General features: G+C 51.8%; 2 protein-coding genes and 1 pseudogene across 4 annotated transcripts in view; 2 read left to right on the forward strand and 1 right to left on the reverse strand.

Moving 5' to 3' along the window:
• The first annotated feature begins 13,763 nt into the window (after nt 1-13,763).
• Nucleotides 13,764-119,563, forward strand: ADARB1 (adenosine deaminase RNA specific B1). The gene is made up of 11 exons (XM_054713618.1): nt 13,764-13,860; nt 60,592-60,741; nt 88,823-88,897; nt 92,329-93,263; nt 96,549-96,663; nt 98,375-98,543; nt 99,204-99,352; nt 100,454-100,622; nt 112,783-112,964; nt 116,393-116,571; nt 117,331-119,563. Exons 3-11 carry the CDS (start codon nt 88,870-88,872, stop codon nt 117,508-117,510), a joined length of 2,106 nt encoding a protein of 701 aa, XP_054569593.1. The 5' UTR covers nt 13,764-13,860; nt 60,592-60,741; nt 88,823-88,869; the 3' UTR covers nt 117,511-119,563.
• On the forward strand, nt 23,093-25,415 carry LOC103289869 (uracil-DNA glycosylase-like; annotated as a pseudogene).
• Nucleotides 119,564-135,195: 15,632 nt separating the features above from the next.
• POFUT2 (protein O-fucosyltransferase 2) overlaps nt 135,196-141,783 on the reverse strand; it is a 10,064-nt gene continuing 3,476 nt past the window's right edge. Inside the window, exons 3-9 of one of the 3 annotated variants that reach the window (XM_008145750.3) lie at nt 141,044-141,188; nt 140,312-140,422; nt 139,475-139,541; nt 139,188-139,313; nt 137,785-137,965; nt 137,423-137,546; nt 135,196-136,485 (exon numbers count right to left, since the gene is read on the reverse strand). In XM_008145750.3, the coding sequence (XP_008143972.1) occupies nt 136,332-136,485; nt 137,423-137,546; nt 137,785-137,965; nt 139,188-139,313; nt 139,475-139,541; nt 140,312-140,422; nt 141,044-141,188 (908 nt within the window). In that variant the 3' untranslated portion in view covers nt 135,196-136,331. Of the gene's footprint in view, nt 136,486-137,422; nt 137,547-137,784; nt 138,002-139,187; nt 139,314-139,474; nt 139,542-140,311; nt 140,423-141,043; nt 141,189-141,783 lie in introns of all 3 variants that reach the window. The other 2 variants (XM_054713620.1, XM_054713619.1) reach the window with 2 other exon arrangements.

Genomic DNA, 141,783 nt, shown 5'->3' on the forward strand with positions numbered 1-141,783 from the left:
GCACCTGATTGGTTGAGGCCCACCCAGTGGGGAGGGCAATCTGCTTCCTCAGTCCACCTATGTAAATGTTCATCTCATCCAGAAACACCCTCGTACACAGACGCAGAGTGATGGTGAACCAAATATCGGAGCCCCCTGTGGCCCAGTCACATTGACGGGTGAAATTAACCATCACAGTTCCTGAGCTGACGGTTAGCATCATCGCCTGCCAGTTTGGGAGTGCCAGGGGGCAGGGGGTACTCCCCGCTCTGGACAGAAGCTGTGAGAAGCCAGCTAACCCAGAAGTTAGACTCTGAATCTTCAGAGCTCAGGGTGGCCCTCAGGGAGGGTCCCAACCACAGGCAGTGGCTGGAAACCACTCTCTTAAGTCGTGTGCCTGCTGCCTATCCACTATGCAGCGTCCTACCTTCCCAAGAGCAGTGAAACCAGGGGGCTGCAGGTGAGCAGAGCCTCCCAGCGGGCTCAGCGGCCTAGGGCTCCAGGAGAGGAATGGGTGAACATGAGGGTGGGGAGGAAGGGGGATGCCACAGGGGTCCCTGTCAGGGAGGCTGACAGGAAGGCAGCACAGGAAGGGAAGCCATGCTTGCCCCTTCCTCAGTCACACCTTGCCAGTGGCTCCTGGTGAGGGCGCAGTGCTCGGGAAGTGCCGTGAGCCTTCACGGACCCTCAGGTCAGCAGGAAAGTGCACCTGCCCCAGGGAGTCCTTCTCAACAATGTGGGGGTCCCGAGCCCCTGGGAGGTGTCAGGGAGGCACCGCACAGAAACTGGCCAGGGTGGCAGCACCCAGGCCTCTGGAAAAGGACGCTGCGGCAGAACTGAGAGTGTGGGGGGAATTCCGGGAGCAGAGGGTGGTGCGAGGGAACCCTGACTTCAGGTGCAGGCCGCAGAGGCCGGCGTAGTGGCCGCCACGCTGCACTGGGTGACTGGCATCCTGGGCTGTGGGCCCAGCAGCCACCACACCACAGTGGTGTCATCGGTGCCCGCCCTTCCTTAACCAGATGCCGTCAACCTGAGGGCCTGCTGCTCTTATTGAACCAGAGCCACCGTGATGGGAAGGGTATTTTTAGACTATTTTCTGCCGAGTGGCTTGAGCAGGATTAGCAGAGCCCACACTGCACACAGCTCCCACGCGCCGAGAGGCTGTTCAGGAAACCCCTCTCCCGTCCAGATTTAAGCCACCCACTTCCATCTCTTAAATAACCAGGATCTCAAATTAGTCACGAGAAGCAAACCAAACAGAAAGGCACCTCTTGGTAAAAAAAAGGAAGACAAAACCCAAAAGCTGACACGCGGGGCCGAGGCTGCTCCGTTTGTTGGCGTTTATCTCTCTTCCTGCACCTTTTGGTTTCTTCTATTCGTGGAAGGACAGAATGGAGCCGCAGCAGAATGAAAGGAAACGCAGGGCCAACGGGCGGTCTCGGCAGATCCTGAAATAAAAATGGTTTTCCCACAAAGCCTTTGCTTGTCAGAGATACAAAGTAGAGATATTTCCAGGCACTATTAATGCACGAAGCCCCAGTTTGTAGATTGCCACTTGCCTCTGCCCCTCCTCCACCCAAACCATCTGGGTGCGTGGCTCCTTCCTTTTAAATCCTTTTTTTTAGAATAATGACTTGGTTGTTCTCCATAGGAGGGGCGCGTGCACGTGTAGAGTCCACCAATTCCAAACGTTATCAAAGAGAAAGCAATAAGGAACCGAAGAATCCACTGCCAGCGGCATGGCCAGAGAAACTCCTGGGTCTGTCTGGTGGGGCAGGCCCACACCCACCACTGGAGGAAGAATGACCGGCTCATGAAGTAGGATGAAGGCAGAGGGAGAGGAAGGTAGGATTTTCTTTGGCTGTAACAGGAGAAAAAGGCATGGAGTGAATTTGAGGACTGCTAACTGTTACATAAATAAATCTGTGTCACAAGAAATAACTTCTGAACGATCCCTCAAAGATAGTCATCAGACACTGAAAAAAAAAAAAAAGGCTCTGGGTCGGGACCAGCCCTCCCTTCGGCACAACAGGCCCGGTCAGGTGCACGAACAGACAGACCTGGGAGAGAAGAGCAAGCCGGAAACTGGCCCAGGTACACAGGGAAGTTAGTGTTTGATCAGGGTGGCATTTCCGGGGTTCATGCTCAGGGAGGTCCACACCCAGGAGGGCCCATACTCAGGGGTCTCTGCTCAGGAGGGCCCCGCCAGGAGGACGCTGCTTGCAATTTTAATGCTCTGTGGTTACTGTCTTGAAATGTTAGTAATTTTATTGCTGAATTTGTGTTTTGAAAATGGAGCATGTTCTGGGCTTGGAGCCTGGGCTCGAAAGTGGCCACATCTCTCACCACCTGCCCACCTCCACTCAGTGACCCTGCCACCTCTGCTCTATCGGAGGCCTGGGCACAGGGTGGGAAGGGGTGGAGATGGGCACATGGACTGGAATACTAAGTGGGAGAGTGGGATCCCTGGTGCCTATGAGGGTCTGCATTTGCCTTGTAAGTATTCCCATGCCCCAGGGATCATGACATTAAATAGCAAGTAAAAAACACCTCAACCTGGACAGAGAAAGAGTAGACGAGAGGGAGGAAAGAAAGGAGGGAGGGAGGATGGGCGGGGGGGGGGGGGGGAGGGGAGAGGAAGAGAGTGAGAGAGAGAGAGAGAGTTCAAAAGAGAGGAAAGGGCTTTTGTCCTGCGTTTTGAACAAGGTGCCAACATATTCATTTTTCACTGGGCCTGCATATTATATAGCTGGCCTGCGTCTCATGAATTATACATATTGTGTAAGGATATCTAGGGTTTGCTCTTTAATGAACATTGAGAAGTCAGCCAGACCCCCAAAAGAAAAGTCCTGTATTACCTTCCTCTTGTGGTTTCCTGGGGTCCCTGCACCATCTGTTCCCCACCCCATTAGCTCAGCCATGTGGGCACAGCAAGAGTGCCATCTGCAACCCTGTGTCACAGTCCTGGCCAATGCGATGAGGCATGAAAAAGAAAAGGGAGTATACAGAGGAGGTAAATCGGTGTCTGTTCATAAACAACATGGTTGTAGATGTTGATATAGAAAATCCCCCAAAACCCACAAAAAAGCAATGGAATTAGTAACTGAACATAGAGAAGGCAAAGATACACCAACATACAAAACCAACCACACTTCTATATGCTAGCAAGACACAAGAGGAAAGTTAAATTTAAAAACACCATTTACAGGAGCTGCAAAAAACATAAGATATGTGGGAATGAGTTTAACAAAAAGATATGTAAGACCTCTACTCTGAAAACGCCAAAGAATGCTGCCAAGAGAAATGAAAGCAGTAAATGAACAGAGATACATGCCACGACCATGGCAGGGGGGCGGAGGGGAGACCTTTTAGCATCTTTCTCCCCAAATAACCTACTGATCAATGCCTCCCTCATCAAAACCCCAGCAGGCTTTTTTTGTAGAAATTGAGGAGCTGATTCTAAAAGTGTGATGGAGTCACAAAGGGCTCCGAGGAGCCCCAACAGTGCTGACAAAGAGCCTCTCGGACTGACAGCAGCTCTGGCTGCGAAGCTACAGGAATCAAGGCAGCCACAAAGACAACAGGTGAACGGGACAGATTGAAGTCCAGAAATAGACCCACCACAGGTCGGAGATGTCAAGAATGGCTTCCTCTTGGCTTGACTTAAAAAGGATTTTCTGGGACTGAGGGTAGCTGCTGTAATGTGATCGGGATTCTGGTCAAACAGTGTATATATCTGTCACAAGTTATCCAGCTAGGCCACTGAGGCACTTGCTTTTTACTGTAGGTTAAACTGTCTGCCAATGCAATCTACATATATAAAACCCTAATATGCAAATAGACCATATGGCAGAACAACCGAAAAACCAGTCGCTATGAAGTGCACTGACCAAAAGGGGGCCCACGTGGAACATGGCGGGTGTTGGCTGTGGTGGGATGGTGGAGCAGGTGAGCAGGGGTGCTAGACCAATGGCGGGGTGCCGGTCGCTGTTATGGGGGTGAGCCTCTGGTAGTTACTGAAAATTCTTTGCTCCCGTGCGCTGTGGTCCTGTCTGGCGCTTGCACCTGCTGCCAGCACTGGCCCCACTTGCACCCACTGCTGGCTCCCGGCACCGTCCCTGATCGCTCGGCGCTGTCAGCGGGTGCGAGCAGTGGCTGCTGGCCCCAATCGCCCCTCAGGGCTTCTCCACCTCCCCCTGCTCCTGAGGGGCAATTGGGGCAGCAAATGCCACTCGCACCCGCTGATGGCACTGCCCCAATCACTCCATGCTGTCAGCAGGTGCAAGTGGGGCTGGTGCCGTCAGCGCATGGGAGCGGTGGCAGTGGGAGTGGGGCTGCCAGCAGACAGGGGACTGGGGGGCTGTGGCAGGAGGGGCTGGGTGGGGGTGCGGAGGATGGGCTGAGACCCGCCCCTGTGCCCACCGCAGCCTCGCGGACCACAGTTCCTTTCAAGGTGCATGAATTCGTGCACTGGGCCCCTAGTCCTATATAATAAAAGGCTAATATGAAAATTGACTGAATGGCAGAACGACCGGTCACTATGACGTGCACTGACCACCAGAGGGCAGACACTCAATGCAGGAGTTTCCCCCTGGTGGTCAGTGTGCTCCCACAGGGGGAGCGCCTCTCAGCCAGAAGCCCGGCTCAAGGCTGGCAAACACAATGGCAGTGGCAGGAGCCTCTCCCGCCTCCGCGGCAGTGCTAAAGATGTCCAACTGCCAGATTGCAAGAGGGTGCAGTTCAGTCTGAGGAACCCCCCCCCCCCACCCAGTGCACGAGTTTCGTGCACCGGGCCTCTAGTGGGTTAATAATTAGCATGAGAGGGTCTGATGGGCTGGGGTAGGATGCCCACCAGACATTGCTGAGAAACAGAGATGGGGGCAGCTTCTCTGTAAACTTGCTGAGGGCTCTTTTTTGGGTGAAACATGGACTAACTGTTATTTTAACATGGTAGTAAGTTTCTATTACTTTCTAGAAAGATTTTTTTTTTTTAATAATTAAGCTCAGAAGCTTCTGTCAATCAGCCGGTTGTGATGGAGGCTGACATGCTAATGGGAGTGAGCCAAGCTGGGCACCTTCACTTACACTTAGCCTGATGGGGGCTGAGAGTTTCTTGAAACAGCCCGTTAAACTCCCCAGCTCCACTCACAACAAGAGTGCCCAGAGCCCGCCACCCACGTGCTTAGGGCAATGCAGTGAGAGGGCGGACTGTCCCAATTCCCCCTCCTCTTCTCCCTTCCTCCTGGGGGACAGGCCTGTGACCCGAGGCCTGGAATCCTTGCCGAGAAGCTTCCCTGGCACCCCGTTACAGGATGGTGGGCACGCCTGCTGCCCTCCTCCAAAGCCGCCTGTGGAATATGGATTAAATGCCGAGCATGAAACACCGAAATAAAATACACGTTGGGCTCGGGAAAGCCGTCGTGGTGCACTCAGCCAGCCCCTGCTCAGGGAACCGGGACGGGGGCCTCACCCCGCACCCACAGACTGAATGGGCTTATTTAAGGGGCAACCAAGATACGATAAGGCAGTCAAGGAAAAAAAGATGTTCTTCCATTTTGGGAAATAGTCAAAGCTTTTATATTCCACCAAAAATAGAAGTGGAATTCTAGAAAGCAAGACTAGCTGGGCTTATGCATGTCTGCCATTCAGACAAACCCGCATAGACTACGATGCTCTCATCTTTCTGGAATGTGTTCCTGCGTTTCCCTGAGGTCCTGGACCCTGGACAGAAGGAAGTCTGGGACCTGCTCTGGGCCTGCACCAGCGCGGCCACCCGGACCCCCTCCAGGCCCTCATGTTCTCCCCCCACCCACGCCCCCACGCTGTGTCCTGGCCTGGATCCACACGGGGCTGCAGTGACCTCACTCCCTCACTGATGAGTTCTCCCCGGCCTATACCCCCCAGGGGACGATGACAAACGTGAAATTCTTTCCCGAGATTTTTTTTGTCACTTGAACCTTCCCCCCGAGAAGAGACTTGCTTCTCTCATGTTCTCCAGTGCCTTCCACTGCTTGCCTTGAGCAGGGTGGGGCTCCTGGATGGATGCTGGGAGGATCACGGGACCCCCCCAGGAAGCACTGGGCACACAGGCCTGAGGCACAGAAGGTAGGTAGGGGGATGCCAGGCCCTAGGCAGTGGTTCGGAGGCCATCACTCTGGGGCGTTCTGCCACCCAAATAAGCCTCATCCCTGAGCAGGCACCTGTGCACGAGGCCTTATGGAGTCTCTCTGGGTCTCTGATGAAGAGAATGTGGAGCACAGGGCTTTGGCCAGCCAGCTCGAGACAGCAAACAGCCCATCTGCTCAGTGACTCAAACCCCCACGTTCCCGCACACTGTTTAGTTCTTCTGCCAAGGCTACATACAGTGTTACCAGTCTTGACACCTTATCAAGGGGGACTTGCCCCTGCCTGATTCTTGTCTTGCCAATCTTTCTTCTTCTTTTAAAATTTACATTTTAAAATATACTTACTATGCTACTTGACTTACCGAAAGGTTATATGTAAATACATGTAACTTACAAAGCATCATACGTGACCTCTGCCTGCTCAGGACTGAGGCTGGCTTCAGTAACTTTGGTCTGCAGGCTCTTCCCCCCACCCGGTCCCCGCTGTCTGCCTGCTGGAGGCGGTCGCCCCCTGAAACTGCTGATCACTCCCTTACTTGTAAATGTACTATGTGAGCAGATGTGTGGGTACATATATACATGTGTACACACAATAAATTGTATATGTAGACATAAGAATATATACATATGTTGTATGTGTATGTGTGCCTAAGCCTTCTTTCCTGTGCTCACTTTTCCTTGTTTCTAGGCTCTACCAAATGGCCTGTGTTTCAGCCAAAATCTTACTTTCAAGACTCACCCCTGTTGGGCGTTGCCACAGTTGAGTCATTGGCTGTCAGTCACCATTTCACAACGTGTACAGTGCGTGGATTTACCCTGACGCGTTTCCTCTTTCCCAGTAAATGGGTAGTGGGATATTGTGAACACGGCCATACACACGGCTGCGGCCTGCCTCCTGACCACACGCGGAAGTATTTTTCCCAGGTGCATGCTTAGGAGAGAGATCCTTGGCTAGTGAGGTACACAAATATTCAATTTTATGAGACAAGTGTTTCCCAAAGTGGTTGCAAATGACGCTCCCGCTGGCAACGTTGAAGGATTCTGGCGACCCACAACCTCTCCAACACTTGATGCTGTCGGTCTTTTAGATTTTACCAACCCGCTACCGGGTGTAAAATAGTGGTACTGAGATCCGAACCTGCAATTCCCGTTACTGATGAGGTTGAACATCTTTTCATGTGCTCATTGGCCACTCATGTTTCCTCTGCTGTTCAAGTCTTTGGTCCATCTTTCATGAAGTTGTTTGCCTTTTCTAACTGGGTACATACTAGCAGTTCTTCACATATCCTGGATACAAATCCTTTGACAGTTACATGGATTGCCAATATCTTCTCCCTGTTCGTTGTGTGAATTTTTACATTAATGCATCTTATCTAATAATAGAGTAACATGTAAATTATCATCACTCCGCTACGCCCACGATTGGGTGGCGGGAGGCTGGGGGGCGGGACTCCGGGTGGCCTATCCGGCCATTGAGAGGCACGGATCTGCTGCCACTGAGGGGGGCTACCCTGCTGTTGAGAGGCACAGGGGGTGGGGCTCCGGCCCCCTGTGCTTCTCAACGGCCAGATCCGCGGCCGCTGAGGGGGCCTGCCTTGGACACCCAGCTGCGCCTCTCAACGGCAGGGTAGCCAGGTGTCCGCGGCAGCCCCCCTCAGCGGCCGTTGAGAGGCGTAGGGGGCGGGAGTCCCGCCCCCTGTGCCTCTCAACAGCAGGGTAGCCCCCCTCAGCGGCCGCGGACCATCAAAAATGGGGGAGCTGGGTGCCTGTCTGCTGGTGCACCAGGCCTTTCAGAAGCTTCCGCTGAGCCGGCTCGGCGGAGGCTTCTGAAAGGCCTGGTGCACCAGCGGACAGGCACCCAGCTCCACCGCGAAAAGTGAAAGTGTGTAGGGGACCCTACACGTGCATGATTCAATCATGCACTGGGCCTCTAGTCTTATAATAAACAGATGTTCTTAAGTTTAATATGATCAAATTTATCAGTCTTACTTCACATGGTTAGCTGTAGGGAGCGGTTATAGGGTTAAGCCTCGGACTGACCTGCTGGCAAAGTCGTAAACAAGTCCCAGCTTGGAGGGCACAGCCCTCTAAACATAATTAGGCTTGATCTTGTGACTGCTCCCTAGATCTTTCCTGGGTAGCTAATGGGCTGTGGGAAGGGCAGCAAGTGCTGCCAAAACAAGTGAAACTTACAAGAACATTGTAAATTACCTTGTTTACCCCTGACTATAAATAAAGCATCAGCTTTGCAGTCTGCATCTGTTCTGTGGCCTCAGCCAGACACAGAAGATCCACCTAGACCCAGCTTATTCTCTCTGTCTGTCTTTTTCTTCATCCTTCACCAGCCCTCCCTCAGGCTCGCCGAACCCTTGGCTGTGCTGGCGCGGCACAGTTAGCACTTTTTGTCCATTAAGATATCTTCCTTCCCCAAGGTCATAAAGATATTCACCTATATTTTAAAAGTTTAAAAGTTTTGTCTTCCTTAGTTCATCTGGACTGAGTCCTGAGCAGGGTGTAAGGTACATACCTAATTCCATCCCCCGCCCCCCCATCCCACCCAAATGGAGAAACAAGTGCCCTGCCGTCAGTACTGCAGCGGTTCCCTTCCCTACTGGTCTGCAGCGCCTCGTCTGTCATATACAGAAAGGTGTGTGGTCTGTTTCCGCACTTCCTGCTGTTTCATTAGTCAGTGTGTCCATCCTTGAGCCAATAACAAATGGCTTGACTTACTACAACTGAAAGCTGGTCTCCATTTTGCTGGTGCAAGTCCCATGCCCTCGTTTTCTTTGGGAGTGTCTTGGCTCTTCGGGGCCATTCGCCTTCCTGTTATATATTTTAGATCCAGCCAACTTGAATAAAAATTCCTGTTGGAATGTTTGTCAGAATTCCATCGACTCTACAGGTAATTTTAGGGAGAGGTGACATCTGTGGCCCTGAGGTCTTCTTATCTATTCAAATAATGTGTCTCTACTTTCTTCTGCTCTCTCAATCTTTTTTTTTTTTTTTTTTTTTTTAGGATACTTTAGTTTTTCTTTTTCTTTTATTTCATTTACTAGAGGCCCGGTGCACGAATTTGTGCAGGGGGGGGGGGCGGGGGTCCCTCAGCCTGGCCTGCTCTCTCTTGTCATCCAGGACCCCTTGGGGGATGTAGCAGAGCACCAAGTGGCAGGTGGCCAGGGAGGAGCCCAAGCCGGGGTGGGGCGCTGCGCTGCTGGCGCTAATCCCGGCTGGCTACACCTGCCGCTGCTGCTTGGCAGTGCTGCCGCAGAGTCAGGAGAGGCTCCTGCCTTTGCAGCTGTGCTCACCAGCCGTGAGCCCGGCTTCTGGCTGTGCGGCACCCCCGCTCCCCCTGCCCCGTGGGAGCACACTAAACACCAGGGAGCAGCTCCTGCATTGAGCATCTGCCCCCTGGTAGTCAGTGCGTGCATAGCGACTGGTCGACTGGTCATTCTGGTCATTTGGCATAAAAGTTGCTTAGGCTTTTATATATATAGATTGTCTAAAGTTTACATATGTCTCCCTTTTCTCCAATTGACCCCTCCCCCCCAAGCCATTTCAATCATTTAAAAAAATATTTTCTCCTTAATGATCATACACTTCTTTTGTTAGATGTATTCTTCTTAACGCATATTTTTGTTGCTATTGTAAACAGGATCATTTTTCTAAATTACATGTTGTTTGTTGTTGATGTGTAGAAGTTGGTTTGTGTGTGTGTGTGTGTTGTGTGTGTGTGTGTGTGTTGATTTTATACTCAGTAATCTTGCTAGGTTTATATTAAATCTAACAAATTAGCTCTAGATCATCTTTAATTTTCTGCATATGTGATCCTATTACCTGTGACTTTTTCTTTTTTCCCCTCCCTATCTTGATACATTTTTTTCCCATTGCTGTGCTGTGCTCTGTTGTTTAGGCTCCATTGCAATTCTGAATATCCTTCTTCTGTTCCCGATTTCAAGGGAATGTTCCTCACATTTCACCACTGGTTTGGTGTTTGCTTTAGGTGGTTGTAGGCACCCTTGATCATTCCTAAGAGCTTGTTTCTCTCAACATGTGTGGTGCTGGGTTGCATTCAAAACTTTTTTTTTGCATGTGTTGATGATTAGTGTTTTTTGATCTCCTGATGCAGTGATTCACACTCATAGATTTTTAAGTGTTATAACAGAATTATATTCTTGGGTAAACCCGACTTGGTCATATATTCTTGTTATCATTTTATGTATTACTTGATTTTGGTTTGCTTCATGTTCTGTTTAGGATTTTTTAAATGATTTATATAGGTTTATGAGAGTGGTTGGTCTATATGTCTTTTCCCTTTGGTTATGTTAGCCTCACAATATGTGATGGGGAGTTTTCTCTTTCAGGCAATCCTGTCCCCAGCACTCCACAGAATTTATCAAAGTCACCATGACCTCTGTGTTGCCACATCCAATGGATTTTCTGTCTCCACTTTATTTGGACTTCTATCATTTTACTGACTTATCTTTTCTTCTTGAAACACCCCTTCCCACTGGGCCCCTTTCACCTTCCTGGGTTGTTGTTCTCTTCTGCTCGCTCCCCATGTGTTCCACTCTAATGGTTGGTGTTCTCCAGGCCTGGGTCCAAGTTCTCCTCTTTGTCTCTCCTATTTAGGTGATTGCTTCTATTTTCATGGCTCTCAAATGTGCGTCGCCAGCATCTTTCTCTTCCCTGGACACCAGTCATTCACATCCCGCTCTCTTCCTAACACAGCCATTGGATACTGATGGGCATCACAAACTCTCCTGGCTTCTCCCCCGTCGTCTCTCACTCTTCTCCCACCTCATTATGTCACGTCCAACACATGCAGCCAGAATACTGGGCGAGTCTTGATCCTTCCCTCTCTACACCCCTTCACCCAGTCTTGTGCCGCGCCAGCACAGCCAAGGGTTCGGCGAGCCTGAGGGAGGTGGTGAAGGATGGAGAAATGATAGACAAAGACAAAAATCTGGGTCTAGGTGGATCTTCTGTGCCTGGCTGAGGCCACAGAACAGATCCAGACTGAAAAGCTGAGGCTTTATTTATGATCAGGGACAAACAGGTAATCTACAATGTTGTTGTAAGTTTCACTTGTTTTGGCAGCACTTGCTGCCCCTCCCACAGCCCACTAGCTACCCAGGAAAGATCTAGGGAGCAGTTACAAGATCAAGCTTAATTATACTTAGAGGGCTGGGCCCTCCAAGCTGGGACTTGTTTGTGACTTTGCCAGCAGGTCAGTCTGAGGCTTAACCCTATAACCGCTTCCTACACAGTCTATCACTAAGTCTTATTCAGTCTGTTTCCAAAAACACCTAACTCTTTCCACTTCCATGTTACCACCTGATCTAAGCTATCAGCATCTCACCTCAGCAGGTGCATTAGCTTTAGAGCAGACACTGGTGAGGTGTAACAAGCCACCAGCATGTAGGGCCTGGTCACATCACACCCGTGCCACTGCTGCTGGGAGAAGATGAGATTCACACCTGCAGCTCCGACCGAAGGGCAGTCCCCGAGGTAAAATAACACTAAATGAGGCCCAGTCAAAGATGGCCACAGGGATGGGCTCCTGTGAGTCACGTGTCCCTTTGCAACTTGCTCTGGGCCAATGAGACCTTAGTAATCATGGTGCAGAGGTTGGAAAAGCCCTGTGCACAGAGCTTTGCCACCATGAGAAAAACCCGGCCAGCCTGCTGATGGTGGGTGACACATGGCCCATCGGAGGATGTCCCAGGCGTCTTCATTTTTACTTATTTGTCAACTAGTGGCCCTTGGATACAGTAGCTGGCAGTTGGCCCTCAGGCAGGGTCAAGGGCTTGCTTGTTCACTGGCTGACCGCAAAGACAGGTTTTTCCTTTCCCTCAGAGAGCAACCTGAAGCAGGTGACTGGCCTGTTGCAACACTTTCCCCTGTGGTTAATTTATGCTCCGGAGCACTGAGCTTCTCTGTCATGTCCAAGTGTCACACGACTCCTGAATAAGAGAAGCCAACACTGATGGCATGCTGACCACGTCCCGGGCTCTACACTGGCCTCTCTACCTGTGTGTGTCTCCTCTTCTCCATCTCACACACGAGGAAACAGGCAGGGTTCCTGAGAGATGCCTAAGCCCCCTCAGTTGAGAATTGGCTGCAGCTGGACTTGACTTTGGAGCCTAGCCTGTGCCCCCACTGCCCCCACCCGGCACCAGGCTAGCCAGGCCCTACCCACTCTCTCCAACCCTTGTAAAAACGAATAAAGGAAACCTCATTAAAATCAGGGTGGGGAAGCTCTGAAGGGGGAGCTCTCATGTACCATACTCACTGACATCTGCAGACTCCAGCAGGAAGAAGCTACCTTGTACTTCCCGGCCACGTATCTCAGTGGTTGAGTGTTGACCTATGAACCAGGAGGTCATGGTTCGATTCCCAGTCAGGGCACATGCCTGGGTTACAGGCTTGATCCCTAGTGTGGGGCATGGAGGAGGCAGATGATCAATGATGCTCTCTCATCATTGATGTTTCTATCCCTCTTTCCCTGAAATTAATAAAAATATATTTTAAAAATATAATTAAAAAAATAAAAATTAAAAAAAGCACACTTTACCACAGAGGCAGGAGGAAGGTTTTCTCCTGGCCCAGCAACAGCCCAGCCAATGAAAGATCGCCACACTCAGCCAATGAGAAGCCACCAGCACCATGACCTCTGGCTCTCCTTGAATGGACTTTCGCTCATAACTGCTCCTCCCAACTTCCTCCTTTTTCTCTATAAAGTAACACTATCCTCCTTTGTTCTCTGGACTTGCCTATTGTTCCCGGTAATTTGCAGTCTCAAACTGCAACACCTCTGGTATTCCCCAATAAACTCATTTTCCCTGGTCAGGTAAGTGGCAATTTTATTTTTAAGGTTGACATCCTTGAGTTGTCCTAGTAAATCACCAAAAAAAAAAAAAAACACCAAGACAAAACAAAAATGAACTGCTCATGCCTTATTACCCACTCCTCTGCTCTCAGGACCCGTGTTCAAGAACTATAGTCTTTCCTTATTAACCTTTATTTTCTGTCTGAATAGAATTGCCGTCTTGAGTTATTCTGGTCTTCAGAAGTGCATTTCCACATGTGCTTGTCGCACGTACACATTTCTAGGTCTAACCATATACCAGATACAGGAGTAAGTCTATTGCATGTACCGTAAAAAGACTTCCAAACGCCTTTACTGTCAAAACCAGCCAATCCAAGGACCACCTTAACTTTGGTAATTTGGACGTGCCTCTGCTGTCACTGAAAGTGCTACACTGAAACAGGGGAGCCCCCTTGTAATTCGGGGACCCCGTTTTCGGTTTCGTAAAGCACACCCAGGGCTTTCGGGAAGGGGGACCGGCCGGAATGCGTTAGAACTTCTGATCCCAGCGGGCCCTACGGAGATCTCCGTCCCGAGCCCCCTGCCCACGCCCCGGCCACCCTCCTCCCCGTGGGGCACCCCTCTCGCCGCCCCAGCCTCGGCTTGCGCTCGGGGGTCGCCCTCGGACCTAGAGCAGAGCTCGGCTCGGCGCCCGCGCACGTCCTACGTCACGGCGTCGCCCCCGGCGTGCGCGCGGCCGGGGCCAGGGGGGCGGAGCCGGCGCCGAGGGCGGGGGCGGAGGCGAGGCTGTGGCAGCGGCCCTGTCAGGCCCGCACGGGGGCGCGCTCGGGGCCGCGCCAGGCCACGGCCCGCGCGCCGCAGCCCAGGGCGGCCGAGCGGTGCGAGCCCGGGCGAGGCGCGCCGATCAGAGAGCGGCTGGCGGCTGAGGTGAGGCGGGGGCGGCGAGGGTCTGACCCCGCCGGCGGACACCCGCCGCGGGAGCCGCGTTTCTGTAAGCGCCGCCGGGCAGGTGGGGAGGCCGGGCCGGGTGTGGGGCTCTGGCGAGACCCCGTGCCACCGGCGGGGGGTCGGAGGGGCTGCGGGCCGGGCTGCCCGGGGAGGGAGGCTGCGCCCGGACGGCCCGATCTCCTCCCGGGGCGCCGGTCTGCGCGGATGCCCTGCGCCGCCAAAGAGGAGGCTGCGCCCGGGGTGGAGGGGATACTGCGCCTCGGGACGAGGGTGCGCCCCCGGAATGAAGGGGAGACTGCGCCCTGGGATGCGGCGGTGCCCGAGGGGTGGGGGCCTACATCCCTGGATGAGGCTGCGCCCGGGGTGAAGCTGCTCCCGGGGAGGGGAGCCTGCAGCGGGGGCAGCCCCGTCCCCACCCTGGGAGCGCCGCGTCCGCGCCGATTCTCTGTCCCGAGGAGGGAAGCCTTCGCCCGGGGATGCGGCTGCGTCCCCGGGAGAAGGCTGCGCCCCAGGATGAGGATGCGCCCCCAGGACGAGACTGCGCAGAGGTTGGCCCGCGTCCGCCGTGTCCCCGCGGGGATGCTCGGCTTCGCGGGGAGGAGAGAGGGCCCCCGGAGAGGGGACGCCGAGTCCGGGGTCAGGCTGCGCGCTCAGAGGGCACCGTGTCCGCGGGATGCCCTGCGCCGCGGGCGCCCCGGTGGGGAAGTTCCCGCCGGTGCCGGACGCCGGGAGCGCTCCGGAACAATCTGGGGCGTCTGGGGGCCCGAGGTGACTTCTGACGTGTGCACATCTGCAGTAGGAAAATCACCGGGCGGTGGAGGGGTACCAGGGAAGGGGTCCGAGTGGAGTCCCCATGTACGTGTTGGTTAACCTAAAATGTATTCCAGCCTTGCCTTAGCCGTGGGAGACGTCTCCCGCACCACTTCGTTTTGGTTCGCAGGTCATATTTTTAGCCAACCCGTGTTGGTTTTACGTATGATAAAGGCATTTTATTACCTCCTTAGCCAAACCAATGATGGTTAGCCTTCCATTCTCAAAGTACCTACAACGAAAAGTGGCTTGATGTCAAACTTGCTTCTTGACTCTTAGTGCTCTCATGAAGGTGATCAACCGATCATTAGGTTTTGGGAATAGAAATAGTTAAGAATTTTCGTTCCCTCTTAAATTCACCCGTGTGTATTATGCCTTTGAAAGATGCCACCCGGAGCTGCATTTCCCAAAGCGCTGGGCTGTCTTCAGAACAGTTCCCAGGCGATGCCTTTGGGGCGGAGACTACTTTCCCCTCTGCTTGCTGAGCGTTTCCCGGAGAGGACAGGGAGAAGAAAAGGTTGGTGATGCTGCTCTGCCCTGGGTAAGAGAATTAGCTGCCCCTCTGTGCAGGGCTTTCAGAGGGCACGATCCTTTCTCACGGGCACCCACGACGGTGGGTGGCATGATAATGGGTGACGAGAGCTCTGAGCTGGGTGCCCCATTCTGCCCCGAGGTGGAGGCCAAGGACTCAGCACGGGCTTGGGAAGGAATGCCTTGTCTTTGAGTAATGCCTGTTAGATACTGGAGGGTTCCCCAGACAATGCCTTCAGCGGCATCCTCAACAAATTTGGAGATATAGTTGGAAGAGAGAAGGCCTTGCTGCAGGGGGCAGTGGGGAAAAGAAAACTGGTCCAGCTCTGAGAAATGCATGACGCGTGTCCTGAGGTGCGATGTGCCCAGGAAGTCAGTACTGGGAGTGAAGAGAGAATTAGCTAATGACATCATCGGCAAAAAACTTCTGGGCGCACAGGCTAATTCGTTCCTTTGTGAATTTACATGTTGCAATAGCAGTTCAACTGCTTTTCGATTTTTGGAATAAGAAAATTCTTTAGGCTTACATTTGTCTGTGAGTGAGTAAAACAAACGTAATTCATTTGATAAATACTTATCCATAATATTTACGACATACTGTGCTGTGTGCTAAGCCCTCCCTCTTTTCAGCAGGGGACACACTGAAGGACAAGCTAGGCAGAGATTTTAAAAAGTTCAAAAGCTGGCAGTTTGTTTTATTAATCACTTTTGTAGCATTACAGTTTTAAAATAAAATTTATAATTTTAGTATAAATTTTTAAATGCCTAGCATTTTTTGTGTGTGCAGATTTAAAAAATATAAGCATGCGCACAGTGCATTCTAAAGGTACAAAAAGACAAGGAAACCTCCTCTCACCCCATACCCAGGAGCTCAGTTTCCTCCACCTGCTGTGATTGTGTATTCTTCCCGCAATAGTCAAAATAGTGTATACACAGTCGTATATATGTTTTAATATCGTTTTTAGTGTTTGCTCTAACAGACAGTGCTGCAGTGAACGTTTTATGCATAGCTGCAAGCAAAACCTGCTAATCACTTTTTATTAATCATCAAAATTCCTTAGCTATAAGAGCTGGCTTATATTCCCTTGAATGTTGTGACAAGCCTTGTCAGTACTTAGAACCAAAGCATATTATTTAAATAGGTAGAAGATCGCTAGAACGTACACTTTGCAGTTTAATAGGTGAACTTACCAACTTACTAAAAACTTGAAGAAAACTTACCAGTCTTAGCATGAAACTGAAAAGCGCTTAGAGAGGTCCAATTTTATTGGAAAACTTGATTTTTTTTTTCTGGTGTTAACTTTCTAAAATGCAAATTTCCAAATCTATAATTTGTGATAGAAATGGTGATTAAAAAAACAAAACTCCTTTTAAAAATATGTTCATAATATGTGAGGTAGGAAAGGCCAGTAGTGAGAATTTCATTTACAAATTGTACGTTGGAGTCATCATGATTTCCTTGTTCCTTGAGTGACTTTTCTTGGCCACGTCCCTTTCATGTGGAGTGCGGAGAGGGGACATGCAGGAACCAGCAGGTCTTCACGTGACCTTGCTGCAGAGCTCACGATTGGGCCCAGACCAGGAGTATCATCACCTCTTTGTGTGGTCCGGTGAGTGCGCTGGCTGATCTTCTCCCCCTGTCCCTGTGCAAGGTGTTCTAGGAGCGGACAAAGAAAAGGCACTTTGGTTTCAGGGTTCCCATCCCTGTGATGGAATGAAGATGGAGGGGGTGGAAGGAGCTCAGAGGCGCCTGGTATTTTTATTGGCTGTGCGGTGAAGCTCTGCTGGCCTCTACGCTGGTTTTGTCTCACTTGCAGGGTGACCCCACAGGTATGTACCAGGTATTGTTCTGGACACGGGAGGCGTGGGAGCTCGCACAGCAAGAATAGTTCCTGCCCTCATGGGGTTCACATTATAAGGAGGGAACATTAAGCCCCACCTAACGTCCTAAGTGCCAGGCTGGGCAGTGTGTGTGGGATCTCAGAGGGGGCCCAAAGGATGGAGGGAGCTGGGTGCTGGCTGCCCTGGCAGCCTCATTCAGGCAGCAGGAACTCTGGAGTCAAAGCTCTGTGCCCAAGCGATTGTACTGCGCTGGTGATAGCAGGGAGGTCGCTGGCGGGAAGTGCGCCTGGGGCACGGAGGGCACGGAGGGCTGAGGTGAGGAATTTAGATGTTCACCTACCTCAGTGTGATGGGAAGCCTTGAGGGGGCTGCCTTCCTCCCTGCTTCTCTTCTTCCTTCCTTCCCTCCCTTCCTTCCTAGTTGACTTCGAGAGTTTTGAATGAGGGAGTGACATGATCCGATTTATCTTTATAAAGAATCGCTCTGGCTGTTACGTAGCTAACATTTGTGAGGAGCTTAAGCCCTTTGCATATACTAATTAATGTAATTCTCATAAAGTCCAAAAAGTAGGCATTATTGTTTGTCTTCCGTGGGTAAAACTAGGCAGAGAGAGGCCACAGATAAGTGGCAAAGGCAGGATCTCCCTGAGCATCTGTCCCTAGGGCCCTTCCCACCTGCCTGCCACAGGCGGGAGAGGAACAACAGGGTACCCGTGACCCCGACCACGCAGGCTCAGACCAGGGCAGAGGTGGCCAGATCCAGTGCCGCCATCGGTAAGTTGCAGCATTGCTGTTCGTGCTATTGGCAGGAAAGTGTTGCCAATGAGACTGACCCGTGCTTTCTTATCGCTTCGCTTTTCCTTCGACTCACTGCAAGTACAGTCTTTTCAAGTCAGACTAGTCTTGTGCTTCCATAAAAGAGGAAGATGTGAGTGAAGTGAAAATAAAGTAATTCTAAATGTCTTCATGTTTAGAATCCAGTTCTTCCAAGTCAGCCTTGGCTGTGGTGCCGCGCGCGCGGCCCACGGTGCTGTCCACTGTGCTGTCACGGAGCGTTTCTGAGACGGCGGCACTGCTGTCCCCGGGGTGTCGTCCCAGCTGCCAGGCCCAGTCAGCAAGTCTGCATGCTTCCTTGGACTCACTGCCAGGTGTGAAGGAAAGGTTTCCGGTCCTGAAGGGACTTGCTGACTGACTCGCTGACAGTTACGCCGTCCTGTCATACCTCCAAGAGGAGCAGCGGAGTTGACTGCGCCACCGGCTGCCCTGACTGGCGGCTGAAAGCCTTGGGACACACCTCCAATTCCAGGCACTCCATTTCCCCGGTGGTTAGGATGTGGGGCACGCCCTTACACTGAGGAATGTGGCCTGTTTAGCAGGCGGGCCCATCAGGATGGCCCATAGACTGTGAGAAGGAGCATTCCAGAACGACCCCAGGGTTGTTGTCGGCACAGCTGGCTGGCCAGTCGTGAGGTGGGGAAGTCTCTGTGGCGATGAGGAGCGAGGAGGAGCAGGAGTTTCGCACTTGGGAGGCAGCTCCTCAGCTGTCCCCGCAGACTAGAGCTGGGGCGTGCAGGCGGCTCCTCATCCCACCCCGTGCCAGATGTGTGGTTTTGAGCCGGCTGTGTAATCTTTCTGGGCTCTGGTTTTCTTGCCCGTGAATTAGGAGGAAGACCAGCAGCCTGTGTCCTAGGGTTGCTGGGTGGGTAAACTGAGCTCATGTAAAGTGCCCAAAATGTACCTCAGCAACAGGACTAAAGAGGGTTTACTTTGCTTGTTACTTCTATGATTAGTCACCCGAGGGCAGGTGTTGGGATAATTTAAGGTTGACTTCAAGAATATGTAAATGTGGCCGTGATTTGCTTATCTCAGGTATTTGAAACCACAGACTGGGCAGTGGGTGTAGAGACTGAAGAGCAGGACGAGGACTGAGCCTAGGGGCTTTGGCCAGGAGTCCACAAGACGAGAGGATCTAGCAATACCCACTGAAAGGGGTCTGTAGAAGAAGGAGGAAACCTGGAGGGTTTAGTGGCCTGGAACCGGGCTGAGGGCTGGGTAGTTCCTGCCCTTTCAGTGAAGGATTGCTTGGGTTTGATGAGAGGCAGATGGCCTTGTGGTGGGGAGAGGGGATGGGAGTGAGGAAGCAACAACATTCAGTAGAGAGGACTCTACAAGTTTGGTTGAGAAGGGACAGAGTATTGGGACAGTAGCTGAGGGGGTGGGTGGGGGGACTCGGGAGTTATTTTATTTTTTAAATGAGAGTGTTTATAGAATGTTTATGGGCTAATAGAAACACTCCCATAGTAAAGGACATATATACACTGAGTGGCCAGATTATTATGATCTCTGAATGCATAATAATCTGGCCACTCAGTATATATCTATATATATATATTAGAAGCCCGGTGCATGAATTCGTGCATGGGTGGGGTCTGGCCAGCCTGGCCAGGGGGAGGGGACATGGGCGGTTGGCTGGCCTGCCTGCTGGTCGAACTCCTGGTCGAGGGGACAATTTGCATATTAGCCTTTTATTATATAGGATATACACTGAATGGCCAGATTATTATGCATTCAGAAATCATAATAATCTGGCCACTCAATGTATAATACTAGAGGCCCAGTGTTGAGCATCTGCCCCCTGGTGGTCAGTGCGCATCATAGTGACCAGTCGTTCTGTGGTTTGGTTGATTTGCATATTAGCCTTTTATTATATAGGATGCTGGGAAAGAGGGTAATTGCAGAGCAAAGTCCTTGAGAAGGTGAGAGGGCATGGCTAGAGGAGCAGGGACACCCAGCCCCAGGAGCCAGGCAGAACTTTGCTAACACCTGGGCAGCTTGATTCACTTAGGATCTAAAATGAAAATACTGTGTGCTCAGTCAGGAAGCTGGGCATTGTGCTCTAGGATTTGGGATCTAGTTTATGGTGTTCAACATGCCTTGGGGCACTCTTACAGAAAGATACATGTGGAAATGGCATTTTTTTTTTATTAAAAAAATTCATGTGTCCCTAACAGTATTAACTTAATTAGACGTTGTCACCTTTACTCACCAAATTTGGTACTGCTTAGAGGACTAGCAAGACTCGTGCTTAATTTGTCTTAAGGATCTGGCAGGAAATGCCAGTGTTACATCCTGGACAACTCCCCCACCCCCAGGGTGGGGGAGGGTGGGGACAGGAGCCGCTGCTTTGGGCCAGGGATGAGTGAGCACCTAGGGGGCAGCAGCATTCACTTCAAGCTGTCTGTTGAAATTATAAAATACCTTCCTTGCATGTCGGTTTGCATTGTTTGTGGTCATTTGATTTTTTAGGTTGGGAGTTTGGAAATACTACAGTTTCTCTGTGGTTCCACAGATGTGATGCAATGTGGAGGCCCTTCCTTGACCTTGCCTTCAGTCCATCGTCGGTGGTGGGAGGGTGGTGGGAGAGTGGGTTTGCATCGCTCTGGGCACACTTTCTCTTCCCTCTGCCCCGCAGTGGACAGGTTTCACGAGTGCCTTCTCTCTGTGTCCCTGTGGAGAGACACAGGGAAGGAGGAGCTCTCTGCCTCGTTGAGCCAACATTCCAGTGGGGGAGACTAAGCAAGGACAAAGGCAGATAATATAACCTCAAAATTAATGTCCGTGGGATGAGTGAAGAAACGGGCTGAGATGGATGGCGTCAGAGGGCCGCCCCGGCATTCCGGAAAGGCCTCCCGGAGAGGGTGCTGTGCTGAGGCTGGAAGGAGCTCTTCGAGGGACTGAAGGCGCTCTCGTGTCAGGAGAGGAGACAGGACATTTCAGGCAGAAGGGACAGCTTGCAGGACCCCTGCTGGTTGGAATAGCTGAGGTGAGGCCAGTAGCCTTTGTCCAGTCGTCGTTAATGGGGAGTGCAGTGGAAGGTGACTTTGAGAGACACGTGTGGCCGGCTGTGCAGGCTCTCATGCACCACAGGAAGTTTGAAGCAAAAGGATGAGGAGGGTGAGGGGAGCAGGTGGAGAAGCTGGAGAGCAGAGAGCAAAGTGCAGTTTCTTGTGATCGAGTCAGCAGGGCTGGTGATGGGTCAGGTCTGGAGAGGAGGGGACTGGAGGGAGTGAGAGGGGCTGCCCTTAGGACTCCGAGCTGTGCTGGCTGAGGACCAGCGGGTCCGAGGGCGATGCTTCAGTTATGGACGTTATCATTCTATACTGGGTTCTGTTTGGATCTGCAAATCAGTTCTTCCCAGTGTGTGATGTGCAGAATATTTATCTATACCGATATGTGGTCTATAGGATACATACATATCTGTAAACACACAGACAGTTTAAACCTCTATTTGGTACAACAGGCACTAATTGGGAGTCCTCACAAATCTTACATGGAGGTTTCATTACCCCTGCTTTTCAGATCAGCAACTTCCTGGGAGAGCTGGACAATAGCTCCATTTATTACGCTCTTACTCTGTGTCAGGCGTGGTGGAACCAGTGTATTCTAGTTCGCTCCTCATGCTCACCTTAGATGGTCACTTTACGTGGGATCACCATCATCTGCTCTTACTGATTAGGAGTCTTGCCGGGCTCACTTGAGTTGCCTGCTCACAGGTCTCCTCTCCTCCTGTCTGTTCTTGACCAGCAGCCAAAACAGAGACATAATGGAGGACAGATCAGTCACCCTTTTGCTCAGAAGCTTGTAACTGCCCCCATATCAGAGTCCTTCCAGGGCCCTCCTCTCCTGCCATCCCTTCAGCTGTCTCCAGGGCTGCACGCCTCTGTACCCTCACCTCTTCATCCACTGTGTGCCCTGCTGTCCCTACTATCTCCCTCCCACCTTCCCATCAGCCTGCCAGGAAGATGGGTCTTGCTCTCTGTCCTTAGGGAACAGAACAATGCCTGGCAGATAGCAGACACTCAGCAATGTTTGTTGAATGAATGAATACCTGTTTCTTACTTTTTATGTTGGTAGTAAATGGTGGAATCCAAATTGGGGCTCTTGGCCTCTGAAAACTTGTGCTTTTCTGCCTCAGCACCCCCTCCCATTGTGCTGGTGCATCAGGCATATACGGAGTGGCCAGATTATTATGCGTTCAGAGATCATAATAATCTGGCCACTCATTGTATATCCTATGTAATAAAAGGCTAATATGCAAATTGTTCCCTCGACCAGGAGTTCGACCAGCAGGCAGACCGGCCAACTGCCCATGTTCCCTCCCCCTAGCCAGGCTGGCCGGACCCTACCCATGCACGAATTCATGCACAAGGCCTCTAATATATATATGTTATTATTTTTTATTTTTTTGAGTTGCCAGATTATTATGTGTTCAGAGATCATAATAATCTGGCCACTCAGTGTATTTATGTCCATATGTCTGTTACCTCCAAAGTTCCATGCTTTCCTTTGTAGAATAGAAACATTCACTGAACACTCAGAATTGTTCTAAAACTATACAGTGCAATAGATTAAATGAATCTCTTGTAAACAGTAAATTAACCTGAAAAAATGGCTCTGTCCCACCACCATCATTTTAACCCCTTTCACGTGATGGGTAATTGAAACATATTCTTTTAAGTAGTAACAGCGTCCACAATACTCAGAAGTAACAATTATAACTACATCTTGATAAAAATGAGAATACTTTAAATAATTCTGGGAAGTTTCAGAAAAGCAACCAAATTAAATGAAAAATATGTGATTCAACTGTGGAGGCTTAAAGGATTTAAACATTGGAGAGAATGCGGCTTTATAAGCTGTGTGGTAGAGGAGCAATCAGAAGCATTTCCCTGGGTTTAGGAACCCGGGGATTTAATCTCAGCCCTGCCCTGACCTCGCTTCCCGGCTCTGCCGCAGGTTCCCTGAGTGTTAACTTGATGGTTTCCAAGCTTCCTTCCATTTCTAGAAGACTGCTATTTATAGGAGCAAAACAGTACATTCTACGTGTTTTAATGGCCATGCAGTTGGTTGGTCAAGAAATAGCACCTGTGTGCAGTCCTGCGCTAAATACAGTGATGCCATGTCACTTCATGGCTGCTTAAGATCCACGAGAGGCCAGCACTTGGCACCAAGCATCCTGCCCCCTCCCTATGGACCCGGTCGCTCTGCTGGAAGAGGTGAGGTGCAGGACCGAGGAAGGTGGGCCAGCGGGCAGGATCTGGGTGGGGGGTGGAGTGATGGGTCTGACTCTGTGAGAAATGGCGAGACTCCAGAGTCCAGGTGATCCTTCTGTGTTTTCCTCAGGCTTAGGAACTAGACTGTTAGTTGTCGTGAATTAAATGAAGCAAGGATTGTGTTCAGTTTGTCAATCTAGAGCATATCATAACTAACGATAATTCAGTGGTAGGTGACATTGAATTAGCCCCTCTCCCAACATTGTAGAGTTAGAAACAGGTGTTTGGAGAATAAGTTTGAAAGTTGCATTGTATTCTGTGCCTTCACTTCCGGGCAGTGCACGTACATCCGGTTCCTTCTGGGTTTTCTTGGTTAGTCACAGTGCGCCCAAGTTCTCTCCCTCTCCGAGTGTCAGCGCACTTAGGGGGAGTTGATTTCTGTAAGGACAGGAACTTACCAAGGATGTCAGGAAGTGTCTCATCATGTCTGTGGGGCCGAGAGCCAGTCACAATAGCCCTTTTCCTGTGAATCACATGCCCGGAGCTGGTGCTGCACGTGAGTCCCCTGCCTACTGTCTCCTCGCGGCACCCAGGTCTCCGTCATCTCTGTTTCCTCCCTTTTCAGGAATGGTTCTGCCAGGTACCTGCTTTCTCAGGTTTCTCTTTCGAGGCGAGGTCTCGTGTGTGCCTTACGTGGGCCCTGGCTGAGAGAGGACAGGGATTCCATGTCTGGCCTCTGCCTTAGGAAGGGGGACCCAGCCAAGGGGATGTCCCCAAGCAGAGGAGGGGGTTCAAGGGCTACCGATGGGAAGATGATGGAAAACAGACTTCATTCAGACGCTTCACCTGGTTCAGGCCTGAGCACAAACAGCCGACGTTAAATCTAAATACAGGAAGTAGTTTTGAGAGATGGGCTCGGGCCACAGCTTAAATTGCAATGAAGTGACTGTTTATATCCACTCTAGCTAGATAGGAATGAAATTAATCACATAAAATGCATATTTATTTGTCTTGACCACTTGAATTTGATTCCTTTTTGGAATAGGAATCTGCCCCAAGTAACAGTCAGACTTATTATTCTTGAGTCAGTCATTGGCATTAGATTTCACAGCATGCCTATTATAATACAGTGTTCTTTGCGGGCTACTTTAGAGGATTATCTTTCCTTTCTTACTATATTAAAACTTTATTTCATTAAAAAGTTACCTAAGGTAGGCCTGGTGGGGCAGGGCACCTGGTGGCAGGGCTTCCCTTCCAGCCAACCACTTCTCTCAGCCCGTATTAGTACCAAACGTGAAATGTGGGGCATCGGCCTGCTAGTGCGGGTCTGGGCTAAGGTCTGGGTTCCCGGAGTCTGGTTTTGCACCAACCTTCCAGGTGGGGCTGAAACCCACGAATGGCATCCTCTGCAATGGGCCTTTGGGTTGTGGGTGGAACCTGCGGGCACCTGGGAGAGGTCAGCCGTGGCTTTTGACCGGTCTCTGCGGGGACCACTTGCAGGTCAGCCCTGTCAAGAAGGCCTGGTTGGAGCAGGAGGAGCCGGGTACTCCACCGTCATTGCCACTGAGCCCCGAGCAGTTGGTCCACGTCCAGAAGAACAAGACCGCGGCCCTGCGTAGACTCGGCTCGCAACCTGCCAGTGAGTTTCGGTGAGAGTTGGAAGAAGCACCTTGGTGGAGAATTCAGAAAACGATATTTTATAAAGCAAATGGGATTTGTTGCATAAGAAAGAAGGCATTACACTGTTTATCCACCCCTACACCAAGCCTCCACATGGATCCAAATGTGCAACACAAGAGAAGGTTGTCATTCTGGGACAGGATCCGTATCATGGACCAAATCAAGCTCATGGGCTCTGCTTTAGTGTTCAAAGACCTGTTCCACATCCGCCCAGTTTGGAAAGCATTTTTAAAGAGCTGTCTACAGACATCGATGGTTTTGTTCATCCTGGTCAGGGAGATGTATCTGGGTGGGCCAAGCAAGGTGTTCTACTCAACATTGTCCTCACTGTCCGGGCACATCAGGCCAATTCTCAAAGGAGAAAGATTGGGAGCAGTTTATTGATACAGTTGCATCCTGGCTAAATCAGAACTCAAGTGACCTTGTCTTCTTGCTCTGGGGCTCTTATGCTCAGAGGAAGGGCAGTGCCATTGATAGGAATCGCCACCAGGTGCTGCAGACCACCCATCCCTCCCCATTGTCGGTGTACAGAGGGTTCTTTGGATGCATATATTTCTCTAAAACCAACGAGCTTATGAAAAAGTCTGGCAAGAAGCCCATCAACTAGAAGGATCTGTGACCTTGAACTGGGGTGAGAGGGGAGGTCCTCCGGGCGGTTCCTAGCGGCTGCTATTGAAGTATTTGTCAGTGACGAAGTTGAACTGAAAACGTAATTTCCTTAGTGATTCTTAAGCACTGTGCATACCAGGGAGGAAGTCTTGGTGAAGTGGCCATGCGCCAGGCTGCCCAGGAGTGGCAGCTTTGTCCAGCAGAGACTGTACCCTGTGACCACATGTCTGTCTTTGCCACTTGGCTCTGGCCTAGAATATGCGTCAAAGTTTTTGGAAGGAAGAGGAGGTCAAATTCTCTAGACTCTCCTCCCCTCTGTTTCCTTTATGGTTAAAGATGGGGAGATAAGCACCTCTTTGGTATATAAGTCAGCTGCTACTCTGCTTGTTTTTACCTGTAGGTTAAACTTTAGTTTCTAAGGTGTTGGGTGTTTTTATATAGAAAGGCCCCCTTTGCACATCCTGGTGTTTCAGTCTGGGCCAGGTCCACTGCCCTTTGACCCTTTACAGAGCTCTCAAGCCCTTCCTTGAAGGAAATGGGACCTTTTTTTTGCCATTTCCCAGAAATTAAGGTTCAATTTCCTGAGAGTAGCAGAGGTGAAAATTCCTAAGGAACAATCCTTGCTGTGACTCTTCAGACTGGCAGATGCCAAGAGAACTGGGCTGGGTCTTGTTATACTGTTCTCTGGGTGTTTCTAGCAATAAGCAGTGGAAGTTGAACAGAAAGGAGGGGAAAGGGGGATTTATGTTTTATTTTTTTTTAGGAGAGGAAATGCTATTCTCTCAGGTGTGTCCTGGACTGGATTTTCAAGGCAGCATAGTGTCAAATGCTGTTTTTTCTTGACTGAAATTACTTCGGGATACCTTTTCCTGCAACACTGGAGAATTTCACTCTTTTTAAAAAAATTCATAAGTTGATGTTTTATACTTTATTAATCCTTTGTTTAAGAGACCATGTTTATTAGGTCTGTACCTCCATCCTAGGTCCTGTTAGAGATGCTGTATTGCTCTTAGTTGGTCTCAAAGTTAAACCTGCTAGAGTTTGGTAATAAAAGGTTGTTGGAGTTTAAAAAAAAAAGCTATCTAAATGTTTAAAAAGTCTCATGTAATAATTAACAGTTCCCGGAAAGTAGTGGCATGTGCAGTAAACAATGAATTATTTGCTGTAGGTAGAAGCGGGTTTGGGGGTTGAGTCTGAACATCTTAATCCAGGAGGAAGTGGAATTTGTAGGATGGAATCTGAGGACTTCAGAGCTGCGATAGCCCAGGTCGTCACTGAACCCTAGGGACAAAGTCACTTCCCTCATGTCTCCGCTGGTACGATGAGAACTTCTGTGTGAGGACTGTGAGCCGTGTCCTCTTCACTGTGAGAGCCAAACGTGGAGCAGGGTTAGGCCTGCGCCTCTGACTCCTACTCTGGGGTTTTCTCTCTTCGTATATTTTGGTGTCACGAGTAGGTGGCTTCCGCCCACGTGCACATGAGTGAGTGGCATATTTGATGATTTCACAGCGGAGCTTTCTAATCTTTAATTTTATGCCTCTAATGAAGCTATGAGGGTATTGATAGTATTTCCATAGAAGAGGCAGGCACTGTGTAAACCTACCGGATATTTCAGAGCACAAAGCATCGTGTCCCATGCCCCTCGTCCTGCCCAGCTACCCTTAAATTCTCACTTTTTCTGGGCAGGCAGGGCACAGGCAGGAAGGAGGTGCTTGATGAATGGAAGTGTTCTCATTGCTAGCCCTTGCTGTAGGAAAGGGAGGCTTTCCTTTAAGTTCACCAAGACTTCGAGCCATGATGTAACCTGGGAAAGGTGCACAGAGTTCCTGGGACAGAGCAACGCTGTGGGGGGCACCAGGAAAGGGCAGTGCTGGGTGACACACCACACTGCCCTGTGTGCAGTCACATAGAAGAACCCAGCTGCATGATTTCCCAGTCTTACTGAGTGTCGGAAAGAAACACTACAGATTGTGCATACGATCAGTTATGGTCTGGGTGTCCATCTTCTGAGTGCTTGGGAAGATGTAGGCAGAAACAAGGTGGGAATGGTACTGTAAGGAGGTTTTGTTTCTTGTGTTTTAAACTGCTACCATGGGACCCCCCCCCCCCCCCCCGTAAGTGGATGATTCAGACATTTTCATGAATTTCTAAGTTGTGTAACCATTACCACAGTCTAGCCTTTAAACCTTCCCATCACCCCCAAATGCTCATGTGCTTGTTTGTGCTTAGCGCGCATTCCCACTGCAGCCATAGGCAACCACCAGTCTGCTCTGTCTCTATATGTTTGCCTTTTCTAGGCATTTCATATAAGTGGAACTAGGCCACGTGCAGTCTTTTGTGCAAGGCTCCTTTCACTTCGTGTGTTTTGGGCATGCCCTTGTTGTAGCACGGGTCAGTCCTGGTATCCTATATAATAAAAGGCTAATATGCAAATTGTCCCCTCGACCAGGAGTTCTACTGGGAGTTCGACCAGGGAGTGGGGCGGGCGGGCCAACTGCCTGTGACCCCTCCCCCCAAGTCCCCCCACCTTAATCAGGGGTCGGGGCCGGCCAGCCAACCTCCTGGCCAGCCCAGCCTGAACAGGGTCAATCGGGGCCAGTCGGACCCCACCCATGCATGAATTAGTGCACTGGGCCTCTAGTAAGTAAATAATTGGATAAATCAGTAAGTAAGTGGGGGAGAAGGGATAGCTCTTCCTGACAGAAGAATGTCAGTTAATCGGTAGAAAGATTGAGGAAACAGAAAATCACCATCAGCTGACACCACAGTCAAGTCACTTCAGGCGAGAGACCTAGGGACCAATGCTAAGATACCAGGTGCAAGTTTGAGGAGAAACAGGATATTTGCCTAGTCTCGAAGTATCTCTTCCCAAGTTATTTATTTATTAAAAGGGGAAAAATAGTAACTGTAGAGTGGATAAAGCCAGCAGACACTACCTCCCCCAGGTGACTCAGGTTAACAACACCTGTGATAAGACAGGTCCTTTGCTCCCTGCTAGCACATGGCACGTCCTCTTCCTGGTATTCTTGTCATAGATTCACTACCACCATGTCATCTCAGGAAAAAGCTGCCAGACTCTAGGAGAGGACGTCCTGAGAAACATCTGGCCAGTGGTCTCCAAGCACCCAGACAGGCAGGGACGGAGGAGGAACCCAAGGACACATGGCCTCGAAATGCAGCGTGCATTCTGGGTGGGGTCCTGGAACACAAGGGACAGTCCAGGGAAACTGGTGCATTCGACTGTGGTCTGCACTTGAGCTGACACTGTTGTACCAGGGGCTCCTTTTCTCATTTTGGGAACCGGTCGGTGATTCTGAGAGACGTGGGCACTAGGAGAAGCTTGGTGAAGGGCAATGGGAACTCGGTTCTATGTTCCACTTTTTATGAGTCTAACTTTTAAAAACAAAATGTTGATAAAGGAAAGCACACAACAGCATGGCGTGGTACCTGTGGAACCCGGCCAGGACGGGGCCACGGCCTCGGTCTCCTCGTCAGGCTGAGGGAGGATCCCCAGTTGTCCTCAGGGAGAGTCCTTCCCTGTGTTTGTGCTGGAATCCTGGCTACCTGGAGCCCCAGTGTGGAGCCTTTGGGAGAGTGCTTCCCGCCCGCACCTGTGTGGGGAGGGGCGCCTTCACCGAGGCCAAGAATGTGTGGTTCCCCTGGGGAGGGGCACAGTGAGCAAGAAGCTCCAGAGTGGGGGTCTCTGGCATGGCTGCCGGGAGTGTCCTAGGTTGTCCTTGGTCCTTTAATGTTATTTTTTTTCAAAGAGAAATTTTTAATTTTTTTATTTATTTAAAATAATCAGTCTTTTCCTTTACGACTTTGTGTTTGCATACCGTCTAAGAACATTTCCCTACCTCAAGGGTCATTCTTTAATTTCTTCCAGCAGTTTCATATTCTGTTTTCCACATTTAGGTCCATGTGGAATCTGTTTTCATACAGCTTGAGGTCAGGATCATATATTTTTTCCATTGGCTATCCAGTTGCCCTAATCATTGCCCAGTGGTCAGAAATGCCACTTTTATCATACACTAAATTCTTTCTTCAGTTACATTCTAATTGCTTATCATTGCTCTGTAGGAAAGCTGTTGACTTTGTATGTCAGTTATGTCTCATGTTTTCAGGTAGAAGATCAAATTGTGCAAACAATGCCTCTTCCTTTCTAATCCTTGTGCTTTTCCCCTGACTCTAGAGTGTCTGATACCCTGGCTGAATGCAGTGTTTAAACAGTAGCCGTGATGAGCAGTGCTTTCCTTGTTCTAACTTTAACACAAATGCCTCTGAAGTTTCCTCACCAAGTGTGATAGTTACCATAGTTGATTAAACACACCCTTTGTCTAGTTAAGCAACTTACCTCCCCAGTTTGCTGAGAATTTTAAAATAAACTTTATTATGAATAGCAGTCGAATTTTACTGTTGCTTTTTCTACATGCAATCTGTAGAGGTGATCCTGTGTTTTTCCCCCCTGCAATCTGTTAATATAGTACATTTCCTTGGATTTCCTGATGGTAAACATTTTTTCATTCTCAGGAAAAACTTTGCTATACTTTTAACACACTGAACATTAAGTGTGTTATTTATTTTAATACCTTCTTTTGAAAAACGAGTCCCTCCTCTTCCCCCTCAGTCCCACCCTTTTCTTTCCTGAGACGTAGTTTGCATACTGCGAGGTGTCCGCAGTGGTATGGCTGGTGCATGAGTAACACTGGCTTTCTCGGGGGTGGAGGTGTAAAAGCCCTGATTTGCAGCATTTGTCAATTTTCATGGCAGAAATATTCTCACCCTTGCCTATTTTCAGCTGCCAATGAGCTGACATGACAGCTGCTTCACAAAACTCCCGAAAGTGTAACAGTCCTTGCTCCTGAGCTGGTACCAGCTGCCACCGGACTCTGGTGTGCAGCCTGGTGACTTCCATGTCTGTGCACGTGTGTCACCATCTCCCATGTCCACCCGGAGGCTTCATCGTGCCGTCCCGGCTCAGCCCCATGTTGAGAAGTGATTTCCACTTCTCTTCTAACCATTTGGTAGAGTTTACTGCTGCTTCTCAGTCGCCCCAGGGTTACCACCAGCTTCTGGCTCGAACACCTAGTTTATTTATTTTCAACTCATTCTTGTTTTGTACTCGGTGCAGTGACAGCTGTTCATTTTCCCCTAAGAACTGCCTCCGCTGCTTCACTTATGGATAGTCAATATAGGGCTCGGAGTGATTTTTAGTGACCAATTGGGCGTCTGACCCATGGGTGCATGACCCACAGTAAGTGCAGAAAAATGAGGCAGGTTCTGTGATAGTAAATCCTTAAATCTGAGGGGTTGCTAGCATCTTATATTCATGAAGCTTTTTGTCTTCCTAATGTAAATTAAACCGTTTCTCATTCATTGTTTATGCAGTCATTTGACAAATATTTTTTGAGCACCTACTGTGTGTCGGGCACTTTGTAGCTCTATGTAGAGCAGTGGATAAAATAGCCCTTTTCCTCATGGAGCACAGGTTCTGGTGTATCTTTATTATTATTATTATTTTTTAAATATGTATATATATTATTGATTTCAGAGAGGAAGGAAGAGGGAGAGGGAGATAGAAACATCAATGAAGAGAGAGACTCATTGATTGGCTGCCTTCTGCATGCCCCCCACTGGGGATTGAGCCCACAACCCGGGCATGTGCCCTGACTGGGAATCAAACCCACACCTCCTAGTTCATAGGTCTACACTCAACCACTGAGCCATGCTGGCCGGGCAGGTTCTGGTATATCTTTAAGTTGTGTGCTTTCCCAGTTTGACTGTCCTTGCCAATTTTCTCCTCAGACATCCACTTGTCTTTGCCCCTGGGATTCTCTTAAATCAAGCTGAAATCAATCCAGTTTCTCCCACTGCTTCATTCTGAAATTTTCTGCTTCCATACTAACTAATGTTTAGCTTAACTAATTATATAATTACTAGAGGCCTGGTGCACAAATGGGTCCCTCGGCCTCGCCTGTGCCCTCCCGCAATCCGGGACCCCTCGGGGGATGTTGGAGAGCTGGTTTCAGCCCAATCCCTGCAGGCCAGGCTGAGGGACCCCACCAGTGCTTGAATCTGTGCACCAGGCCTCTAGTATGCATATAAGATTTTTGGTTAATCTCTTCCCGCCCTTCTCCCTCCCCCCTTCCCTCTGAGATTCATCAGTCTGTTCCATCTTTCCATGCCCGTGTGTTGAGCGTCTGCCCCCTGGTGGTCAGTGCGCGTCATAGCTACTGGTCAAACAGCCGACTGGTCGCTTAGGCTTTTATATATATAGACTAGAGGCCCGATACATGAAATTCATGCAAGGGGCTCGGCCCTCAGAGCCCCGGCTGCCTCGCCCCTTGCAGCCCTGGCTTCGTCCGAAAGGTCGTCCAGACGGTCATTCTGCTCTTCAGTCTAATTAGCATATTAGCTTTTTATTACTAGTATATAGGATTTCTGCTTTGACTAAATTTTCACAATGAAATGACAAAGGAATTGAATCTGGTGATTTTTACCTTAGGAAAGGTTAATGTTTTCAAAGGGGTGTGACAGTGGAGCGATTGGAAACGTGTAGTGAGGTGACACTCTTTCTGGCGTGTGGACTGTCACCTAAGGAGGGGCTGCGGTGAGCCTGTGGTCTTCCGTGGCAGCTCCGGATGTCGGCAGCTTGTTCTCCTCAGCGTGGTCTCTGGCTCTGGAGGGCATGAGGATCCGTGGGGCTGTGCCTTCCGGCAGCTCGGTGGCTCCGAGGGATGGGAGCCTGGTCCCCGAGCCCTGAACAGCATAGTTCCGTGTTTGCTCTGTGCTTTGGAAGCAGGTGGAGGACATCGGGACTCAGGTCCCCATTCTCCTGTGGGCCCCAGTCCAGGGAGCGTGGCGGGTCTCCCTGGGGGAGAAAGAGCTGAAGGACACCACCCAGTTTAGTGTCATGGTGGGGAGGCTGGGAAATGTGGATGCAGGCCAGTGGGCCTCAGAAATCCATCTGCTCGTCTTTCTGCCTGACGGATTTGGTTTCTGCTTTTTAAATCCTTTGCAAAATCAGTGTCTTTAATTTACAAGTCAGTATTTCATTTTAATAAGAGAAAATAGTTCTAATTTATTCAGGTAATTTAAAAGACCATAGAGGTCAACTTTCCTCATTCCTTGAGGAGGACATGGAAGAATGGAGTGTGAAAGGCAGTCTGGGTGGGCCTTGGCTCCTGGCCCCCAAACAAACCATTTGCCAAGAAGAGCCTTCTGGGGAAGGACGGGTCACTCTGCTGCCGGGCTGTCGGTCCAGAAGGTGTGCCCTGGCCCCTAGCCGAGGTCCAGAGCCAACAACACACTCCCTTTCCTCCCTCTGACCCTGCACGACTCCTTTTTACCAGCTGGGTCTGTTGAGAAGGGAACCTTCTAAGGCAAGCAGGTCAGACTTGCGGCCTGTGGGCTGCGAGTTTGACATGCTTCTTCTAAGGCCTTTTGTTTATCAGACAACGTCTTTTCTCTCCTGGATGAATGCCTGAGCTGGTCATCCTTGCTCTCTCACCACAATGCAACTGGCTGATAGAGGGGAAAAATGTTAATGGCAATAAACATTATCTTTTTTTAAAACTTAACCTTTGAAAGTAGTAATTAAGGGGATCGGGTATTAATCTGAGGGTTGAATTCTTGTACATTACCTTTACATCTTGGAATCAGAATTCAGGAGCCCTCATCAGAGTCATTTTCCATTGTTGTGCTCCTGTTGGCTTTTAGAAAACAGACCCATCTTATTTATCTGCGTTAAATGTGTAAGTCAGACTGATGCTAATAGTATCACAGAAGAGGAAAAGGCAAAGCATCTTTCTGTGACTATGAAGGTAATGAGCAAATTAGGGATTGTTACCAAAACACAGAGCGGATGAGGTGGAGGAAACCAGTGACGCTCGTAGTAGCGTAAATCTAACCCTTTTTCTGAATCATTACTTAAAACTTGTTTTAATAAGTAGAGCCTCCCAATCCTGTAAATAGGCATAATTCATCATCACACGTGTGTATATTTTACTTTTTTTTCTTGAAGGTAGGTCCTAGGTCCTCAGGATGTCAAAGCCATGTCAAAGCCACGTCAAAGCTAGCACCACGTCTAGTTTTCAAAAGCCAGGGAAATCTTGGTCCTTTTCTCAGGGGCCAACAGGGCGATTACTAGGCTGTTGGAACCCTTTTGAATAGTCTCGGATCTCTCTCTCTCTCTCTCTCTCTCTCTCTCTCTCTCTCTCTCTCACACACACACACACACACACACTATTTACACAATAGACACAGTGAAAACCAGGAAATCAAGGCTTTGAGATAAGCACATCTCGGGAGGAAGGAAGCAGCACAGCACTGCCCCGCTGCAGGGCCACACTCGCCTTCACGCGATTCAGGGGCTGAAGTGCCACCTGGGGGCTGTGCTCCCCTGGCTCTCTGGCATGTTCCAGGCAGCTGTCCCTCCCCACTCTAGGCCCGGGCACCAGCGGTGGCTGTTCCAGGTCGGCTTAGCACTCCTGTTGACAGATTTCTAGAGGTGCCCACCGACATCCCTGGTGATGGGAAGAGAGAAGCGGGCATCCTGGTGCTGCGCCCTCGGAGCCGTGTGCTGTGGTTCTCTGATTCAGTGGCATTTTCCTGCCACTTCTTGCACTCTTCTGCGGTTTGGGAGTGAGCTCCTGTGCCCTGTGTGATGGTTCTGGGTGTTCACAACCTGAGGCTGAAGTCTGCCTTGCACACACACAGCTGTGTCCTAGAGAACCCACCCATCTCTTGGCCTGGCCTCAGCGTCCTGCACCTGGGGCAGGTGTCTATAGGGTATGGATGGCCCTGCTTTGACCCCAGGAATCTGGGCAGGGTGACGAGGCCCTGGCAGGGGAGCTCTGGTGAGGAGGCTGCTGGCAAGGCCTCCTGATTTTTACATGACTGTCCAGACTTCATGAGTCTGCCCTCCTGGCTCTAGCTCCGGGCACACCCCTAATCTGCCGTGTTAAGCACCTTTGGGTTGGGTTTCGTGTCCCTGCACAGCCGCAGTGCAGTGGCCGCTCAGGAAATGTTTGATAACGTGGAATGAGAGGACTCCTCCATGCACCTCATTTTCACTGGTGACTTGCTAGTCGCCTTCTCAACTCGTGACTCCTGTTGGTTTGTTTGGCTCTACATGGTTGTAACCTTCTCATTCACTGAATTTCAGGAGCTGGTTCTAGATTTTGATGTAATATTTAATGTTCTCTCTCAGAAGATGGGTTTCTGGTGATTATATGTTTAAGAAGTGAGGCTCTTTTGAGAAATAAAATGTGCGAGATTATTTGTGCAGAAGCCCTCCGGAGATGCTCACAGGCCCCTCGGCGTGGGTCTGAAGGCCCTGTGCACAGCTCCTGTCAGGCTGCGTGTCCTGCCTGGACTGAGCGCAGAGCCTGGCGAGTGCTGGGAACTAGTTTGTCCTCTGAAGTTGCCTTTATATTCAGAACTCCTTACCACTTTGGAAAGTTTTTGGTGAACCCCCAGGATGCTTTGGAATGTTGGATTTGGTGGGAAAGGTGTTTCTGACGTTCTGGCACCACCACTCACTGCTGCGTGGGTACTGGTTCGGTTCCCTGTGGGTCACACCCTCTGCACGGAAACACAGCACCCAAGTGCTCCTCGCATGTGAGGCTCTGTGACGGGGTGGGGAGAGGGTGCAAGTGCAGGAGACAGGGCCTTGCTCTTGTGGAAGTGTCTGGTGGTGCAGACATGTAAGTATCAGGTAGGCACCCACACAGTGTAAAACGAGAACCCAGGACCGAGCCCAGGCCTCCCTTTGGGGGCTGGGGACAGTCTGCAAGAAGGCGATCGGCATTCATGCTGGGCTCTCCCAGCTTGCATGCCTGTCCTCCCTATCTCGACCTCCTCGTCTTTTCTGGTCGGGTTTGGCCTCACTGTTTCTCTGAGATGGCTCTTCCGACTCACTAGTGACCTGTCTTTGCCAAGGGCAGTGGCCACTGTCCTGTCCCTGTCTTTCTCGGGCCCTCAGCAGGTCTAACAGAACTGCCTGAGCCATCCTGCTTTTCCTCCTCCTCCCCGCCCCACCTGTTCTTAGCTCACAGGCCACACTCCAGTCCCGCTCTGGATGCCCAGGCCTTTCTCACCGGCTTGTCCTCCAGCCCCGGCTCCAGACAGGGTACAGTGCCTGCCAGCTTATAGCCGCATTCATGACCCCTGTCCCGTCACTCTGGCCCGGCCCTGCTTCCTGAATGGCCGCAGCCGTTCTCATGCTCTGTCTCATCCGCACTCCAGTGTCTGGCGAGACCTGCCAGCTTCTTCTCCCACGTCGCTCCCGGCTTTTCTCTCTAGAGCCCTCTGTAAGCCACAGGGCTCCGTATTGGCTTTCCTGGGTCCAGACTTGCTCCCGGGCAGTCCTGCCATCATGTGGTCACTGAGTCATCCTTCTAGGGCATGTCGGCTCAGGTAACCCTGCTTGACCCCTTCAGTGACTTCCCAGCACAGGGCGGGAAGTGAGTTTCCTCAGGAGAAAGTTCACAGCTCCTCCCTGGCCTGTTCCCTCCATTGTCCCTGTTTGCTGCTCTGTGTGAACCCGCCCCCACCCCAGGGCCCCGTGTCTGCTGGTCCTCCCTGGGGGACAGTCACCCCCAGGTGTTCATCAATCAGCCGTGAGTTCAGATGCCACCTCTGCGGAGAGGCCGTCTCTCCCTGCCTCCCTGTGTTATTCTCATCCATGCCCCTGGTCAATGAGCACTTCGATGGCCCCATGTTGCCATCCCTCTTGCCTGGCACCTGAGCTTTCGGAAGCCAGGGCCAGTCCTGGTCACCGGGGCGGCTCCAGGTCTGCAGGAGGCCTGTCTGCAGTACCTGTGTCAGGCATTCTCTTTGTCTGTGCTTGAGTCAGGTTGACTTGTAGCAGAAAACCTGACTGGTGTGGCTGGCGTTCAACTCCTAGGTTCCTTGTACCAAGAAGTTGGCAGTGTGGGACTAGGACAGTGGTTTCTGGACTCTTCCGTCTCCACTCTGCTATTCATCCCCGTGCTCGGCCCCTGGGGTCTGGTGGCAGCTACTCTGACCCCAGCCTGATGTTGCAGAGAAAGGAGAGGAAGCACGAAGGGGCGGGGTCTCTGCTGGGAAAGCGCTTCTGTCTCACTGGCTGGACGAGCACAACCTCTGGTCACCGGGCGTCCGGGCAGAGTCTGCGCTCCTCAACATCAGGCTGTGTGAGGAGGGCGAAGTGGTGGTGGCCTGGCCGCGTCGGCTCCCCCAAGGCCACATCAGCAGCAGTCCTGTACGGCACTGCTGGAGGTTTTAACAGTGTTGGGGTCTTTAATTAGCAGCCATTTCTTACCATCTCAGATCCCACATATCACAGGGAGGCGAGGGGAGAGCAGGTGCAGCCCGTTTTACATAAGAATAGAGAATGGGGCTGTCTGTGGCCTTGTGGGCCTGCTAGTCTTTTATCCCAAGTAAGACAGACTTACCCACTTAGTGGTGAACACAGCTGGGGACAAGTGCAGGGTGCCCTCAGCAGGACAAGGCCCTCTGCACAGAGATCTGAGTGCATGGACGCTGTGTGTGGATCGGACCAGACAAGGACGAGGAGAGCAGGAGGCTGGCTGGGCAGGTCCTGCTCTCCCTCCAGCAGTGGCCTGTGCTCCCTCTGCAGGGAAAAGGAACTGAGCTGGATTCTCCATAGGGCACAGAGGAGCAAGACTTCAGGAGGTGAATGATGAGGGCAGGGGGAGGTACAGGAGGTAAAGGGGGAGGCTCAGGAGGTGAAGGGTGAGGGTAGGAGGAGGCTCAGGAGGTGAAGGGTGAGGGTAGGAGGAGGCTCAGGAGGTGACGGGTGAGGGCAGGAGGAGGCTCAGGAGGTGAAGGGTGAGAGCAGGGGAGACTTTGGATGCTGGGGCTGCGCAGTTGGCCTGGGCTGTGGCCTGAGCAGCGGGATGGAAGATGATGTGCGGGGAACCAGCTTGGCGGCAGGAGGGACAAGCTGCAGGTCTGATTTGGACGTGCAGACTGTGACAATGCAGGCATTAGGATGGGATCACTTGCTTACTTTTCCATCTCTAGGGTCCATGGCAGTCTGGGCCCAGGTCTACCAGGTAGCACGTTGCACCTCCCTCTCGGGCTGATGTTTCACGTGCACCCCAAATGGAATATCTGGAATCAACCACTTTATTTTACTAAATTTCATACCCTTTCTCCTGGTAGTACACCCCCCATTTGCTAGAAACCTGGCAGTCATCCTGGACTTGTCGCCGTCACACCCAGTCCCCAGCAGAGGTTGTGCCTGCATCCGCATTAACCCTCCACCTGGGGTGTCTGTTTCTCCATGTCTCCCCTGCTGCCCAGCGGCCCACAGCGCACACCATCTTTCTGTTGGCCTCCACAGAAGCCTCACAGTGGGTCCTGAATCTTCATGCTTTCAGCGCTCTCCATATAGCACCAGAGGTCATTATTTTATCCCTATGCTTGCTCACCTGTGTCTGCAATAAAACTGTTACTTACTCCTAAGCCACAAGCACCCTGCTTGATCTGGCTGTCACCTGTCTCCAAACTCCCTCTGACCACTCTTCCCTTTGTGCTTCGGGCCACAGCCTCCTTCCTCTGACCACTCTCCCTCTGTGTGCTCCAGGCCACAGCCTCCTCCCTCTGACCCTCTCCCTCTGTGTGCTCCAGGCCACAGCCTCCTCCCTCTGACCACTCTCCCTCTCTGTGCTCCAGGCCACAGCCTCCTCCCTCTGACCACTCTGTGTGCTCCGGGCCACAGCCTCCTCCCTCTGACTACTCTCCCCTGTGTGCTCCAAGCCACAGCCTCCTCCCTCTGACTACTCTCCCCTGTGTGCTCCAAGCCACAGCCTCCTCCCTCTGACTACTCTCCCCTGTGTGCTCCGGACCACAGCCTCCTCCCTCTGACTACTCTCCCCTGTGTGCTCCGGGCCACAGCCTCCTCCCTCTGACTACTCTCCCCTGTGCTCCGGGCCACAGCCTCCTCCCTCTGACTACTCTGTGTGCTCCAAGCCACAGCCTTCTCCCTCTGACCACTCTCCCTCTGTGTGCTCCGGGCCACAGCCTCCTCCCTCTGACTACTCTGTGTGCTCCAAGCCACAGCCTTCTCCCTCTGACCACTCTCCCTGTGTGCTCCAAGCCACAGCCTCCTCCCTCTGACTACTCTGTGTGCTCCAGGCCACAGCCTTCTCCCTCTGACCACTCTGTGTACTCCAGGCCACAGCCTCCTCCCTCTGACTACTCTCCCCTGTGTGCTCCGGGCCACAGCCTCCTCCCTCTGATTACTCTCCCCTGTGTGCTCCGGGCCACAGCCTCCTCCCTCTGACTACTCTCCCCTGTGTGCTCCGGGCCACAGCCTCCTCCCTCTGACTACTCTCCCCTGTGCTCCGGGCCACAGCCTCCTCCCTCTGACTACTCTCCCCTGTGTGCTCCGGGCCACAGCCTCTTCCCTCTGACTACTCTCCCTGTGTGCTCCGGGCCACAGCCTCCTCCCTCTGACTACTCTCCCCTGTGTGCTCCGGGCCACAGCCTCCTCCCTCTGACCACTCTGTATGCTCCAGGCCACAGCCTTCTCCCTCTGACCACTCTGTGTACTCCAGGCCACAGCCTCCTCCCTCTGACTACTCTCCCCTGTGTGCTCCGGGCCACAGCCTCCTCCCTCTGACCACTCCCCCTCTGTGTACTTCAGGCCACAGCCTCCTCCCTCTGACCACTCTCCCTCTGTGTGCTCCGGGCCACAGCCTCCTCCCTCTGACCACTCTCCCTGTGTGCTCCAAGCCACAGCCTCCTCCCTCTGACCACTCTGTATGCTCCAGGCCACAGCCTTCTCCCTCTGACCACTCTGTGTACTCCAAGCCACAGCCTCCTCCCTCTGACTACTCTCCCCTGTGTGCTCCGGGCCACAGCCTCCTCCCTCTGACCACTCCCCCTCTGTGTACTTCAGGCCACAGCCTCCTCCCTCTGACCACTCTCCCTCTGTGTGCTCCGGGCCACAGCCTCCTCCCTCTGACCACTCTCCCTGTGTGCTCCAAGCCACAGCCTTCTCCCTCTGACTACTCTGTGTGCTCCAGGCCACAGCCTCCTCCCTCTGACTACTCTGTGTGCTCCAAGCCACAGCCTTCTCCCTCTGACCACTCTCCCTGTGTGCTCCAAGCCACAGCCTTCTCCCTCTGACTACTCTGTGTGCTCCAGGCCACAGCCTCCTCCCTCTGACTACTCTGTGTGCTCCAGGCCACAGCCTCCTCCCTCTGACCACTCTGTGTGCTCCAGGCCACAGCCTCCTCCCTCTGACTACTCTGTGTGCTCCAGGCCACAGCCTCCTCCCTCTGACCACTCTGTGTGCTCCAGGCCACAGCCTCCTCCCTCTGACCACTCTGTGTGCTCCGGGCCACAGCCTCCTCCCTCTGACTACTCTCCCCTGTGTGCTCCGGGCCACAGCCTCCTCCCTCTGACCACTCTGTATGCTCCAGGCCACAGCCTTCTCCCTCTGACCACTCTGTGTACTCCAGGCCACAGCCTCCTCCCTCTAACTACTCTCCCCTGTGTGCTCCAGGCCACAGCCTCCTCCCTCTGACCCTCTCCCTCTGTGTGCTCCAGGCCACAGCCTCCTCCCTCTGACCACTCTCCCTCTCTGTGCTCCAGGCCACAGCCTCCTCCCTCTGACCACTCTCCCTCTATGTGCTTCAGGCCACAGACTCCTCCCTCTGACCACTCTGTGTGCTCCAGGCCACAGCCTCCTCCCTCTGACCACTCTCCCTCTGTGTGCTCCAGGCCACAGCCTCCTCCCTCTGACTACTCTGTGTGCTCCAAGCCACAGCCTTCTCCCTCTGACCACTCTCCCTGTGTGCTCCAAGCCACAGCCTCCTCCCTCTGACTACTCTGTGTGCTCCAGGCCACAGCCTTCTCCCTCTGACCACTCTGTGTACTCCAGGCCACAGCCTCCTCCCTCTGACTACTCTCCCCTGTGTGCTCCGGGCCACAGCCTCCTCCCTCTGACTACTCTCCCCTGTGTGCTCCGGGCCACAGCCTCCTCCCTCTGACTACTCTCCCCTGTGTGCTCCGGGCCACAGCCTCCTCCCTCTGACTACTCTCCCCTGTGCTCCGGGCCACAGCCTCCTCCCTCTGACTACTCTCCCCTGTGTGCTCCGGGCCACAGCCTCTTCCCTCTGACTACTCTCCCTGTGTGCTCCGGGCCACAGCCTCCTCCCTCTGACTACTCTCCCCTGTGTGCTCCGGGCCACAGCCTCCTCCCTCTGACCACTCTGTATGCTCCAGGCCACAGCCTTCTCCCTCTGACCACTCTGTGTACTCCAGGCCACAGCCTCCTCCCTCTGACTACTCTCCCCTGTGTGCTCCGGGCCACAGCCTCCTCCCTCTGACCACTCCCCCTCTGTGTACTTCAGGCCACAGCCTCCTCCCTCTGACCACTCTCCCTCTGTGTGCTCCGGGCCACAGCCTCCTCCCTCTGACCACTCTCCCTGTGTGCTCCAAGCCACAGCCTTCTCCCTCTGACTACTCTGTGTGCTCCAGGCCACAGCCTCCTCCCTCTGACTACTCTGTGTGCTCCAAGCCACAGCCTTCTCCCTCTGACCACTCTCCCTGTGTGCTCCAAGCCACAGCCTTCTCCCTCTGACTACTCTGTGTGCTCCAGGCCACAGCCTCCTCCCTCTGACTACTCTGTGTGCTCCAGGCCACAGCCTCCTCCCTCTGACCACTCTGTGTGCTCCAGGCCACAGCCTCCTCCCTCTGACTACTCTGTGTGCTCCAGGCCACAGCCTCCTCCCTCTGACCACTCTGTGTGCTCCAGGCCACAGCCTCCTCCCTCTGACCACTCTGTGTGCTCCGGGCCACAGCCTCCTCCCTCTGACTACTCTTCCCTGTGTGCTCCGGGCCACAGCCTCCTCCCTCTGACCACTCTGTATGCTCCAGGCCACAGCCTTCTCCCTCTGACCACTCTGTGTACTCCAGGCCACAGCCTTCTCCCTCTGACTACTCTCCCCTGTGTGCTCCAGGCCACAGCCTTCTCCCTCTGACTACTCTCCCCTGTGTGCTCCAGGCCACAGCCTTCTCCCTCTGACCACTCTGTGTGCTCCAGGCCACAGCCTCCTCCCTCTGACCACTCTCCCTCTGTGTGCTCCAGGCCACAGCCTCCTCCCTCTGACCCTCTCCCTCTGTGTGCTCCAGGCCACAGCCTCCTCCCTCTGACCCTCTCCCTCTGTGTGCTCCAGGCCACAGCCTCCTCCCTCTGACCACTCTCCCTCTCTGTGCTCCAGGCCACAGCCTCCTCCCTCTGACCACTCTCCCTCTGTGCTCCAAGCGACAGCCTTCTCCCTCTGACTACTCTGTGTGCTCCAAGCCACAGCCTTCTCCCTCTGACCACTCTCCCTGTGTGCTCCAAGCCACAGCCTCCTCCCTCTGACTACTCTGTGTGCTCCAGGCCACAGCCTCCTCCCTCTGACCACTCTGTGTGCTCCAGGCCACAGCCTCCTCCCTCTGACCACTCTGTGTGCTCCAGGCCACAGCCTCCTCCCTCTGACCACTCTGTGTGCTCCAGGCCACAGCCTCCTCCCTCTGACCACTCTGTGTGCTCCAGGCCACAGCCTCCTCCCTCTGACCACTCTGTGTGCTCCAGGCCACAGCCTCCTCCCTCTGACCCTCTCCCTCTGTGTGCTCCAGGCCACAGCCTCCTCCCTCTGACCACTCTCCCTCTGTGTACTTCAGGCCACAGCCTCCTCCCTCTGACCACTCTGTGTGCTCCAGGCCACAGCCTCCTCCCTCTGACCACTCTGTGTGCTCCAGGCCACAGCCTCCTCCCTCTGACCACTCTGTGTGCTTGGCTACAGCTCCTGGCCTCCTGGCACATGGCCCACTTGTTCCCACCTCATGCTTTCCCTGTGCTGCTCCTCCGCCATCAGATGACTGCCACTGTCTGAGATGGTCCTGACCCACCTGCCTGTGGAGGTGTCCTCTAGTTTTCAGTGGAGAGGCAGCCGAGGGACGTAGTTCTTTGTCTGGTCTCTGGAACCAGATTGTTGGGTTTGAGTCCTCCTAGCCCTGCCTCTTACCAGATGTGTGATTTAACCTCAGTCTCCCCATTTGCAAACTGGGGATATAAAACCTACCCGATCACCACAGGGACTGAGAGTGTGAAGTGTTGTGACAGTGAAGCCAGTGAAAGCTCCCCGTGGCCAGAGCTGGAGCAGTTTCAGCCACAGAATACAGTCACGTTGGGTTACAGCCCCAAGTCTAAAATAAATATCCGTGAGTCCATACTAACATGAATAAATGATTAAGTAAATGGGGAGAAGCATAGCTCTCCCATGCAGACAGTTCCAGATGGTTTCTGTGGCCCCTGCATCCCCAGGGAGGGGAGCTCACCACACTCCTTAGGGATGGGCTGTGCATGGTGACCTCCTTCCACAGAGGACAGTGTGGGGGCGAAGAGTAATGAAGGGAGAAGCCTGACAGACACACCTCCTCCAGGAGACCACGGTCAGTGCCAACGGTGACAGCTCATGTTGATAATATGTACTCTTGATATGTAATAAGAATGGCACTTTACCTCTGTGGTCCCCCTCCCAACACCCATGTCCCCAATCTGCCATGAGAAATCATCGTGCTAATCCCAACTGAGGGGCGTCCTACCAACCAGCCCTTCCAAAACTGTCAAGGTCATCAAGGTCATCAGGGAAAGTCTGAGAAACTATCACAGCCCATGTAAGGGATCATGACGACAACATGTCATGTGGTGTCTGGGATGGGTTCCTGGACAAAAACAGGACATTAAGTAACATCTGAGGAAATCTGATTACACTATGGCTAACGAGCCATAGTGTAATCAGTTAACAATAATGTGCTCATTAATTGTAACAAATGTGCCATGTCAACGTAAGATGTTAATAACTGGGCAAACCGAGTGTGGTTATCTCTATACTGTCATTCCAGTTGTTGTGGTTTTTTTTTAATCTAAAATTGTTCTCAAAACTAAAGTCTGTTTTAAAAATAGTGCTTTTACCAAGGTAATAACTCCTTAGAAGTTCCTTTTGTGTCCACCTCCTCTGCCCTGAATACCATCCTGGCTTCCGTGTTAGCTGGTCCCGTGGTTTTCTTTGTGGATTCATCACTGTTTTTTATTGCCCTAAAGAGTATGTATCCTCTCTTCTTACTCAGCAAGAAAGGGCCACGTGGCTGGCAGGCCCTCCTGGGCGAGGCCAGGGTCTTAGTGACTCTGGATCTCCAGGGACCTCACTGGCAAGGGTCCCTCCTGGGCAGCATCTTCACTAGGTCACACATGTTTATACATTTTTCAAAGTGAGGCCTTTTAATTCTAGTCATGACTTCCGTGTCGCCTTCCATGCCCCCACATCTCCCCCGTCTCCTGCATCGGGAGGCCTAGGACCCTCCTCCTTAGAAGATGGCCTTGGGCACCTCAGCAATCCATCAGCTGAGAGGAAGATGAGTTGGGGATGCATTTAGTTTGGGTTCAGTGGGATACAGTATGTGGATGCAGTCTCTTCTGTGAAGAGTCAGATGTCATCCGGATGGTGTAAACTTGGACTCTGGAGTCATTCTGTGCAGCCTGGGGCACAGAGCAGCCGGGCCAGAGGAGAAGGGCCGTGGCCCACTGCCCCCATTTACCTTGGGACCCCTGGGTAGAGTCAAACTCCAGGAAGGGGAGGCAAGATGGGGCAGTGAAAGCACAGCCCGGGCAGGGCCGGGACCAGTCTGACTGCCACTTGGGGACACGAGGGAATGTGCAGAATGGACCAGGAATGGGGGTGTTTCCAAGGAGGAGCTTCTCCAGGAGCTTTGAGACGAAACTCCTGCCCCTTGCCTACAGTTAACGCTAACAAAATTGAGGTGGTCTGTTTGGGCCACGTCAGACAGACAGTGTTTCAGGGGATACTGCAAAGGGCTCAAAGCAGAGGAAGTGTCAGAAGTGGTACGTGGGTGTTTTGGGGAGCAGGGACTGCCTGCGGAGGAGGGGCAGGCTTACAGATGCCCCCTGCTGTCCTGGCGAGGGAGGCCTGGCTCAGAGTGTTGCTTCACACACACTCCTGTGGGTCTTTTGGGGGTGACTGCTGGCTACAAGGAGTCTTGGTTTTTGTGATATGAATATACAGTTGGCATTTTTCCCTTGGGGGAAATACTCCCAAATGAAGTGCACCCGTTCTAAGTATGGAGTCAGGTAACAGGGTTGAGCTGAAGAGACTTACCTAACAGGGTTAGTGTGAGGATGAGTGAGGTGGGTGAGGCTGGATTGACTTCCTCAGGGACTTTTCTGTTATCAGTGACCCTTTGCATTTCTAATATTTGACTGGGTCATCTGTGATTTCTTTAGAGGAGGGTTCGGTTTCATGTTGGCTTTTTAAGTATAGAAGATGGACGGCCTGTTTCCTCCATTATCATCACCTGCTCCTGATTGATGGCCCATCTGCTGTCTCCAGCCTTAGCGGTTCTCAGATCACAATCAATTGAAATATTTTAAATGAGACAGCCCATAGGAGTTAGCCCTAAGGAAATGCTGACTTTTTTTTTGGACATTGTGCAAATAAAAACATTGTGTTGTTTCTATGCTCTCTATCAAACTTCATTCATCCCAATATGCCTAAGGGGGTATGTTTCAAGAGCCAGTCTCCTTTATGAAAACACTAGCATTCCCGTTGCAGGAAAAATCCTGCAATAGGGTTTCCTGCTGCACTCTACCCCACCCCGCCTGCTCTCCTTCCTTCTCCCCCAGCCCCGCCTCCGCTCCTCCCTTCTCCTCCTCCCCCGCCCCCCCCCCCCAGCTTGCTTGCTTCTCTGCAGCTTTTGGCTTCTTTCTATGCTGTCTCGATATGCAAATTAGCCGCCATCTTGGTTGGGGTAATTTGCATACTCTCCCTGATTGGCTGGTGGGCATGGCTTGGCTTGTGGGTGTGGCTTGGGTGTAGCGAAGGTGCGGTCAATTTGCATATTTGTCTATTATTAGGTAGGATGGGGGCCCAATGCATGAAATATGTGCAAGAATAGGCCTTCCTTCCCCCGGCTGCCGGCACCGGCTTCCCTCTGGCACCTGGGACCCGGGCTTCCCTCTCAGCTCCAGCTTCGTCCAGAAGGTCATCCGGTCTAATTAGCATATTACACTTTTATCATTATAGAAGACTAGTAGCCCATTTGCAGGAAGAATCCTGCAAGCGGCCGCTGTGGCTGCGTGCGCTGCCGCTGCCACCGCCTTTACAGCCATCATACCTACACCCGCGCGCTGCTGCCGCCCGCCCCCATCCGCCCCGCCCCGCCCCGCCCCGGCTTTCCCACTGGCAGCCACCTTGCTTTCCACTTTTCCTCCCTCTTCCTTCTAAGTTGTCTTCAGTCTTCACTCCTCCCTCCCTCAGCGTATGCAAATTAACCACCATCTTTGTTGGATAATTTTCATACTTGCCCTGATTGGCTGGTGGGCTTGGCTTTGGCTGGTGGGTGTGGCTTGTGCATAGTGAAGGTGCGGTCAATTTGCATATTACTATTTTATTAGGTAGGATAGGGGCTTGTGGGAAGACACGGGACTGAAAATGGGGTGCCAAGCAGCTCACACTGTCCAGGTCTTCTGAACCTGTTGGCTGAGCTCTCTTTTCATCGTACGCCCCTGTCTAGGGATGGGGGCAAAAGTCACTTCTTTGCTTTCTTGGTCTGTTTTGCTAGTGATACTGTTGTCTTTGGTTTGTGAAATAACTGTGGAGGATATCAACAACCTGGTGTAGAAATTCCTTTGTGAGAAAGGACTGCCTCGATGTCATTTCATATTTTAGGAGTCTTTGCTTCTCAACTTGTTGACGAAGCTGTTTGTAGAGTCTGAAGCATTATCAATAAGATTTGAAACTTTCAAAGCTGTTTGTGTGTTTGTTTGTTTTTCCTTTTCCACGGCGGTATTAATTCCTTTCTGTGTGGAAAATGAATGGGGCAGCCCGGCCAGTGTGGCTCAGTGGTTGAGCGTCAACCTATGAACCAGGAGGTCATGGTTCTATTCCCTGTCAGGACACATGCCTGGGTTGCAGGCTTGATCCCCAGTGTGGTGTGTGCAGGAGGCAGTGGATCAATGATTCTCTCCCATCATGAATGTTTCTATCTCTCTCTCTCTTCCTCTCTAAAACCAATAAAAATATATTTTTTTAAAAAAAGAAAAGAAAATGTTTATGGCAGAATAAATTTCTGGGTGTTTTTTGTCCTCCCGCCCACCACCTGGACTCCCACAGCAGGAGCAGGTGCTGGACTTGTGGACCTCAAGGAAGGGCAGGGAACAGAAGTTGCACAAAACAGAGGTGTACAGTTGAATTAAAAATGATAAAGGGAATCCTAATGTTCTCGCCAGCCAGGTTGGGAAAAAAACAAGTGAAAACGAAGGCATACAATTTTGACTAGAAGAGGTAGAATGATCTCTTGCTTGCAGTCCACCTGGAAACCTCAGAGCAGCAGTGCTGTCCGGGAGCCCTGTCTGCAGTGGGGGGCTGCCCGGGGAGGGGGCTACCCTGTGGGAGACCACAGCCCCAGAGAGTCAGTGGTAAAAACAACTCAGATCTTGGTAGGAACACAAAATTGATATTAAACATCATTCATAACTTTCATATACACAACAGATAATCAGAGATATTATGGAGGAGACAGCTCCATTTACAATAACAACAATGAAGATAACAACAGTTCTTATTACAACTTAGGGATAATTGTAGTAAGAACTGTTCAAAACTTAAGCAAAGAAATTTTTCTGAAAATTCTCGAGAAAGACACCGGGGTAGCCTTGAGCAGAAGGAAGGGTGTGCTTATTCTTGGCTAGGATGTGGTAGCATCGTTAAGATGTCTCTCTAAGTTAACTTACAAATTTAATGTGATCTCTTATAAATACTAACAACAAGCCCGGCTGGTGTGGCTCAGTGGTTGAGTGTCAGCCTCTGAACCAGGAGGTCATGGCGATTCCCGGTCAGAGCATATGCCCAGGTTGCGGGCTTGATCCCCAGTGTGGCACGTGCAGGAGGCAGCTGATCAATGATTCTCTTTCATCATGTTTCTATTTCTCTCTCCCTCTCCCTTCCCTCTGAAATCAATAAAAATATGAACACAAGAACCTTTTTTTTTTTCTCTTGGGCTGGACATGTTGATTATAAAATTGATAGAGTGAGAACAAACATGGGTGAATCCCTAGAAAACTCCGAAGAGGAAGGGCTGAGAAGCGGAGACAGCCTGCAGACAGTGACACGTGTGGTAAATAAAGTCTTTACAGCTACATGGCACAGAGCCCCATGGAATAAACAGGGAGTTCAGAATGGGCCCAAATCAGGTGGAATTCCAGTACATGATTCAGATGCCATCTCACATTGCTGGGTTAAGGTCAGCTTTTTAATCGGGATTTGGGACAACAGGACTATTCTGTAACAGACGTTAGATTTCTGCCTTCCACCACATACAGTCGTGCTTCACGGGGGTCAGAGAGCCAAGTGTAAAAGATGGAACTAGCCAAGTGTTAGAAATATTTTATGGGGGTCAGTGGTACCCCCCCCCCCAAGATCCTTTAGGAAAATAGGCAAAGGACATGAACAGACAGACACACGTGTGCACACACACCCACACAGCCCTTCCCTGAGACACCATTTCTCACATCAGATTGGCAGAAACTCCAGAACTCTTTTGAGAGCTGTAACTGTTCCCCGTGCTGAGTTGGAAAGGATGAGTTAAATGCAGGTGGTGGGCCTTTCCAGCTCTCCAGGGCATGGAAGCTGATGCTTGCTCATTTCCGGGCTCACTCGCAATGCGCCTTGAAATAGGCTGCAGTGACACCTCTGCCCCCGCCCCACCTCCTAGGTCCTGGGTGCTCATCCCGTGGAGTCCGTGGCACCTGGAAACCTGTGTGCACAGAGCAGGTCCTCTGATTCCACGGCTCCAGGCGCTTCTGCTCCCTCCACACCCATGCCTCACCCACACCTGGGCTGTCGGATTGAGGGGTTTCTCCTCTACTGCCTGTTCTCTTCGGGTGGCTCGGTGGTGATTATGGATCTCCCACTTGGTGTCTGAGAGAGGCGGAGGGTCAGGGGAAGGCCAGTGCTCTGTTGGTGCTGGCCATGGGGTCACGGTCACCAGGCCATCCACGGGCTGGGTCAGCGGCCGGCCTGTCCTCGGCAGAAGTTGAGCCATGCACACAGCACGGAGAGCGTTGGCCTCCTCGCCTGAGTCTGTCTCTGGAATTTGAACCGAAGAAGTCAGACGGGGATGAGGAAACACGCAGACGAGGAGATGGAGACAGCAGAGCGGCCCGCAGGGCCAACTTCATGCTCAGGACTGTGCCAGAACCTTCCGTTCCTGAGCCACAGGCCTGGCCTCCAGCCGCCACCTCACAGCAGACACCCTCTGCTGACAGTACACTGTGTTCTCTGCTCCTGGGTTCTATTAAAGGCTGACTTGTTGATTTGATTTAAAAATGAATTTTATGGCTCTTAATGTGGACTTAAGAGCATGCGATCTTTCCTCTGCTTGGATGGCTTCTGCACAGAGATGACAATGGCACAGGGGACGATGAAACAGAGTAAGTGTTGGTGCTGCTGCCAGGTTTCCTGGGCCCGGGGCAGCACGGGGGCCAGGCCCAGGTCCCCTTCCTGGCTGGGAACTGCCCACTCGCTGGATGATGGCTGGACAGGAGGCCCCGTGTCGGTCCTGCTGGTGCCAGTGGGCTCCCAAGGCCTCAGTTCTCACTTAGGTGGGGGAGGAGGGCAGCTTTGCCTCAGGCAGGTCACAGCAGTGCTGCCCGATGAGAAGACACCGGGTGTGGTCAGTGCCCGGCCCCCGGCGGGGCCTGGTGCTGCAGTGCTTAAGGTTTGCTCACTTTGACTACCAGATCCCCTTCTCCCCATTGAGCTCCATGCACTCAGCCCTCTTTCCTCATTGCCCCAGCCTCTCCTCTGCTGACCAGGCCCATCAGGAGTATTTCTGTGTAAGAGAAAGCCCGTCATTGAGAAGTGTTAGGGGCCTGACTGGCAAGCACCCACCTTTCTCGTCCCTCCACTGTGGCTCTTACACCATTTAATAGTGGACAGGGCGTAGCATCTTGAGCCTTGAGCCCTGGTCACTGCATGGCCGCCATGGTGGCTGTGGGAGGGACAGCACAGAGCCACTAGCAGGTTGTTGGTGCATGGATGGAAGGTGGGAGCACAGGTCCTGGGCAGGGTGGTGCGTGGCTCCTTGGCTCCCCTCCTACCTTTCCTGCATGTGGCATCACTTTTCACACCTCTCTCTTTCTGTTATGAGATTGTGTGTCAGTGTAGAAAATTCAGACCATAGACACAAGGAAAGGAAAACAGAAGTTATCTCGGCAGTCAGATAACCTCTGTAGCCGTCTTGGGATGGTAACCTCACACATGCACACATGCAGCTGGGCACACAGGCTGGCATTTGAGGGTTCACGGTGCACTTTCTACCTGTGATCCCATTCACTCTTCAGCCACAGGGACTGGGCATTGCTGGTCTGCGCTGGCTTATAGCTGAGTGAACTGGGGCAGGAAGACTGGGCAGCTGCCTGAGCTGGCACAGCTCTCGCTGGAACTGGCCAGTCACATGGGCTCTGGAGTTCACATGTGAGTCACGGTCTGCGCAGCTCCTACTGTGCACGTGTGTATGCATGCAGGTGTGGGCATGGGCATGTGTGCACACGTGTGAAGGCAGCACTCCTGCTTCCTACTGGACGGGGCTCCCTCCTGGCATGTACACACTGGTGGGTGAACACGGTATTTTTAACCTGAAACAACCTTTTGGTTGTTTCCAGGTTTGCTGTGAAGACCAGTGTTTCGGGATAACTTTTAATATGTTTTTGGGATAAGTGACAGAAAAGCCAACTCAAACTAGCTTAAGCAAAAATAGTTTGTTTACTCCTGACGTTTTCTTTGGAATTCCACAGTAGGCCGTGCCATGTATGAAGTAGTCTGTCACTATGTAATTTCCAGATGTGCTGTGAGCAGTTTCTCTATTTTCCTGTCTTTATAGGTATTTAGTGGAAAGCTGAGGGTAGCTGTGCACAGTTATAGCTAGTCTCTTGGAAGTCAAATGTGAGCATATATTTCTACTCAGCAGCCTTTTTCTGAAAAGTTCAGGCCGCTCTTATTTTTAACTTTCTGCTCTATTAGCTAGTGCAGGGAGAAGCTCAAATTAGTCAGTTTGCTTTGTATTTATTTTTACTTGACCTTTTCTCATCCAAATTTTGAGAAGAAAATGTGAGATTCTTTTCTCTGCTTAATTTTCCTCCTTGACAAGAAGCCATTTCCAGTAACAGACTCTGGAAGAGGTGGGATTAACCTCAGGGTGCGTGGCTGGCATTTTCCATTCATGAAACAAATTTAAAATGTCCATCTGTTTATTCTATGAAATAACTATTAATTCCTTTTTCAGCAGTTTTGGAAAACAGTACATATCTTCCCCAAGTAATGGTGTGTTTCCCAGACAGCTCGGCCGGTTTCCAAAACAGAGGGACGTGGGGCAGGGCGCGTGTGTGGAGCGTTTTGTTGGAGAGCCAGATGACGCAAGAGTGGGGAGGGATTGTTTACTATTTGTATGTTTTTTCTTCAGTAACTGGACTAAATACTTGTCACTGATAGGAATCTAATTTCATTTCTAGGAGATTAAACTGCTCACCCATGGCTGTGAGGAATAATTCGGGTATATGTGAGCCCCAATCATCCCTTTGGAGAGTCTAATAGTCCAGGGGGTGCTAGCATTTATTGCACCTGTAATGTTTCTAGTTGCAGTTGCTATCAGGATTCATTTACTCTGAATAGGTCATTCATTTTTGCCATTATGTTAAAAGGCAATAAATATGCACATTAAATCAAATCTCATGGGCAGTGGTATGACAGTAGATTCCTATCCTGCCTCATTCACAACAGCAAGCCAGGCACCCCCCAGGTTTTGTTCTTGCGGAAGCTCCTGTGCTGAGAACTCTGTCCCCAATGAGCGTCTTGAGACACGGCGTCCCCTGGAGGTGACGATGCTCATGCCTCGTCAGGTCCCTCCTGCTCTTACTCGTTCCTCTTCCAGCTCAGCAGCAGTGACTTCTGAACACGAGTGTATTAACCATTCTTGAGAAGCATCACACACAAGGAAGTGTGCGGGACATCACCGTGCAGCTCAGTGACTCAGCACAGGGCCAACTTCTGTGGGACCTCCACCCAGGCTGGAAATGGCTCCGCTGTCCGGAACCCCTCACAGGGGCAGGGGGGTGGAGCCCACACGTTTGCCATCCGAGTACCTGCCTATGGTGCGGCTGGGATGGTCTGCCGGCCCACTCCATTGTTTCAACTGTATATATACACTGAGTGGCCAGATTATTATGATCTCTGAGATCATAATAATCTGGCCACTCAATATATATATATATATATATATATATATATATATATATATATATATATATATATATATATTAGAGGCCTGGTGCATGAATTCGTGCATGGGTGGGGTCCGGCCAGCCTGGCCAGGGGAAGAGGACATGGGCGGTTGGCGGGCCTGCCTGCTGGTCGAGGGGACAATTTGCATATTAGCCTTTTATTAATATAGGATATACACTGAGTGGCCAGATTATTATGCATTCAGAGATCATCATAATCTGGCCACTCAGTGTATATATGCATTCTAAGAATGCGTTTTTGTATCTGTTTTCTTTTGTTCAACATTCTATCTGTGAGGCTCCCTGTGGGGTTGGAGTTTATGTTACTGCTCTGTAATATTCCACTGTTTGACCACATCATGTATGTATTCAACCTACTGATGGATATTTAGGTATTTGGGAGTAATTGTAAGTAACTGCCATGACCATTCAGACACACATTTTTGTATAAAAAAGTGCAGGCCTTTGCAGGGCGGCCACGAGAGCGTGTATCTCCATGCCAGTGGACAGTGCTAGACCACGGTGGGCAGGTGCTCCGGGCACCCTCAACACGGGCACCGGTTGTCTTCCTACCCCTTGGACTTCCTCTTTGGAAGCGCTTCCTAAAGTGCCCCGCTAAAACCTCGGTCACCGGGGAAGGAAATGGGTGTGGGGACAATGCTCTCTGCCACAGCTTATGCCATGCCTACATCTTTTTGTTCTTTTAAACCCTTTCCCCCCTTAGAAGTTAAAGGAATTGGCTCATCTCTGAATTCCACCTCGGGTGTCTTTTCTGGAGTTACCTGGTTTATTTTGTTTTTAAAAAGGCATAAAGACTTCATAGCCTTAGTTATGGCAAGTTCTCTACGTGTGGCAAGTTCCCTGGAGACACGTGGAGGCTTTTGGCAGCCTCTTCCTGCTCCGCCCCTGGGGACTCCCACAGGCTCCTCTCCTCCGGCTCCCGGCATCTGGGCGAGGGCCTGGGCCTTGTGCTGGGAATCCAGCTCTCCTCTCCCTGTTTGTCCCAGTGAAGAGCTGCTCATAAGATGAGAGATTCTGTTCTAATCCAGCCAGGGGGAAATACGGAGGCGGGTCGTGGAAGGCCCGTATTCTTCTGGCGGGTTTGGCTGGTGTGAGGTGGGAAAGATGAGCCGCAGCCCCTCTCTCCCCTCCAGGTCAGGGACACAGGCTGTGTTGAAGTAGATGACATCCAATTTACTGCTTGAATGGGGACATTTTTTAGAGTGAAAGGGCCTGTGATTAGTAATTACTGCTGGACCACATGGTGAACTGGCTGTCCTGGCCAGACCGGGTCATGACCCCAGTGTTACGATCCCAGTCTGAGAGTGTCCCCGGGGAGTGAAGGATGAACTATGAGTTGTAAGGAGCCAAGAGTGTCCCTTGAGCCAATAATCCAGAGGGGCCTCTGGGGGCATGTGTGTGTCCCCTGCGGGCCGTGGGAAGATGAGTGGACCTGGAAGCAGAATGTCTAAGGATTTCACACCTCACCTTTTGACGGTGTGCTGGCCTTGCTTGAATGGCTTCCCTGGGGCTATTTGGGAGTGGAAAATGTGGTGATAAAACTTAAAAATATTTTGTAGAATGTTAATTATTCATCTTGCCCTCAGCTCTTCCCTTGTCTCCTCTTTTATTTTTTTATCCTCACCTGAGGATATGTTTATTGATTTGAGAAAGAGAGGAAGCGGGGGGGGGGGGGGGGGGGGGGGGGCGGGGAGGAGGGGGGGGAGGGAAGAGAGAGATAGAGAGAGAGAGAGAGAAACATCAATGTGAGAGAAACATGGATTAGTTGCCACCTGTGTGGACACTGACTGGGTTCCGAATCCTAGGTGTGTGCCCTGACAGGGAATCAAACCCGAAACCTTTTGGTGTACAGGACAGCATTCCAACCAGCTCAGCCCTGCCATGCGCCTTGTCTCCCTTTAGTGGGTGCTGAGAGGGGCAAATGCCTGCAGAACTTGGTCTCTTAAGACTGTTCTCCTCGTTCTGTCAGGGAAGCGCCCAAGACAGATTTGTCTCAGACCGCGCTGACTCAGAGGGCTCTGCCTGCAGGAGCAGCTGAGTGCCTATAGTTCTTTAATATCAGTCACTGTGTAATTGAACTCCTTGCCACTGACACAGTTACAGCCCAGTTAGCCCATCCTTCACATGTGCAAAGAACAGCTTAGCCACTTCATACATTTTCCAAAGATTTCAAATTGCAAGTCACAATCGGCTTTTACTTTTGTAAGCAATCCACTGTTATGATTAGTCAGTCATATACACACATCACATTTAGGAAGATTGATAATTAGTTAGTTGGTTAGTTAGTTAAAAGCACTTTAAACACCGGCTGAAGTACCAGAATTCTTTTATAAATCGAAGAGAACCATGATCGAGCGCAGTGGTGACATACAGTGCTCTCTCAATGACTATTGGGATCGGGAGACGGCCTCCAGGCAGCCAGAGGGTACGTGTTAGGCACGTTTTTATTAGACAGGGGCTCGGCCTGAGAGCACTTGGAGGTTTTCTTGGGTCCCACCCTCTCAAGGCTGACAGCCTGGAGATCAGACACACAGATAAAACAAGAACAATCATGGGAAGGAAACGTCATTTATCAGGTATCATCTGGGGACAAACAGTATTTTGAACTTAGTTCTATTCCTTCATCCCAAAAATGCAAAAACACTTTTTTTTAAAAAAATGATCTAATCTGTTGGTGGTCAGGAGACAGAGTGAGTGATGGTCGGGGTGTCCCTTGTCACCTATTAAAGCTCTGTGGCCCTGGCTGGTGTGGCTCAGTGGATAGAGTGTTGGCCCACAGACTGAAGGGTCGCAGGTTCGATTCCGGCCAAGGGCACGTACCTCAGTTGCAGGCTTGATCCTGGGCCCCACTCAGGGTGCATGCAGAAGGCAACCAATCGATGTGTCTCTCTCACATCGATGTTTCTCCCTCTGTGTCTCTCCTCCTCCATTCTACTCTCTCTAAAAATCAACATGAAAAAAAAAATATTCTCGGGTGAGGATTAACATAATAAAATTCTGATTTTATATGACTAATGTAATCTAATAACCACCTTACTAGTTATCATGAGTGCACCTTAGTCTGTCCTGTGGACACCCTTCAGTTAAAAAGTCCCCACTGGATAAGGGCACCCCTTAATTCCACTATTTAAAGTAGCTGCCGGAGGTAATATCAGTCATGGTGTACAGCATCCTCTGGCCCATCAGGGAGTGTTCGCTAAGGTAAAGACTCCCTCTCCCTTCTCCTCTCCCCAGACAGTTTCCAGTCCACCTCTTCTCCCCCTTGGTCTTCATTCTTCTTGTCGTCGTCACCATAACTTCAAGTCACACTTCTGTTTGCTAGTTCGTGTGGGGACTTGAGAAATACTGCCTCTCCAGTATTGGTCTTTGTGAGTTATATTTTGAGATTTATATTGACAAGGTTGGAAACATTTGTAGTCTGTTTCCCATCTATCATTAGGCTTTCTGCGCTTTTTTTTTTTATAGTTTAGTTTTAAAATGTTAACACATGGAACGTAATATTTATAGTGTCATGATAATATAAATATACTTCACTGCAGAACCAAGTATGTGACTGGAGAAGGCAGAACGTGTAATTCTGTATCACAGAACCCTTACCCAGGAAAAAAGGGTGACTGGAACCTCTCAGTTTCTGTTCAGGTTTCTCTGCAGCTTCCTGTCCCACCGCGCCTCCCGTCCCACCGTGTCTGTTTCATGGATTCTGTTTTTGTTTTGCTGGAGCACCTCCTTAACCACTTCTTCATGGAGTGTGTGGCTCACAGACTTCTTGGTCTCCTCACGCAGTGGTCAGGCATGCAGGCATTTTATCCCCATGCTTAATTGGTAATTTGGCTGGGTCTAGAATTTTAGGACCCTATAATTTTCCCTGAGAACTCAGAAAGCATTCTCTATGATTTTCCGGAGTCTACGAGAAGTCAGCTGCCAGCTCGATCCTGTTCTTTTGCAGGTAAATCTCTCTGCGTTGTCCTCTCTCTCCTGTGGCTGATGGCTTCATTAGGAATGACCCATTGCCTGATCTGCTTCTTGTCCAGGTCCCAGTGACCATGCTGAGATCCCCCCCCCCCCCCATGGAAAAACCTCCGACCGTCTGGGAGAGTTTGTTTTCAAGTTTCAGCCTAGAAGTCCTGTCATGGCCCCTATTCTTGGGGAAACCCCTGCCCCCTACCCCCGCATCCAGCACTGCCGTTTCCACTACTCTTCAGGTCACCCTGATGTCATCTGCTTTATGCCTCAGCCACGCAGGCCAACGCCTTTGTCTGCTGCTCAGTCCCCTTTATAATTTTGCAGCTCTGTTATCATTCATTCACAGCCAAAAATTACCTTTTCTGCCACTTTGATGGGTTCTTGGGAAGAAAAGAAAGAAGATATATACTTTATCACCATTTTCCATTAAAGCCTTTTTAGAGCGCTCTTAGCCACAGGATTCTGTACCTTGAACATCTCTAACCATGTGATTCTTTCTTGCCAGTGGAAAAACCGCTCAACATTATCAAACAATTGGGAAGACATTAAATGAGCCAGTTCCAGTAAATTTGTCAGCAGCATGTACAAAATTCTTTATGGGACTTCATTTTATATTATGTCAGAGCACTCCACACGCTTAAAAAGAGCTGGGTAATTTTGCTACACTTACCTTGATAGTGTGTTGCAAGTTAGTTAAATGACACATACTCTGAGTAGGCTCTTTGCCAATAAATGGAATGGTCCTATCTCACAGAAATGGGGGAGGGGATCTGCGCATCTGTTTTGTAGTAAGGTTGAAGATAATTTACGATGCTGTTAAGTTTAGTTTTTTAAAAAATCATGGTTCAAATGAGGGTGAAATTTTCATCACTGCACACACAAACAATCCATATTAAACTAATGTGAAACGATGAAACAAAACTAACAGTATAATTATACAAACAAGAATGGTGGCTGTTGAAATGCATGATAAGAAAAAGCAATCATTGATAAGGATCTGTCTTTGGGAAGCTATGGGCACGTGGCCTCTCCATCCATGCAAGTGTGCTGTGGAGTGGCTCTGCGGCCGAGATGGAAGCCACACTCCTTGGGATTGAATTAGACCTCTGTTAACCCTAGGAACACCCCAAGTGTAGGTGATGAGTTCTGAACTTTAGGGCCCCTCAATAACTCACTTTATAGGTTTCCATTGACTAGCCAGGGTTGTATTGGAAAAAGAAAGGCTGTGCAATCTTATTGGTTAAGCACCAGAGAAATGGACTGGGCTTGGGGTTAGTTCACAGCCTGGGGAGGGCTGGCTTTGGACTTCTCCGCTAAACCAGCGTGCTCTGAGCATCTGATGAAAGCTACGGACCTTTCCCTAGGAAAATGCCCCTAGGCATATAAACACCATGTTGTGTATAATTTTACTGTTTGCATGGACTGTGACCCCTCGGTGAATACCTGCTCTGGGTACAGCTGGGAAGCCGCTGTTTCTCTCCCTTGGCACTCACCCGTCGGTCTTCCCATCTGTGGGAAACGGGCTCAGAAAGCCTGCAGAGGCCAGGTGTCCCCTCTTCCCTTTCCTCTGGCTCTGCTCATGGTGCCCTCCGGGTGGGCACACTAGATCTCCTGAGGACACCGTGGCCAGCTGTCCTGGCTCGGGTGCCCCTGCTAAGCCCAGTTGCCTTTCCTCCCCGCAGAGGAAGGGAGGTGTGGCGACTTCCTGTGCTTGGTCTTTATTTTCATGGTTGGCAAACACATTACATTTGATCAGCTTCTTTTACACTCCCCCCCCCCCCCACCCCCACCCCCGCTCTTTTTAGTTATTTCCTAAAGGCTGAATGTATTTTTTAAGAAGAGTGTCAGGTACATTGTACAAATGGAGATTTAGGAAATAAACAACTTGAAGTATTGAGGAGTCTAAGTTAAAGGACTCTTGAACGGAAACGCCACTGTTGATTGATTTCCAAATGTGCAGCCAACTGCGCATCCTCGGTGTATACATATTGAACTTGGTGGTGATGTCTGTTCCTAGGAGAAGTTGACCAGTGGTTTTTAATTCCTGTAGCGTCGGCGACAGGTTACTCCAGAGGCGATCCTGGGCTCATAACAAGGGTCAGGAGGTGCTCCCTCTCTTTGCTCTCTGAGCAGTGGGAGGTCTCTGTTCCCACACGCCACTTGCTCTTCTCTTTATTCTTTTGGTTCCGATTCTCTCTCCAAGATAGCGCACTCCTCCTGTGACTTTTAGGGTTTCTCCTAGTGAGGGTCACTGCTGGCAGTTTCTCGGCTGTGACTTGTTTGAAAACATCTTTACTTGCTGTCACTGTGAAGAGATTTTTGTTGGGTCTAGAACTTCGGGGGGGGGGGGACACCGCTGGGCTCTCACTGCCCCCTGCCGATTCTCCCAGCTGCTCCTTCATTTTGCCAGGGAAGGTTTGTCATTGTCCAAGCTGAAGGAACGGGAGTCAGAGCAATGGAAAACTGCCCTCTTCTGCCATTTCTTCTCTCGATTTTATCACGTTGGTTGTCAAATTCTAGCCGGCCCTTCACGGAGCCTGGATCCTCAGAGTCGCCTAGGCTTGGTTCATTCCTCCACCTGGACTGTCAGTCACCGAGTCCCGCCCCCACACCTCCGAGATACCTGATTTTCCCAGTCTCTGCCCTCCCTCTGGCCCCAGAGGTCTTCGCAGCCTCTGATCTCAGCCCTCTGGCCATTGCCCACAGAACCCTCCGAGCTGCCTTTCTGAACACAGACTGGGGTTTCTTTCTTACGTAACATTTGTCTTGTCCGTGGTGCCTTCTCCCAAGAGGCCTTCCGCCCTCCTCCTCACCAGGCATCTCCGCCCAGGGCCGTCTCTCTACCTTCCTGTACCCCAGCCTCAGTGACTGGCCCATTCGCATCTGCTCGCTGGCTTCCCTCCTTTGGTGGTGGGTACCCGTCCTTAGGACTAATTAAGCACTTGGAAGCCACGATGAGAAGTTGGGGAGAAAGCTCCTTTGTCTAAGCATCCTTCAATCAATTGGTTATGTACTCTTGTTCACTTGTCTTGAGCATATCAAGCCTCTGTATCTTGGAGTAATTGGTGTCTCTAACCATCAGAATCTGCTCCGTTGAAATCTTTGTTTAACTCATGTGATCGATTTATGCAGCTACAAGGTAGAAAATGAGAGTACTTATTTTTTTGGCAGAGTGAAGCCTTAATTTCCAATCTAATTAAATTATAATGATAAATATCACTTTAGAAGGAAACACAATTGCTTCATTTAATCAGTGTGATTATTACCAGCACAGCCAATCCATCCAGCGCTGAGTGACACGTTTATTTTAGTACAGCTAGTTCTGTACTTGCTATTAGTGCGAGGCGTGCTACATCTTACACAGCCCCTATTTTACCAGCATGGCTGTGGCATTTGGATTTCCTTGTGTTAGGAGGTAGTCAGATGGGAACCGGTTGTGGAAGCCCCTCGGCTTGGTAAGTGGGGGGTCACGTTTTCAAGGGGGATGTCTGGAGCTCGGGAGCACTCAGCAGGAGAAGACTCCGAAAGGCGTGGGGCTGGGTCGCCCGCCCCAGCGTGTCAGGAGCTGGAGTCACAGAACTGCGCAGCGATGGGCCTTTCTGTTCGTCCCATCCGATACCTCCGGTTCCCCCTTTCAGATTTTCACGTCGCCGCACTTCCTGCCCATTTCACCTGCGGATCAGGCATGGAGAAGGAGCAGGATCTAGCTCTCGGCCTTGTTACTGACTTGCTTCCTATCCCCAGACCACAGCTTCATGCTGCTTCCTCCCCACTTCTCTCTCCTTCTCTTTTGCAAGGAAGACAAAGCCTGCCCTGTCCTGACTTTTCTCACACTCTCGCCACCCTCTGCACCTGCAGTGTTAGCTCTTGTCCACCACGGATGGCTGGTGGCCCTTGTCGGTTTTCATGTGGTTAATTGCATAGCAACTCCTTGGTCCCATCACTGTTGGGATGGTCCTAGGGGGGTCCTGGCCCACGGTGCAGGTGAGTCCAAGCAGTCGTAGCCGGGAGGTGGGGAAGGTCTCGGGAAGCAGTCATTTCTCACCCACAAGGACCAGTAGTTGTGGCAGGAGCCCCGGTGGCCTGGGGGGACATCCTGGTGGCTGGACTGTCCGCACAGTAGGGGCTCTTGCCCACTCAGACCCACCTCATCTGCACTCCAGCCTCAGTCTCCAGGGCCCACCAAGGTACCCACTGGTTCCTGCCTTCCATGTTAGCGCACAGGTCTGCCCCAGGACTTCCCTTCATTTGGATGTCAGTTTGGTTTTAAAAAAGAAAACGTAATTTTACTTACATAGGGTTTGGAAGTGTATTAGCATGTGGAAACGTTCTCTTTCGTAACTTGCAGGTTGCAACCATTCTTACCCAGAGGGGGAATGACATGCAGACCTCCATTCACAGCCTTGTGGTGCCTGTGCGTGGAGGGCCTGTGGCTCCTCGGCCTGGGCAGCAGGGGGCGGGAGCCGCCTGGGCCTGCGCAGTTCTGTCTGCACTCACACACACTCACCTTGCAGGAGGGAAGCTCACACAGGCAGTGCCCGTGGCCACATTCCTTGGCCTGTGGCTTGGTGCCCGTTGGCTCTAGTGTGTTGGGAACAGAAATGGATTGTGTGTGTTCCCCTTGTGTCTGCCTGCCCTGGCAGGCGGGATGAAGGCATGATCGATAATTGTGTATCAGCTTTAAAAAACAATAAGAACACATTAAAAAAAATTGAAACTTGTATTCAGGAAGAAGATTTTTAATTGAGTATTTATTATCAGAGCTCACATCTGAAAGGGTGAAGAAGTATCTAAGATTGAGTTACGTTCATGTAAACAATTGAACCTTTTTATTAAACAGAGTGAAGTCTCTCCAGTTGGGCGTGGAGACCTTGACAAGCAGCTGAAGAATCCTGGCCAAGCGCATGTTCCGATGACCTCAGTCCGACACGCACTGACGGAGGCCCGGCCCCAGGATCAGAGCCGACACAGGAACTGAACTCACTCCAAGGTAGGTCAGAACCTGCAGACATTGCCAACATTCGCCTGTAAAAATGACTTCTGTTTGATGTAAAGCGATCACGCCTTCTCACGCGGGCTTTCTTGAGTCACTCCCAGCAGAGGTGGTTGTTGCCGGGGATCCCTCTGCGAACCCCACTGGTGCCCGCGGCCCCTGCAGGCTGGAGCCCTGCTGCCCTCAGAGACTCTGGGGCCTGGAGCCACCCCTGGCCTCAGGGCACCGTGTAAGGGTTGGTATTGCCTTCAGCCTTTTACCATAAATCATTTTCTTTGAGGTGATTAGAATAAAACTTCCTTAGCTCTTATTTCTGGTGACTATTATGAGATTCACCATCTGCTTTTGAGAGAAGTCAACACACATATTTGGGGAGTGAAGATGCACCCGTGTCTGACCACTGGGTTGAGTTGGTGGCTGGAAAGGCCCCGCTGGTCATTTCTGAGTCGGGAAAGGTCAGGAATGTAGGGTAACTGGTTTCTAGGGAGACGTGTACCGGAGTTTCTGCTTGATCCTCAGCTGACGCCTTTCTTTGGCACCCAGGCAGTAAGAGCTGAGGGGCAGGGGGAAGGGCGGCGTCGGGGTGACTTTGTCCGTGGCTTGTGCCCCTGAGTGGAGTTTATCTTCAGCCACAGATCTTCTTTTATTTGGTCGTGATACGAAATCGGCTTCTCTGTAGCTTGATTTACTGAAAGCTAGAATCCCTGGGCTGGTGGGGTCTGAAGGGGACCTGTGCCTAGCGCTGCAGAGCGAAGTGTAGTTGTGACCACCTACGTGTAACAGGCTGCAGGTGCGAACCACGGCGTGCGTGATGCTGCTTATGTGGAAGAGCAAGTGTTTTTATTTGGTGTAAACAGGCATTGGAGAAATGAAGTATTTATAATCTTTTGCACAAATAACTTGTCCTTAAAGCCATAGAAAAAAATAATCAGGCCAGAGGAGCTCTCCGAAGCACATGCTGAGAAAGCAAAGGAGAGGGCTGCAGCTAAGCCGTCACAGCGTTCTGAGTCAGGTCTCCTGCCTGCGCACTAACCCGTGACTGCACAATACAAGGCTTGTATTTCTTCTTGTTTTCCACAAAATGAGCTAATTTTGGCAACAAATAGTCTGATATATATGCTTTTCCTTTTTCAGGGTGGCTTAAAATAAACTAAATAAACACGAATTTTTTGGCTAAACGCCGTATTTGCTAGTTGAAGCCCTCATCACCATAGACCCTCGTGCCATCGATCTCTCCGGACCCTCTGGCATGTCTGGCAGGGGCGCTGTAGGCGTGCGGCCTCCTGTTCAGTGTCGGGCACAGATGCCGCTCTTGCCTTGCTTATTCCTTGGAAAGACTGAAGTTGTTTCTGTGTCTTCACACGTGAGAGTGTCCCCGAGGTTGGGGCACCTTGGGGTGGACTCGGGCATTCCTGTGGTGTTGACCCAACTGTGCACATTCGGAGAGGGGCCCAAGGGAGCCTGGACTCCTGTTTAACTTCGAAGCCCTCTCCGTGCGTCTCATTGCCACCACAGCATTCTTTTTCTAACACTTACTCATTAGCTCCCCCTTTTATTCTGAAATTCGTAGAAGATACTGCTTTATACACTTATAACCATAATTTTAAAAAGCGCTATACTGCCCAAGTGGAAAAGGGAAATTAAGAATTCATACTAAAATAATGTTGGGGTCACTGTGTAAAAGCTCAGGCACCACTGCCCTCAAAGGAGCCGCTGTGACGGACACCTGTGAAGGCAGGTGGCACCAGGTGCTGGGCGACGACCGGAGCCATGCCGCGGAGCTGGTGGTGGCTCGTGGATTAGCTCCGAAAGAAACAGGTGCAGCCCCCCTTCTTCTCACGGTGGTTACATTTCTGGAACGTGAGTGGGTGTGGAAAGTATCGTGTTGTATGTAAAAGTAGGGTCTGGGCGTGGGGATGGGGAACCCCTTTCACGTACACGTTGTCCTTCGGTGCGGGACAGTGTTTTGCTTCTGGACGTCCTGCTTGTCCCACGTAGTGCCCTCTGCCCACAAGGTGCCTGGAGACCCCACCCTATAATGTGCAGACCCTTCCACATGGCTACCATGAGCACCACTGCCACCCACCACAGCCACCTGCTGGTGGCCATGGGCTGGGGAGCTAGTCTACAAGGACCAACAGGGAGCATAGAAATCCCATCGCCTATCCAGTGTTGGGTGCATGTGCTGTTCTTAGGAGTCTGTGGGTAATGTTCCTCCAGCTGTTTGGTGTCTGGTCGTTACTAAACATACAAAAATGGATGCCGATACCTTCAGACTGATGCGTAAAAAACGAAGAGGTTGGCTTGTAGATGCAGGAAAGTCTGGCATCCTCCCACCCTTGCTTTTTTTTTCAGTTTCTCTGAAGGCATCCGCTGCAGAAGGCGCTTGTGGAAGCACAGCAGCGCCCTCTCGTGGACCTTCCTGTGCTCCTGATGTGCGATAGTTCAGGCCACCCGTCAGCCCAGCCTAGCTGTGCCCAGCAGCCGTGTACCACCACCGGCCATGGGCGGGCTTGCCTGGTTTTACAGCCACGGGTGATGAGGAGAGATCCATGGGCCCCATTCTAGAAGGAAAAGGCACCAAGTTGCTGGAGGGAGGGGGGGGCGGTCCCTTGTTTCACTGGCACTTCCCAGGCAGGCACTGGGCATGGGACGACATGGACTGTGGCCTCAACATGAGCGTCTGGTGGGCTCAGGGTTGTGGTGTCTGCTGGTGCTGTGACAGCAGTGGGGAGACAGGTAGCCTGTTCTGGAGGCAGAGGCGGCGAGCTTCATGGGGTGAGCTGGAACTGAGTCTTGAAAGAAGAGCCTGTTATCCGGGCAGTCACTTGGGGAGGTGGGCACACGACAGGAGGGGCTGTGGAGCAGGGGCGGGGCAGGAGCCGGCTGCAGTAGCCTGGTGAGCCTATGGGAGGGGCATGGAGGGGAGGGGCCTTGGGTGGATGCATGTGGGGGTGGGGGAAAGACCAGACCTGTGTTTTGCTTCAGTTTTTATCAAAGTGATGCTGTCAAAGTGAGACAAATCACATAATTTGGAAGGGCCTTTGGTAAAAAGCACGGTCCAGAGAGCTCACCTCCCTTAGAGGCAGCACTGAGTTATTTTAAAGGGCCGCGGCGCTGTGTTTCTGGATCGGTCATTGTTAGGACCAGCTGCAGGAATCAGAGACCCAGCACAAGGGAGAGAAGAGGCTTCCCCCCACAGCAGTGTCTGCTTGGTGGGCAGGGCTGGAATGGTTCCAGCTGTCAGCGCCCCAGACGCTTTCTGTCCTGGTGTTCGACCTGCCCTGTGAACTCACACACAGTTGGGCATGTGCTGGAGAAAGTATGACAGAGCCGCCTACATGCTGTTCTTGAGAAGGTCCCAGGAGCTGTCACGTGACACTTCTGTTTTCATCCCAGTGGACTTACCTTTAGTCATGTGACCATGACTGGCTGCAAGGTGACTGGAAATGTGGGTGCTCTGCCTCGAGAAAGAAGGAAGGATGTTGGTTCACAGATGGCAGTCCCTGCCGTATGCCCTGTTTCTAAAATATATGCCTGCTCTTTTTTTATTTATAAGTTCTAGACATCAGCTGATGACTTTTAGTTCAGATAGAGGAGGATTTAGCTCAATTACACTTCTCCTGCCTTCACATCTCTTCCTGTGTCGGTTAGGAGTGCTTTTGGCTGAAAGTAACAGAAAACATGACCTACCATGGCTTAAACAGCAGGGGATTTATTTCTTCATTTGTTTCATTAAGAGTAACATAAAGGTAGGTTTTTACTAGTGTTGAATTAGAGCACAACCATGTCAGGAATCTGGACCAGTGTCTCTGCAGTTCTCGTTACCATTCCCTCATGGTTGCAATGTTGTTGCCACAGCTCCAGTCATCACATCCACATTCAAGGCAGGAACAACTGGGAAGGAACGGGCAGGACAGCCCACGTTTGTCCTTTTTATTGGGGCATTCAAGAAGCCTCCAGTATATTTTTACTTGTATCTTGTTGGCCAGAATTGTGTTGGGCATCCAGCTATAGCCACAAAGGAGACGGAGAAAATGTGTATTTAACTCTCATAGCATCCCTGATGAAGGGGGCAGGGGCAACAGGCTTGGGGAGGAGCACTGGGTCAGCTAGCGGGGATCGGCAGCCTCGTTCCTCATTGGTTAGCTCAGAACTGTGTGTGCTCACCCATCCTTTTCCCTGGACTGCAGACCCCTCCTGGCTCCCCACCGTGTTGGACATATGGAAGCACTTACCCTGCCATGCCCAGTCACCTCTTCTCACTCTTTCCACTGTTCAGCTGCGGTCAGGTTTGTTTTTCTGTTTCCTTTCACATTATCGAAGTAGAAAACTTCATTTTGTTCTGTACCCACAGTTCAATCAGATTCAGATCCCAAAGTGGTATTTGTGTTCTGTATTATCATGATCAGTAGATGTTGTTCGTCACAGAACCAAGCGAAATGCACGTGGTTGTATTTTCTTCTCCATGTCCCACACCAGGACTTTTTCTCGGGCAAAGGGAAGCATTAGCATGACTCCTCTTTTGCACCCTTTGACTGCAGAAAGTCGCCCGCATTTGATTTCCTCTGTCGTTGGGCCGTGCCTTGTGGTTCGGTCTTTTCGTTGCCTGCATTCCCGCACTGCCTGGGTGGCAGAGCAGAGGGCGAGAATGGCTGTAGGCCTGGCCCTCCCCAGAAACACCGTGTCCTGGGCTAGTTGCCCAGTCTCCTCGTTATGTGCAGCGGCGGTGACCGTGGTGACAGTGAGCCTTAATCGAGGTAACCTGTGTCGGCGAATATTGGCCCTAAGCCTCTGTTTTCTCATTGAGAGAGGAACCACATGCTTCCTTTGCTTTCTCCCGGTCTCTCCCAGTGTTTTCATTCTGCTTTTTGGAGTATATTCATTCATTTTTCTTGAAATCTCTGTGATGTCTATTTTATTTCAAGTAGAGGTTCTGACTTTTTATACAGTTTTTTTCTGGGATTTTCGTTTTTTAAGCTGGCTTCATTGAGGTGTAAAAACTCGCCCTTTTCAAGTGTACACTCGATATATTCTGACAGATGTGTGCAGTCAGCCATGCCTCCATCCCAGAGATGCCCTCTTGCCCACGTAGATGTCCTGATCCACGTGTAGAGTGGCCTGCCTGACGGTGATGTCCTGTGACATTGTGTGTGTGCAGGACAGAACACCACGACTGCGCGATGAGGGACAGGCCAGTGCCCACAGCAGCCAAGCTGGGAGCCAGGGCCTGTCTTTGGCTCACTTGAGTGACAACTTCAGACAGTAGATGGTGCTATAGGACCATGCTAAGACGGTGAGGAGGCAGCTACTAAGGAAAAAAACTCCATTTTCAGGCCATTAGTACCTTTTCTATGCCTTCCCTCTCTGAGGCCCGATGCCAGTTTCCTTCAGAAAACTTTTTGTTCACCAGCTTTTAACCATTTTATTTACTTATTTAAATATATTTTTATTTCAGAGAGGAAGGGAGTAGGATAGAGAGATAGAAACATCAATGATGTGAGAGAATCATTGATCGGCTGCCTCCTACACACCCCACACTAGGGATTGAGCCCATACCCAGGGCACGTGCCCTGAACAGGAAGCAAACCCTGACCTCCTGGTTCATGGGTCGACGCTCAACCACTGAGCCACACTGGCAGAGCTATGCTATTTCCTTAACCTATACATTTCTCATTTTTAAAAAAACCTGGAATTATTTACACTAGATTAACTCGGCCAGAAGTTTTTTGCTCTAGAATGAGCAAAACTGCTTTGTCATCTTTGAAGGACCAGCTGGTTTTACTGTATATTTCAAAAGGTTTGTGTTCTACTCTACTTTGTTTTTAATAGTCAATTATAGTAAGCATTGTTTTTAAAGGATGATTCAAAATTAATCCTTAAAAATGCCCATTTAAACTGTGACCATCAATTTAACTTAGTTTCAAGTTTATGTTCAGACTTTCAGCAATTTCTTTCAAACTTTCCCTCGATCTATAAGTAGGAAGCAGAGCTCCTTCTGTGTAGCCCCAGGCCTTGCAGGTCTGCATTGTTCTCTGCTGCCAGCATTCATCTGCATGCCATCTGCGTGCCATCTGAGCTATCCGTGGGCCCCTGAGCCTTCCGTGGGCCACATGGTCCATCAGTGGGCCACCATAGCTGTCTATCTGTGGGCTACCTGAGCCAGCCATGGGGCACCTTAGCCATCTGTGGGCCCCTGAGCCTTCCGTGGCCACCATAGCCGTCCATCCGTGGGCCCCTGAGCCTTCCGTGGCCACCATAGCCGTCCATCCGTGGGCCCCTGAGCCTTCTGTGGCCACCATAGCCGTCCATCCGTGGGCCACCATAGCCGTCCATCCGTGGGCCCCTGAGCCATTGGTGGCCACCATGATTATCTGTGGGCCACTTAAGCCATCCATGGCCACCTGAGTCATCTGTGGCCAACATAGCTGTCTGTGGGCCACCTGAGCCTCCCGTGGGCCACCTTAGCCATCTGTGCGCCACAGTCTGTGACTGCTTCCTTCCTTGGGGTCGCTTTTGGCCATTGGAGCTAATTGTAGGGCCTCGCCGACCCCCACCTTTCCCCCTAAACCTAACACCTGCTATACTTATTTGAGAAATGTAGATTTTGATTTAAATCCAAAACTTCTTGGTAAAGTCACCTTAAAAGAAAATGGAAGAAGCTTAATTGAATCCATGATCTTGAGTGGAGGAATGTTGCAAACAGACTGAAAACTAGATCTATTGAAACCATTTTAATATAGAAAACAGAAATGTGTTAAAGAAATGCGTATGTGTTGACTTTAAAAGTTGTGAGGAATCTTAACATAGTAAACACAGTAAACTTGAGTGGTTGTGAATCTGCTTTAATTGGGCTGCTGGCAGGAGAAGGAAGAGCATGGAATGTCTTGGAGTCCCCACAGTGTTCTGCCACTTCCCCAGCGTCTGACCTGGGACAAGCCATCTAGCCTTTCCAGCTGCGGGGCTCACCTTCATAAAGTGGGGGTGCTGACAATACGACAGCTAAAGCCCAGGGGCCGCTGTGCCCTCGCTGGATTCTCCCAGCAAGCCTAACGGGGGGAGGGAGGGCGGGGGCGGGGGCGGGGAGCGTGACTGTCACCGTGTTGTACAGATGAGGAATCCGAGGAGCCGTGAGGGTGAGAACTTCTCAAGGTCTCCTGGGCAGCAGGAGGCAGAGCAGATGTTCCACCAGGAGGGCCTGCTCAGGGGTCCGTGCTGGTTACTCGGTGCTGTCCTCACGGCCACACTGTCCAGCCGTGCGGGCTGTACACTGCACACCTCCACTCACGAGGGCTTGCATGTTGTAAGACAGATGGTGGCCGTGTCCAGCCTGTCCATTGTCAGTCATCTCAGAGTCTCCTGTACTGAGACTTGGTGAAGTCTAAGTAAGCTAATACAGATGATGTGATTGGCAGGCCACTTAATAAACATATTACACACCGTGCCCCGTGGCGGCTCCCTCACAAGCTCCCTGCCCATCCTTCCCTCTCCTATCCTCCCAGCAGCGGGCACTGCCCAGTGTACTTACCAGCTCAGTCCTGGTCTCTCCCGGCTCTGTCTGTGCTCATGACTCAGGAATCTCACCCCTCTCATCTCTGTGTAGGCTGAGTCCCACACCTGACTCTCCAGCCTAGAGCTTCCTTGTGCTGTCCAGACACAGATCTGGGTCCACCCAGCATCTTTTCTTGGGAATCCACAGACATCTCCAACCTCAGACAGCAAACCCAACTCCTGACTGCCCAGCCCACTGGCAGTCTCTTTCTCAGCAGCTCCAGGCTCTCAGCCCCTAAGCAGGGCCATCCTTTCTCTCCTGCCCCACACCTAAGCCATTGGGGAAGTCGTCAGAATCTATGCAGAGTCTGCTTATTTCTCACGTGTCCCCTGCCTTCCATGCTGAGCTACCTGCTCTGTCTGTACTGGACTCCTAACCAGTCTCCCTGGGTGAGCCCTGTCCCTACAGCTGCTCTTCCCCAGGGACCAGGGCCAGAAACAGCTTAAAACTCCTGGGCTGAGTGGCCACCACGTCTTGGCCCAGGCCCAGGAGAGCCTACGAGCTGACCCTCCAGGACCTCCCAGCCTTCGCCTTTGCCATTCGGGGCTCCTGGCTCTTCCTGGGCTGCTGGGCGTTGCTCAGGGTCTTGCCCTTCTGTGTTCTAAGAACATTCTTCCCCAGTGTCTCTCCGCCCTCACTGCCTTCGTCTCGGTTTCATGATGGCTTTCCTCAAAACTCAAAGCCACCACTGTCTCCTGCCCCCCCCCCCCGCCCCCCCTCCCACTTCCTCTTCGCTGGTGGCACCATCTCCTCCGACGTATGTCCCAGGCCATTTCGTTGCTTAGACACACTGTTGATCGTCCTTCTCTCCTCGTTAGAACGGGAGCTCCTGAAAACAGACGTGACTGCCTTTTGCTCACCGCACTGGGATGAATGACTGTTGGCTACGTGTCTTATTAGCAGCTATTTCTGGAGTGCTTTAACATTCAATTAAGTAATGTTACAGATTCCTGTGTGTCGATTATATATAAATAATTGATGAATAACTGACTCATTTAGAGAGTTTAGCATTCTAATGGAATACACTCCTTTTTTTCCTCTTGTAGAGTAGAAAAATGGTTTTTAAGAGTTTCATTCTAAATTAATATTCTAGGAACATTACATTTTGGAGTCTTTACTCTGAGGACATAGATAAAAATAAAATTAATTAGATACCAGGAATGTCAGATGCTAAATGGCGTGTGGCTATTTATGACATTCTCCTAGAATTCAGTAGTTATTAACTTGCAAAGACATGACAGCCGAAGTCTGAAATTGATGTGTTTTAAAGTGGGGGGAAAAAAGAGCTTTAAAGCATTTTTTTCAATTACAAACTGTCAATTTACTGGTTACAGATACCATACCCGGTGCATTAAATCACTGTCATTCGGCTGTAGTTTCTTGACTCTCGTGAAAGCAAGTGTCTGTTTATACGTTTCTCTGAAATAGTCCTGGAGGTAGAAGCAGGACTTGGAAAGGACGAGAAGAAGAAAATGATGGGCGCAGAGTTAGGGCATCACTTAACCTGGTGACTTTCTGTGGAACGGCTGAGGTCAGCGCCTGCCGTCAGAGCGGATCTCCAGCGGCTGCTCCAGGCCACGCACAGGCCGCCACAGCCAGGGCGCCTTGCGCCTCCTCCTGCTGCTGGATCCGAATCACTCTTATCTGTAGGAAAGCAAAAAGTATGGCATTTGTTATGTTTTGAAGATTTCCTGTGCATTGGGTTGTGTCATTTGATGAGGGGAAAAGGAAATGATCACTTAATGGGATGAAAGCAAAGTATATGTAACTGGCATTGTTAACGAACTCATTAGCTGAAGGTAGAGCAAATACCAAGTAGGATGGCACAGCGTGACCGTCAGGAACCTAGCTCGTCTCTGTGTGTCTGATTAATTACACGCCCTTTTAGGTAGCAGGAACCTAAGTAGGCTTGGTGTTGTCAGACCCAGCAAGTCTAGAAATGCTCTCCGGTCCCATTCGTACCCTGGGAACTGTAGCTCTTACAGCGGTGCTGAGTGACCCCAGGGAGAGCCAGTGCCACCGGAATAAGACATTCCTTACAGTTCCCTGGAGGCGGGGGCATGCCACGCCACATGGGGAGCACCGGGTTGGTCAGGAGGCAGACAGCAGTGAGGGAGAGCCTGGGCCTGAGACTTTACTGGGGCTTCCACAAGGAAGGCAGGACAGGGCTTAGGAGTGGCCAGTTTGAAGATTCCTGGTGGCGGTGGGCGATGAAGGTGGTCTCTGGGTGCCTGCCCTGGCCAGGTTGTTTCAGGGCAGGGAAGCCTTAGCTGAGTGAGTTGGAGAAGGAGAAGCACGCACTGCTGGCTGAGCCCTCTGCTGTCCCTCAGACCGGCTGGCCCTGGGAGGGCCATCTCTCTAGGGTCGGCAAGGCTCCCAAATGGCAGAGCATCAAGAAAAAGAAAATAGAGTTAATATAATCTGCCTGTGATGAGTGGATGTGAAGTAGACAATTGCAGACTCTAAGACACGGTTGGAACAGCTGCCCCGACTGACAACGTGGCACACGCCACCCGAGACAGACCCCCAGATGGCAGGCTGACCCCGGCAGAGGGCCTCCTATCAGACTTACCACTTTGTCTTTTACAACATTAGCTCTAACCCCCAAGTTACTTTTGAGTGACAGCATCTCTCCGGGATTGTGGGTTTAGTGTGTTTCACTTCAAGCTGTATCTTATTGGAGAAGCTCCGTGTCCATCACGTTTGGGTGGGTTGAGCCAGGAGCCCTCAGTGCTCTGGGGCGGCTAACTCCCCACAGCGCAGCTGAGAGCCTTTGAGTCGGTCCGTCTTCACCGCTCCCCGACTTACCCGATTTGCGCATCCTTTGCACGTTTTTCTTTTTATGAACATACTGGTTATAAATGGTGATATGTCTTGATGTTAAATGTTTTGTCCCTCAGAGGTCAGGGTTATGGTGGAGATGGGGAAATTATAATCTCCTCTTTCAAGAAAGCGGATAGGAAGGCTGTGAAGTCACCACAGCAACTTGGTGGTGCCCTCACCCAGATATGTGCCTGCGGAGCAGGGGCGCAGAGAGCGTAGTAGCCCCTGGGGTGGCCCCGCCTCTTTGCCACCCCTTCCCATATGGGGGTAAACTAGAGACTGAGCTCCACTTCCTGGAGAAACTAGACCCAAATGAAACCCTAACGCAGAGAGACCATGAGGTTTATTTTTTCTAAACGGTGTCTCCAGCAGCTGGGGAGATGGTCCTTATTTTCTCTGACTTCTCTAAGCATTTTTTCCCCAGAATAATTCCATTGTAAAGAATCCGAGTCCAGGCAGCTTTTCACCATCTACTCTTTTATTAATTCTGTGTTTGTTTTGCTCTGGCCTCCCCAGGACTCTGGCAATATTAAGCTCTTTCTCCTGGATAAGGGAGCGCTAGAAGTTCTGGCTCCATTTCTCAAATTGTTTCTTCCGTGGTTCAGTCCCCGTTAGGAGACCCCTGGGGCCAGTCTCAGCGGCTGCGTGCTCCAGCCTGTGTCTCCTCAGAGGCGGGAGACCTGACTTCGAGGCTCTTCTCAGCAGGCCAGCTTACCGCTGCGGAATTTAGCTGCTGGCTCAGCCTCTGCCTCCAGCCTGGTTAGGCACAGTGCGTGGCCGCGTTCATGGTCAAGTGCACACTTGCTTTGATGCATGGCACGGGAATAAGTATAAAGAACCCCGTGGGAATCCCTAAACACAGTTTTTAAAGGCAATAAGTGACTGTATTCTAAAATAGGTTTTCTTGTTTCTTATTTGAAATAATTGAAGAACGTTTATGTTTTCCTTTTTGAGTCTCCTTTTTGACCCTCCCTTCCTTCTTTCCTTCCTTCCTCTTCCTTCCTTCCTTCCTTCCTTCCTTCCTTCCTTCCTTCCTCCTCACCCGAGGATATTTTTCCATTAATTTTTTTTTTTTAAAGAGAGAGTGGAAGGGAGGGGGAGAGACAGAGAGAAAGAAACATCGGTGTGAGAGAGACACGTCGATTGGTTGCCTCCCACACATGCCCCGACCGGGGCTGGGGATCATGCCTGCAACCAAGGTATGTGCACTTGACCGGAATCAAACCCAGGACCCTTCAGTTTGCAGCTGATGCTCCATTCACTGAGCCAAACTGGCCAGGCCTCCTTTGTGGTTTTTTTATTCTAATTCCTGTGGTTGCCTTTGGGTTCCTCTGTTGGGGATGCACTGTGCATCCGAACTTGATCCGAGGGGCAGCAGCAGGACCGCCAGCCCAGTGATGCTGTAAGGATTGTGTCCAAGGTGACCTGAGCACCAAGGTGTAAAGGGTGCTATGTCAGACTGCAGAGAGAAGGGGTTACTTGGTTACTTGAGGTTGTTCAAGTGCTGCCTCTACCAAAATGCATACCTCAGGCCACGCCTTCGGGGTCACAGTAAAAGCACAGCAGCAGTAGAAGTGGGGACTCCAGCCCACGGCCACAGAGCTGAGGGAGCTCTGCTCACCTGTGGCATTAGTCCCACAGTCGCCAGGGTGTGGACAGGGATACACCTGCTCCCCTCGGCACTTCTTTAGGCCTCCGGTTCTTTGTCCTGCCCCTAGGACTCTCTCGGAGCGTTAGGAGCCTGGTTCAGGGCTCTGCTCTGTCCCTCGCCTTCTTCCTCCTCCCTGAGCGTGGGCTGAGGGCTCTGTCCCACCAGGGCTGGCTGCCTGGGGGCTTCGTGAGGTGGTCTGCAGGGCTCACAGCACAGGTCTGTGGCGTGTGACCAGGTCACAAGCTTAGATGCTATAAGAAAGAAGGTGGTTTTCGCTTCTTGGAGAAAACCATCCAGACGAGGGAGGGGGGCAGCCTTTGCTAGAAGCTTCTCTCCCCTCTGCACACCAAGGCCATGCCAGCCTTGTTGAATTTGTAATCAATAGAGACATACAGCCACAAAGTCTAAAATACCTATTATCTGGCTCCTGATCCAAAGGATTAATGGTAAAATATGTAAGTAAAATTTAAGTAAATTACAAAGTAAAACATTATACTAATTTTTCCACATTTTTACAGGATACTTTTCAAAATTACAAATTAAGAGTAAGTTTTAAAATATAAATGATAGTATCAACTGTTGAAATCAAAATTATTTTAAGAGAGCTGAATTTTAATTTAACATTGAAAGTTTAGTTAAATAAGATTCATAATTTTATTTAAAAAAATTAAACGTAGTAATTTTGGTGTCCGGCTCCCATCTGGTTGCCTGCACACACACGTGCACAAATTGGAGAGTAATAGGAATTGCTGAGAAATGGTGCCGTGTGCGGTGGGAAAGTTAGCTGCTATATGTGCCTTTGTGCAAGTAAGTTGGGGAGCAGATGCTGGGCGTTGCTGGGAGAAGAGCTTCGTTATGGAGGATGCACTTGCTGTGAGTTGAGACAAGTACCCCAGTGCTCCTTCCACTCTCATGCTACCCGCAATCCGGCTCCTCCCCAAAAACCCACAGTCTCTGCATTTTGGGATGTCATTGCCTTTTCTCCAAGGATTCGAGCCTGGATGTGGGGGAGCCTGGAGCCCGGAGCAAGTCTGTCTGGACCCGAGGATATGAGGGCTGTGGGCTGTGCTGTGCCTAAGGCTGGAGCCCGGTGTTACAGGACCATGTGCTGTGAGGTGTGTGCATGCCTGTATGTGTGCATGCATGTGTGAGTGTGTGTGCGCATGTGCACATGTGTGTACATGGCATGTGGGCCCTGCTGCCGGGCTGGCCTGACACTGTGCTGGTCCCACTAGCTGTGCTGTCGTCCCCCAGGCTCGGTAGCCCAGGCAAGGGGGTCAGAGTCTGCTCCCCCCTGCTTGGCATACGGTGGGAGGCTGTGCCCTGTGCTGTAGTGAAGGAGCCCACAGTGGACTGGCACCTGGGAACCAAGTGGGGAGAAGGCAATCCAGAGGCATGGTGGGCAGGTGAGCACGGGTCCGAGTGATTCCTCACGGCGCCCTCGCTCTCAGGGGCGCCTCTGGACACTGGCTGCCTCTGCGCTGGGGTGTGGCGGCCTGAAGGCGGCAGGTTGTTTTGTGAACTGTCCTCTCAGTGACACGTCTACGTCATTATTTGAGGCCCCCTGTCTCCTGTAAAGATGACAGGCTTTTTACTTAGACGGGACTTTGGAGAGTCCTGTCCCCTGGAAAGCGTCCCCGGCACGTCTTTCCTCCCTGCCACGGTGCTGTGTCCATGATGGCCCTGAAGGGTTAACAGCCTCCTGCCACTCTGGGTGGTGCGCTGCAAGTCCCTGTGTTGTGGGCGCCACCGCCCTGATTCCTGGGTTGATGAATGAGCCTGGGCTGCAGGAGTGGCCCCACGTGCCGGCAGGGGGCTGGCGTTGTCGCAGCCGCGCTGCTGGAGCGATTCACAGTGGCGAGGGGCACAGAATGAGGCCGGGCTGGCGGCTGGCGTCCGCTCTGCCCGATGGCCTCGCTCGTCACTGGGACTTTGACCATGGGGACCCTCTTCAGCATCACGGGACGTCGGTACAAAAGGAGGCGCAGGAAACGCTCGGAGAGGAAAGGTGATGCGTTCACTTTCATTCTGAAATGTCAAGTGTTGGGCTTTAAATGCAATGTAGGAACGTGTTCTGGGTTGCAGCTTTGTGAGTTAATGTTGCTGCCAGTTACTTTATATTTTTCCTTTTCAAGTGCCTCCTGTTGGCATTTTATAGAATTTTAGACAGGGCTGGCTTAAAAGGTAGATTTAAAAACATGTCTATACACTTGTTTAGAAATCATTAGCTATTTGTGAAACCATAGAAGTTTGTAGCTTTGCTTTATAATGCTTTACCCTTGGCTGCCACCTTTCTTAACGACTTTCCTAACATTTAAAGTACTTTTCCTGCTGAAGAAATAAGACCGTGGCAACCATTGTTAAAATATTTTCCTTTTAAAAACCTAGACAGCAAATTCCTTACATTCATCATTCCAGGTGCTTCCGGTCCTTAATTCAACTTGATGTTTTAAGACATAAAAATCTATATTTTTTCTTAACACCAGATTCAAAAGTTGTCCATGACTATAAAAATTAGAAACTACTGGCTTTGAGGGGGTGGGTTGTTGCTTTAAAAGGTGTTGAGAGTTTGCTGTCTTTATCGAAACACATTGACGAATAGAGAATGTCAGGTGCAGGGATACTGGAGCGAGGGGAGCAGCGGTTGTGCAGGGAGGGAGCCTCTTTTCCTGAGTGTCACCTGTTACCCACCAACCGATAGGACTAGACCGTCTTTTGCCACAGCAGCATTCTTGGGCCATTCTGGGGCAGGAGATAGTCCTCTCTCAGGAAATAAAATGAGCCACAATTTTTAGTGTGGCTTCCTAAGAAGTCAGTCTCAGAGTCAGCGATCTTGGGAAAATAGCATCTTGCTAAATATGACGAAGAGGACTGTGCCTGGTGGGACCTGTGTTTGGGGGTGATGGGAGCACCATGACCCATAGACCTTGATGGGCGCTGTGCCCGCTGTGTGCCCAGGACAAAAGGCACTGTCCAGAGGGGGCCTGGTGTCTCCTGGGTGACTTTCACACATGTCTCTGTCTCAGGTTACAGCATTGATGTGTTTTGTTTCCTCAGTTAAGCATTAAAAAGCAAGATGCCATTAAGTCAAGCAACAGAAAGAGTAAGACAAAGGCCAAAGCAAAACTGCAAGAAATTTTGGTCAAATGCCCTAAATTTAGAAGGGCCACCATTTTTAAAAAAAAACATATTTTTCTTGTTTTTAGAGAGCAAGGGAGAGGGAAAGAAACATCAATGATGAGAGAGAATCATTGATCGGTTGCCTCCTGCATGCCTCCTCCAGGGGATTGAGCCCACAACCCAAGCATGTGCCCTGACTAGGGATCAAACTGTGATCTCTTGGATCATAGGTTGATGCTCAACCACTGAGAAACACTGGCTGGGCTAGAATGGCCACCGTTTTTTTACTTGACTTCTCATCACTGAACGTTTATGTTGGAGAAAATATTGAGAAGTACAAGAAAAATTCTGTCATCATTCTTTGGAACTTACTATAATTCACATGGTTTGTATTGGCCCCACTATGTACAGACTTAAAATGTCTTCTTGCTCTGGCCGCTGGCTCAGTTGGTTGGAGCATTATCCCCTACACCAAAAGGTTGCAGGTTTGATCCCTGGTCAGGGCACTCTAGGAGGCAGCTGATTGATGTTTCTCTCTCTCTCCCTCCCTCTCTTTCCTCCCTTCCCCCCATTCCTTTCTCTCAAAAATCAGTTTGTTTTTTTAAAAAATGTCTTCATGAATCTAGAACAGCAGTTTCAACTGGTGTGCTGCAAGAATTTTTAACCTTTTGCACTGGGATGTCGAGTGTGACTCGACACGGTTAGCATTAGAATAAAGGAATCGAGAAAAAAGCAAGTGAGTGCAAAGGGTTAAAACATGAAATTTAGGGGCACTGATCTCTTTTCCCTTAGACTGTCAAATTAAAAAATGACAACAGCCAACACAATAATAGCTGTCTGGTATGAGTGAATCAAAACTATACCTAATTTTTTTTGTCACAGCAAAAATATATTTTTTTGGTGTGCTGTGGAATTTAGTAATAAATGTGTACTATGAGATGGAAAAGGTTGAAAATCACTGTTCTAGAATCTTATTCTTCAGTAGGTAAACCTTTCTCAAATATAATGCATTTTTATTACAACATCTTGAGAAATCGATGGTGTTGTAATATGTAACAATTAAGCCCATGTATTAAATGTCAAGTTCACTGGACATTCTATGTAAGTTCAGTGTGACTCTCATTAAACAGTAAAATGTTATATGTTGGTACCTGTTCTTATCTATAATATGGACTTAATAAAAATGCCTTTGAAAATTATGAATTTTATTAAAACTGACTGTCCTATTTATACCAAATCTTGGGCAAAGGTTTACAGGATGTGAAACGTCTTCTTTTAATTGTATAATTTTAAGGTGCTCCAAATCATGTGTATGGAGCTTTTCTAAGACTGGTATAATGTGAACCTTTTCAAATTTTATTGTTTGCTGAGGACAGTGTAGCAGCAGGTTGCTGTCTGCTTCGGCAGACGTATATTTTCAGTGATTTTCATCACCCCTGAGTTATCCATACAGTCCTGTCTTCCATTGGCAGGCAGTTGGCTCCTGACTGTGCGTGAGACACAGATGGATTAGCTGAGTCATCAAAAATTACAGTCGGAAGAGAATAATGTGCAACTTGGCCAGGCCCTCCTTAGCTGATAGTGCTGCCTTGGCAGATCCTGCCAGCGGGGACCTGAGGCAGGCCTGGAGCCCAGGTCACTGCCGGGGACAGCTAGGCCCCACACACCCGCCTTCCCTGGTCTCAACCTGTCCAGGTGGTTGCTGCTCACCTTTCCAGCCAGGTCGTGGTTGCGGAGTAAAGAGACGTTGGGAGGGGAGAGGGAGGTAAAACGTGAAGGCTCTCCCCCACCAGGTTTTATGAATGAGATCCTGTATTTTCACCTTCTCACTGAGTACTTTGCCCCAAGTGTGATAGCGCCCTATCTGTGCCCAGTCATTCTGCACACCATGGGAAGCCCACCGCCGTGGGGGCAGCAACTCTGAGCTGTGCTGCAGTCTGAGGCTGGAATCCCCCAGTTTCCAGGATGGGGGCGTGAACGTGGTGGGGACCTTTTGTAGAAATGGAGACCAAGCCCATAGAGGAGCGCCACCTCTGAGCACTGCTAGGGGCCAGGCACTGAAGATCCGTGCTGTCTGTCTGCACAGAGCAGTGGGCTGTGGGTGACACACCTGAGGGAGCAAGCGCTGTCATGCCAGCCTTCTCACCTGGTTCCAGCCCGGGTTTCACCTTGCTGAGAGAATGCCTCTTTGTGAGGTTCAGAGCATGGTTACATGCTGGAGGTGTTGGACGGGATGTTATTCATGTCTCCACCCAGCCATCCACCCATCATCCACCCACCTATCTGCCCATCTGCCCACCTACCCATCCACTCATCACCCATCCCTCCATTCACCTATGTACCCAGCCATGTATCCATCCATCCATCCATCCATCCATCCACCTGCCCATCCATCCATCCATCCATCCATCCATCCATCCATCCATCCATTTATTCATCCACCCATCCAGCATCCGCCCATTCATCCATCCAAGTACCCATTAGAGCTTTCTGGGTGCTGACCCCAGGGTTTGGGGCATGCACAGGACAGGTTTGGGTGGCAGGGATGTGGCAAAGGGACCGCCCAGCTTCCAGACTTGAGGTTTGCTGTGGAACGGGCCCCCTGAGGACCACTCAGTGATAAGCAGGTGGACCGTGTGATGTGTTGCTCCCGTCCTGTGTGCATCAGGAGGAAGGGGTCTTCCCCAGTCTCTGGCGGGAGTGGAAGATGCATGTCTGACAGGGGAGGGTACGAATCAGGAAAGTTGCTGAACCCCCTCTCACCCCCTCAACAGAGTATGGATAGAAGGCCCTGGTTTGGGGTGCATTTCATTGCATTTGTGAGGACCCTGCTCCCGGGAGGCGCGGGCAGGCAGAGCCCCTGCAGGTTGACAGTTGAAATTATAAAAAGGTGTAGAATTAAGTGTGTGGAATTATATTTGAAATACTATGAAATTGGTTCAAATCTTAACAGTGCCTATTCTTAAAGTAACTATCAGTGTTTGTTTTGAAAGTGCAGTTCACATTTCTCCCTTGACTCCAGAAAATAAAGTATAATTTTAAAAGAGTGGGACTTTAATGAGGCCATGTTACATAGAGCAAGGTTGGATAGTACATCAGATGCATTGTTACTGTGTGTTCATTTGGAAGGACAGAGTGTGGTTATAAAAATAATGGGAAGTTTTTTCTTCTGTGGTCAACTCTGAGCCGCTGATGTTACCTTGGTGTTCTGGTATCAGGCTCCAACAGTCTGTGTCCGGTTCTAAAGGCTGGATTGCCCAGGCCTGCTGTGCTGGGGCGGGAGATGCAACCAGAGGGGAGAGAGCGTGTGCACACGTGTGGGTTTGTGTGCACACACACACACACACACACGGGAAGGAGGCAGGGGACGGGACCAGAGCGGCAGTGACTGAATAAGAAGCAAGCCATCCCGGTGCTCCGACACAGCAGGCTCTTGCGGTGACTCAGGGACCCAGGTCCTTGATTCTCTCTTGAGCGGAAGTTTCTGGTGACCTTGCAGTTGCCCCACCCCCATCCAGCTATGGGAAGGTGAGAGAATACCGAGAAGCTCGCAGGAGGCTGCATGGCCAGGCCTGGAGGCAGTGCCGGCACCAGACGAACACAGCCCTCCCAGGGAGACAAACCTCCCTTCATCGCCCCTAAAGTCCAGACCCGGGGCCTGAAAGTCGCGGAACGGCAGCCTGCAGTGGGCATGGGCACAGAACAACCACATACACTGCCCTCCAGCAGGGTGGGTGGAAGTGCCCTGCAGTCAGGCCCACAGTGATGATGGTCCACCAGGCTGGGCTCTGTCCTATTTCCACCCGAGTCTTCTCCTGGGGTCTTTGTCCCATCCTGCAGAGCCCTGCCCGAGGTGGGTGAGGCTCAGACCACAGCAGAGAATGGGACCATGTGAAAGTCAGTCGGCGGGCCTTACCAATTACTCTAGCTTAGGCCAGACTCACTTCCGTGTATCTGGTAGTTGTAAAAGGTACGTGTTTAGAAGTGTGTGTAGTGGTGATAATCAAATGAAATAAATGCCTCGAGTCTGCAGGATTGTGTCAGAGAACTGCGAGTCCTTTGGTCCTTTGTACCAATGCCACTTCAGGCTCGTGGTGGGTTGAGGGGCCTGCGCAAGGTTGCTGGGCTGCAGCTTCACGGGCAGGACTAGATCCAGGCCCCGCTCTTTCCCCACTGTGCCTCCAGGTGCCCCGAGCTGCCTCACCTTCCCCACATCTCACGCCTGATGGTTTGTCCTTTACCCCGCAGGTATTCATCCTGCCTCTATTTTGGCAGTTGCGCTGCCGCTGTGAGGTCTGACACCCTGATCTCGTCTGCAGGGCGTCCACAGTTTGCTGTGATATCAAGGCCAACCGGCACCTCTTCTGCTCAGTGGTGAACGCAGACGGCAGGGACCGCCACTGGGCAGGTGTCAGTCCAGACGCAGGTCCACACCTTCCCAGACCAAGTTCAGAGTTCTCTGCAGAGCACGCATCTTTGTGTACAGGAGGATGGCTGAGAACAGAAAGCCACGTTTCTCATTATTGTAAGAATTAGGAAATACAGATGCAAATAAACTGTATGAACAAGCAGAGGTGATGATCCTTGTAGCTAAACCTTTGAATATGAGCAAAGCCTTGGCAATTTTCTCCAGTCCTTAGAACTGGACTTAGAATTCAGTGACTGTTGAAGATTCTGTGTTTGACATTATGGCCAGGAACCCAGGGATGCCTGACTTCTGCCTGTGGGGTCCCTAAGGGAGAGAGGCCATAGGAGAAGTGCCTGAGACTCCCCGCCCCCCATCACTGGTGGCTGAGCCCTGGTGCCCGGCCACTTCTTGCAGCCCCGGCTCCCCAGCCCAGCCCTCCTGACTCCTGGCATGGTTTTCTATTCTGGGTGTAGCCCGGGGGGAGTTCCAGGAGGCCAAGGGCACTCCCTGTGAGAGTCAGGGCCTCAGCCCTCGGGAGGCCACTGGATTTTGTTCACCATGAAGAGTGAACCCCTCCCTGTACTGAAATCACCTGTGACGTTGCTCTGTCAGTTTGACAACTGACACATTTCTTTGCTTACTAGCGAGTGAGGTAAAACTTTAAAGAATAAGCTTATTAAAGCCCATTCGCATTTTTGTAAGGAATTTTGTTCGTATTCGACTACAACTTATTTAAGCCGAGTCCTTGTCTTTCTGTGACGGACTGGAGTAGGCTGTTGAAAGGTTGGCTAAAGAAACATGACTCCTATTCAGACAGACTGGGCACACGGAGGTCACTGGGTGCCCTGGGTCAGGCTCATCTGGAAGGTGCTGCCTTCCGACACGGGGCATCCAGGGCCTGAGACGTGCAGAGGGACACATAGCCCTTTATCCAGTGGACTCGGGTCGGAGTTGCCCAGAAACATCATCCTCTACAGGGAGGTTCTCTGCCACTCTGAGACCGTCCCCATTTCCACGGGCTCACAGGGGAGCAGAGCGAGGAGGCGGGGATAAAGGATGAGGCTCAGACCCAAAGCTCAGTTCTGTTTGGTTGTTTTAACCCAGAGAAGTTGCTTTTTGGTTTTTTTTTACTCTCTCTGTTGCTGCATCAGTCTATTCACTGTTTTATCCAAATCTGCACACTTATGGTTTATCCAGGCCATGGCTCCATTGACTTCATGCCGTGCCATGTCCTCATGTGTGTGTGTGCGCGTCTGTGTGTGTGTGTGTGTATGTGTGTGTGTGTGTGTGTGTGTGATGTGCTGATCACGCTTTATGAACATTCCCAGTAGCTCAGTTCTGTTTAGTTATCTCAGTGCTAAATGTAGTTAATTAAATCTGTGCAGAAGATTCTAGATTTTATGTGTCTGGAACTCTCACTTACTGAACATCTTTCTGGATATGACTCTAACTCACAGTGTTATGGGTTTGATCATAAGTAATAGGATTTTGTTCACCACCTAATCATTTGTTTCTATTGGACCTTCTGCCTGGAGAGAATGTGCTCAGTTTGGTCTTCCTTCTGAGTATTTATTTCCCAGACGGAACTCTGGTTTACCGTCCCGTCTCCTTTATGCTCATTGTGCTGTTACATACAGAATCCACCAGCCACGTGCAACTGGAAGGTTAATGGCTAGAGAACAAGTTGAAACATGACTTTGAAAATGTATTTCTTGAAGAATTACTTTAATTTTCCTGAGATTATAAATACCAAGGTTTCTAATATCTGCTGTGGGACTTGTGCTGCAAACAGCTTGGCAGAATTAATTAGCCTGCATTTGTTTCCGGGGTCGCACCTAGCATTTCAAGCAGCATCAGTTTTTTGTCCTGTCAGCTGAGCCTGGAGCTTTGATTGATCAAGAACAGCCACATGTGACGGGAGCACTGAGAAGCGTGAGGCTCTGTCCGTGTTGGCCCTGCTCCGTGCTGTAGTCATGATGACAGCTGATGCTCAGAGTGCTTGCTGTGTGCAGGTGCTAATCCATCCCCACAGCCCCCCCTCCCCACAGCCCAGCAGACCCACTGACCTCTGACAAAAGCCTGGCTCAGAGCCCTTGAGAACCTTGCCCGAGGCCACATAGCTAGATATTGAAACAGGGTTACCGAGGCCTCGGTCTGCCACCCTGACAACAGCCATTATGTGGACCACGGCCACAGGCAGAGTTCCAGCAAGGCGTTCCTAACCCATGTGAAAGGAGACTGGTCATAGCTGCTGGGAGACAGTTCCTAATCATGCACTGTGCTCAGCAGGTAACTTTTAACCAATGTAAAGCTGCTTTATTTACAGATGTTTCTGATTTAAGGACTTGAGAGGTAGCTTTGTTCTCCTCCTTCAATATTGTGTTGGCTATTCTGGGTCTTTGGCTCTCCACATATACTTTAGTATCTCTTTGTTGATAGCCACAAAATAACTAGCAGGGATTTTGATTGAGGTTGCTTTGAATCTATAGATCAAGTTGGAAGAACTGACATCTTGATAATATTGAGTCTTCCTATCCATTAACATGGACTATCTCTACATTTATTTAGTTCTTCTTTGATTTCTTTTATCGGTGTTTTATAGTTCTCCTCATATAGGTCTTGTTTATATTTTGTTTGATTTATATCTAAGTATTTAATTTTGGGGATGCTAATGTAAGCAGTATTGTACTTATCTTTCAAATTCCACTTGTTCATATATAGGAAAGCAATTAATTTTTTTGTATTAACCTTGTATTCTGTAATCTTGTGATAATTTCTTATTTTAATTATTCTATGTTGCATTTCACTAGAAGAAACATGTTTGCTAAAAGTAATGCATGAACCTTATTTGCTATGCACAGTCTGCTATATTTGTTCCATGTTACAAAATCTCTAAGGGTAACCAAACTAAACATCCGTTACTTAAATGGTTACTTAGAAATGAAACTACTGTAAAATATAATAAATTGATAGCTTTGAACGCTTTATTGATATTGTGTTTATATAATACTGAATTTGATTATCTTCAAATGTAAAAATTTTATACTTCAGTTACCTTTGTTAAATAATCACATTATCATTCAATTTTTTTTTTCTATAGCTACAGCTTTTAGTATGTTCCTTGATTTATGCTAAAGAATCAACAGGAATCATCACCATTTAACACTTCTCTTTTTTAAAATGTGCAGTGTTGGCTGTTAAAAATAAAACCTTTAACAATCATAAAAATACGTAAAATGTTTCTCAAAACCATTTTTTGAGACTAAAATGAAGTAAATCCAGTAATAATTAGTAATAAGTTTAATTAAGGTAATTGTTTGTCTTAAACATTTTTGAATTTATAAATTTAAAAAAGTTATGTTTTTATTGATTTAAGAGAGGAAGGAAGAAGGAGAGAGAGATGGAAACATCATGATGAGAGAGAATCATTGATCTGTTGCCTCCTGCATGCCCCCTACTGGGGATCGAGCCCACAACCCAGGCATGTGCCATGACCGGGAATGGAATCATGACCTCCAGGTTCATAGGTCAATGCTCAACCACTGAGCCCACTGGCTGGGCCCATGTGGGATTTTGATGGGCTTTTAATTCTTAGATGTTTATAGTTCAGGCCGTAAGAGGTGCTTTCAGAATGAAAGAAAAATGGTTATGTGAAATGCTCTAAAGTGCTTGCATTTGCTGTTTTGCTTTGTTTTATAACCTTTGATACAAAAGTTGGCATTTGTAGAATGTGAAAGTGTTGCTCCTGCTCAGCGAGAGCTTTCTGGCTCCCATTCTCCACACGCATGGCCCTCCCGCCGCTGCGCACAGCCTGATCATTTTCCACTGTGAGACATTTCCATGTCCTTTTAAAGAACTTCAATATGTAAGAGCAGGGAAACAAGGCGCTCTACAAATCAGGTGAGCTCCATTAGGGCCAGGTCCTCCCGTGGCTCGACTCACTGTCAGTGTCCCTGGCAGTGTGCTCTCCCTCGCCCCCGGCCTCCAGGTAAGCCAGCCTGCTCTGCACACCCATCACTGATGAATGGTATGATAATTGGGCCTTCTAATTAACTTTTTATTTGGGGATAACGCAGATTCACATGTAAATTCACAGAGAGAACCATGTTTCCTTTGCTCAGTGCATTGTCACAATCAGGATGTTTGTTGACTGGGATACAGTTAGCATCCAGAGTCTTCCATTGTCCCTGGGATTGCTTCCATGTGCTTTTGTAGCCAAACCCTCACCCTCCCAATACCTGGCAGCCACTACTCTGTTCTCCATTTCTACAATTATTTCATTTCAAGAATGGTATGTAAAGGGACCACACACTAAGTAACTTTGGGATTGGCGTTTCCCCCCTCCGCCTAATTCTCTGGAGATGCATCCAGGTCACTGCGTGTATCAGTCCTTTTCGTTGCTGCATAGTATTTCTTGGCATGGGCACGCCCACAGTCTGTTTAACCATTTGCCTGTTGAGGGGCATCTGGTTGTTTCCAGTTTGGGGAAGTTGCTGTAAACATTCGTCGGCATCTGGGGTTGCAACCGGTTTCATTTTGGCCACTCTACATGGATTTAAGTGGCATTTCCCTGATGGCTGATGATACCGAACATTTTTTCATGTTTATCTGAATATCCTCTTCATTGAAAGGTCTCTTCATGTCTTCTGCCCACTTTCTGATTGGATTGCTTGTTTTGAGAACTTCTTGTGTGCTCCATTTGTTCAGTGTGTGGTCTTCGTAATATTTTCTCCCAGTTTGTTGCTTGTCTTTTCATCTTCTCTACAGGGTCTTTAGCAGAGAAAAAAATGTTTAATTTTTATTAGGTCCAAGTTGTTAAAAAATCCAATTTATCTTATAGATTGTGCGTTTGGTGTCTAGTCTGCCTAAGCATGCTCTGCCCAGCCCCAGGTCCCGGGGATTTTCTCCTATGATCTTCCTACAGGTTTATAGTTTTATGTTTCACACTGAGCCCCGGACCATCTCAAGTGCATTTTGTGCCGGTGTGAGACGTGGTGCCTGGTGGCTGCAGCACTGTCTGCGGCCAGACCCCTCCTCACTGAACTGCTTTCCTGCCTCATGAGCCATCAGCCGGGCACGTGGGGCCTGCCCTGGTTCTGTCGGTTCCATGTGGTCCCTGGCAATGCCATGCGTGCTGCCTTGAGGACTAATGCTATCGAGTGCGTGTGGAGATCAGTTAGACTGCTTCCTCCCACTTCCTTATACTGGCTGCTTTACAGCCTCAGACAGACGCCTCTGGGTCGGCGTCTATTGATTGTCTTTTTGTCGTTTAGTTTAAGATCTTCCTGGCTGTTGGTATGATGGATGACTTTTTTTAAATTTTCTTACTGAAACTTGGACACGACTCTAAATCTTACTTAAACCATTGTGTCAGTTGACTTTCATGCCGCTCTGTTAGGGACGGGGCCGTCACCTCAGGCTCCCCACCAGGCCTCTGCTGGGGGTCGGGGAGGCAAGGCTCCCCCTCGTCCTTGCTGGGTGGGAGGGTCTGACTGGAGTGGGCAGTTCGGTCTGTCACTTCCAGCCCCGCAGGGAGGAACCGCTCCTGGCCCATTGTCAGAGAGAGCAGCATTTGCTGGGGCTTTGTGGTCTGTGCCCATTGGTGTTTCTGAGTTGCTGGCTTCTTCAGCTCCAAGTCTGGGATAATGACACAGAAAGACCAGGGACCCATGCCGTGTGGTCCTCAGGTCCCAGCCGGTCTGCCCTCCTCCTTCCGCCTGTATATGTATTGTCGGGGTTTACCGTTGTGCTGAGGGGAGGGGAGGGAAAAGGACGTCTCCATCCTCCCACTGCGCACGTCCCTGCTGCCTGTTTCAAAGCCAGGGATCAATGTGAGCTGATCCCAGAATGGATAGTTTGGGTTTCTTTGAAGTGCTTGTGATTGCCTCTCTCACACAACCTCCATGCTCTATACATGCCACCTGTCTCCTGTCTTCAAGGTGTGCCTGACACCCTCCGCTCCCGGCTCAGTTTCACCTCCACGTGCCCACCTTCTGACCTGACCCCGCAGCCCCGAGCTCTCGGAGCACCCGCACCTTGCGGAGGGCGTGCGGTGGTCCTGCACCCCTGCTACATCTTACCTCCCATTCTAGACCTCGAGGAAAGGACTCCTGAGTCAAACTTCCCGTCGTGGAAATTGTAAAACACATACAATACAGATTGCATAATGAATCCACCTCCCCAGCAGCCAGCCCCTGCCCCTCAGTTTCAACTATACACCATCTGCTTTTCCCCATCACGCTGGGTTCTTTTACAATAATAAATTCCAGATATTACCATTTCATCTCTAAATGCTTCAGTATCGCTAAAAATAAGTACTATTTCCACACCTAAAATGATTAATAAGAATTTCTAAATATAATTAGCTATCCAGATGGTATTTCTATTTTAATTTCTCCATCGCAGGATCTGTCTGATTCACTTCAGGTTCTCCTCGTGTCCCATTCTGTGCTTTGCACAGAAGAAGGATTCCAGAAAACAAATCTAGAAGTAATTAATCTGGAACACTCTCTTGAATAAAGATATAAATGTTTCTCGTATGTCAAATACCTAAAATATATATAGTTTTTATGACAACCGCTTGTTAATAACGTCTTATAAGCAATGAATTTGCCTTTTAGTGATTTATAATATCAGTTTTATTTGTATATAAAGCAACATATGCAAATCTTTTTCCTCAATTACAATTTGATGGGATTCTTTAGTACAGATGGTGTGTTAGTAAAATTTTGCTAAGTATAGCCAACCTATTTAGGAAGAGAGAAACTCTTAAGTTTGTTAATGATTAGATAACTAAAGGCCCAGTGCACGAATTCGTGCACAGGTGGGGTCTGGCCGGCCTGGCCCCAATCGGCGGATCGGGGCCAGGCCTGTCAGGAGGAGGAGATGGCGGAAAGTTGGCTGGTGGGCCCGCCTTGATTGGGGCCTGATTATGGCCGGGTTGGCTGGGGGGAGGGGCCGCGGGTGATTGGCTGGCAGGCCCCACCCCCAATTGGTGTTTGTAGGGCCGATCGGGGGCAGGGCCAACTGGGGGGAAGGGCCAACTGGGGGGAAGAGCCACAAGGGGGGTTGGCTGGCCGCCCCACCCTCGAGGCCAATCAGGGGCAGGCCAATTGGGGGTGGGGCTGGCCGGGAGGAGGGGCTGAGGGAGGTTGACTGCCGGCCCCGGCCCCCGATCGGGGTGGCAGAGACTGATCAGGGACAGGGCTGGCTGGGGAGAGAGGCCACAGGAGGTTGACCAGCCAGCCCCACCCCCCAATCGGGCTGGTTCACTGGCCACAGTGGGCATCATAGCGACTGGTCGTTCTGGTCGTTACGGCGTTCCAGTCACTGGCTTTTTTATATATATAGAATAGAGGCCCGGTACACGAAATTCGTACATGGGGGAGGAGTCCCCTCAGCCCAGTCTGCACCCTCTCCTATCCAGGACCCCTCAGGGGATGTCTGACTGCTGGTTTAGGCCCGATCCCGGGGACATCTGGCAGTCAGACATCCCTCTCACAATCCTGGACCATTGGCTCCTAATCACTCACCTGCCTGCCTGCCTGCCTGGTCGCCCCTAACTGTCCCCCCTGCCGGCCTGGTCACCCCCAACTGCCCCCCTTGCCGGCCTGGTAGCCCCTCACGGTAACCCCTGCCATCCTGGTCGCCCCACGCAGCCTGCTGGTCAGTTGTTTGGTCGTCCCTCACTAACCCCCCTGCCGGCCTGGTCGCTCCACGCAGTCTGCTTGTTCAGTCATTTGGTCATCCCTCACTAACCCACCGCTGGACTGGTCGCCCCACGCAGCCTGCTTGTTCAGTTGTTTGGTTGTCCCTCACTAACCCCCCTGCCGGCCTGGTCATAGGCAGCCATCTTGTGAGGGTGTGATGGTTAATTTGCATATTACCTCTTTATTATATAGGATTGGAGTAATTGTTCTTTAAGGATTTCCTGTGGTTTCTCCTACCAACAAAATAATGTTATACATGGCTAAGAAATTCAATCAGATTTAACAATTACATGCTTTTTAGGTTCGTCCACGTGAGATGAGACTCAAGAAGAAAAAGAAGTGGTGAAGTGAAATGCTGTTAGGCGCTTCTTCCTTTGTAGCCTTACTTTATAACCTGAACCAGAAGTCTGCCAGAGCAGAGGTCAAATGGCAAACGGGTTGAGTCCTGTTTAGGTTCTGTGGTCATCTGTCTTCAGTCCTTCCTGCAGGAGCGATCTTCCTAAGACAGAAATGCCGTCACCTTTCTCCCTGGTTCAGAGCTTGCTGTGGCCTGGAATCAAGGCCAGCGCCTCAGAGGGGGACCCCTCCCCACCTGAGGCCTCCCTCCCTGCAGCAGAGTCCCGGGGCCCTGCACTGACCGGGCTGAAGAGGCAGGAGCATCCGAATGTTCCGTCCTGACCGCAGATCGAGCTGTCCTTGTTTCACGAGCTTTCCCATTAGTTTGTAATCCTGTGGGCGTCGTTTCCGCAGAGGAGACTACCTCATGTGACTCACGTGATGGGCTCACTAAATGTGACTTTCTTGCTGTCTTGCAGACAGAAACAGCCTCCGCCAGTCAAGAAACCCTCCAAAGTATTTTGCCATGGATCTAGAAGATGAAGAGAACCTGAGTAAGACCTAGGCCTGCCACGTAGTCTCAAGTAGCTGGTTTTCCGTTAGTCTTAGTGTTCCTGGAAGTTTTTTTCATGAGGCCGATTTGGGGGAAATGAACTTACGGGGCTACCAGCAGTGGCATGTTTTTAATTTTTGCTCCATTCCCTGTTTACTGTGGGCCTCTCCCTCACAGCCACGGGGGGTTGCCGCTGCCTGAAGGAGCGCACGCTCTGGTGCATGTCTCACGAAGCTGCACGCTTCCTGTTGGCACAGCCTGGTTACCATGACGATGGTCAGATTCCCGTCTGTGAACGTCTAAGATAACCTCCGAGGTGGATTTAAATACCTGGCCATTTGAAATAGTACATGACCTTTTCTGTTCAAATACCCTGGGTTCTCCTATATTTGGAGGGAAAGGGCTCACATGAATCTGCTGATCTTAAGTTTCTAGACTTTAATGAGCCCTAGGACTAGTGTGGCCTGAAACACTCCGGGCCCTTCTCCTTTCCACCCTGCCCTCTCCGGGGCGGAGGGACGGAGGGACGGAGAGGCTCGGAGCTATGCCAGCATCCCCTCTCAACATGGTTCTCTACGAAAAGTTCAGTGAACATTCTTCTCTTCCGTTTTATCTTTCCTCCCAGAGAGCAATGCATTTAAATAAGGCTTAGATCTCCCTCCCCATGTGGGACCTTTTAGTAGGGACACTGCAACAAAGACATCCCTTTTCTAACACGCGTAGACAGGAACATCCTTGTCTGTGTTCAGTTGCTCCCAAGAGAGAGCGTGCAGGTCTAAGTGATGGGTGACATTTTACGAGGAGTGGTCATCAATGGCCAATGGCCAGGACACAGCTCAGTCCACCTCTCTGTGACGCCACCCAAACCGGCCAGCTGAGACCTTGGAGTTGGCTCGTGTACGTAGATAACCCAGAGGTTCCCGCGGCAGACCACCCCGCCTCGCTCGCAGGCTGCTCCGTGGGTTGGGTTGGGGATGATGCGGGTGGGCTGGGTCTTGGTTCTTTGGACCTCACAGTGGACACTCTCTGGCTGAAGTCAGCCCCTGTGGGGTGGACACAGCATGAGCAGCCGCCCAGTCGCTGTTGGAGAAGCTCGTGGCCTTGTGCCCTCCCTCCTGCTGACCTGTGGTGGCCTCTGGCGGCCTGGCGGAGGCTCTCTTCAGGGTGACCTCCCCATCAGAGCCCACCCTGAGGTCCCTTTAGGACCAGCCGTATGTTTTTACTGGTCAGTTCCACTCGCCATCTCCAGTTTTGCCCGCGCACTGTTCCCCGTGAAGAGTGTGCATATGAGGGTCCCCCAGCCTCCGTATTGTCGGGACTGCGGGCTGTCGTCACGGCAGTGGGCATCTGGTTTGGGTGGAAATGTCATGCAGTGTAGCGTGTATAACTAACTGATCCTCGGGTAACGTAAGGAATCCTTCTGGATAACTTGTCTGCAAAGATAAGCTGCTGGTTCAAGAGCTAAAACTTAGCAGTGTCAGTCCTGTATTTCCTATCCTTTCATACGCAATGAAAAATATTATCATGATTAGTAGTCCCACTTATGAAACAAAGTAGCATGATATGTAAAGAGAGAGTTGTGACAGAGGAGGTGTCTTTCTCCAATTTTAATATTTTATCTTTACATGGTAGCATTTTTAATAAGACAGAATGTGAGTAGCATTTTAGTGCTTCTGAAGCAAATAAGAACTTAGAATCTATGTGAACTGTGCTATAAAAAGTGTATTTTTCCTGTGCTCTCGAGACGGTCAATCCAATACTGCTTGTCTTTATTCCTTGAGGAAAGCACTTGGCGGTGGGAGGTTATCCTGTCTGGTTCAATGCATGTCAGAATAACTGATGACGATCCGAGTGTCTCTGTTGCTAGTTCTTCGAGCAGGAGCTCCAGCACGTCCGCGGTCCTCTGTGGCGCCCTTGCTGCCTGTTCATCTAACCTGTCTCGCTCTGCCCTTTTCACCTTGTGTTCCCTCTGAGCACCGAAAGGAGTAACCTATCGAGCTTTTGCTGGAGGATGTTATAAATGAAAATTTAGTGTCTATTCCGTCAGCTTTGTCAACTGGGAGAAGTGGTGTGTGTGTCAGGGCCTGGGAGAAGCTGTCTGCAGAGGCAGGGCACCTGGCTCTAACCTCCCCCAAAGGAGAGCCGGCTCCCCCCGGGGCTGTGTGCAAGCACATCTCAGCTGATGCTGGGAAAGGCGAGGCTTCGCTGCGGCCTGGCAGCCAGGGGCCCAGGCCTCTGTCACGTGAGGCCCTCCCGGGGGTAGAGCTTAGCATGGTGAGAGCCTGCGTTTACCCTGTGCTGTCGAAATAGATCCAGGCCACCACACTGGGCACTGTAAATTGGTGTACGTTGTAAAAAATAATTTGGTCGCTTAGAAGATTTATTGTGGGTTTCCAAAAGCTAGCGGCAGGTTTTACATACAGTGCCATCACCATCCCACGCCCTGTGGTCACTGCTCCTGCGCTCCATGCGACAAGCGGCCCGTGGCAACGTGCCAGGAAAACGGAACTATTTCTCGTTCTCCTTTTTAAAACGTTCAATAAACTTAAAGGGAAGACTAAATACTCTTTTATTCCCCTTTTTGAAATTAATATCATATTTTTGCCATGAACCTTCAGAGGCCTAAAATGATCTTTATTAATTATAAACACCTTTAAAAGGTAGAATAACCAAGTTAGTCTGTAATTCCCAGCTTTAGTGAGGAGGTGGTAGCCTGCCTGATGCAGCTTCAATTTTATATCTTCTCATACATTTTTTTCTAATGTGGACTGTATTAAAAATTCAGAGGTAAATCAGTCCCCATTTGTAGTGAAAAAACTTTAAATGAATACTGGAAATGAAGCTGTATCCTTCAAAAATCATTTCTAAATGGGCAGAATGCTCTACGTGATTACATAAGCAGATTCCTAAGATTGACTCATGAACTAAATCAAATAGCTGCACAAATTGATGGAATATTTTGAACCTCAAGAGCGAACCAGCCTGTAAATGCTGCTTTTAAATATGTCGCCGCCTCTGAGAAAGGCTGCAGTGCAAAGCCCAGTGAGAGTAAATGCCATCGGTAGGGGAAATGCCAAAATAAACGACACGTGTCAGTGCTCACTTCAGACTTATGAATGTAGGGTCTTCTGGAAAAATTTATCATCCCACACTCTGATGCTTCAGAATATTCTCAGAAAAGTTATTTAAAAATTCACCTTTTAATGTAAAAGCAGTTGGGGATACTAAATAGAAATGGTAGGAGCCATTATTCAGCAAAATGTCAGGCCCTGAGTCGGTGGTAAATGTGCAGCCCTCCCGTGTGCAGCAGGGAGGAAAGTAGAACACACATCACTTACCCAGTTACAAAGAGAGATAAAGGAATCTATAAATTTTGCATTTACAAGATCCTGCAACGAAGGCGTTGTAAGTTGCTCTTTCTGGGCACCGCAGGTTCGAGCAGCACAGAGGCTAAGGACAGCTGCAGTGTGGACCCTGGGCCCCCCGGGGACAGCGCTCCGGGGCCGGCTGACAGCTACCTGCTCCCCAACGGGGGCGGGGGCAGCGTCGGCCGGAAGCGGCCCCTGGACGAGGGCAGCAATGGGCATGCCAAGTTCCGCCTGAAGAAGAGGAGGAGGGCGCCGGGGCCCGCCCTGCCCAAGAACGCGCTGATGCAGCTGAACGAGATCAAGCCCGGCCTGCAGTACACGCTGCTGTCCCAGACGGGGCCCGTGCACGCGCCGCTCTTCGTCATCTCCGTGGAGGTGAACGGGCAGGCGTTCGAGGGCTCTGGCCCCACGAAGAAGAAGGCCAAGCTGCAGGCGGCCGAGAAGGCCTTGCGGTCGTTCGTCCAGTTCCCCAACGCCTCCGAGGCCCACCTGGCCATGGGGAGGAGCCTGTCCACCAACACGGACTTCACGTCTGACCAGGCGGACTTCGCCGACGCGCTCTTCAACGGCTTCGAGACCCCGGACAGGTCGGAAGTGCCCTTTTACGTGGGCTCCAACGGTGGCGACGACTCCTTCAGCTCCAGCGGGGACCTCAGCTTGTCAGCGTCCCCCGTGCCCGCCAGCCTCGTCCAGCCGCCCCTCCCGGTCCTGCCCCCGTTCCCCCCGCCCGCCGGGAAGAACCCCGTGATGATCCTGAACGAGCTGCGCCCGGGCCTGAAGTACGACTTCCTCTCGGAGAGCGGGGAGAGCCACGCCAAGAACTTTGTCATGTCCGTGGTTGTGGACGGCCAGTTCTTCGAAGGCTCGGGAAGGAACAAAAAGCTGGCCAAGGCCCGGGCTGCGCAGTCTGCCCTGGCCACCATTTTTAATTTGCACTTGGATCAAACGCCGTCTCGCCAGCCTATCCTCAGCGAGGGCCTCCAGTTACACCTACCCCAGGTGAGGAAAAGTCTGTCACGCTCAGTCATGCTTTACACAGCACTGGGTTTCATTGCCATGTTGACTTTCCATCTCATGCCACTCTGTCCTCACCACGAACAGCCGGCAGTAAGTGTGGCTGCCGGGCAGCCTTCCTAGATTGGGATGGCCGGGTGGCCCCTGGGGAGCTGTCCGAGGCCATCATGACTCAGGGTGGGGACACCGGAGCAGTGCCATCAGCCCTCTCCACGCTGAGCCTCACCCAGAAGGACAGTCCACAGTGCCCTCCCCGTTAGCTGCCCTGTGGGGTGAGGGGTCCCATAGCAGCCTCTGATGATGAGGGGGATGGGGTGCCAGACACCAGAGCCTGCCCAGCCCAGGGTGTTTCCTACGTCTCCCTAGGACTCTGGTCACAAAAGGAGTGAGTCTGGCCATTCAGCTGCTGAAACCCAAGGGCTCCAGCGGGACTGGCTGGCAGTGCATTCCTGAGCCTACAGTGTAGGGACGTGTGTCAGAGGGATAGGGGCGTAGGGGGCCCTTAAGCAAATGCTCCAGGACCCCCCAGGCACCCAGGCCCCTCTGTACCTGGAATTCCCCATGTGGTATTTATACAGGCTCCCTCCTGTCCGGCCCCCTTCCCCCCTAAAGTCAGAGTGAACAGAAGGAAATGCTCGGGTCTCAGATCGGCGTCTGTGACGGAGGAAGACTGAAGGAGAAATGGCACTAGTGTCATCTCCAAACCCTGCCACTCTGAGTAGTTATTGCTCTTTTCTTAGAAATCCCAAGCTCTCTGGTCTACTGTAAAAATCGGTCTTTTAGGGAGAAAACCTGACCCTCTTCTCTGTTTACTCCTTCTTATCACAGTATTGTTCAGTTTGAAGATAAAATATGTAGTGGTTTGATCAGAAAAAGTGAAGGACTCAATATTGATAGATAGTTTGGCCTGGATTCTCTCAGCGGGATCCGAGAATGTCGGCTTCTCTTTTGCCTTTGAACCAGTTAGAGAGGCCTGTGTTCAGTCCTCTGAAATGACCACGGTCCTCAGTTTTAAAAGAGGGAAATTTATTTCATGCTGCCTAAAGAGGCCAGGTTTCGCAGTGCAGACGAGTAACTGAAGGGGAGGCAGAAGGAGGTCTGTGTGTATGCACACACATGTGTGTGCATGTGTGCATGCATGTGTGTGCATTTGCAGCCCGAGCCCCAGGCCGGGCTCAGTGGAGCAGTGACCAGAGGCCCTGGCCTGGGAAGGTGGGGCCTCTCAGCCTCTCTGGGGCGGGTGTCTGGGATCCTATGGGGGTGTGGGTGGGAGGGCCGTCCCAGCCCCACCCGCAACACCTGTGCAGGTTCTGCTGGTGCTGAGCTGCAGGTTCCGGACTTCTGTGGTCTCCAGCCAGGGAGGCCTGGGGGCGTGCAGCTGTATCTGCTTCCCGGTCTCTGCTCACAGTAGCCCCATAGTGTCTCCCAGAGGCCCCTGAGGCCCCGGTAGCCATGTTTTCCTGGAGGATCTGGGGGTGGCTTCGCAGTCAGCCCAGGCCTTGTTTCTGGGCTACGCTGTCTTTCCCCTGAAACTCTCCAATGTGCCTCTAGAGTAGGTGGAAAGCCCAAGAGTAACCCATGCGGGACTTGGGTCAGCCGTCCCTGGTCTTAGGATTGTTTGCCTTCATGGTGTCCATAGTGGCACTAGAGTTTAAAAAGCAGGTGACATGAACCACGTGGTGAGTGCGAAACACCCTGTCAGCAGTGACTTACTAAAGCGGCCGGCCGAGCCTCCGGCCTCCACCCTGAGGGCCGTTCCGGAGGCAGTGCCGCGGGGCCTGCGGTGGTGTGGGTTTGCCGTTTAGGAGCATGTTAGTTTGTCGTTATATCCACCCCCTCGTTTAGAGGGAGAGGTGCTTCATCACCCCTAAAGAATGAGGCAGTGAGCTCTTTAAGGGCGTGGAAGAACGGCCACGAGTGCAAATGCTGGCATCACACAGGGAGTGTGCGCAGAAGTGCCCGGCCTCTGAAAACGTGCAGGTACGCCTCACCTTCTGGGAAACAGAACTCCTCTCTCCTCTGGCTCTCGTTAACCTCTCATGGTGTTTTCCTTCGATGGAAGTTGGAGCGTGTTGTCCTCTATCTGTGGTGCCCTCCCATTGTGTGGTTGCACATCTGTTTCTGTCTGTGCTCTGACTCCCTCCCCTGTGTTCACATCTGTAGCATCAATGCCTCTGCCGAGGTGCCAGGTAAGGCCCGAGGGCCCCGCCTGGACCTTCTGCCCACCCTCCACGTGGCTGGTCTTGAGCATATTCCCGGGGGCTCGCTGGAATTTGCTGGAGCAATGATGGGAGGAAAGCTTTCTGACAACTATGCTTTTTCCAAATAAGCCATCCTTTAGGATGAGTGACTTTTCTATTCTATTTTATTAAGGGGACATTAGCTTTGGCCGTTTGATTGTCAAGACCAGTGTGAGATTAGGGGGATATAGATCCAGTGTGGCTCTTCACACACACACACACACACACACACACACACACACACACACACCAGTTAGCACCATTTCCCAGAACACTATGGGTTTGCTCTATCCACGATAACTCATGAGCCATAAAAATAAGACGTGTCCCAAGTCTAACATGTTGGCTTCTAAGAAGCACTCCCAGGAGGACAGTGCTGTCGGGTCTGGTCACATACAGTGAGGTGTTCCAGGCCTCGCTGAACACCTTCCCTGAGTCCATTCCGCTGTCATTTGAGCTGAGTGACAGCTGCCCACAGGCTCTGCTCAGGGCTGGATTCGGAGGGAGTGACTGAGCCAGGGTGATGGGATAGGATGGTGTTGGAATAAGTGAGACATATCTGATGGGCGGGGCCTTAGAGAGGGCGGTGCTGTGCAGAGCTCACGCTTCTTTAATTTGATCACTTTTAACGGCCTCTTTCTCCTGCCCGAGCTGCACCCTCGGGGAGCCTGGGCAGCAGAGCAGTGGAGGGGGAGGCAGGTGACCCCAGGGAGGCACTCTAGCCCCCTCCTCCTCGGTGTCCTCATCAGAGGGCGGGGCAGCAGGGTGTGCCCCACATGCACAAGCTCGAACTCCCACCAGCCAGGCTCAGGGCTGTCCCTGCCCTCTAGGCCCTGTCAAAAGATTCCAGCCATGGCCTCGCATGCTCCTCGGATGTGTGTTTTGGAGGAAACACGCACACACATGTGCACACTCACACACTTGTTTGCCAGACTTAGTGTGGGATTCTCCAGAAAAGAAGGCATCTGAGCCATCACCCTGGCTTTGGGGGGGCAGGTGCAGGTGCCTAACCCCCTGCTGTGGTCCCCAGGTGTTAGCCGACGCCGTGGCCCGCCTGGTTCTGGATAAGTTCGGTGATCTGACGGAGAACTTCACCTCCCCCCACGCACGCAGGAAGGTTCTTGCTGGAATTGTCATGACAACAGGTAAACATCTTGCTCTATAAAAACCTCTGACAGGAAAATCGTGCTTTCCTTCTTCTTCAGAATGTCTGTCATCTGCAAATGTGGGAACTGTACTTACATATTTTCCCAAATGTTCATCTCTTCAACCTAATTGTTCTCATGTGGAGAAGCACCTTCTGTTAAGGTTGGATTCCCACGATCGTGTGAGAGTGGTCTGGTCTGCGCAGGACACTGCAGGAGACATTAATTCCTGCTTCATGGGAAAGTAGGGCCTATCTGACTTACCCTCAGTGTTCGTGCTGCCAGGTAGGTTTCTGTGTGGCTCGTGGGGGAGAGAGGAAGCTCCAGCCAGAGTTGAAAATCTGGGGGAACGCACGGTTTGGAAGGCAGGAGGAACCCTATTAAATTTGTCTAGAAGGAACCCTTCCCCAGGTCTTCTCCCCACACCCGGGAGTGGGACCTCGGGCTGCATCTCTGTGGTGACTTCTAGGAGCAGGAAGCCACACTGGCCAGTGCCCAGTCTGGTGCGGGGCCCTCTGCTGGCAGCATCCACGGCCTGTGCTGGAGGAAACCCGCCCCCCCCCCCCCACCACCACCGGAGGCCAGGGAGGAGGGCTGGGGATGGCGCATCTGTCTCCGCCAGCCAGGAGAACCCCAGCTCTCTGTGAGGCTGGCTGTGCTGGCCTCCTCTCCCGAGGCAGTTCTCTGTCCCAATGGGGAGAGGACCCGGTTCTGTAATCCTAGCCTTGATCCCCCCCCCTGGCCCTGGAGAATGTGACAACTAGAATCACAAGCTCCTCCTACCACGTGTGAGCTTTGGCACAGCTGAGCATGTGTCTGGGGGCGGATGAAGAACTCTGAACGTTAACGTGGGTTTCGGGTTTTCTCTGATGTTTGTAGTTTCCTCCTCCTCTCTGTGCTCGTACTATTTACGGAACTGAAAGGTGAGCGTCTCAGCTGCTGATGCAGCAGCTCCCTGAGCAGGCTCTGTGGTGTGTGGCTGGTTGTCATCTAGCTCTTCTCACTGCCCGAGGAGAGGCAGGTGCCCGCAGGGCAGCATTTGCACCTCCGCGTGAATTCCACTGCTCAAAGCCACAGTTTACACCTGCGGGCAGGACTGCCAGCACGGGCACCTGGCTCTGACCTCAGATGGCCCGCCTCTGGGTGGCACCGTGTGCAGCTGGTGGTGGTGCAGTTTATCCCTAGTGGCGTCAGGCCTTGGCAGCACATCTGGGGCGTGTGGGCTGTGACAGACTTACCGCAGAGTGGCCGCTCCTCTGGAGGTGCCCGGTGCTGCGGGCTTCCGTCCAGCATGAGGGGGTGACAGGGACTCCTGGCCAGCACACTGTGAACGACTTGTTTTCCTTCTTGTCCCTCCCTCGTCACCTCTTTAGTGCTTTCATATTAATCTTAAGATTAATAACCAGACCACTTACCTGCCTTCACATAGTGCTTCCTCCCTGTATCCATGGGACTGTTCAAGAAAGACTATTCCATTCCCGAGGAGTCACTTCCTCAGGCTCAGAACCTCCACACTGAAGATGAGGGCGGCTGGCTCCCAGCAGGGACACAGAGCTTGTCCTCTTGGAGGCTGCCGTTGGCGGGGTAGGCGTGGGGAGGGAGTGTGCGCTGAGGTCTCTGCCAGGTTCCGTCACTGCGGACGCACGTCAGGCCCTGGGGCGCAGTGGGCACGTGACTGTGACTTAGAGGAACGGTCTCTCTTGTTTTCCAGGCACAGATGTTAAAGATGCCCAGGTGATATGTGTTTCCACGGGAACGAAGTGTATTAACGGCGAGTACATGAGTGACCGTGGCCTCGCTCTGAATGACTGCCACGCAGAGATCATATCTCGGCGGTCCTTGCTCAGGTTCCTTTACACACAGCTTGAGCTGTACCTAAAGTAAGTCTAGTAAGTAAGTAAGCAAAGGAAGCTGTTTTAAAAAGTATTGCCTTCTCCCTTCCCCCCGTCAGAAAACACTGCAAAACTTTCACTCAAAAATTCTCAAAATAGTAACTGTCAGTAACAGTGAGGTTGGATCCCATCTTCCCATGATGCTCAAGCTACAAGTAGAGTTGGCTAAGTTATAGCACACATGCATATACAAACGTACATATGATCACACACGTGTGCACACATGCATAATAGTATCGCCGATTTCAGGGCCGTGCTCTGACCCTGGGCTTTTGTTTCCTGCGGGCTGATATCAGTAGACTCCACTGCCTGTAAACACGGTCGTTTTTATCCCAGTCACTGTGCCTCAAACCAGCCCATCACGTATCCAAACTGCTGCGCTCTGTAAAGCCATCTCTACACATAGTCGTTCTGTTTGGAATCAGAAATGAGAAGGAAAGGGGAAATGCTCGCATTTCGATGACCTGTCCATTGCTGAGTGGCAGGAACTGTGTGAATGACCGTAAACGTGGAAAAGGAAGGCTCCAATTCCAGCTTGTCTTTACCCTGTTGAAACCGCGGGCCTTTGACAGTGTCTGGGAGCTGGGACAGACCGCCTTGTGACTGCACGCGGCTGGAGCACTTACTCTGCAACTTGCTTCCTTTCAGTAGCAAAGAGGATCAAAAGAAGTCCATCTTCCAGAAGTCCGAGCGGGGAGGCTTTCGGCTGAAGGACACCGTCCAGTTCCACCTGTACATCAGCACCTCGCCCTGCGGGGACGCCAGGATCTTCTCACCTCACGAACCAATCCTGGAAGGTACGGCCAGGCGTCTGGGCAGTCAGCGGTTTCTCAATGCGTGGCCATGTGGTAACAAAATAATAGACTTACGTTAATATCCTTCTTCTTCACATGTCAGCCTTGAACGTGGACCTGAGGACTAAATAAAAGCAGGAGGTTTTACTTCTCCATGAATAATTAATGAGGATATTTTAATGAATGAAAATGTTGACTCTAATAAACTGTGGGATTGGAATAGAATGAGGATACCAGGTCAAAATTGATGTCAGCACTTAAATTTGGATAACATACAGGTTGTCACAATCTTTGGGACACCTTGTCTGTCTCTAAATCAGAGATGTACATCCCCTTCCATGTTTCTGATGAACTGTAACTTAGTAAATGTGTGATTATTTGGCTGAACCCCCAGCAGCAGGTTAGACGAGTGAAAAAGGAGACCCTGTTTCCATCACATTGCCCCACCCTTCTCTGCACGTTTCCCACAGATTTCTGTTTTCCACGGATTTGTATCCACCTCTCTCCCTGCAAGCTTAAACGTTATTTGTTCCAAATAGAACATTTGATTGCATTGTTTTTCTTGATTATAAAAGCAACAAAAATCGATTGTGGAAAACTACTAAGTATTTTTTAAATAAGAAAGAAAATTCAAATCGCCCATGTTCATATGACCCAGAGGTAGTCACTGTGTGTGCGTGCTTCCTGTGGGCTTATTTCGGCATCCCTATGGGTTTCCTTAGGAAATTTTTTAAATGGGGGGGGGGGGGCGGAATATAACAAACACCCAAATATCCAACACCTAGAATGAACAAATGTTAGCATTTTGTCCTATTTGCTTCAGTTCCTTTTTAACAATAGAAATCAATCACTTTGGTTAAAATGGAAGCCCTCATTTTCCCCAACCCCTGAGGAGGCCACTTGTGTGAATTTGGTTCATATTATATCCTTCCTGTCCAGTTTTATATACTTACACTGTACATATGTCCTATAGGTATAGAACAACCATAAGCCACATACAGGCGGACTGTGTGCTAAACGTATGGGGTGTAGTTAGATGTGCTTCTCAGTGAGTGAAGCAGATGACTTCCTACCAGTGGCTTCCTTCTCCCCTTTCTCTCTTAGAACCAGCAGACAGACACCCGAATCGCAAAGCCAGGGGGCAGCTGCGGACGAAAATAGAATCTGGTGAGGGGACGATCCCCGTGCGCTCAAATGCGAGCATCCAGACGTGGGACGGGGTGCTGCAGGGGGAGAGGCTGCTCACCATGTCCTGCAGCGACAAGATGGCACGGTAAGGCCATGGAGCACCCACTGCGCCAGACTCAGCCCTGCTGGTTCCTGGGTACCCCCCACTGTGCCCCTGCAGGCACCTGACCCTACCCACTGCGCCAGACTCACCCTGCTGGTTCCTGGGTACCCCCCACTGTGCCTCTGCAGGCACCTGACCCTCCCCACTGCACCAGACTCACCCCTGCTGGTTCCTGGGTACCCCCCACTGTGCCCCTGCGGGCACCTGACCCTCCCCACTGCGCCAGACTCACCCCTGCTGGTTCCTGGGTACCCCCCACTGTGCCTCTGCAGGCACCTGACCCTCCCCACTGCACCAGACTCACCCCTGCTGGTTCCTGGGTACCCCCCACTGTGCCCTTGTGGGCACCTGACCTTCCTCCTACACTATTTACCCACTTTCAAAACGGTTTTGTTTTGGTCCCACTCCCCACTCCCCACTTCAGTGTTTCAGTGTTCCCCACATTCTTTGAAGGATAATGGCTCTTGGGGGGGCGCTCCGGGACCCTTCGAGGGGGTGAAGGTGGGCCTTTACCCAGGAGGCTCCAGGCTGTCACTCATCAAAACAACCATCTCGCCCTTTATTATTATTGTTATACTAGAGGCCCGGTGCATGAAAATTCATGCACTGGAAGAGGGGGTCCCTCAGCCCGGCCTGCCCCCTCTCACAGTCTGGGAGCCCTCAGGGGATGTCCTACTGACAGCTTAGGCCTGCTTCCCTCTGCAGGAGGCAACTGGGCAATCAGGGGAAGGCGCTGCCCCCATTACCCCACCACGGCTGCCTGCCCTGCCTGCCCTCGGCCCTCGCAGCCACCGCGGCTTTATCTGGAAGGACGTTTGGCTGCCCAGTCTAATTAGCATATTATGGTCTTATTATTATAGATGTGGGCTTCTGGGGTGAACTGATGTGTTTCACTGTGATCTTTTAAAACGATTTGCTCCCAGAGAAAGCAAAGAGGTTCCTCATTCATCATAGATGCACTTTAATGGTCATATTTACTATTCAGTTAGTATTTGGAATGATTGGTATTTACATTTTAAAAATAATGTGACACCCCTCACAGCATTGTGCTCTGAGCACCGAGAGCACCCCCTCATGGGGAGGGGAGGCTGGGTGCTGCAAACACCCTGAGTTTGCCTTCCCCTGAGAAGTGTTATTCTTTCAGGAGCCTGTATCCCAGGTGGATTTAAAAAACCCATTTCTTCAGATGCTGGTCTCAGTTCTCATAGTTTTGTATCTTTTAACAAATGTTTATTTGAAAAAAGTAACATGGGCAGATGGCACAAAGTTCAATGGTAGAAAAGCATGTAAAATAAAATCTCCTCCCCTCAGAGCGTTCCACAGCCCATGTGCTTGGGTCCTGACTGCCCTCCTGACAGCTGTCAGAGCCGACGCATGTGCATGTACATCTTGTCTGTTGTTTGTAAGCGTGGTCTTGACTTTCTCTAATGGTCATGTCAGGGAACCTAGGGGACCCGGAGCTAAATTAATCGTACACTGTGGCCCATTCCCACCCAGCAAGGTGCCCACATGATGTGTTTACTAATCACATGCCCTTTGTATTCGCTGTCCATACCGTTTCTGTGTGTGACTGTGTGTCCATGTCCTTGAAAAATAGGTGTATGTTGTTGGTTTACAGATTTGGCATTGTGCTTCAAATCCCATTCTGTACCCCGTATTTTCATTCACCCCGCGTCTGGGGGACTCTCCCTGATGCCGTCATGTCCAGCCCGTTGACTCCTGCATCATAGTCGTGGCCATGTTATGTCCTTCTCCTCGTGATGGACACATGGATTTCCTCGAGCTCCCCATGCAGCCTTGAGACCCCGTAAGCAGCTCGTTATAGGCCATGGTATCCAGGGGTTCCTCACACAGCACTATCAGGTTTACCTAATGGCCCTCCAGCTGCACGCACACCGGCAGTGCCGAGGTTAGCTGCCCACACTCCTGATGCTGTCTCCGGGTTTCTGTTTGTTTCTCCTCTCACTGGGCGGGTTGAGCATCTCCTCAACCCCCATCTTGCTCCTGTGAATTCCCTGTGTGTATCCTGGCCATTGTGTCTTGGACCTCATGCCTTTTTCATCTTGATTTGCAAAAGTTCCTTTTGTAGTTTGTAATCCTTAACAGTGTGAGACGATTCAGTGCCTCCTCCAAGTCCAAGTCCCTCTTAACTTTCCATCCTTTTCAGAATAGAAACCCCTAATTTTGTTGTAATCTTATCCATTAATCTGTCACCCTGTGATTTGTACTTTTAGGATCTTATTTAAGAAATCCCTCCTCAAATTAAGGGCATAAAAATATTCTGCTGTCCTTCTTTCTAAGACCTTTATAATTTCATTTTCACATTTATGCCTTTAACACTTTTATATTGTAATTTAGTTTTATTTTAATACAGGGGGTCAGCTTTCCCACTCCCTTCTATTGAATAACCTATATTTTCTCCCTGATTTGAGAAGGCACCTGTTATATACTGAGCTCCCTCACAGGATGGGTCTATTTCTAGACTCTAGATTCTTTTTTTTTTTTTAATTTAACGAGCTCCATCTTGATATTTATGCTTTTTCTCAAAGATCACAATAGATTCTGACTTCTTATCTGCCCTTCTGGGGTTTCTAAAATCACCCAACTAGGCAGTGTCCACTAACCCTATGCCTACAGGTTGGCTGCAATTATTCTTATAAGGACTAGGACAAGGTCTTCTTTTTTTCATATCCACTACAGAAGCCAGCACAAATGTTAACAAAGCTTTTATTTTTTTATTTTTATTTTTTTTAATATATTTTATTGATTTTTTACAGAAAGGAAGAGAGAGGGATAGAGAATTAGAAACATTGATGAGAGAGAAACATCGATCAGCTGTCTCATGCACACCCCCTACTGGGGATGTGCCCGCAACCAAGGTACATGCCCTTGACCGGAATCGAACCTGGGACCCTTGAGTCTGCAGGCCGACGCTCTATCCACTGAGCCAAACCGGTTTCGGCTAGACTCTAGATTCTTTATCAGTTTACCAGAGGCCTGGTGCATGAATTTGTGCATGGGTGGGGTTCCTTGGCCTGGCTGGCGATTGGGGCTGATTTGGGTCATCTTGCCCAGTCCCAATCGGGCCAATCAGTGCCAGCCAGGGTGGAAGGAACTGCAGGAGGTTGGCTGTGGGAGTGCAATGACCACCAGGGGGCAGCTCCTGCATTGAGTGTCTGCCTCCTCGTGGTCAGTGTACATCATAGTGACCAGTCGTTTGGTCGACCAGTCCTAACAGTCACTTAGGCTTTTATATATATATAGATTATTCTGACATTTTAATAGTTTAAAGATCTGGTGGGATAAAACTGCCATTCTTTACTCATTTTTTTTTCAAACTTTTGGTAGCCTTTTATGAACCTCTGTTCTTCTGTACGTATTTTAGAGTCAGCTTGTCAAGTGTCTCCCAATGTCTTGCTGAGATTTCATATAGAACTGCATTGAACTTATGGACTGAGTTGGAAGGAATTGATATGAAGTTAAATCAGTCCACCCATGAATATTTTATATCTCTCTCCATATTTAAAATATTTCCTTTACAGCAGTTATAGTTTTTCACAAAAATGTCAGGCAGTTTTTAACAGATTAATTCCCAGAACTTTATACTTTCTGTGTTAGTGGGATGATTATCTTGTTATCTGCTATATAATCTGTGTAATTATTGGTGGCATCACTGACCTATTATAATTGTGGTAAAACACATAATGGAAAACTACTGTCCTATACATTTCTTTAGATTCATAACAAAATTAAGACAAAGGTACAGGGATTCACATATGCCCTCTACCCGCCTCCGCCCTGCACCGCCTCCCCCAATTACCCATCCCCCACCAGAGGGCACATGGTTACAATGGATGAACCTACACTGACACATTACGTTAGGGTCACTCTTGGTGGTGCACATTCTGTGGATTTGGACAAATGTATAATGACACGTGTCCAACTTTCTTTGTAATGTCAAAAACTAGAAGCAATCCAAGTGGCAGCAGTAGTACAGGGGTGGCCAAATGATGCTTCTCCATGCAGTGGAGCACCACTCAGGCAAATAATAATAAACAATGAGGCACATGCAGCCTGGGAAAATCTCAATTATTCAGAGTAGAGGAAACCATATCCTAAAAAGTATGTAAATTTCTAGAACATGCAAACTGGTCTATCTACAGTGACAGAAGCAGATCAGTGGTTGCCCGGGGCGGGGGTGGGAGTGGGTGGGGGCGGGGACCAGAGTAAGAGGGACAGTGAGGAAGGAATGGAACAAGGTGAACAAGGTATGAGCAAGGTGCAGGGGGTGATGGTCTCCTGGGTAGAGGCACATGTCCAACTTACCGAATCGTATGCTTCAACATATACAATACCGTATAGCGCATGCCAGTTATACCTCAGGGCTCACAGGAGGAATCGCGGTGGGAACTAGAAAATGACTGTAGGTAAATGACAAAAGCATCACAGCGGTCGGCTGGAAAGAGAACAACAGAACAAACCCAGCCGAGGAGAAGGAAGAAACAAAGGTGCCCCGTGAGCAGTGACCCCCCCGGGGTTAGGTCTCTGAACAGGACATGAAATCACAGAACTCGGGCAGCTTCGACCGAGAGCAACGATAGAAGGACGGCCAGACTGTGTTAGGATGGAAGAGGACAGCCAGGGATGCGGGGGAGCTGAAATACGCTGCGGGCAGTTACAGGGGAGACGTGGGCATCTTCGTACAGGTGTTGCAACACGGAGATGAAATTTTAAATGTTCAGAAAAGTGTACACTTCTAAAGCTGACTCAAGCGTAGACAGAAGTTTGGAATAGAGTTTACAGCCATTAAAACATTTAGCCAGTCACCCTTCCCCACTCACCTCCAGGAAAGAAAGAAATTGAAGAACATCAGAGAAAGGAGGCAGATGGAGGGAGAGGCAGCCGCTCACCCAGACGGGCCTGATGTGAGGTCCCCACATCCTTGGGGCCATAACCCCTGCCTCCTATCATCTTCTCTCGAGATTAGAAGAGTAGGGAAAGGTGGACTCCCAGATCATATTGTGGGGTTACTGTCGCCTCTCTCTCCAGGCCAGACAGTGACACTAAGGAAAACAAGATGACGAGCTGTCCTCAATTATAAAACACGCATATACACACAAGTGTAGCAAACCAAACCCAGGGATGTCTTTTTAATGTTTTTTTTTATTATTGATGTTAGAGATCCCCCGCAGTGGAAGGAGGAAAGACAGGTGGTTGGGAGGCAGCTGGGCAAACCCCCAGCCCACTCACGGGGGGCCGACTGGAATAGGCGGGTCGAAGGGAGGGGATGTGGGGTGGCAGCCAGTCTCTGCTATACTTGGGGCTCACGGAGGAGACGAACTGGTTAACAGATTGTCCTGGGACAATAGTCTGTCTACAGGAACCAAGACAAGCAAGCCCTCCATACAGCACGCAAAGCACACCCCAACCCTAAGGCCCTGGGGTGAAAAGGGGCACCTGGCAGTTTTTATGGCTTCCACTCAGCAGGATTCTTAAACGAGGCACAGAAAGCCCAAATCATAAAGCTAACATGAATACGTTCGACTGAATGGAAATTTTAGAACTTACTTACCAAAACCCCCAGTTGGGAGAAACGCCATGGGAGTAGTTTCTGGTTCACATAGTCAGCAAGTGAGAACCCAGCTTGTAAAGCCAGCCCTACAGCTCCGCCATCATACAGGGCATGGCTGGAAGGGCGTGGCTGGAGGTCCTGGGAATGTTCTGTGTCTCGTTGAAACGGGGTCACACACAGGCACGTAAGAGTGAAAATTCACAGATGTGCGCCCCTGTGATCTGTGCCTTTCCCTGTATACCGTGACACATCACCACAGGGAAAAGCAAAAACAGGACCGTGGTCATGCCCACTCCGCCCAGCCCCTCTGAAACCAGGCATCCGGGTCCCACACCACACACTCCAGTCCTACAAGCCAAGCCCATTCAGATGTCACCTGGGGTCAGCACAGCCCCCAGAGGTGACGGGACAGTCTGATGAGACTGCCCAGGTACTCACCCTTCTGTCTGACGTGGCTGCAAGTTGGGGTTCCCTCACCCCCTCTTCAGGCTCAGTAACTTGCTAGAACAGCTCATAGAACTCAGGGACTACAGTTACTTAGTTTACCATCTTATTGTAAAGGATACAAGTCAGGAACAGCCTCATGAAAGAGATGCCTGGGGAGGATGGGGTGCAAGGATCTCCGTGCTCTCTGTCCCCCCTTTCCCACCTGATGGGTTCACCAAGCTGTTGGGTTTTATGCAGATCTATGTCACATAGCCATGATTGATTATATCATTGATTATTGGTGATCCGTTTGACCCCCAGTTCCTCTCCCCACACCCTCTAATTATGTAGTCAGTTTCCCTGGCAGCTGGCCCCCATCCTCCTAGAGTCACCTCATTTTTGTAAACTCGGGTGTGGTTGAAAGGGGCTTAATAGTCAGTGCCACACCGACAGATGGCCATGCTTACAACCGGAACAGCCGTGGCCCAGAAACAGCGTGGCGGCCAGAACGCTGCCCGCTGGCTGCAGTCCTCCTGTCCTGTCCTGAGGGAATGAAATGAACAGTCACCCGAGTGGCCGTCATGGATGGGAGGCAGTGGGCAGGTGCTGATGAGGTGTCCTGTGTCCCTCACAGGGGACAGAGCGGTGTCCCGTAGGTCCCAGCCTGCGGGGCAGGACCTGGGCCAGGGGCAGAGGGCAGGCGTAGGAGTGAGGCCGCAGTGGGCTGGGGGTGGGGAGGGAGGTGCAGAGCTACCGCTGGGGTCACCAGGCGCTGTCTGGTGGGTCGGTGGGCAGTTTGGCTGAAGGCAGCCACGACCCCTCTCGAGGCTGAATGGGTCACAGTGACGAGAGTGGGGTTAACCATCTCATGGCGTCAGCTGAGCTGTGAGAAGGCGCCAGGGTCTCCAGTCTGATGACCTGGCCTCTGTGCTCTGGACTGCATGGAGCTGTGGGAGGAAGCAAAGACCACCCCCTGAGGGCAGACAGTTTGGTTATTCAGAGCTGCTGTGGCGGGGGCGGGGGGTGGGGGGGGGGCGGGGGGGCACCCCCACTGTGTGGGCAGACCGGGCGGGACAGCTCCACGGGACCAGGGAGGCTCAGGTGTGTCCCATGGAGGTTGGGGCTCACTCGCCAGAAGTGGGGCTGCCTCTGGTGGGGGGAAGACTGGGCTTTCTCTGAGGACCCCAAGTTGGAAGCAGGGACAATAGTTAGGGCAGCTGACCAGGTCCTGACCGTCTGGGCCAGGTGCCGTGGAGGCTGCAGTTGGGTCAGAGCTCTCCTGTGACAACTGGTCTGGCCACTGGCCGCTTGCACACTCGGCCTCTCAGAACTGGGCCAGGCACTTCACGGATCCAGGGACTCACAGGCATGGCAGCGCTCTGAACCCTGTCCTCTGAGAAATGACAGAAGGAAGGTGAGAGAGAAAGCGGCCTGGGCAGCGAGCACAGCGGCCGAGTGAGCACTCAGCACCTGGTGGTTCTTCCAGTGTCACTCAAGCAAGTGTCACCAGCAAACTGCTATGAACCCTGCACCCTCCCCGGGGTGGGGGCCGCAGGGAGGGGTCTGACACTTGGCAACCACCTGCCGAGTTTCCTGTCTTCACCAGGTTCACTGGGGACGTTTGACAGCTTAGAGCCTGGCTGCAGCGACACATGTCCCTTGGCCATCACTGGGCGCCTCTCATCCATTACTGAACCCCTCGGCCATCACTGAACCCCTCGGCCATCACTGGGCCCCTCCGCCATCACTGAACCCCTCAGCCATCACTGGGCCCCTCGGCCATCACTGAGCACTGAGCCCCTCGGCCATCACTGAGCCCCTCGGCCATCACTGGGCCCCTCCGCCATCACTGGGCCCCTCGGCCATCACTGAACCCCTCGGCCATCACTGAGCTCCTCGGCCATCACTGAACCCCTCGGCCATCACTGAACCCCTCAGCCATCACTGAACCCCTCGGCCATCACTGAGCTCCTCGGCCATCACTGAACCCCTCGGCCATCACTGAACCCCTCGGCCATCACTGAACCCCTCGGCCATCACTGAGCTCCTCGGCCATCACTGAACCCCTCGGCCATCACTGGCCCCTTGGCCATCACTGGGCATTTTTGCTCCTGGTGAAGTTCGGTCCTGGCTGTCCTTTGTGAGGCTCGGGGGTGGAGCCTGTCAGCAGAGCGGCAGTGTGCACACCGCTTCCACCAGGGCCTCCACAGAGCAATCCGGAGCTCCTGGAACTCTTTTGAAGCATGTGTCCGAATTAACGACTCATAACAAACGGAGCTTTCTGCAGCATCAGTGTTTTAAAGTGGGCCCAGGAGGTGGAATTCTGCCTAAAGATGGCCTGAATTTGCACAGAAAGGGTGCCCTGTGGTTTTGGTAAGCAGCCAGTCATGCCCTGCTTTTCCTTGTAAGATAGGAAACCTGTGTTTTAATTGTGTTTTAGAAGGTGGGAGAGGTAGGAATTGGAGGGTTTGCCTGCTCAGCACCTGCTTATGGACCTTCATGTACCTGGTGCACAGTTTAAGCTGGAACAGATCAGGGAGTTAAATAGAGCCCTTCCCCAGGAGCTTACATACTGGTAGGGGAGGGGAGACAAAAAAATAGACCCACAAGTAACACAGGAGGGGCTGGTACAGGGCACCAAGCGGGACTTCCCACAGAGACATCGATGGGGACCGTGGTCAGGGGGCTGTTCAAGCGCCATGGGGCCATGTTCTGGGATGAAGGACCTGAGGGAAGGGCTCTGGAGGGAGCAGCAGGACCCTGGTGGCCCCAGCTGAGCGTGGGAGGCACCGAGGCTGGAGGGGTCAGGGAGGAGGAGCTGGGTCGGACCAGCTGGCGGCTGTGGGAATGATGGCCTTTTCTCGGAGAAGATGAGAGTGTTGGCAAGATGATGAGGGTTTTGTGCAAGGGAGTGACCTTGTCTGACCTGCATTTTCACAGGTCAGGCAGCTGCTGTTGGGGATGGGCGCTAGGGTGGGGGCCGTGGGGGATGTAGGAAAGGATGAAGCAGTGGAGTCGGGGCTGTGCCCCAGCAGAGGTGGCTTCTGGATCCGTGAGAAAGGAGGTCTCTTGCAGTGACAGGGACAAGGAGCGAGTTTGGCCTGAGTGTGGGACATGGAGCTGGGTGGGCCAGGATTTAGGGCTGTTCCCAGCTCGGACCATGCGGCACCTCCCACCCTCCTGGAAGGCCGGAGATACGGCAGAGCCTGTGGCCAGTGGAGAGAGTGGACACAGGGAAAGGGGACAGGGGAGCACTCACGTTTCTAAATTTTGCTGCCCCCACTCATCTCTGACCTGCGCTGCAGAGGCGCTGTCCTACGGCCACCACCTGGCTGCCGTCCCACCAGACCTTCCCCACAGTGCTGGCAGCTCACCTCCAGAAAGGACCCTCTCGGAAAAGCACTTCCATTAAATTGGGTGGCCCCACCCCTCCCTGGAAGGCCTTCAGGAGCTCCCCACCCTGCAGACAGCCAGGGCCTGTGGAGGCTGCTCAGGCCTGTCCCTGCCCTGTCCCCGCCCTGGCCCGGGCCTGTCCCCCGCTGGGTCTGGGTGGTGGCTCGTTCCCTCTGCCTCACTCCCGCTCTGGGGCCGAGTTCAGGGTCACCTCCTCTGAGCCTTCCCTGAAGCCAGCACCCCTCTTCTGCTCTGTCGTGGAACCCTTCTCTCCCTCAAATGCATTTCAGCTCAACTTAAAAAAAAAATTTCTTTATTGATTAAGGTATCACATATTTGTCCTCATTCCCCCATTCCCATCCCACACCCCTCCCCACGCATGTCCCTACCCCCCTGTTGTCCTTGACCACTGGTTAGACTCATATGTATGCACACAAGTCCTTTGGTTGATCACTCCTCTTTACCCCCACCCTCCTCTACCCTCCCTCTGAGGTCCGACAGTCTGATCCATGCCTCCTTGTCTCTGGGTCTGTTCTTGTTCATCAGTCTATGTTGTTCATCATTTCCCCTAGATGAGTGAGGTCATGTCCTACTAGAAATACACTTATAAGAACTGAAAATGAGACAAGCAATAATGGTTATGCTGAAAGGCATGTGAATCAGTCTGTAGTGAGTTTCTTTCTTTGCCAACAGTTCTTTTGAGACCCGATTTCAATGTCAAACAGTTCCTTATGTGTACATGTCAGCAATGATATTTCAGTTCTGGATGGTGGACAAATGGTGGTAATGCAGGTCTGACCCTCTCTGGTTTGGTCCTGGGCAACCTGCAGTGACACAGCTGCTGACTGCTAGTATGGCAAGGCGACGTCAGCGTCTTCCATCTCTGGACTGCTCTTCTGTCTTCATGGCTGGAGTAGTCCTGTCAATTCCTCTCTGTTGCCGGAATCCACATGGTCTCGGAGTTGTTTTCTATAAATTTGACTTGGGATCCTTTTTCATTTTTTGCCCAAATGATTTTCCTCTGGCTTGTTTTGACACCATGTATGTTTTTCATGGGTGTCTTGCTGTTAGCATTACAATTAATTTTCTAAAGTACAAATTTTCTAGATGTAATTTACTTACAGGATATTTTTCCTTACATGATATTCTTCTACTATCCCCCCTTTTTTTGATTTAAATATTAGGAGACTTTTGAAAGTTTTATAATGTAGTCTTGATAGCTTTTAAATTTTAATTTTTTGCATTATAATATGACTGCTTTAGGTTCATTACATGTTACGCAATTTTATCATGAGATGAACTACCAATAAAAATTTTAGTTAACACTTTAGGAACTGCTTTTTGTCCAGCACAATTAATTTTTCTAGAATATTCGCTTATTTCAATTAGCCAATTTAAATTAGCCTGAAAACTTGACTACTATTTTACTGTCAAATTTATTACTCTAACAACAATCTTATTTTACCCTGTAAATATTAGTGGAAAGGATTATTTGCCTTCTGGAGTAGGCCCTGAGCATTCCTGGTGGTAGGCTGAATTTAGATATCAAAAACCCACTTCCCCACTCCATGGGTACAAGACAACTCAAACAAGTCTTGTTGGAGTGAGAGGGCAGCTGCTGTTGGGCAAGTCTCTGTTTGTTACCTGGGTCCCGATTTGAGCTGGGCATGGGACGTTAAGCAGCCATGGGGGCAGGAGACTTCCCTCAGAAGGGGTGAGGGTTCAGGCCCCTGCAAAGTTGGGGGGGTGAGGGTCTGTGCCCCACCTCTGTTGACCCCCAAGTTCTCTCCTGATGGCCCCTCTGCGACTGTACCTGTCTTAGGTTGTTCCTTCCCTGTGGAGTCTTACCCGTCTCTGGCTAACCAGCCATCTTCCGTGGCCAAGCAGGGTGATGTGAGTTTCAGTTCTGTCTCCTTGGTAGCCTATGCCCCTGTGGCCTGCCCAGCCTTGGGATCCCCTCTCAGCTCAACTTTTAATTCTTGATTCATGGGTTTGCCTTTTTACTGCTTGTCCCTGACCAGATAGCCCCGGGCTCAGGACCGTGTGGGCTGTGTCGTGGGCCCCATGGACGAGGCCAGCACTGAGGGTGCGGACTCCCCGGGCTGTGGAGTGTTTCTCCTGTTGGGGCTCAGAGAGAGAGCAGCGGCGTGTTTGAGGGATGGTGTCTGAGTTAGAGCTCAAACGAACGCCTGGATGTCAGCGATGTGAATGACTGGTTCAGTGAGGGTCCTGCAGTCAGTCCCAGTGCAGTTCCAGTGTCGCCGCTGCTGTGACTGGCAGGGCAGGCTCAGCGACCAGTGGGCGGCGGGGAGCGCACACCTCCTCCCGGGGCGTGGCTGGTTCTCGCCTCCGAGTGTGAAAAGGAACCTGAGTCAGAGGTGTCGCCAAGGACCAGGAAAATGACCGTTGAATGGTTTTAAGGACTCCAGAGAGATCATTTCTATTGGAAGTGATAACATATTCACTTTCCCTTTTGATTTTTCTCACAAGAAACTTGTCTCTTGGATACCTTGCTAGAACTAACCTTCAGTAAGCGTGTCATCATGGCAAAAGGTCATTTTACAGCTAAAATTATTTTTAAGTATCTTTTTCTCTTTAACACTCTAAACTGCTAAGTCGGTTATTTCTAGCTGCTCTCCTTTTAATTGGCCGACATCGTGCAGAATTAACGACATCTGCACACGCAGGCAGGTGGGCGTCAGGTCTGCGGCAGACGCTGCGCCCGCTGAGGCCCGGTCCCTCTGCCTGCAGGTGGAACGTGGTGGGCATCCAGGGCTCCCTGCTCAGCATCTTCGTGGAGCCGATTTACTTCTCGAGCATCATCTTGGGCAGCCTGTACCACGGGGACCACCTCTCCAGAGCCATGTACCAGCGGATCTCGAACATCGAAGACCTGCCCCCTCTCTACACCCTCAACAAGCCTCTGCTCAGTGGCAAGTATCCCATCGTGACCTCACCTCTTCCACATGAACTCGTGTGCAGTGTCCACGTTCATGTGGATAAAAGCACCACAGGGAAGCTGCTTGTGGAGTAGCTTTTCCTCGGGGGACAGTCTGGCCACTGAAGGGGGGAGGGGGCTGTTAACATGAGTCCTGGGGCCAGGTTATCTCTTACCGATGAAAACCTCACCAATTTGTAAAGGATCGACAGCCCAGATGTGGCACCTCTGCGTCTGTCTTTCAGACGTATGCATTTAGGCCCTGTCTCCACGGAGAGACTAAGAGATGCTGTGGGAATTGCACACATCGGCTGTCTGAGGTCCAGCTGTGCTGGCCACCAGCATGTGTGGTCACGCTGCCGAGCTGCCCCGCAGAGCCAGCCCCCGGGCAGGTGGCAGCCTGACCTGGCTCCTCGCACCCAGCTTGCTCTTAGGAGGTTGGTCATGTCATTGAAATGTGCCCTTGACACATGGGTGTGTCAGGGATGTGATTGTGTGGACCAGTACAAGCCCACGTGTCAGTGATCCTGGCGCTTGTCCTGTACGCCCACTGTTACTGGTTTGTTGGTTTTCTCTTAGAGTTTCAGTGGCTATCAGCAAAGTGAACAAGAGCTTTTGAATTCAAGGGTCCAAACTTCTCAGTTCACCCCTATTTTAAAAGACACAGGTGTTTTTTATCCTGCTGAAAATATCATTTTACTTACCTTTTAAGCTCAGAACTAAAACCATAGCCTGAACTCCCCGCGTTTCCTGGTGTGTGCGCGCTGGCCGCAGGGTGCGGTAACAGACTGAAGCCGTGTGGTACCGAAAGCACGGCTCGCATACCACAGCGCTTACGCACGAGTGGGGCGCACAGGTTGTCTCAGATAAAATGTTACAGCTCCCTAACCTTAGCCATTATTTTTTTAAGGAAAAGTAGAGTCTGATAAAACAATTGTGGGGAAGTTGAAACGGTAGCATCCACCCCCATGGAGCTTCCTGGAAGTTGTGAAGTGTCGTTGTGTTGGCGTACGGCTGTCCGTGCAGCAGAGGGTTAAGTTTTCCCTGTTTACTCCCTGTTCTGCGTTTGAGTACTGGGCTTCATGTTGGCTGTCACTCATCTCCTGGATCCACAGACACTGAAACACTGTGTGGAGCACGTGGCACACAGGCGCTGCTCGGAGCAGCTGCTCATCGGTGTCTTGATGAGTCTAAGCTACATCAAGTCCAAAGCAGAGTCTCAGAGGACACGATCATTTTCTAAAGGAATATTCTAAGATACTGAAATGAGAGCTCATTTATAAAAGTCAGGTTATTTTTATCAGATCAGATGTACATGAAGTGCATGAATGGCTATAAAAAGATATTGAAAAGTAGCCTTTGCAAGACAGAGGCCTTAAATCCATCAGTGCATTCTACATGTTTGAAAAAATATGAAATATATAGCAAAATAAAAGAACCGCTCTTCATTCTCCTGTCTCCAGTATCACCTCCAACCCCAAAGCCTGAGGCCCCCAGCCATGGGGTTAGGGCCATGCTAAGCCCACCCAGCCGGCAGCCAGAGCCTGAGGCAGAGCCGAGGCTGGCTGCTGTAGCTCCACTCTGTTGGCAGGTTTGTGCCTCAGTTTCTCCCTCTGCCTCGTGATGGGAACAGACCAGGGGCCTCCATGATCCTTCTGGACGAGTGTTAGAGTTCTGTGAAGAACAGAGACAACACTCAGGTTTCGGCAGCAGAATGTTTCTCCAATGCTGAGCCAGTGGCAGCAGCATTCTGGTGTCAGGCATTTTGATAAAGTGATAATGTTTAGATCTTCAAGGATAAAGAAGATCTGTCTCCATTGTATATTTTTGGAGTAAAAATGTAAGGATACTCTAGCAAAATGAAGCAGACATACCTCTAAGAAAGAAAATAGTGGGATTCAATTATCTTATAAATCAACAATATGATGACAGGATAACTCAGCAGCAAGCCTATTTCGAACAGAGAACCATGTCAGAACTCAAAAAATGATGTCTTTCAGAAGAAAGTGAATATATTTTCACAAAAAAACTGAGAAGCTGAATGGACTTTCAAAGGTGAAGGGAGATGCTTCTTTTATGAACAACAAAACACAAAGGCGATGGGAACTCCTGGAAACCCAAAGAGCTGTTCAGGAAAGAAGCGGTTCTGTATAAACCACAGTAAACTAAGGTCTGTTATGATTAGTTTCTGCATCATCCTGGCTGGCCACAGCTACCCAGAGTACTTGTTCTTTCTGGGGGTGTCAGGAGGGTGTTTGCAGGTGAGGTCAGCATTTGATAGGTGGATTCAGTAAAGCAGACTGCTTCCCCAGTGTGGGTCCACCATATTGAATCCCCTGAGGCCCGCATTCAAGTTCATCCCTTTTTCCTGCCTGGCTGATTGAGCTGGGACGACTCACCTCACCTTCTCCTGTTGGCTGGGACTCACACCGCCGGCCCCCTGGTTCTCTGCCTTTGGACTCAGACGGAGCTACACCACCAGCTGTCCTGGGTCTCCAGCTCACAGCCGGCAGGTCGTGGGACTTCTCTAACCCTAACCCTCCGCAACCTGGGGAGCCAAGCCCTCGTCATAACTCTCCACATACCCTACGGTTCTGTCTCACTGGGGGCCCTGCCTGACACGGGTGTGATGTAGAGCAATCGCTGGAAGTGGAGACAGAGGCTCCATTTGAAGTTGGTCTCCTTTAAAGGTAACAGACTTGATAACGAATTAACACTTTTCTCTCCAGTCCGTCATGCTGCTCAGCTCCGCAGTGCATCACGTGGTCACTGCTCTGAGTAATTGAATCAAAACTACCTGTACAGGTTACTTTGACTGCACTGCACTGAAACTACACATTGGCTCCAAAGGGAGAGTATGAAAGGCCAAGCGCCTGGCCACGAGGAAGTGGGACTCGTCAGTAACTCAGATCAGAGAGAAACCGGACCGAGCTAGTTTCTTAGAACACACGTCAGAAGTGACAAGTAGAGCCACAGGGACACTTTGCAGAATCGTGGCCTTGAGTGGATGAGTGTAAATAAATGAATGAAGCATTGGTCCTAGAAATGGTTGAAATGTGGTAAGAAGACATGTTAGGAAGTTGGTTCTTGCATGAGGTATAGGGCGTGCGAGGCGGGGTGGGGCCGGTTTCAGGGCCTGAGCTCTAGGGCCGGGTGTCATCCAATGAGGAGCACCCAGCACGACTTGGTGGGACCCTGAGCTACACAGCGGCTTGCCGTCTGTGTGCAGGCTGCCCGGCTGCCGGCTCTGTTGCCCTGGGGAGTCAGAAGGGTGTGAAGTTGAGGTTTTAGGCTCTGTGGACCTTCAGCCCGCCTCCCAGCGGACAGTGGATCCCTGGGCAGTGGGAGGTAACATGGGCCCACCTGGTCCCACTCACCTGTCGTGTGGGGCTCCGTGCCACCTTGCCTGTCTCTCCCTCTCAGGCATCAGCAACGCAGAAGCGCGGCAGCCGGGGAAGGCACCCAACTTCAGCGTCAACTGGACGGTGGGCGACTCGGCCATCGAGGTCATCAACTCCACGACGGGCAAGGACGAGCTCGGCCGAGCGTCACGCCTGTGTAAGCACGCGTTGTACTGTCGCTGGATGCGTGTGCACGGCAAGGTACTGAGGCGCCCCCGCGGCGACGGCCGCCCCACTCCCCACCGCTTGTCCGTCCTGTCACAGCCCCGCCCCGTCCACACGACCCTCCCGAGCCTGTTCCTTCTGGTGGTGTTCAGCCCGAGGTCTGGCCCTGGCTCTTCAAACTAACGCGGCTCAGCTCAGAGGCAGCTTCCCTTCTCGCCCTCCTGCTGGGACCTGTCACCTCAGACGAAGAGCCGGGCGCCCGCAGGACGGGCATTGCTGGGCTCAGTCAAACCCGCCAGGAAGGACTTCAGACCTTTTTCCTGCACTAGCAGCAGCCGGACCCTTTCCCCCAAATAAGCCCCGATTTAGCAAATCTGTATACTAGCTAGTTTTCACTGACTTGTGAGTCAGGCCTCTAGTGTGGGTTTGTTATGAAGCTGGCTTAGGAGGAAGGGACGAGTTGCAGGAACTCAGCTGTGCGGTGGCCAGCGTAGACTTCCAGCGACCAACCCTGTGGTTTTAAACAGCCACCGTGTTGAAATGGACATTGGAATCCACTGTTTGTGGGTGGCAGAGCGCCGCCCGTTTGCAAGGCTGCTCCCTGGGGTGGGAGCACAGCCCTCGGAGGACCTGGCTCTGTCCCATGCGAGGACGGTCCCTCTGTGGGAGGCACCTTCGCCTGGTGGCCCTGCCCCCGGGAGCCAGCACAGCACCAAACACCACTGTTTGAACAGCCTCAGTTTTAGCTCCTGTTACTTTTTAAATGGTTGCACTTGTTGGCTTGTCTTCACACAGGTTCCCGCCAACCTACAGCGCTCCAAGATCGCCAGGCCCAACATGTACCACGAGTCCAAACTGGTGGCGAGGGAGTACCAGGCGGCCAAGGCCTGCATGTTCCGGGCGTTCATCAAGGCGGGGCTGGGTGCCTGGGTGGAGAAGCCCACCGAGCAGGACCAGTTCTCGCTCACGCCCTGACCGGCGGCGGGTGTGCAGTGCCCCGTGTCCAGCACTCTCCCGAACCTCCATCCGAACTGGGACGGGCACGCAGCGGGGGGCGGGGAAGGGGGGTCCGGTGCCGCCCTGGGCACCTCTGCGGCACCATCTCCCCGTCCAGTGACCCAGTGACCCAGTGACTGCTTTCAATCTCCGTTTACGATAGAAATTGAGTTCTACTGAGTAGGGCTTCCTTAAGCTTAGAAATAGCAATTACTTGGTGTGAAATTCTTGAATAAATAATTTATTCAGAGCTAGGAACATGATTTATAAAATAAGTACTTATGCCAGGTCATCTTATGCCACATTATTTTAATTGCAAAAAAAGCGTTCTCTATGGAGGAAGAGGAAGTAGAGGTAGGAAGTAGTAACCTAGGGAAGTCCGCGGCCCACGCCCCCACGCCCCCGGCAGGGCCCAGCCGCTCCGGAAGCTTCTGTGCTCCTCGTAGGATCATATCACAGGAAACCTTCCTTGGTTTACTTCTAAATAGTCAGATGTAAATGGGGCCATTCATTTGGGTTTTGAAGCAGTATTTAACTTTTCGGGACCAGTGGGAGTGCATCCAGGCTACCGCACAATAACCAGCCTGACCCCACTCCTCCCTCTGAGTCCGACAGACATGAACGACCATCCAGAGGTCTTCATGGGACCGAAAGAGAGTTGAGGTCATAGATACTCATTTTGAAAAATACCACTTAAGGCACATTTTTAAGTTATTCCTTCCAACTTTATCAAAGACATGTTTGAGAAGAAAGCATGCAGGCTGAAGGCGGCAGCACAGTGGGCGGGGGCGGAGTCACGGCAGGGAAGGGTGTTGCTGGCATGTGGGGACCCAGGGGTTCTGCTCAACACCCTACAGCACACAGGAAGGCCCAGGGCAGGCGAGCCAGGGGGTCAGGGCTGGTCGAGGCCGGGTGCCCCCTGAGCTGTGCTCGGGGACCCATACCAGTGGCTTGTTGCTTCCACTCGGGGTCAGAGCTGAGTGGGTGGAGGAAGTGCTTCCAGCCCTTGGCTGACTCTTGGTTGTGGAGGGACCCATGGGTGCCGTGGGGAGAGATGGGGGACACCCCACCCCACAGCGAAGTCCAGGTGCCGACACCGGTGGCATCGGGCTGTGCACCCCGTATCCCGTGTCCTCAGGCTCAGAAAGTGCAGAGCATGGAGCCCTGCTGATCACATCCTGCGGGGCGCGTCCCGGGGGGCGCACATGGCGGGACTTCCAGGTTCAGGCACCAGCATCCCCCCCTCTGGAGGGTGTTGCTCGTCCCCAGCCCCCTGAGGGCAGGCTCAGGCTCCCGTTGCACAGGGTCTGGCCTGGTTCCCATGCGCTGGCCCTTTCTACATCGCAGGGAGGGGCCCTCGTGGTGCCAGCCCTCCCAGCAGGCTTGCCCACACCCGGAAGACATCGGGGAGGCCCTGTGTTTTTATTCTTCTCTCTATAAATGGTATTTTTTCTAATGGGGAATGGGAGATGGACTTAGTTTTTAAAAAAAGATGTGGATTTTGACGACAAAGCCCAGTGGAAATACATTCCGTAGACGTGTCCTGTCCCATGTGTCCTGCCGTCCCTCTGTCAGATGCTGAGAAGTCGGCTGAGTCCCTCTCACCCAGGTGAGCAGATGCCTCACTGTGTGCCGTCCCCGTGGGACCCGAGCTGGGCACCATCCTGGGCCGGGTTTGTGTGACCAGCAGGGCAGGCTCAATGCAGGGCTCGGCCTGAGGCACCCAGGCCTGGCCTGTGGCTGCCAGGGAGGAAGGCAGGAGGCCCACCCAGCCCCTGCTCCTGGGACAGGGAAACCCCCTCAGACAGGCAGCCGGAACCTCTCCTCTGAGCAGGAAGGAGGGCAGGTCGGTTCACTCATGCGGAGACAAAGCAGGACACGGAGCACTTTAAACTCCCCTCTGCGCTCACCGCGCTCTAGACACCCAGCTGGCTCCTCGGGGCGTTGATTGGCATCCAGTGTCCTCAGTCTGGACTTTAGAGACTTCACAGAAAACTTGACACAACCAGGGACTTGTTTCGTTTTTGTTTTTTTTTAGAAAAATGTTAAGTTTTGAGGACTTCTGACCAGTGGGGTGGGGAGGGTTTCTGCTCTGGTAGCTAAACCTGAGTCTGAGTTCCACAAGAACACCGGTCACCGCCCAGCCCAGGCCCTGGCGCCCAGGCCGCTGGCAGGAACGGAGCTGAAGGGACATCTCGGGTGGCGGGACGTTTGTGTCGTGAGCCAGGCTCTTCCAGGTTGGGCCGCAGCCGGGGCCGGCATCCTGGCCACGTGGCCCCGCCCCAATCACCTGCTCAGGGTCAGCCTCACCTTCTCAGGCAAGGGCCACCAGCACCGCGATTCCGATCCCGGGTCTTCATTGAACCTTCGTTCCTATTTGGGAGATTTGTATTGTCATCAAAAACAATGATTTTTAAATGTCCCTGCCAACATCTCAGAAGGGATTGGTTTCTCTGGAATTCATGTTTATTCAAATCACTTCATTGGTCTCCGTGCTGTAGGGTCACTTTGTAAAGAACATGACACAACACAGATGGGCCTTTTCATTTCTAAATTATTTACACCAAAATATAAGGTCTGCCCCAGCCACAGATTTGATCCAGAAAAAGAAATAAAATTAGCTGGCTTTTCCATCTCTACATCCTATGAAATCTCTCAAAAGGTTTCCTTTTCCCACCCGGCCGTGTAAATGGGAAGGGCAGAGTACTCGTGATCATGTGTGTCCAGTTCTGTGTGTCCTTGTCCCCCGCGTGTCCTGTGACCACCTCCTGCCCGCAGCACACAGTATGTCCACACGATGGAAGCGGGTAGGGGACAGGGTCTGACCTGATCCTGGCTCAGCGGCTGCACTTCCCTGTGCGCTGTTTGAAGGGATGAGCCTCCAGCCCCCAAGATACCTGTTTGGGTGCCAGGCACACCTGTTCGGGCTCCGGTGTGGCTGATGGTGCGCGAGGCCTGAGGGCATCCTTTGGACGTGACCACGAACGGCTGAAGGCATGGTCTCTGGGGTGTCGATGGGGTGAGCCCGAAAGCCCTTGCCTTCTCAGACTGTAGGCTGTGTGCTTTTAACTTGACTTCTGAATTTGGACACTTTATATGAATGTAATTCGGCCAAGAAACCACCGCTAAGATGCTCCTCAGTGTTCCCATATGTATATTGATGTATATACCACACGTTACACCCGCATGCGCTCCTTGCGCACCGAGACCCGTGGGACCGAGCATGAGACGCTGTCACGTAGACAAAGGATTTGCAACATCCTCAATAAAACAAAGCGTTTCACGACCACAGTGTGCTGAGTCTCTCTCCTGCCTGACCCTCTCTCCTTGGTCCGCTGCCAGGGCAGGGCCGGCTGGTCCTCTGAGCATCAGCTGGAAGGTGTGGGTAAGTGACCGGAGCTGGGGCTGCGGTCTGGTGGGGCCAGCTGTGCTGCTCCCAGCTCCCCCCATTAGGGGACAGGCTCACTGGGTCCCTGCCCCCCTCAGTTCCTGGCTTTTTCACTATCTTCCTGAGCATGTTTGCAGCTCCCACATGTAAGATGTGCCAAGGGCGGTTAGAGCTGCCCTGCCCAGCCCCTTCTGTAAGTGATGATGAGGTAAGCCCAGTCACTGCCAGGGCATGTGAGGGCGATGTGGGCGGGGAGGAGGGGCACAGGAGGAACTGGGACACCAACAATAGCCATGGACTACATCAAGCATGTCAAACGCAAAGGCTAACACGGGCCAGATAAACGAGGCATGTGGCCCACAGGCCATGAGTTTGACATGCTTGGTCTACAAAGACCCGGCATTCAGGCCCAGCGAGGAGAGAGACGGGGCATTCAGGCCCAGTGAGGGGAGAGACGGGACATTCAGGCCCAGTGAGGGGAGAGATGGGACATTCAGACCCAATGAGGAAAGAGATGGGGCATTCAGACCCAATGAGGACAAAGACCCGGCATTCAGGCCCAGCGAGGAGAGAGACGGGGCATTCAGGCCCAGTGAGGGGAGAGACGGGACATTCAGGCCCAGTGAGGGGAGAGATGGGACATTCAGGCCCAGCGAGGGCCAGGCAGGTAGATGGGGCATTCGGGCCGAGTGGAACAACACAGCTACCAAGTGACAAGCCAGAACCATGTTATTTAGGACTAGTGTCCCAGAAAGACACGCACAGAAACCAAGGGGAAAACTGGCTACTAGGCGGCCTTTAGGTTCTGTGGTCGTGGAGAAGTGCGATGCTTTAGGTGGGTGCACAGCAGCAGGAGAGCCTGGGAGGGGCCGCGTCCGGTCACGGTGCATGGATGATGGGATCCGGGGTGATTTTTATTTTATTTTTCTCATCTATTTGTCAATGTGTCTATAATTAAATGAAAAACAAGGAAATGTTTTTGAAAAATTAAAAGCCACATGCAAATAAAAAGCCCTGATATAGACAAATACTTTGTTCTATTGCATTAATTTTGATTCTGTTCTTTTCACACGATAAAAACAACATTAAAGTGAAAATGTTGCATTAATAAAAGAGACAAATTAAGCTTCAGAGAAAAGACAGGGGGGTGGGTGTGACATCGTACAAGTTCAGTCCAGGTTCCTGGGGCGTCGCCTGTGACATCACGTGGCATCAGACTCCATGCCTGGGGTGCAAGTGTCCGGTACTAGACAAGGACCGCTGCCCCGGGAGCCATGTTCTCCTGGGGAAGGGCGGAAATAAACACCCAGACAGACCGATGTCCAGCAGACGCTCGGGGGAGAAGAAAGGCAGGGCAGGGTGGGAAGATGTGGAGGCTGAAAGATCAATTGTGTGATCAATCATTAAATTCTTTAGATTTAAAATGCAAAATGAAACATTACATTTTGATTATTTAATAGTTATTATCAGTAAATTATTTAGTAAAGACAGAGGGAGCGGCCGAGAGAGTTGGCGGCTTGGGGCTCTGTCCAGTGTGGGTGCGGAGGCTGAAGTTCCAGGAATTCGGGAGCAGTAGTTGGACACAGCCATTGTTTAAAATCCGTGATATAAACACAATTGTATGAACAACCCATGCAGTGAGGGAACGCTCAGAACTCATCACTCCCACTCGCTCTGCTGCATTTTCCTGCCAGCTGCGCCCTCACTGCGCACAGCCACATGATGCTGGGCACCCCTCCCGTCCACGTCTCACATCAGCATCTGGGAACCAGTCCTGGCCCCCCACCACACACACACACACACCCACTCAGGGCCTGATTGTGACTTAAGAAGGTGATGTAGAGAACAGATTACATTTAAAATGCCCTGGTGACATAGGGAATGAATGGCCCAAAAACTTGATGACTTTTTACAACTATCACATAAGCAAAGAGCCCTGGGCTTCCCCGGCACCTGACAGGTGAAACGTGTGCCAATGTGAGGGCCGCACGGCCCCCCAGACTCCACTCTGTGCTGCTGTGGAGCCAGCGCCCAACAAAACGACAGCCTACGGGAGACGCAGGGGCTCTGGGATTCACGACAGTGTGTGGTGTCTTTTATTATTTACTAGAGGCCTGGTGCACAAAATTCGTGCATAGTTAGGGTCCCTAGGCCTGACTGGCAATCAGGGCCCATCAGGGTCTGCCAGCTACCGGCTGGGGCCTTCCTTCGTTCCGTGCCACCCCCTGGTGGTCAGTGCGCATCACAGCAAGCGATCGAACTCCCGGCCTCCCACTTGAACTCCAGAGGAAACAATTTGCATATTAGGCTTTTATATCCTATCTAATAAAAGAGTAATATGCAAATTGACTGTACCTCTGCTATACCCACAAGCCACACCCACCAGCCAATCAGGAGCGAGTATGCAAATTAACCCAACCAAGATGGCTGCGGCCACAGAGCGAGCAGGAGGCTTTGGTTTCCCTGGCGATGGAGGAAGCCAAACTTCCTGGCCGGCCCAGACCTCCACTCAAGGCTACAAAGTTTCAATTATAGAAGATAAATAAATCCCAGATACCAGGGCCTCCGCTTGGGTCACCTGCAAACCACCACAGGCCTCTCACCCAGGCCACCCCATGCCTCAAGGGAACCCCCACCTTGATCCGGGACACCCTTCAGGGCAAACCAGCCGGCCCCCACCCATGCACCAGGCCTCTATCCTATCTAATAAAAGAGTAATATGCAGATTTACCATCACTCCAACACACAAGATGGCTGTACCCATGTGGTCAAAGATGGCTGCCCCCATGTGGACACAAGATGGCCGCCACAAGATGGCCAGCAGGGGAGGGCATTTGGGAGGGACCAGGCCTGCAGGGGAGGGCAGTTAGGGGCAATTAGGCTGGCAGGGGAGCAGTTAGGCATCAATCAGGCTGGCAAGAGAGTGGTTAGGAGGTGATCAGGCTGGTAGGAAGAAGCAGTTAGGGGCAATCAGGAAGGCAGGTAGGTGAGCAGTTGGGAGCCAGCAGTCCTGGATTGTGAGAGGGATGTCTGATTGACTGTTTAGGCCCGATCTTACCAGGATCGGGCCTAAACGGGCAGTCGGACATCCCTCAAGGGGTCCCAGATTGGAGAGGGTGCAGGCTGGGCTGATGGACACCGCCCCCCCCTGCACGAATTTTGTGCACCGGGCCTCTAGTATATAGATAAAGTGTATGCTGCATCTTCCTATCACTAACATTGACAACCTCCTTATGCCCTCAGGTATATGCACAGGTGGGGGTTGGGGCTAAACAGGTGTCAGCACCCACTGGGTGCAATGTCCTCCAGAGCAAACATGGGGCGCAGCCCAGGTCCTGTGCAGGTGCAGGGCCACATCCACCTCTAGCTGTTGCTTCCCCTGCCTGATCCGGCCCCCGGGACAGGTGGATGGGTCTCCTCCTGCAGCGGCAGAGGTGACACTGGACATGGAGGACGAGGAGTGACTCAGCCATCCCTCCTCCCGCTCGGCTCCCTGGGCACTGAGGTCTCACCTTCCCCTATACACCACCTGAGCAAGGAGCCAAAACCCCAGGGTCATGACCTCAAAAGAAGAAACAAGACATTTGAATATAAAAATGATAATATGGGGCTGGCTGGTGTGACTCAGTGGTTGAGTGTTAACCTATGAACCAGGAGGTCACGGTTCGATTCCCAGTCAGGGCACATGCTTGGGTTGTGGGCTTGATCCCCAGTAGGGGGCATGCAGGAGGCACCAGGTCAATGATTGATAATTCTCCCTCTCTATTCCTCTCTGAAATCAATAAAAACATTTTTTTAAAAAATGAAAAAATGGTAATTTTGAATTAGAGGATGCATCAGAATATATTCTGATATTTTAGAACAGCTAGCCTAAGAATTTAAAATGAACCTCACATTCCAAGAATGAAACAAGAGAACCAAGCAGGCTTTGAAACAGCACAGTAAGTGAGCTGAGAGAATACATTTACAATCAGGAGGCCGGATGGAAAAGGAGGGGAGAAAGATAAAGGAAATGAAAGCACAACCCAAATATTCCGATACGGCAGCAGACGAGCTGCCATCTGGCTACGAGGGTGCCCAGTGACTGTGCCCACCCCCCAGCCCCCGGGCGCTGTTAGACGCAGGCACCGGAGCCGTGCGGATGACGTGACGTCTCTGGGACTTCCCTAAGAGCAAAAAGCAAGACCCTGACAAATGGCGGAGAAAAGGTCCGGATGCAACGATCTTGGCCAACGGTAGAGCGTCGCTGGAGCAGGCATGTGGGGGTGCATGGCACTGCTCTCTCCACTTCCATGTGTTTAAAACTTCCCATAAGGACTTTTAAAAGTTTGAGCATAGGCCTTTAAAACACCATTTTTATGGTACGCTAAGTGCTCATGGGATTTTTTTTAACACAAAAGCAGGGATATGCACACAGGAAAAAATTATAACACTGTAAAGTGTAAACTTTTCAATTAAAAACAAATAAAGAAAATATCAAGCAGGTCTTTCCATTGCCACTCACTTCCTGGGAGGCTCTTTCATGGACGTGAGCCCTTTATGTGCCGGCTGAGTCTGCCACTCAGGTGCCAGGTGACCCGACAAGACAGTCTGAGGAGGAGGCTCAGGAGGCTCTGGGTTTGCTGTGCTTTGATGGAGGAGGGTAGCCGAGAAAGGGTTTGGAAGACTCAAAGGGCATATGGGGTGCAAGGGCACCGAGCTTGGGGTGGGGGAGAAGGGGGATTATGGGGTTCATGGTGGCGAAGGGGGACATGGGGCCTGGGTGCATGGGAACGCTGGAGCCAAGGTCCACAGAGTCACAAGTGCGTACATGCAAAGAAGGAATGAGAGGCTTATTTTAAATCTTTAATATTCACAATAGGCCAGCAATCACTGTAAAAACCTATAATCAAAAGACTGCATCATAAGCTATAAAAGTGTATGAGTCAATAGAGGTTCAGAAATCTTTCAGAGATCAATAGCAAAGCCAAAACAGCCCTGTGAGCCCCTCCCCAGCGCAGCGCTGAGCCTCCCCCGGTGCCCCAGGGCCTTGGCTCACCCCAACTCGAGCGTCCCGTGTGGCCTTTCCACCAAGCCCATGGCCCCGGACCCCTGTCCCAGCTCCGTGCAGGCCCTTGGGGCACCAACAGGCCACTGGATGTCGCCGGCCCTGGACCCTCCCTGGCCTGCCCCAGTCAGGGTCAGTGGGGGGTCCTGCTGTGAGTCCCGAGTCCACTCCCCATGGCCTCATTTTGGGGAGAACAAACCTGTTTCTTCTCAGCAAATGATCTGAGCGGCTGAGCACAACAGGCTGTAAGCAAACTCAGATAAGGGCGACCTTCAAACCCGTGTTTTGATTCTGCTTTTGCCTGGAACTAATCGGCTTACGGTGGACACGTGGTGACCAGGGAGGAGGGGGGGTGGTGGCACTCGGTTTACTTTTCATAAAAGCCCGTTCTCGCCGTGCCTCGTTGATGCTAGAGCTTCCCTCACAGACGGCGCACGCCCGGTCACTACAGGGGAGGGCGGAGATGTGCCTTGCTGGAGCAGTAGTTGCTTTATCCTGGACCATTCTCGTCAGGGAGGCCGGCTGTGGATTGAAGATTGGCACTGCCAAGCAGGCTGCCAGCCCACCACTCCCGTCCCCCTCTGTGCTCGGCTGCCGGTGGGGGCGCGCTGGCCTATCGGCTCCCGTCACCTGTGCCGGGTGCAGCGAGGGGAGGTAAGCTCTTCGGGATTACCTGCCGTGTGCAAACTGGGACAAAGCCGATTCCTGGCGACAAAGCGGGTGCCCTGGCCCGTGACCGTGAAAGGGACGAGGCTGCATTTCAAAATGCATTACCGCCCCCCAGGTTGCTGCGCTTACCTCAGCCGTCCCCCTCTCCCCACAACGAAACTGAGGGGAAACGTGGTGGCGGCTGGGTCTCTGCTGCAGGCACGGCTAAGCGACTAGACCTGCCTGTGTGAGAAGAACAGCAGAATTGCTTTGTGCCCCAAAGGTCAAAATACTGCGGGCAATTTGCTCTTAAATCAGTCACGTGTCTGGAGCAGCCTGTGGGTGCGACTGCAGCCAGCAGGGGCCCCGTTTCCCGCCCCATCGCTGTCTCTCCTCCCCCACCCCTCGCTGGGCCAGGAGGCCTCCGCATCCTGCAAGCAGGGATGGCTGTCCTGAGGACACGACGCCATTTCCGAGGCTCCTGTTCCCAGACCCACCAGCTGCAGGCCGCTGGGAAGGTCCAGGCCACACTGTGACACCTTCCGGGGAAGAGGGAAGAGGTGGGGGGTGGGGGGTGGGGGGGTACAGGAGGTTTCACTGCATGGGAGCCGAATCCACACACTCTGTTTTCTACCTCAGTTTCTTTAAAGGACATAACAGTCTATAAAGTAAAACTATAACCATGTCCCATCGGTTTGTAACCTATCTGTACGTCTATGCTTTATAATAGCACTGCGCAGGAGCTTTGGGGACGTGAACTGAGAAAATGCGTTGCAGCGCTCAGGGGCCCTCGAGGTGGATTCGTGGCGGCGGGCGGGGGGAGGGGAACCTGTTATTTAAGGGACTTTGGAGGTGCAGCGAGTCCTGATGGTGGGGGTAATGGGGCGGGCGGACAGGATGGCAGCAGCCCAGTAATTTCTCTCTGGGGCCCCAGTTAATTGTGGGACGCTGCAGGTGGCAGCGTTTCTCCTTCCTCCTATTTGCCTTTCTCCCGTCCTCCTCTGCGCAGCGTGGGCGGGAGGGGGTCCTGGGGGCTGCCGGGCGGGGAGGGGCGCCTGTGCCCCACAGATCTGTACGGAGGAACCCAAGGGGTGGCGGGGGTCAGGGTCAGGGTCAGGGTCCTGGGGAGTCCTCGTGCCTCTGACTGCCTGAGGCTTTCAGCTCTGTGGGAGGTCCAGCCGCTCTGTGTGGGGATTCTCTCCCGGATGCATCACCATAAAGGACAATGGAACCATGGGAAAGCGTTCTTTATGTTTCTTGAAACCAGAAATATTGAAGACAAGCTAAAAACAGCTCATTTCCACAATCTCCCCCAAAGGCACTGTCTTCGAGTTTTGGCCTCGTGCTACACACACGGACACACACACACACACACACACACACACACACACACGGACGCACGTTGTACAGACGGTTCATACTATCCTGACATGTTCCCTTTTCACTTTACTTCAAATCAAACGCTTGTCTCGATCCTCATCATTTAATTGCATTTTCCACGTTGCCCACTTGCCTATGTGAGAGAAGGACAGCAAGTTCCCGTAACTCACCACACGCCTCTCCCTTCTCACACAGGCAGCCAGACCTCCCTGTCGGGTAATCTCGCTGCCACGGGCATGCTTAAGCTTCGTTTCCAGCGAGATGCTCTCCTGAGTACGTCCCTGCCAGCGGCGCTGCTGGGTCCTCACACCCACGTCTGCCAGACGTTCCCTGCCTATTAGCAAAACTGACAATAATAATCCAAGTGCTATTTGCCAAGGGGCTGTGTTCAAGTTGGTCCAAAAAGAATCAGGACAGCCCAGCCGGCGTGGCTCAGGGATTGAGCGTCAACCTATGAACCAGGAGGTCACAGTTCGATTCCCGGTCAGGGCACATGCTTGGGTTGCGGGCTCGATCCCCAGTGTGGGGAGTGCAGGAGGCAGCCGATCAGTGATTCTCACTCATCATTGATGTTTCTATCTCTCTCTCCCTCTCCCTTCCTCTCTGAAATCAATAAAAATATATATATTTTTAAAAAGAATCATGACTCTTAGGCCATCTAGACGTTTGTAGAGTAAATGCTCACGCCTCACCCCTCCCCCGCCCCGCCCCTGCAGATGAACTGCAGATCTTATCCAAGACAGAAGCCGATCCGTGTGCCGTTGAGCGGAACAAACATCACCTATTGTGACCTGCTCACTAGTTACCGTGACTTTTCTTTTTACCAGCGCTGACTTGTTAAAAGCGCGGTTTCAGATGATGTATTATTTGTGGTAATAACACCCGCGTGCTAGCATTAACTGAGCTCTTTTGTAAGCTCCTGGCACCCCGGGCAGCGCTTTACATGCGTTCTCATCGCCATGACAACCCGGAAGTTTGGAATCCAGGCTTAGAGACTCCCGCAGCCCCAGTGTGCAGGAGCGGGGGTCCCGTCAGGGCGAGGATGGGGTTCCCGAGCCCAGTCCAGTGTGTCCAGCGCTAGTCTCTTCCTCGGGGCGCTGGGAGGGACATCAGAAAACCAGCTACGGTCACCGGCAGGCAGGTGTCGGAGCCACTTCCTATGTTCCTACGCACGGGCTCCAGAGCAGAGACGGAGACAGAGGGCAGGAGGGCGGCGCTCACCGCAGTGCCCGGCACCTGGGGCTCCGAGAGAGAGCAGGTGCCTTTGAGGAGAGTGACGTTTGATGACAAAAGGAAGGACCTGTGCTTGGAAATGTTTTCCTATGTATTTAGGGCCCAAACCCCACCTGGTGTCACTGCCCCTGTAGGCGAAGGCCCATGACCTCCCTTCTGGGTGAGAACCTGACGCTGGGCAATGGGCCAGCTCTGTCCCTCTGGGGACTGTCAGGGACCCTGTCAACTCAGTTCCCAGGTGTGGCCAGCAGCATCCAGGCCGAGATCGGTGGCCCAGGGGGAGGTGCCTGTGAATGTGTTACCTACACAGCAAAAGGGACAGAGCAGGGGTCACTAAGCACCTGACCTCAAATACGAGGCTGTCCTGACCTGGGGTCTGGGGGTGGACCCCGTGGAATCACGCGGGTTCCTGAACCCAGAGGCAGGAGGGGAAGTGGAGAGGCGACATATGGAGGTCCGTGAGTCCTCGTTGGCCTGGAAGATGGGAGAGCCACGGGGACATTGTGACAAGGACTTCTGCTGCTTCTTTTTTCTTTTTGTTTTTCTGGTTGGGTGTTTTTTGCTTCCTCATATTTCAAATCTTTGGTTTGATTCTTGGGGTCCTTTGGTCTACTGTTGAATTTCTGTATATTATTTTTTATTTCAGACAGTGTATGCTTAATTTCTGACTGGTCCTTTTCCATTTTTTTTTTTTTGCATTCTCATTAAGTTCCTTGGAGGTTTCTAGAAGATTCTTGAGTAACCTTATAACTGTGGTTTTGAACTCTATATCCAGTAGTTTGCTTTCCTCCATTTCTTTCATTCGTGACATGTTTCTTTGTCTCCGCATTTTGGCTGCTTCCCTGTGTTGATGGAGTGGCTTTGTGTGCTAGGTGTCCTATAGGGCCCAGTGGTTCAGCCTCCCCAATCACCTGAGGTGGACACTCTTGGTGCACCCCTTTGTGGGCTGTGTGCACAGTCTTGCTGTAGTTAAGCCTTGATTGCTGTTGGTATTACAGGGAGGAATTGACCTCCAGGCCAATTGGCTGTGAGGATCAGCTGTGTCTATAATGGAAGAACTGCTGTGCTGGAGACACCTTTATGGGGCAGGACTTGTTTCAGTGGTGCTTTGGTGCTCACTGAGTCTGCCTTTTGAGTGTGTTACTTATGGATGTGAGGAGTTGAAATCTGGTGTCTCACACTGACCACTAGATACCCTGGCTCCTGGATCTCTAAGGAGGTGCAGGTCAGCTATTGTCTGAGGCCACCCAGCAGGAGCTACAGCAAGATCTGCAGATTTCTCCTCTTTGCTTGGGGTTTGGAAGTTTTGGAGCTGACCCAGCCGCAGTTTGTTAGGTTAAGCTGCTATAGGGCAGGCCATTCATATGCAAAAGCCACTGCGCACAGTTTGGGTGGGTTTGTAAATTGGGCGGGGCGGGGTCTCAGGGAATCACTAGGTCGAGGCAAACAGCGTTGGCTGCCAGTCAGCCCTCTCTGCGTCTCCGCATTTCTGCATCCCCACGTTGCGCACCCCAGTGCAGTAAACAATCATTCCTGCACGCACCTCTGCGAGAAAGCCACCCTCACTTTCCGACCCAATGGCAGACAGTCCCGCTTCTCCCCGTAGGAGTCTGGGTCCCCAGAGTCTCGCCGGAAACTGGAGTTCAGAGCAGTTGGGAGCTGTGTCTCCCTTCGGATTGAAAAAAAACAGCACACCCAGTAGCCAGCCTCTGTACCTCTGCTTTTCCACGTCTGTGCATGTCCTACCTGGTCTCAATGCTCTTGTCTCTTTCCTTCTAGTTGTAGAACTTCTACTCAGCCAGCTTTCCTGTGGTTCTGGGTGATAGACGTTTTGTCTTTTAGTTATAGTTTTGGTGTGGTTGTGAGAGGCAGCACGTACATGTGTGTACCTTATACCGCCATCTTGGTTTTTCAAGAGTTAGATTCTATTGGTATCATTTGGGGGAATCTAAATCTTTAATCTATTTCCCTTAAAGGGTCTGAAGTCATTCAATCTCTTGATTCTTCTCTAATGTTCTGTGGTCCTTAAGACCCTTATCTCTGCTCGCACCCACCCTGGCCTCTGGGACCATTGCCTACAGCTGATCACAGCTGGTTATTTCCACCCACAAAGTCGACGTCATTGTTATTTTCACTCATGTTTATGGTTTCCTCACCTCTGTTTTTCTTTTTACATCTTTGAGATTATTTCCTGTCTTTAGTAAGGTCCGATTATGGTTTTCCATTGCCTGGAAAAATCTGTGCTCTGCTCTGATTCTTAAGAGAGAGTTTTGCTGGTAACAGAAGTCCGGGCTGGCAGCATTGTCTCCAGGTTTGACGGATGGCTCCTGTGTCCCCGCCCCTGCTGCTGTGGGACTCCAGCTGTGGGCTTGTGGCTGCGCTTCAGTGGAACATCAGGAAATTGCTGGCTCTCGAGTCCCGGGGGCTCGAAGGCCTCCTCTGTCTTTATGTTCCTGCAGTTTCCCGGTCACTCTCTGGATCTCTAGTTGTTGGAGCTGTGGGACTTCCTTGGGCCTCTGAACACCAGGATCGATGTCAGGAAAATCCCCCCAGCTCACACCTCCTTCCCCAGGTCCTGCCCTGCACCCCTGGTCCCTCCTAGAACATCCGAGCGACGGAGGTGAGACCTGTGCATCCTCTCGTCTCCATCCCTTCGTGTTGCCGTCAGTTTCTCTCCAGTGCCTAGGCTCCTTGCTGGATCACCTCCTCTCGGTTATCATTCCATTCACAGTGGGTTTTTAGTGTGGAATCAGCTATTTAACTCCTGCATTTCTAATGTCAATCGTTTTTTATTTTATTTCTGGAAGTTATATTTTATTTTTGATGGTTTCTTGGTCCTTTGTCATACTTCAATACCCTCCTTCATTTCTGTAAACATGTCAATCAGGTTACTTTCTATTCTGATCGGATTATTCCAGTTATCTGCAGAGCATGGTTCTGCCCGAGATGTTTCAGCCGTGCGCACGGCCTCCTGGCGTGGCTGCTGACCCTGTGGTGTGGATTCGGGCTCCCTGGGCAGGGATTCTTGGAGCATGGAGTGTGCATTCCTCCAGAGGGTCTGTGTGTGCATCTGCCAGAGCCCAAGGCACTGGGAATACAGTGTGTGTGTGTGTGTGTGTGTGTGTGTATGTGTGACTGCACGCACGGGGGCTTTAAACCCTCATTCCCAGGGGGCAGGAGGATGGCTCATGGTCAGAAACTCTGGGAAGGGGGCTTTTTCTTCCCTTTGCCCTTCCACCCAGAGCGAGGCCCCCAGAACTCACGTCCCTTTCCCTTCTGGGGCCCTGGCTCACACCAGGATGCCTTGACTCGGGACTTCGGTTCTGACCCCTGCCTGCCCAGGCCCTGGCTGGCTCCTGCTCCTGCCTCAGGAAAGCCAGGGCTTGGCCTGCGGGGATCGGAGGTGCCAGGCTCCTGCGGCCTCCATAACCCACACTTCTCTGCGATGGCTGGTCTCTGGGGTTCCCCTTAACCCGCTGGGCTCAGCCTGTGTCCCAGGGTCCCCAGGACTGCTCAGTGGGCACCTCAGGTGTGGGCAGCTGGCTTGGACGGCTCCCCCCACGTCTGGCCTTTCCAGCCCAGCACCGTGCTCACAGTGGCCACCAATGACCTGGCCGTCCTTTCCAGGGCCACCCTCCTCTCCGGGCACGGCCCGTCCCCCACAGATGGCCACCTCCTCACTGGGATGTCCTTCCACTCCCCTCTCGTCCTGGCAGCGAAACGTCACTCGTTCTACAAACCACTGTCTCCGGAGGCTTCCTGGTCCTCCTCTGACTTCACGTCACGTCGCTGACGCAGCCTCGCTCCTGTGCTTGTTGGTCCCTGAAGCTGAGGGCCAGGAGGGCAGTCGGGGGGTGGGGGTGGGAGGGCGGGGGTACTCAATCCCAGACCCTGGTCCAGCCTGTGCCGGCCACCAGTGAGCTCAGCGAGGTGACGTGATGCCTGCTCTACTGGCTGCCGGACGCGTGCGGACTCATCGCCTCCTCCCAGCGATGGGCCGAGACTGTCAGGGGCGCTCGTGCCCGCTCAGGGCACAGTGCTGACGGCACTGCGGTGTTCGCGTACTTGTCCCCTGGGCACAAAGGCGACCTGGCTGCCCAGGGCCCGGCCGTGAGGGACACGAAGCGGCCCTGGTTTGTCCTAAAAAGGCCTCTTAATCGAAATGAGGGATTTAATGTGCCACGGGCCATTTCTTGCAGCATCAGCCTTCATTAGTCAGCTAATGTGGCCGCGAGGAGCGATGAGGCGGCCGCGGGAACAGATGGCCTGGGAGCCAGCAGCGCGCTGTGGCTGCAGGCCGCGCACCCCCGGGACGAGGAAACCGGGTTACTGAGTCCGCAGGCCGGATGCCAACTGCCGGGCGCTGCACGGCCCTCTCCGGGGACCCTTTGTTCCTCCTTTTGGGTGGGGGGCCCTCCTCTGCCCCATCTGTGGTTTCTCCCACGCACTTCCATGTGTGGCCCAAACTCTGCTCCTCGAGAGGGGCCGTGGTCACCCTCAGGCTGCAGAGCCCGGGTTCGGGTCTGGCTGTGGTTCCCACCTCCCCGCCCAGGATAGAGGACAGGCGCAGTATGAGCAAGGGAGACAGCGCCGCTGGACAGGCCCAAGGCCGTCTGTCTGCATGGCAGTGAGGGGCTCCTGGGGGCTCCCTTGTTTGGAGGAAGAGAAAGGGGCTGACACTGACAGAGGGCAACCCACCGGGAGAGGCTGTACAGCCCTAACCAGCCCTCCCTCTGGGCGAGGCTCCCATCTGAAACGACCGCTCTACTCAGGGCTGAAGCCCCAGCGAGCCCAGAGGGCACTGTGGTCACAGCAGGAGTCCCACCCACCTCATGGCGAATCCACTGGGTGACAGCAAGGCCCAGGCGAGAGAGAGCGGGGCCGGCCCGTGTCCCAGGTGAGAGAGAGCGGGGCGGGCCCGTGTTCCCAGGAGAGAGAGCGGGGCCGGCCCGTGTCCCAGGTGAGAGAGAGCGGGGCGGGCCCGTGTTCCCAGGCCTGTCCATCAGAAGCTTCACGCAGCGTGGCAGATGCCCAGGGCCCAGCGGCCTCCGCCTGGGAGAGCTCACCATGACCCCGTGGATCCCAGTATGGGACTCCTTGGAGGTCCCTCTGGCTCAAGGTCAAGACAGTAAGGTTTGTCCCCGACAGCCCATCGTCTGGCTGTCCTGCATGGAGGACCCCCGCCCCACTCCAAACACTTCCTAACAGCAGGGCCTCGCAGCCAGACCGCCTGGCAGAGGCTGCAGCCACAGGAAGCGAACACTGTCGCTATTAATAAAGGGCAGCTTCCTTCCCGCCCCTCCAGGGAAGATCGCCTGCTGGGACAGGCCCTGGAGGCCAGCTGGGCTTTCAGAGCTGGGCAGGCCGATGCCATAAGGTGCCACGTCATACGTCAAGTCACCCACAGCAGTCCTGCCCCAGGGGAGCCGTGCCTGCGCACCCTGATGGCCCCGTCCCGCGGCACCGACTGCTCCTCCTGGGCCTTGGCCAGGGCCATGACGTGCCACCTCACACCAGCGAAGCTGCCTGCTGGTCCCCAGGATTTGAGGCCATGTGCCAGGTCCTTGGGGGACTCAGCCCTGCGCCCTGAACTCCCTTCCCGCCATTTTCCCAAGTGTCTCCCACCCTCTAACGTGGGATTTCTCACTGCTCTTTCCACCGGGATGCAGACCCAGGACAATGCTGCTGCCTCTGCAGGCTTGAGGCTGACGTTCTCAGTCGCTCCAACAGTGGAGTTTTTTCTCACGAGCTGGGCAGCAGGTGGCACCATGGACAGGAGGCAGGCGCCCTCCGCACACGGCTCACCCAGTCCCGCTGGCGCATCCCCTGCCGCAGCACCGCACGGTGACTGCACACCCACGACAACAAAGCACTACTTTCCCTTAAAAAGGGGTGACCACGGCCCACACTGCTTCGTACAGCTCTCAGCCTAAAGGATACTCCAGCGTGGAAAAGGCACCATTTCTAGGATTCCACTTTCTAGAACATTTATTTTATTAACATGTGAGTGTACAAATGGAATAGAATAAATATATCATCACTTCAGCCTGCACAGCTGACACTATGGGCCCTGCATGTTCACAGATTTCCGAAGCTTGGGAAGGAGACGGAGAACGGAGGCCGTGGGCCTCGACCCCATGTCCTGGCTGCCGGCTTAGCAGAAGGGCCATGTGCCCACGCTCGTGCCCATGGCGGTTCACCCAGGTGTCCCTGAAGTCAGGGTTCCCAGTTAGAGAGGGGACAGGGCGGGCCCCCTGGCAGTGCTCCACAGCCAACCCACATGCCCAGGGGCATCCCCCCAGCTCCACCTCCCTGGGTAGCAGTTCCGAGGCCTCAGAAAAGGCCCCTGGAAGAGGAGAGCCGAGGACAGCTGGCCTGCTAGGCCCCTCCTGCCACACAGGTCGGGGTGCTGAGTGACAATCACAGATGCAGAGACAGCAGCTGGGGGTGGGGTGAGGACGTTCGTGCACAGGCCAAGTCGCTGAAGACCTGCGTGCAACTTCCCCGCACTGACTGGGAGGAGCGACCAGTCACAGGCCCCTCCCACCCGCTCTGCAGGCAGCCAATCACCTCCCTCCAACTCACAGGTTTCGCTCAGGATAAAGGGCGGAACTAAGACTGTGCTTTGGGGCAACAGTGAGTTACAATGACTGACCCACAGACTCAAATCACACCGAGCCCCAGGGCCCGGCCAGCTCTACGGCCCCCAAGATGGGAGCTGCTCGCACGCGTGCCTGCTGACTCCCACAGGCGGCTGAGGAACGCACGCCGCGGGCCCTGCTGTGGCTGACGCGTGGCTTCAGATCCTGAAGAAAAGACCACCAGAGCCCCCAGTGGCAGTGCCTTTGCATGGGCAGCGAAAGTTAGAAGAGACACAGGAACGGGGACAGCTCAGGCGTGGCACAGCTTCCGCTGTACTCACGTGGCCATGGCTGTGCATGCGTGTGTGGCCTCCTCTGTGCCTGAGACCCCGAGACATGACGTCTGTCTGTCTAGCCACCAGCCAAGGGCAGGAGCAACACCACAGCGACATGTGACATCAGGGGAAGCCCCGAGTCCACCGCGGGTACAATGGGTGCAGGGCACGGGCCTCCGAGTGCCAGCTCAGTACACGACCTTCCAGTGCGTGGGCTGCTCGCACGATCTCTCCCAGTCCCCACAGAATCGGTTGTACGTAGTCTTGGGGTCCAACCCCAGGATCTCTCTCTCCTCATGAATCCGAAAAGAGAACGTGGAGACAGAGGTGCCGATGAAGAACCTGCAAAGCAACAGCAGGGGTCACCAGAGTCGTGCACGGAACTCACCAGTCGCAAGCTCAACCCCCCAGACACCTGCCCAGCCTGAGGCCCCAGGCCCCCGAGGCCATCACCACGGCCAGGGCGGTGGGAAGCAACCGCCTGCAGCCGCCAGCCCCCGGGATGACAGTCTGGGCACAATCGCACCACAGGTCTGCCCTGCAAACGCCCGCCAGGTTTGGGTCTATGTGAGGCCGGCCTCGCAGCACTAACCTACAATCTCCACAGAACTCTGGGGGCCGAGGGGACTGAGCTGTCAGGCTCTCACTCAGAACCCGGGGTGGCGGCCGGGCTGCAGGCTGTCTCTCAGCCCCAGCCCACCTCCATCCCCGCCACTGGGGCTGAGCCTGCTCCCCAAGCCCCGGCTCAGCGGAGGAAAAGGGCTCTCACCCGGAGGAGTGCCCGGCACACACAAGGGCAGATGCACATGCTGACCCATCAAAACCAAACACGTGCCTCCACCCAGGAGTGTGAGAATCCTGGCACAGAAGGAACATAAGCTCCTCCACTGTTATTTCCGTTTTACTCCCAATGTCCTCTCTGGCCTCCCCCAGTGCCCGCGGGCACGGAGCGCTTCGAGGAATCCACAGGGAGCCCAGGACCCGCCTGTGCGGGCTGCCTCCCACAGGGCAGTCCCAGGCGGGGGCTGTTCCTGGCAGGCAGGCAGGCAGGTCTGGGATGAAGCTGGGCCCTCGCTGCCCACACTCACCCTCCTGCAGCTAGAGGGGAGGGCGGGAAGCCATCACCACAGCACAGCACGGCCCCGGGAAGGAGACGAATGCCTGCAGCAGCCTAGGGGTGCTCGGTAACAGGGACTCACGGCGGGGCAGGGGGCTGGGCAGTGGCCCACGGCACGCAGAACTCTGTCTCTTTTGGCTGCGGACCTGGTGACCCACGCACCTGGCATGTGCGCAGACCCACTGGTCGATGATGGCCACGCCTCCGTCTTTGAAGAGCTCCAGCTCCTCCCACGTGGGCTCAAACCTCACCATCTCGGGTAACAGCTTCTTCAGCTCCTCATATTCTGCAGATTGAAAGGAGCCGCCGTTGAATGGGGATCTGAGCTGCCATGGGGGTCTGCCCACCAGGATCACACACACTCTGTGACACGTTCATGCTCCAGGAGCTCGCAGAGGGGCGAAGAGGACAAAACCACAAAATGCAGGTCGCCCTCCCAGCAGCACAGCGCAGGGTCAGTCTGCATGCGGGCGGGTCTGCCCAGACACAACGGGGGCGAGAGGACGAGAGCCAGGGCTGCCTACCCTTCCTCACGGCGTCTGTGGCCACAAACACTCTGCCCAGCCCGTGGGTCTTCATGAGGCTGCGTATCTTCTTCACGGCTCCCTCCAGGCTGGGCACGTCCTCCCGGTGGCCCCAGATGAAATCCTTCCTCCTCAGGTGCACGGCGAGGTAGGGGCCCCCCAGCGAGGAGCCCAGCTCCACCTGCAGAGGCGGCACATGCTGGGGCGGGCCTGGGAGCTGGGTCAGCATCCAGGCGCTGCCGTTCAGGAGAGGCGGAGGGGCCAGCGGTCCACCCTCCGTGTCCTGCGCCGTGTGCCTGTCTGAGGGACTCGCAGGCGGACAGGATGTTTCCTAAGGCCGTGGAGTGACTGACTACCGTACCCTCTGATCTCAGTGCAAAAAAAAGGTAAACGAAACATACAAATTAATTGAAAATAAAAACCTTGCGCCCAGCTGGTGTGGCTCAGCGGTTGAGTGTTGACCCATGAACCAAGAGGTCACCGATGGATTCCCAGTCAGGGCACATGCCCTGGTTGCGGGCTTGATCCCCAGTAGGGGGTGTGCAGGAGGCAGGAGGCAGCCGGCAGCAGATGGATGTTTCTATTTCTCTATCCTTCTCCCTTCCTCTCTCTCTAAAATCAATAAAAACATTTTTAAAAATTAAAAAAATAAAAACCTTCCACTTAACATTGTATTTTTCCAGTAAAGACTACCCACATACCTAGGCCATTTCACTCTAAGATAGCCACATGTCCCGTCAGAGAATAAGCAGGTGAAATGGTGTTCCTGTCTATGAAATAGTTTGCTCTTAAAAACCATGGGCAAAGGTCAATCAAACAACTACAATAAACTGAAAATGCTTAAAAACGATGTCAATGTGAAAACGCAACATAACATTTCTTAAAATTAAGTTCCAGGAAAACCCAACCTCCCAGAAATGTGTAAAGGGATGATGCTGGACCAGAAGCGTCAGGGGTGCTTGTGTGGGTGGACGGACTGCGCTATTTTTCCTTTATGGCTCTCGTATTATAAAGAAGAAACCACTGAACGTAACTGGTCATGGTTTCCTGTCTGCTCGCATATCTGTGACCTGATTTCACTCTAACAGCGACCGTCTGAGCTGCCGGAACCTGCAGTAATTTCCCGTCCATTTCACCAGAGAGAAACTGTCCCAGCAATTTCCCTAGGTTTTCACCAGGACCAAGCGCGCGCACGCGTGTGTGTGTAGGGGGGGAGGCGGGGGTGCGCGCAGGGGCGTCCTGATGACCAGCACCCACGGTCATTACAGTAATGAACAAGGACTGCAGTAAGGGGGTGACACTGAAGGTGACAATCATGTCACCTCCTGCTGTAAATTAAGGGGTTTGTCATGATGCATCTCAAGAGATGATTTACATTTCCTCTAATTAGAGAGAGAAACTACCTTCATCTTGGTCCAGTCCTCCTCATCGGGGATCCTGTCGGCCTTGTTGGTGGAATTGAGATATTTACTTCTGAAATCATCGCCCACGGCACGCAGGTGCTTGGCAAACACCATGCTCCGCCGCGTCTGGGGGTGCAGACAGGACAGCTGAGTGCTCCGCCCATCGGCCCCCAGGCGGGTGCCCAGCTCAGCCCCCACCACGACCCACCCTCACGGTCTCAGATGTTCAAAAACTACACGCATTAAAACGCCGGAGAACATGCAGCAAGGCCGCAGGCAGCACTCACGTCCCAGTACTCCTTCCCCCCGTAGTGATCGTGAAGGAGGTTCTCCGCTCTGTCCAACATCACGGACCTGTTTTCAAACCACAGGAAAGAAAGCTTAACTTCAAAAACGTGTGCCGACACGCGCTCCACAGGGCAGCCTCCGAGTGGGGCCCAGGGCCAGGAGGCACAGGGACGAGTTCCGAGAGGCACTAGGGTGCACGTGGGCCCGTACTGCTGCTCCTCTAACACCAGGGTCCTCAGAGGGTTCATTTCCGGGCGGTTCTAGGCGTCCACGGAGTCTCGCCCGTCCTAGCTAATGCATGGGGGTTACCAAGCCCACTGTGACTAACAATGCCAGAATGGTGTGACCAGCAGTGGGAATCCCGCCATACGTTCAAAAGAGCGGTGGCTCCCAGGAGCGCCCCGTGGGGACCAGACTGCCCCGCAGCAGAGCCCCAGGGTGTGGGTGCCGCTGAGCCAGCTCTGGGGCCCTTCCCTGGCCTTTCCCCAGGGACACAAAGCCTCCTCCTGGATCCCATGGCCATCCTGCCTTGCTGCGGAGTGAGTGTGAGGTGGGGGCAAGATCTAACTTTCCAGCAACCCCACACAGGCCACAGCCAGAAGGCATTCCGATGCCACCAGGACATAGTGCACATACACATTCACACATGCACACACACATGCACATGCATCCATTCACGTGTGCTCATTCACATGTGCATACATTCACATTCACATGTGCTCTCACATGTGCTCACATGCACACTATCACGCACATGCACACATTCACACGTGAACACGCACACACACACACCCTCATTCACTGACCCATGCTGAGTGGACGGTGCAGGCACCTACCGTGCTGTCGTGTTTTCCAAAAGCACAGGTGCAATGATAGAAGCCGATCCTTGAACAGACAGACAGGAAACGTTTAACCCCCTTGTTTCTTCATAACCCCAAAACCATCCCCTGGAAAAGAAGAGCCACAGGACCCCTCAGTTCAGGCTGTTCCCCACAGGCCGTGAGTACATGTGGGTGCACGCGCACTCCTGGACCTCGGTAAACCCGGGAACTCGCAGTGAGAGTTCATTGGTCAGGTCAGAGGTAGCGACGTAGGGAGAATTCTGGAGAAACCGTAAGCTTCTCTGACTTGGTGAGAACTGGAGCTCTTTCCAGGAATCGGGGCGCACAGGCCGGGAGAGCAGGGCCCGCGGGACGGAACCTGATGGAACTGAGGTATTTACTTCTGAACGCATAACGACGCTGCCTGGGCCGGGGCCAGCGCTGACAGCCCCAGTCCCTACAACACTCCTCTAGAGCTTCCGTGTCCCTCAGGAAGGTGACGGCCCTTCCACAGGGAGGGCTTCCGATGGCCCCTTAGGATTGGGGTGACAGACCCTTCCCAGGACCTGGTTAAAACGCCATCAACAACGTGGGGAAAGGTAAACACCCGGTACCCAGGTGACCTGAGGCGCCTGTGGTCGGGGACCGGGAGGCTGGCTGCACGTGGGGAGTGTGGCCACGGGGTCCACGTGCCTCCGAAGTGGGGTGACCTCAGCCGCCACAGGCAGCGAGGCTCGCCCTCCGTACCTGTAGTACTCGTGCTTGTCCTGCGAGTACAGCGGCGGATCGAGGCAGGGCCGCTCGTCCACCTTCTCCTCCCAGGGGCCCTCTTTCCACCCTTCCGCGTAACTTTGCAGGACATAGATCTGGTCAATGAAGGGCCCACCGTTCTCTGGAAGAGACAAGAACTGACAGTGAATCGCCGCCGAAACACGCCGTGTGGCCCGGACCGGGCTGCCACCGACAGAGAGGATTATCACTTCAGGACCCCTTCTTTCCAAGGACGAAGGCAGCTTCAGAAGTGGGGCTTTGGCAGAACAAGTGACATCGGGGCACAGGGTCCCTGGTGGGGTGCGTGGGTTGGCTTGGGGGTGGTTGAGCTGTCCAGGCCTCATCACCCTGGCCTCTTACAGCACCTGGGCTTGCCTCCACCCTCTTCTCTTTATCTCTGTACCCCCACCTCCCTGAGGTAGGGCTGGCCTCATGCCGGCCACAGGCCCCACTCACTCCTTCATCCTCCTCTCCGGTCATCAGCGTCTCCCTCCCGGGGGCCTCTGAATAGCCATCCCCGTCTGGACCATCGCCCGGGGCTTGCTCATGACCCGTGAGGCCATTCAAACTACATCCCTCGGATGCCTCTCAGGGCCTTGGCCACCGGCCCTCCAACACTGTGGATCCTGCCAGCTTTTCTTTTCTCCATGCACGCTCCACCATCTCAAACACTGCAGGTTTCAATGGCTTATTTATATTCTTTCTTAAAGATCCTC

The sequence above is a fragment of the Eptesicus fuscus genome, chromosome 3 (assembly GCF_027574615.1).
Source record: "Eptesicus fuscus isolate TK198812 chromosome 3, DD_ASM_mEF_20220401, whole genome shotgun sequence".
Taxonomy (NCBI): Eukaryota; Metazoa; Chordata; class Mammalia; order Chiroptera; family Vespertilionidae; genus Eptesicus; species Eptesicus fuscus.

Excerpts from the sequence above, each read along its gene's own strand:
- ADARB1 (XM_054713618.1), top strand. The coding sequence starts at position 88,870 with ATGGATCTAGAAGATGAAGAGAACCTGA. Across the intron at positions 93,264-96,548 it reads TCCAGTTACACCTACCCCAG|GTGTTAGCCGACGCCGTGGC; the intron begins GTGAGGAAAAGT and ends TGTGGTCCCCAG. Across the intron at positions 116,572-117,330 it reads GGATGCGTGTGCACGGCAAG|GTTCCCGCCAACCTACAGCG; the intron begins GTACTGAGGCGC and ends GTCTTCACACAG.